This window comes from Anastrepha ludens, chromosome 2 (assembly GCF_028408465.1).
Source record: "Anastrepha ludens isolate Willacy chromosome 2, idAnaLude1.1, whole genome shotgun sequence".
NCBI classification, from domain to species: domain Eukaryota; kingdom Metazoa; phylum Arthropoda; class Insecta; order Diptera; family Tephritidae; genus Anastrepha; species Anastrepha ludens.
The window spans coordinates 153,799,997-153,944,175 of record NC_071498.1 but is presented as its reverse complement, the minus strand read 5'-3'; the positions used below and the strand labels follow the sequence as shown (position 1 = coordinate 153,944,175).

Sequence of the window (144,179 nt, the reverse complement as noted above, 5' to 3'; positions counted from 1 at the left end):
TTTCACCTAAAGGCAATATGGGTTCCTGACTATTGTGATACTGAGGGTAACTGCAGAGCCGATAAACTAGCGAAATTCGGCACTAAATGGACCGATGAGTACATAGGCATACCCCTACAAACATTTAAGCTACTTATATATATATATATATAATTGGCGCGTACACCCTATTTGGTTGTTTGGCGAGCTCCTCCTCCTATTTGTGGCGTGCGTCTTGATGTTGTTCCACAAATGGAGGGACCTGCAGTTTCAAGCCGACTCCGAACGGCAGATATTTTTGTTTTTTTATTCGAACCTAAGTTCTCTGAATTCCGAATGGTAGTCACACACCAACCCATTCAGCTACGGCGGCCTACTTATTCTTGAGGAAATTGTAAGAGCTGTGAATGAAAGATGGCGTAATGACACTACCTGCAGAACCGCGCGGCAATTTTGGCCGACACTCAGACCAACGCCCAGAATCTCTACTAAGCCAACAAAAGCATAGTCTTAGCACATGGATTTCAGTTATAACGGGGCATTGCCTAATCGGCAGGCAAGCCCAGAGGATGGGTGTACAAACGCATTATTCTGAAGAAGTTGTATATACAGGAAGAGATAATCTTGCACCTTCTGTGCCAATGTCCTGCTCTATCCAGATGCAGATTTACCATTCTCGGCATTACAATGGGCCTGAGTGTGACCCACAGTTGACAACCGCTTCAATCTAATCTAACCTATCGATACTTATGAGCACTCTATTCTCTTAAAAATCCGGATCATCATATAAAGCTTGATTTAGAAATGAGTAAAATAGCAAAGTGCAAGACGTATACCACGAAGTATAATAGAATTCAATTGCCTATTCAGTTCACTGAAAGCGCTTGGGATTCTTCTCTAAGCTGACTTTGTTTGCTAGACGGTAGTTGCTAACATAGGCAAAATGCTCGTGGATACTGATGGTACTGACAAGTACCTACATATATTGTATTTTAAGTGGAATCACAAGGGTGACATACTATGTGAGATGTTGATCACAGGTGAAATCATCACTGAAAAATTCACTCGTACATCGGAAACAATACCTACATAAGTAATGGAATACTATGTAAGGGAGAATGGGGAGTTGTGAGACGGGTTTTGTTTTTGGACCCGTATTACTCAAAATCTTAATATTCTGCATATGTCAACGATGGAATCTTTAGTCAATGAATACTGGAAGCTGTTGGTATGGCCTATTTAACAAAACTACAATTTTCCTTAAAATTAAAATTGTATATAATAATATAAAATATAATACAAAATACAAAAATGTGGGGAGTTGTGAGACACCATGGTTTAAATCAATAAAAATGACTTATTTTAGTTGTTAGTTCTTTATTAAGATGAAAAATAAAAAAGAAAAGACAATTGTTATAAAAAAGTGTTTAAAAAATGCAATGCCATCAATCTGATGATTCCCAGTGAGAACATGTATAATAACCAGTTCGTAAATGGGCACACTTTAGGTGCACAGCTCGATCGCATACATTGCAATGAATGGAGTTTTTTCTGCTTAACTTTAAAAGCGGAAAAACAATAAAAACTCAAATTTAACCAAAAACTATCATGATATATGTACAAACAATGCATGAATATTGCGAGGTACTTATGAAAGATGCATTAAAACGTCGAAAAAAACGGTGTCTCACAACTCCCCACATTTGTTGTCTTACAACTCCCCAAATCGTTTTTTTTATAAATGGCCGCGTAGTCATAAACACATCGAACGTTCATGCCCAAGTGAATGTGTAAATTCAAAGCTAATAGGACAATTAATAACTTGTATATATTAACATTTGCAATTTGCTTCAACAACTGATCGAATGTATCGCAAAACAAATGATGAAAAAAACTTACCGAGAAATTCCAAAACACAGTAACTGGAGAGACGCGTCGAATGCGTGTAAATATGACCAATGCTAGCTGAAAAGTGAGATCGCATCGAGAACACTTGTTGACACTTAAAATCGAATGTAAACAAATGAATAATGCCGAACGGTAACAATGTCTCACAACTCCCCATTCTCCCCTACATACATATGTGACACCAAATTTTGACATTTTTCTTAGTATTTAGTTACTATCCAGACTATACCTCTCATAGCCAAATGCTGCAATTGCTGTGTAACTATCATTCGGAAAAGCATAAGTTCGAAACCGTGAGAGCGAAACACCTATTGATAGAAACTATTTTTCTAATAGCAGTCACTCGTCAGCAGGCAATGGCAAATCTCCAAGTGTATTTTTGCTATGAAAAACTTCTGGTATAAAAAAACCATCTGCCGTTCGGAGGTACGGTGTCGGTGGGAGCCGGAGGGACCCAGTTTATAATTTCTGTTGCCCCTCATGACAATTGCATGCGAATGTTTTTTGTTTGGATGTGGTGGAATTGGATGTAGGGAGCGGGAAAGGCCTAAAATCCAGTCTCCTTTGAAACTGCCCTTATCTCTCATGACGATGATTGGTGGACGATGGTGGATTAATTAAAAACATTAAAATGGAAAACATTAAACATTTCATTATAGATCCGAGCCATATGCCATTACATTATTACTTCCTGTAAACAGTACCTTAAATAAAAACAAAGCGTTCATATGTTAGGCCTCTTCGATTCGTCAAGCGTTATCGAGTAGCGAATAGATGAAGCAGCTCGCATACAAAAAATCATATGTTTCTATCGCTGTAAAAGAGCTGCTAAAAATTACATTTACTTGGAAGCACTTAATCAGTATTAATAACACCATCTTCATACAGGGAAACATTTGTTGCTCCAACTCGTGAATTTTCATGCTCGTGCTCTCTCAAAACCCGTTGCCTTCTCATTCTTCTCAATGTTGTTGTCGACTGTAGACCAAAGATTAAACCATTGAAAGCAATGGAGTTGTAATATGTTAAGCTGATAAGAACAGATAAAGTGGGCTTCAAGACCGTTTTCCCCGGGGGGACATTTCCCCCCCGGGGTGATACATAAAAAATTCCCGCACTCTTTTCGAGAGTGACGGTTCGCTAGATATATTAAAATCAGCTTAACATTTGTTGTCCTCCGATGGAGGATCTATCTATGTTAAGCTGATACACTACACTTTGATATTAGCCATAAGGCCGAGAAGCGATGATCTCTCAGATATATTTTCCAATCTGAAAAGTAAACTGTCCTCAGGCTTAGACCAAATACCTAACATCATTCTGAAAAACTTATCCCAAGAACTAATTTCAGAATATTGCACACTATTCAACAACATGTTGAATAATGCCTATTTTCCTCCTATTTGGAAAACAGCTAAACTGATCGTGATACCAAAAAAAGAGAAAGACAAAAACTGTTTGAAAAATCTCCGACCAATTAGCTTGTTACCAAACATTAGTAAAGTTTTTGAGGTCGTAATCAACATAAATATAAATAGGGTCACTGAAACCAACCACTTAGTGAATTCTATGCAATTTGGGTTTAAATATAGACATTCAACTATACACGCAATTAACCTTTTGACCTCCGAAATTAACTGGAGCTGGAATAAAAAACATGTCACAGGAGCTTGCTTCTTAGACATTGAAAAAGCTTTCGACAAAGTGTGGATCGAAGGCCTGATGTCTAAACTCATAAGCTATAAATTCCCGGTTCACCTCGCCATTCTCATTTATAACATGCTGTCAAATAAAAAATTTTCAGTACATATAAATAATATGAAAAGTAAGCGCGAATTTAATATAGCAAATGGTTTGCAACAAGGGACAGTAAATGCGCCAGTACTTTTCAATCTCTTTATACTTGACTTGCTGGATAAAATAGACAATATCATAGCCTTTGCTGATGATATTGTCATTTACCATCCAGACAGAACAATAGAGGATATTAACAGAAATCTACAACTGAAATACAATATCGTAGAAGATTTTACAGCAAACTGGCATCTTAAAATAAATACAAAGAAATGCAAAAGCATTTTGTTTCGTCCACCCATAAAAAGATGCAACTCAAATATCAGAAAAAAATGGAAAAACCTAAATATTATATCTAATGAAACCAGAATCCCTATTCAAACCACTGAGAGAGTTAAATATCTCGGTATTCACCTTCATCAATTTTTATACTATAACGATCACATTAACCTCCAAGTCGAGAAGACCGCAAGAGCTTTCCATATCTATAAAAGAATGTTTTCATCGAAATTAGTCCACAAGAAAGTCAAAATATTAATGTATCAAACCCTGGTAAGACCGATACTCACATATGGTTGCTCAATTTGGTACAACATTTCACCCTCATATATGGAAAGACTAAGGAAGCTTGAGAGAAGAATACTACGATCATGTACTTCCTTATATAGATCACAAAATAGTAACTATACCAAATACATCTCGAACTCAAAGCTATATAACACAGCGAAAGTGCCCAGAATTGATTGTCATATTATAAATTTAATAAGAAAACATATCCGGCGTTGCCTATATAATACCAATAACATATTAATAAGAGCGTTTTACTACGAAAGCGACGATTATTTCTCACTAGCTATTTCTAATGGATTTCCACCTCCCGAATCCTTCTTATACCTCGACAAAAAAGGCTTTATATAAAACGAAAACCACACGCCAATAATATATCACATATTCAGAAGAGCGAACAATAAAATAATCACATCAAAAACACTTAATGCAAATAATACATATATTTCAAGCTGCGACAAAATCGAATCCACCCTTACCATTAAAAACTGCTGGTGGTTAACAAATGACACGCAACACTAACTCATACCACCTTTCTAGTCTGACTACCTTCTTTTACTACTTTTAAGCCTTTTATTATAAACAATAATCTATGCATCGTTTTTGTTCCCTTTTTCCCTGCATCAAAGTTATAAAATATTTTAATAACTTCTAAGTTAAAACAAAATTAATTTCAATACTAAGTAAAAGTTACTCGACATCAGATAATATACGTACTTGAGAGCTCGTCTAGAGACATTGTACGACACATCATTACTATACTAAAACTATTGTTTATTGTAGTACTTAATAATATAATATTAGTTGAAAATAAATAAACAAAAAAAAAAAAAAAAAAAAAAAAAATGGAGTTGTAATATGCAAATCCGAAGGCAACACCAAAAGAGAATTCGCAAAGTTGAAGCAACAAAGTCGCTCTGTATGAACACGGTCTAATAAAACTCTCTTCACAGGGAGTTGGGAGCATTTGAAGTAGTTAGTCATACCCAAGGTGGATTTAATAAGGTGACAGCATTCACCCAGCTGAATTTTTCGCCGTAGGTATGGCTTACGTCAAAATGATATGCTTTGTTTGTATGTATTGGTATGTTTACATTCGTATGTTTACATTTGCTTGCTGATTTTGACATGATGCTTGCACCAAACGCAACAACAAATACATGTAGGGGTTTACTTATATGTGTTTGCTGTCACCTGTAATAAATTCGCCTTGGTTATACCAAAGCATGATATATACCAGGTTTGCTCGTTAAGTATGGTGAAACAAATTTTTTTGAGGAGAACTTTGTATTCTAGGTCATTCGTTTTGTGTTTCACAAAATTTAGTGAAGGACACAACGAGTGACGTCTGCATATCTGTCAAATTCGCTCAGAGCCGAATAACGGTCTGCTAAGTAGTACAACTCTAAAAATCTTTTCACCATGAGTTATAACAGTTTTAAGAGGTATAACCAGACTCGCTAGCGGCGAATCTTTCTCTCTAACTTTTTTACTGCTGTCACATGCAAATTTTTCGGCGAGCGAGCAGAGTTTAAACTTAGCGAACAGAGAAGTCGCGAATCGAAGGCACTTATTGTGATACAACAAATATTTAAAACCCTGTTAAACACCCAATAAAACAATGCAAGTGAAAGATGAAAAAACAAAAAGAGAAAACAAACAAAAGAAGAAATTAACTAAATGCTAATTGCATTAATTGAAAAACAATTAGATTAAAACGTGCAGACAATTAAAGAAAAATAAAAGCATTCACTTAAGCGAGTTAACACACACATATTTACATACACACAAACATACACGCACGCCCGCCCGTGCTTGAGAGTTTTTAAAAGTGGAGTACTTCTTTACATGGTTTTGCGATGGAGTGAGCAACGAATACCAGCGAAACGGAAAGGAAAATTCGAAAAGCGTGGAAATATGCGCAAATAAGAATGAGATGGAAACTGTGTCAGCAGAAACAGCGTTAAGAATAATAGATTTTCATACAAATACAAATATGCAGACTGGCGCATACATCCTTGAAAGACGCTAAGGCCAAGAAGAACCCAATGGCTGCCGCCTAAGATTTTTAATTACACAAAGATATGATTTCTGTCTGGTTTGTGTGCTAGCGGCATGATTGCAGAAGATATCTTTAATATTGTTATGGCGTGCGAAGAACAAATAATTATTTATGAATCTTGGCTTAGTTTAGCACTAAGAAATGTGATTAATTTAAATGTTACAAGTTGTTTGATTGCAAAGAAGCAAAATTGCTAGATAAAAATAAATGCTATTAAGAGTTGAAAAAATTCAGACGAGTGTATGGATGTGCGTAAAGAACTTTGTTATGACGTCACAATGAAAGAAATATGATTAGTTAGAATTGTATTTGCCTTTATTCAGAGCGTTGCCGGAAAAGTAATACAAGGTGGCACAAAATTTAGAAGATTCATAATTTGTGCAAATGGCGTCACACGTTAATTATATTTAACACTTGTTGAGTAGACAGCTGCATAATAAAAAAAATTGACCGTTAGAGCGCGCAAAGGCCAAACTCATTTTCTTATATCGTAAAGTAGTTATTCAAAAATGAAATTGGATGTAATTGGATACGTAGATATCCCAAATTATTATTTCACAAGTTTAGATTTTTCTTGTAATTAAAATTTTAAAACGGCGAGCCAAGAAGCACCGAGCGCTTTGGGAACTCCTGAAACACTCAGGTTAAAAAGCCTATTGTATTCAAAGCGCTGGAAAGCAAAAGGGTAGATAGTCAAAGAGAAAAGGAGAGAAGTACCAAAGAGAAAGAGATAGGAGGGAATATAGACAAAGACAGAGATAGCTAGTCCTGTGAACATTTGAAAGATTCTTTGGCAAATCTTAAAATATCCCTAAGCTTAAGAGTACGATTTTTTCTCATTCTCATGACATTGTGACCGAAAAGTCGTAGTCTTGCTCTAGCTCTCCGTGAGTGCCATCCGCCGCCTCTAAGCAGGACACGCCCATCGGGCCCTCACTGATTCAAACGGTGCTCACATGCTGACCCTATGGGTTGTATCCTGTAGTAATAGCGCCCATCAAGCGAGCGTATTTTCTACCAAGTTTTACAAAAAAGAAAGCTCGACAGTTTTCTGTTCGGGCTTGTCAATTCTGCGCGGTTCTAGACTGGATCATAGCTTTTTATATAAATTTCATACATAATCGCCGATCCATTTCATGATTCCTGCAGATCTGATTTCGATTATTGGCTCTGGTTCTTGTTGGGTACCTGCTAATGAGTGGTTGGCCAATTCATCGGCAATTTCGTTTCCTTGATCACCGGAGTGTCCTGGAACCCATATAAGTACAAGCCTGTCCGATCTTCTTACGTTCTTGAATAATCTTTGTAGTCTGTTTTGCATTCTTCAGAGCCTTTAGTGCAGCCTAACTGCCACTAAAGACTTCAATCTGTTTCCCTGCTCCATTTCGTCTCAACTACCTATTCTCTTATTTTTAGAATGGCAAAAATTTCCGTTTGGAAAACAGTTGCCATTTCCCCCATAGCATAGTAATACTTATTACTATCATTTAAGTACCATTCGGCTCCAGACCTTATTTTATTCTTGGACCCATCGGTAAAGAAAATATCCGTCAAACTTCCCTCAATGCATTCAGGATTGCTCCATTGCTCACGCAATGGAAGCCTGACATCAAATGTTTATCCACAGGACCACAGCCAGCCTTGAACCACAGGTTTTACCAAAGTCTTCACGGCATTGTTAGAAAAGCCTTAATGAACGATTCAGTTAAACATTGTCTTCTAAGCCAGTTTCTTATCTAAGATTGTTATCCTTGATATTTAACTTTATCAGAGATACTGAGTGTCACACCTTTTATTGCTGGAAGCCTAAGTCCATCCAATTACCGTTATCTCGTGAACAAGACTATGGTAATTTTGTTCGGATTGACAAAAAGGCCTTGTCTCGTGCACCAGTCAACTTGGAATTTATTTCGAGTATGCACGAATGAGTAAATATTTAAATACATAGAATACAGCAAAGTGAGATATGTTAGGTTAGGTTGAAATGGTTGCTCAAGGTATAAGCACACTTGGACGAAGATAAACGGATTCGTCCTTTGTGATACCATTGAGAAGGAGGTGAGGTGAAAGAGAAAAATAGCGATGGGATGAAAGAAGAGGGCAGAGCGAGCTGGTGGTGAGATGGTTAGGAGGATGGGTTTAGAGTGTGTGGATTATGAACGATGACTGTGCTACGTTTATGTCAACCGCTTTGTGCTGCAGATGAAATTCTTCAGATTTTTAATGTCAACGTCGCAAAAACAATAGCAAAAAAGTAAATGCCAAGATGCCTAGATCTTAACCCCGCCAGATCAGGCAGCTAGGGAGAAGGTGCTGAGATGATTCCACCTCATCTTCCACACATCCGACGCGAAATGGACTAGAGGTAACTCCAAGTCTCACAGCATGCATTCCTCGCGCATAGTGTCCTGTGAGAGAGCTCACGAGATTAGAGAGCTGATATTTTGTCAGCCTCAGAAGCTCGCCCGAGCGCCTCCGCTGCACACGTGGCCAGAAGAATTTCGCGACCTTATACCTATCTTTCCAGGAGCAGACCGCAGCTCTCTTCTCTCTTTCACTTCGCGGAGAAATCACCTCACATGTTCCTTCTCTGGCTAGCTTATCCGCCTCACTAGTCGCTCTGACTAGGTGACTAGTTGAGCCTTTTGTCATAAAATTGCATCCGAAAGTGAAACCAGGCATTCCTTGACCAATTTCGAATGCAAAGTCACTGACCCGATGACCCTAATTGCCGCTTGGCTGTCAGAGTAAATATTTACTTTCTTGACTGTTAGTACGCATGTGAGCAGCCAATCAGCTGCATGCTTGATTGCGGCTACCTCTGCCTAGAACAAATTGCAGTGGTCCGGTAACCCGAATTTGAGTCTGATAGGGAGATTCTCGCAAAGAACTCCCCCGCCAACCTTTCCTTCCAACTTCGATCTATCCGTGAACAAGTTCTCCAAGCCCTGTCCTCAAGTGCAGCTCCCCGTCCACTCTTACCTTAATGGAATATGAGTGGAGAAAGTTCTGGTAGGACTAAGTGAGGGCGCACATTGATCCGTTGACAGTGGGATGAATTCAAAGTTTCTAAAGATGCTTGAGTGCCCAGAAGTGATGTTGTGCCTAAAGCCCGAATCCCTCAGTCTGATTGTGGTACATGCAGCGGCAATTCTGAGATAGTCCATAATGAATTGCCACCGACCAGCTATCACTTACTCCAACTGTCAAACATCAACGGACAAATGTAATCCAGTCAAATATTGGCAGCCAAATAAATTCACCTTGACCCATGCAAACCACCTTGAATTTGTGATAAATTAATAATTAATTCTTAATTACACAGAATATTGGATAACGATTCCTGTTTTATACGGCATATTACTTTTCTTTTCTATACCAATAAGTTCTGTAAATGAAAAAAAAAAAAAAAAAAACGCTTGCATGTTTATTGCTCATTTACAACATTGTTGGGTTATTAGCGCCATTTACTTTATTGCTACTTATGTTACAATGTTTAGTTTCACACGAAGCATAATTAATTTATTTAACTTTTTCTTTGATGAGTGCATTTTGCACCCTGAGCATGAAGAGAGTGAAACTTTTCAAACTGTTTGCTTTTCAATCAATTTATGGTGCACTAGTTTAATTGCGATTCGCACAGCTGTCGTGTTTACACTGAATTCGATTCAAAGTATGTATGTACGCGTGTAAGTAAGTACATATTAATGCATGTAACAACAAAATTTTAAATTATTTGTTTTTTTTTTTTTGAAACCGCCTTGAATAGTGTCTCGTCATAAAATTAATTTGAAATTTAGTATTCGTACTTACTAACTGAATAATTAAAATTTCAAAAAAAATTTTAAATAGTTTTCTACTTAGGGCACACCCATACCATTTATGAAAGTATTGGGCTCAGTAAAAGGCTCTGGACATTTATTCGCTTTAGTTCGATGATGGAATTGATTTAGATAGCATAACTCAGATTTATGTCACATATTAGGTTCTTTTATTCCATAGCTTTTGCATATTTTGAAGTCAACACCATAAACCCCAATTGAGGGAGCACTCGTTCATATCGGTAAAAAGGATCGCCCAGGAGCCCAGTTTCACAAGCCCCTATTGAGGTTTGTATCATCAAAAAAACTTTACAAATGCTTAGTGCCTTGAACACACCTAGTATAAGGTGGTTGTAGTAGAAGTTCCGATTTAAGTTGTGACTTAGCTTTGTCTTGGTGAAACAAAACCTTTGTTATTCACCACTTTGGGTCGAAACCCAATTTAAACAGTTTAAATACATTCTTGAAATCCAAAGTCCTCAAGTCAGAATAAAAAAACACAGTTTTGCCTAGTTTGTACCTTAGTAGAAATGTTTCATTTTTTTCCGCTGCGTAATACTGCGAACTAAGATGACTCATCATATCTTAGGTGGTAACACTACTCATAGTTGTTGCTATAAATATCCCCCTTTTTTTATTTGGTTTATTATCAGCCAACAACGGAAGACACAACAATAAATTGTTAATGAAAACTGGAATTTCGCAATATGGAGAACCGTACTGTGACTATATTTTCGCTAGAAAACCATGTACGTCGAAACTAATTTTTGAAGAAATTTCATAGGCTCTTGAAGATTCGAAACTTTCATAATAGCAATAAAAAAATTCATATGGACATTTTTACAAGGAACCACTCGACCAACAACGACAACTGGAAAGTTAAAAAGGCTTTCGGGAGTTGCATCATAATTATATGGTTGAAATTTGCAATTGCATTGTGACCATTGACCCGAGTAAAAAGTCGATATAGCAGCTAAAGGGGGGGGAATAATGGTAAAAGAAACTAAAAGTGAAAAAGTAGGTGTCGAAATTTAAGGCTACTATATAGACTTTTTTTATTGTACATTATTATTTCTTCCATTAGTTCCAGGGAGGAACAAAGGGCCAATGATTTTAATAAAATAATAATACAGTGCACTCGCGGTAACTCGAATAGCCGCTAAGTCGAACGACGTGCTAACTCGAACACATTTTTTTCCCTATTGACTAGTTTGTAACTCGAACAATATTAAAGCTCTATAACTCGAACAAAAAAACAAATTTATTTGTACACACATTCTTTTCAAACATGTACATTTTGTACATACATACATATGTAATAGTATATGTATATAAATTATATGTATACTAGTGTATTGTCCATATGAATATTTCGACGTTAATATCCCGTTAGTTTTCTGGGAACAACATCTTGCATTGACCAAATTGCTTTAAATTTGTCATTTGTAGTGTATCAGTGCATGTGAGTAATGGATCGTAAAAGGTTGAAGTGTTTAACATTAAAAGAGAGGGCTGAAGTCCTTAACAAAATTAAACGTGGATGTAGTGTTACTTCTCTAGCGAAGGAATATGGGGTAGCCAAGTCCACCATAAGTCTTATAAAAAAGAAAGACAAGGCAATTTTAAAAGCAGTAAACAACACGTTTTTGGGGCTTGGGAAGAGGAGAACTTTAAAAGCTTCTGAGTTTCCTAAAATGAAAGCCGCTTTATACAAATGGTTTCTGTCCCAAAGAAAAAAGAATTACCCAATAAGTGGACTCATCTTGAAAGAACATAACATGAAAAACATAATTTACAGGTCGAATTTTCGCTTTATGATGTTAGCAAATGGAATGATGGTGCCGGATTTACCGACACAGAAGTAATAATTGAAACTAGTGATTCTGAGTCTGAGTTTAACAACACAACTGAGACATGTGAGCGGATATCATCTGAGGAGGCAGTTAGCTCTATCAATAAGGTAATTCAGTGGGCCACAACTGAACAAGTAAGCCCCGCAAAGGTTAACACTCTTCAATTGCTGCGTGAAAAAGTCATATTCAACATTGCTGCAGGCAAGAAAAGACAAACACACATTACAACTTTCTTTTCGGCCTAACTTTTCTGTTAAAGCTGACTTTTTTGTGTAACTGACACAAAGACCGCCAAATATTTGATGAAAATATTGAAACGAATTAATTATTTTAAACATATTCATGTTCATATCCATATGTAAATAAATAAATAAATTTAATTGAAAAAAATCGATATCGATGACTGTTTTTTTAACATAGCACACTCAATTGATAAGTCGAACAAATTCGATAAATCGAACAGCGCCTGTTTTAATTAGTTCGAGTTATCGCGAGTGCACTGTAATACTAAATTTACGACACTGGCTCTGTGGTCGCTTGTCGGAAAAATAGAGGTATACATGAAAGCTGAAGTTCACTTTTTTGCTTTAATTTCGGTTACAATTAAACTTCTACGAGGTGTGCCCAAAAAATAATGTGAATTTTCATTTTTCTCAAAAAACATTTATTTATTCATCCATTTCTATTTTATCTCCTTCAAGTAGTCCCCTCAGATATGATATGAGGTCCCAGCTTTTTTTCTAATCCTCGAAGCAGTTCTGATATGCTACTTGAGCTCTCTCAGCGATTCGGTTTTTATCTCCTCAATCGTCGCAAAACGCCGTCCTTCTATGGATATCTCCAGTCTGTGGAACAGGAAAAACTCGCAGGGGGTCAAATTTAGTGAATACGGTGGTGCAGGCATGATAACGGTGTTGTTTTTTGCTAAATAATCTCTCACAAGCAAAGATGAGTGAGCAGGTGCAAAAGCCACGCATATTTTTTCCACAATTCCGGGCGTTTTTTCGTATTGCTTCACGCAAACGGCGCGAGGTGATACTCCAGATTTATTGTACGACTTTGTGGTAAGAACTCGTGATGCACTACGCCATGGTAACCGCAGAAAGTAGTTTGCTAAACCTTGACATATCATCGAATTTGTCGTCCCTCTTTTGGTCTTGGCTCTCCTGGACTCTTCCATTTGGACGATTGGGCTTTGGTTTCGATGTCATATACCCAAGATTCGTCACCACTCATTATCCTTTTAAGTAAATCTGGATCATCGTTGACGGCATTCAGCAAGTCCTGAGCGATGCTCATGCGACGTTGTTTTGGGTAAAAATTCCGCACGTTCAGAACGAACTTCGCTGGCACACGCTTCATGCCCAAAATTTCTGGAAAGATTACATGACATGAGCCATACGATATGCTGACATCCTTAGAAACTTCTCTTATTGTGATTCGACGATTCTCCATAACAATTTTCTTCACTTTCTCAAAATTTTCATAGGTTGTTGAGGTGCTGGGGCGTCATTCATATCTTCTCGACCTTCTGTGAAAAGCTTGTACCACTTGCAAATATTTTTTTGACTCAGAGTACCCTCACCATATACCACTGTCAACATTTAAAGTATTTTTGAGCACTCTATTCCTTTTTTGACGTGATAACGTCTTATAATTCGATTTAGCCGGCTGCACGCACGAAAAAATGTGTCGTTACCTTGCCCATTTGTCGTTACCTTGCTCACTTGTCGTTACCTTGCTCATTTGCCGTTACCTTGCTCATTGCCGTTACCTTGAATGAACTGCAAGCGAAAGCGCGGAACGAACAAAGCAAACGAAAGGCAACGTTCGACATCTTGCACTCTCCTACTTAAGTGAGCGTATATATGTATGTATATGCGCATATGTACATATATATTAAATTCACGTATTTGTATTTGCATATGCCAATCGGCCCCCGCGTTCGGCAGCGTTCGACATCTGGCTCTGTCCTACTTAAGTGAGCATATATATGTATGTATATGCGGATTTGTATATAAATTCACATACTTGTATTTGCATATGCCTTCTTCCTGTGTGCATGGTAATGAACCATTTCTCTGTTGAGAATAGGACGATGATAGAAAAAGCAGGAAATGAAAGGGAGTGTTTCGAGTGTAAAGTGTCTTGAAAAAGGCAAATCGATGATGGTGCCTCTTAGTGTTGTTGACTTATTAACGTGTGATGCACAATCGAAATTGAAGATATCTTTCATGAATTTGATAAATGTTTCGTCATTTTTCACGTTTGTGTAAATGTAACTTGACCTATTCCATTGCAATTCCATTTACCTCCTCCTCTATATCCATACAAAATATCTATCAAACAAATAAAATTAAAATTTTGTTTTGAAAATTGCAACCATTCCATCAATATTTTCTTATGACGTTGTCACGTTAAACTATCGTCAGTAAACCGACTTTACAGACAACCTCTTTTTTTACATAAAATTTGATGGAACTTCTTTGATACATTTTTTTCGAAAACAGAAAATCGCCAAACACGCAAAACACTTGTCTTATTTATGACTCTCACGAAAAACCAAATATGCTATACTGCTTAAACGGTGAACATATCTTCGAGACGACTGCACCAACATAAAAATAATAATAATCGAAAGTCGAATGTACGTAGCCCGCGAAATTTGAAAATTCAACTTATTTTTTGTACGCACCTCGTATATCTCAAAGCATCAGTGATATAATTACGACTTCTATGAAAAAAAAAATCGTATCTTCATTCATTAATTATTGTAGGACACGAACTTATTAGCCACCCCTAGTAGGTATCACTCGATTTTATCTCTCTATTTTGATTAAATTCATCTTGCATGAATAGGTTGGCTATTTTCAATAGAATATCAAATTCCAAAGATATTTGAAGATAAGTCAACAGATACTCATATTAAACTTTGAAATTATTGAACTTCGCCTAACTTAGCGTCGATTTACAGCTTTGTGCAAACTTCACCATCATATTAACACGAGCACTTAAACTGAATGGCTATATGCACCCCGCAGGGAATGATTTGATTTCGTCAGTTGAGAATCGCTTTGCTACACTCTTAAAAGTGTGACCGGGTGAAGGCTGAGAAAAACTCAAGCAGCCGCCTATTTCGCTCACCTCGTAAAGTTGTTTGATGGTATTAGCACCTGAAGTAGTTAGTTGCTAGTTGGAGTAGTGGGAGATGATGAGCTTCCCAGGATTTACATACTCGTGTATGTAGGCTATTGGGTTAGACTTAAATTAAAAAAAATCAGAACATCTATAAGGTTTTTACTGAAATAAAACCAAATTATTTTTTGTAGTCCCAAGAAGTGAATAAATGACTTCCTGAACTCTGTACCTAATCAAACATGGATTAGATTAGATTTGTGGTGGATTGTTCAAGCACTCAGTCAGGAATACCATTGCACTCAAACCGGATAGATTTTAGTGGAACCAATAGAGAGACAGGATAGATACAATATGGATCGTAAGACGGAAAATATGGTTTGAGGTTAGGTTAGGTTATGGTGGTAGTCGGTCTGCACGACCAGCTCACTTAGACAGGCCCATTGTGATACCACTCTGCTGCACGGGGACCCCATTTACTTTCCTTCGTGGAACCATTGAAACGTAGAATCCCAATTCCGCACCAAACAGCTCTGTAAGAGAATTAAAAAGGTGTTTACCTAGATAATTTGCTCTGGTTTTAGCTAGGACTGGACAATTGTTGTTTCTTCCCCTTCCTCATCTCTGCAACTTCTGAAATATTCATGAATATTGGTTTGACGTCATTCTTTCGCAAACCTTTTGAATTCATTGATGAATCTTAAGAGCTCGGAAAGAGGAAGAGTATGAACTTTATCCGTACTCAGTACATCGAAACCAAACATCCTAAGTCTAATTCTAGAAAACGCCGGACAGGTACAGAGAAAATGCTCTGCAGTATCCTCATTCTCACGACAGCACAGGCATATTGCCAATGATTAGCATCATAGCCATATGCTGACCACAGGCGTCGGGCCCTGTAATTACATCCTCGCAAGCCCTTCCTACTAAGATTTAGTAGAAAGCTCGCAGTTTGCCTACGGTAAGCAGATGTCAATGAATTCAACCTTACCGTATCTGGTAGGTAAGTCCGAAAGGGACAATGCGTTCAGGTAGATTGCATGGTGCATCTTGTATGTAAGTGCTTGGAAGGCGACTTAGTGTAATGATACAGTCTGTCCGGACATACCGTAAAGTTAAGATCAACGCATGATAACAAAAGCAATAAGTGATTATCTTACTCTGATTACATCTGTAAATAAACTGCGCCTTTAGAGGGTTTCAATTACGATTAACTTGCGAGATTGTACTTATTACCAAGAATCCACTGGAACATAGATTATTTGGAAGAACCCTGAGTTGGAAAAGTGAAGTAATTCTATGACAAGGCAAACCTGTTTCAGCAAGGAATTTAAAGTGAATGTTCTCGATCAAGAAACTTGGACAAATGGTTTCCAACATCTTAATTGCCATAAGTACACGGACGGGTCAGAGAAGGAGAAAGTAATGGGAACATATTTATATGAACCAGACAACAAACCCTTTATCGCAAAGTAGAGTAGCGTACTGTCTTTCCTGCTGAGGTACCATAAAGTTCGAGCTGCGGTAGCATAAGCCTCGAAAAATGTTTGCGTGGTGTATTTATTGATATATGTACATATTTTCAGCTAGACAGACGGCCATCAGTACCCTATTTATTCCATTTCCACGGCAGTCAGTTCTACCTTACCGGACGACACAGATTTTTATCCGGCCAAGGACTGTCACTTCAGCAGCAATCCCCCAACATTTACGGAGAATGTTATGCTGTTACAATAACAGCAACCATATCCATTCGGGTATTTTCTGTATTACTGTGATGCCCTTTAGCTTCAAACAGCAAAAAGCACTGTTGGCACATTATCACTGAAGGATCGAAGGCAAGATGTAGTCAAACTGCAAATATGAGGATCGAAAATATTGTATTTAACACTTTCATGAAATTTGCTGCGTAAAATTCACTAGTCGCTTATATTTGAAAGCGAAATAATCCGGATAATCCGCAGTTTCAAATTCAGAAGAAGTGCCGCTGGGATTCCCTACAGGGCACGTAATTACAAAGGCGTGTGTGTTCAAATCGGAGGGCCATACCTTTGATGCTGGCTGAAATTACTGTGAATAATTGTGAGTACACTTACACCGGTAAATATATGTCTGACAGGTATCATATTTCCTTTACAATTGACGGAGCTGCCTGAAGGTTAGGATTGAAATGAAATATTTCGTACTTGGAAGTCTTTGTGCATATATTCACATTGTCAAGTTAACCACAAGAATATGCAGTGAAAAGTCTAAGCAACTTTTGATAGCTCCTTTATTGGGAAATAATTAATTTAGATTCAAGTGAAATACTGGCAACTTAATAAATTTAAACGTTTCGTTTCCCAAGCTGCTGAATTAATATGAGTAGTACTCGATGCGTAAGTAGAAGTATATTAGAAAGTGTTTTGAGCTTTAATTTTTGTTAAAATTGTATCACATTTGAAAAATTTAATAAAATCTTAAACATTTTCTGTTGCAAATTTTGTTGGCTCATCTCAAGAAAGGTGCTTGGTACGGTTCTGAAGCGAATTGGATTTATATCCGGCCGCAGACTTTCAGTCCAGAAACATTTTCTCAACATTTGCTGCTAATATTTTACGTTATAAGTAAAGGGCTTTCCAATAAGTGGTGTTATTCCCGTAAAATATCAACGGTTTCGTTGCTTGTGTGGCACGTAGCGCCGTATTCTTGAAAATAAACCTTGTCCAGATTAATGCCATCTAATTCTGGCCATCAAAAATCGTTAATCATCTCTCGATAGCGCAATCCATTCATCATAACTGTTGCTCCAGCTTCATTTTCGAATAAGTAAGGTCCAATGACTTCGCTGGACCATAAACCGCAACAAACTGTCACACGTTGCGTATAGAGAGGCTTTTCAACAATAACTTTAGGATTTTCTGAGCCTCAGATCCGACAATTTTGCTTGTTGACGAAGCCACCGAGGTGGAAAAGGGCCTCATCACTCAAGATGATTTTTCAATGGAATTCCGGATTATTTTCATGCATTTCAACGACCCAATCAGCAAAGACACGACGTTGTTGATGATCGGCCAGCTTGAGTTCTTGTGTTAACTGTTAACTTAATTTTTATGCAAAATATGATGTAATGACGTTTGTGGAATGCCTAATTCCAAAGAACGACGAGGAATGGACAAACTTGTGTTTTCTTCAACACTTTCGGCTACAACAGCAATATTTTCGACTGTTCTTGCGCGACGGTTTTTATTCTTCATATCACTAACTTGTCCCAACAGCTCGAATTTTTTCACCAATTTCTGTATTGCGGCCCGGCAAGTTGGTTCACGATGACCCAAAAATGTTCGAGATTTACGAACCGTCTCTGCCGAATTTTCACCATTTTTATAGTGAATTTTAATAATTTCAATGCCTTGTTTAAGCGTGCATCATTCCATTTCTATTAATGGCGTAGTTTCTACTTGTCAAATATTAAAAAATGATTGCTTCAGAAGCGACATCTACCGAAATAGCGAGCTATTCAAAATAACACCCGTTATTGGAAAACCCTTTATATTTGACAATAACAAGAGTTAACAAACTTGAATGCAAAAAATTAAAGCTGGTTTAACCGTTATCATTTGGATACACATTTGTCATACCTACGTCAATTATAGAATTTGTATTTTTGTTGAATTTTCAATTGTTCATAAAATTGGTTATAATAATGCGATTTAAGTCAAATATGCGCCGTTTTGTTCGATGACGAGTTCCCAACGAGATGCCAACTTCATAATGCCGCTTTTATAGAAGCTTGCTTCCCTATTGTCAAAAAACTCGGAGAGCCCATTTTCACAGGACTCTCTTGTGGACAACTTCCGACTACCAAGCTCGTTCGCCATGGACAGAAATAGGTGGTAATCACTTGGTGCGAGATCCGGACTATACGGTGGATGCAAAAGAACCTCCCATCCGAGCTCCCGGAGCTTCTGGCGCGTCACCAAAGATGTGTGTGGCCTGGCGTTGTCCTGATGGAAGACAATTCGGCCTCTGTTGATCAAAGATGGCCTCTTCTGCATGAGTGATGCATTCAAGCGGTCCAGTTGTTGGCAGTACAGGTCCAAATTGAGCGTTTGGCCATAGGGGAGCAGCTCATAGTGGATGATTCCCTGCCAATCCCACTAAACACACAGAAGAACCTTCCTGACCGTCAATCCAGGCTTGGCCACCGTCTGGGCAGCTTCACCGCTTTTCGACCACGACCGTTTGCGCTTCACGTTGTCGTAAGTGACCCACTTTTCATCGCCAGTCACCATCCGCTTCAAAAACGGGTCGATTTTGTTGCGATTCAGAAGCGATTCGCATGCATCCATACGGGTAAAAATGTTTTTTTGCGTCAAGTCGTGTGGCACCCATACATCGAGCTTCTTTTTGAATCCAAGCTTCTTCAAATGGTTTATAACGGTTTGATGACTCATGCCCAGCTCTTGGCCGATGCTACGGCTGCTACAATGCCGGCCTCTTTCGATCAATTCAGCGATTTTATCGCAATTTTCGACGACAGGCCTTCCGGACCGCGGCGCATCTTCGATCACCTCTGCACCGGAACGAAAACGTTGAAACCATCGTTGTGCGGTGGAAATGGAAACTGTATCGGGTCCATAAACTGCACAAATGTTATTGGCAGCATGAGATGGATTTTGGCCTTTATCGTAGTAGTACTGTAAAATATGCCGTATTTTCTCTTTATTTTGCTACATGTTTGCGGCGCTATAACTCACGAACGACTAAAAGCAAAGAACAATTAATCAAACACGTGTTAGCACGTGAAAAGAGCTTTCCAAAAATCTCTAGTGTGAACCGATGCGACGAATACAACTAGAACTACGCGCTTGCAAAGACAAGCTTGCGGAAATACCGCAAGACTTTTTGGCCAACCTTATATTTGACACTTGTGGTGGACTAGACAGCTGCAGTGGACATGCAAATAAGCAATGGAGCGTAAAGGTTAAAATAAAGATTTACATCACTCAAAATCAGGTATTTAAAAACCAAATTGGGTGATTAATTTTGCGCCACCTTATATACTCATACAATAAATAAATATATCTAATTCATAACGTGAATATTGTTTTAAACATCGCATTTAATTGGATAAAAAAATGTACTCTGGCAATACCAATACACTCAAATTTTCTTGGGCACCAACTCGAGTTTTTTGTACTGACGTACAGTGTACTGTTTTGGGTCCCTGAGTACTCTTTTTGTTCTTTAAATTTTCCACGATTTTCGGAGACATAATTTCGCAGACATTAGCTTACAAATTTTCTCAAAAACACAATTATTTGAGACAGCAAAGGGCGAATCAATATTTGTATATTTTCCAAAATTTTCAAACGAAAATTTCAGTCAAAAAAAAAAATTTTTACATATTTTTAAAATGTTTTCTTTATGTAAAAAGAAAAATTTAATATGCTTGGATTTTGGGCGCTTTTAATATTTTTAATTAATTTATGGAAAAGGTATCATTTTTCATTCATTTTTAATATCTGCCTAGAGTTGGAACATCGAGATATGTGAACGTCATTCTTAGTTTTTCATTTGAATTTTTTTAATGTTAAAAGTATTGAAAATAATAATTACCGGCTGCTTAACGCTTTGGTATATTTTTTGACCAACTTCATGGACTAGGCCCATAAGTACAGTGTGCAATATTTAGAAGATCTCCGCAGATTGGAAGCAGGTGGTGTTAATGTAATTATTTTGAAACCAAAATATAACTGTACACATTACAAAAAAAAAACAACACAAAATTGGCTTTCGAAATACGAGGGGTGCCTTTTATCTCAGAACGTTTGAAATACCAGCGCTATTTGTGTTGTTTACAGTAACTTAAAAGATTCATCTCGGTCCAAAAATGGAATTAAATCGTGAACATTTTCGTGCGATTATTTTTTACAACTTTCGACGTGGATTAACTCAGCAACATTGCATGGATGAACTTAATTAATTTTTTGGCGATGAAGCTAGATCAAGGACCAGTGTTTATCGATGGTATGGTGAATTCAATCGTGGTCGTAGTTCAATCCAAGACGAATTTCGTGAAGGTCGTCCAAAAAAAAATTTGTTCGCGTTGGATCCCACACAATTTGTCAATCGCTCAAAAAAAGGCTAGTGTCGATTGGTCGAAGAAAATGCTCAAAACATACTATCGCGGGGCTTCGAAACACGTCTATGACGTCGTGACAGGTGATGAATCATGGATTTACGCGTATGAGCCCGAAAGAAAACAGCAGTCGACTGTATGGGGTTTCAAGATGAGCCAAATCCAACAAAAGTTGTTCGCGCAGGAAGCACTTCCAAGCAAATGGTCGCCTGTTTTTTTCGGAAAAACTGGACATGTCGCAACCGTACCACTAGAACAACGCAGAACAGTAAATTCCATTTGTTTGCCAGTTGTCTTCCAAGAAATTAGGAAAACCAATCGCCAAAGACGGATCACTCTTCACCAGGACAATGCGAGCTCTCACACATCGGCTCAAACAACTGCATTTTTGAGCACCCAAAACATCAAATTAATGGGTCATCCGCCGTATAAACCTGACGTGGCATCGAATGATTTCTTTTTATTCCTGTACGTAAAAAACAAACTGAGAGGTCAACGTTTTTCGACACGTGAAGAAGCGGTTGTGGCATTCAGAATGCATGTTTTGGAGGTACCTCATTCAGAGTGGCAAAAGTGCTTCGACAATTGGTTCAAACAGATGCAAAAGTATATAGATCTTCATGGAGAATATTTTGAAAAACAATAAAGTGATTTTCGATGTTTAAAATTTGTTCTCTAATCCCGACATATAAAGGGCACCCTTCGTAAATGACTTAAAAAAGTGGTTTCCTGAGATTTTCCTGTAAATCTATTTTAATTTTTAAATTGAAATTATTAAAAACTTGCTTATTAACTTACTACTGAATTTTCAAAAAATTTAATTTTTTCTTCTTGCATTTTCTTAAAGTATAATATCTTTAAAATATTATGTGGAAATTTGAAGTGAATCCGACAAATACTTTTTCAAGTTATTGAACAATTAACAAAGGGCATTCGGGAGCTCCGAAGCGTTCGAGAGTAGATAGCTGGATGCTGCGCATATTAAAGTGGCAGATAAATGCGCTAACGATAGCACTCAAAAGGTAGAATGCTACTTAGGCAACAGCAAATTGATATTTTAAAGAATTATTATATGGCCCAGGAATAGATGACACAGCGTAAGTAATTAAAAAATTCGTATAACTCTACATAAATCGATAGCAAAACTTTAAATGCGTTTTTCTCAAAACTATGTTTTTGAACTGATGAAGAAATGTTTTTTTTTTTCAAAAATTTCGATTCTTTTTAAACAATTTGTTGTCTCGAAAATCTGAAAAATATTTCCTGAAGCCGCCACATTGTTAATTTTGAAGAAAAGGTTCGATCAGGCACAATATTATCATTACAAAAACTAATTTCTCTTGTCCAAGGACTTGTGATGATCACCGCAAGGGGCTTCTGGAGAAGCGGGCCTCACACATACAGCGATAACCTTTACAATTATTTATTTTTTTTTTCGAAATTTTTTCTTAAGGCAAGTCGAAACATGATGTATTAATACTATATTTTTATTTGTGTAAAACAAAGCAATTGACAAGCAAAAAAAAAATATTGAAAATCGTCATTTTTTCGTGCCTCTGACTACCCCTAGTCCCTTAAATAATTAAACAAATTCTTATTAACTTATTAAAAATTTAATTATTAAAAATATAAATTATTAAAAATTTACTCATTAACTTATTCAATTAAATTATTAAAAAATGAGATTATAAAAAAATAAATTATTAAAAATTTTCTCATCAGCTTAATAAATTAAATTATTAAAAAAGTACTTATAAACTTAGGAAATTAATTGATTAAAAAACTACCAATTAGCTTGAATTATTAAATAATTACTTATAAGCTCAAATTATTAGAAAAATACTTATTGTCTCTTAAGTTAAATTAAATTATAAAAAAATTACATTATAAAAAACTTAATTATTAAAATTTACTTATTGACTTCAATTTGTAAAAAAAATACTTATTAAATTTTTTACTTATAATAAATTATTAAAAAAACTACTTTTTGAGACATTTATTTCAAAAGCCATTTTTTGATATTTTACAAAATGTTTTCTCAACCTCTTGACTCATATAACCCCTTAACATAATAAACCAGAGTTATAGATTTCTTTGCAATACAATTTCTATTTCGTGACTTACCATCGGAGTGCAATGTGCGGTGTATAAAATCACGAATGTGAACTATTTATGCGGTTTTCGTTGTCACTCGAAATGATGCGGTGTAGTGAGTTTGCGGTTTTATGGAAAATATTGTACATTTAGACAAAGTATGAAAGGGAAATGCCACAGCAGGAGACGTACATACCTCACCGTGCTGAGCAGTAAAAATGCATATACAACCTCTATTGCAAGATAAAAACGAATTTTTTGAGAATAGAAACACACAATGTAAATTTTAAATTCGCCTTTTGTTTCCATTGACATTTCGCATTTCGTTCATCTTCAAGTTATCAAACATGAATTAACGCGTACACTTCTGTTAGTTGTTTGGCCGAGCTCTTCCTCCTATTTGTAGTGCGCGTCTTGATTTTTTTTTTCACAAACGGAGGAACCATCAGTTCTGCCATCCGAATCGCAGACTTTTTTTGGGGGGAGCGTTTTTTGCGATACTTAGAAGATTTAAAATTTCCTAATACATCCCAATGATTATTACAGACGATTTCTTATTAATTTAAAAAAAATCACAGGTTTTTCGATGTTTTCTGAGGAGACTACATTTTTTGGATGACTCAGTCTTTCATTATCACTAGCGCCAGAACTCCATACATAGCCTTCCAGGCGTTAAGGCATTCAGCGCTTTATTCAGCTGTTAGATTTGTCAACTGAATAAGACATTTCTCTATCCGATTGAAATCTCTTGTGCAATTCGAAAATTTCGGTATGGGAGCAATAAACGTTATCATATGTTTTTTGAAGCATTTGGTAAGTTCTGCTAAAACCGTTGCCGAGTTGAACACAAAAGTAAATCACAGCTTTGTACTCAAAATGTATTTCTAACCGCGATGCAAAATATAATATTATAACCAGATAATTTTGGCTTCGGGCTCAAAATTACAGTTTGGTTGCGGTTCGGCTTCAGCCAAAAGATAGCCCGATTATTTTTGTAAAATCTTTTGTTCAAAAATTTGAGGTATCTATCTTAGGTACTTAAGATATTAAAGGTATTTTAGTTCACGCTTTTTATAAATTTTTTTTTAATACTGGTATCAAAACCCACATTTTTTTTGAATTGCTTTGAAATATCATCTGCTGCTGCTACGAGTGCGGCTAGTGATCAGTTCATCAGTCTCTTAAGTCAGCTCTGCACCGGTAGACACTTGCTATGACTCAAAGCTAATGTATTTATTTGCATTACAATATAAAATTATTTAATCATGAATATCCTTTTCACAAGACGCTCTGTGAGAAATTAATGTTAGTAGTAGTAGTAGCCTATGGAAATCTTTTTGGAGCAATGTTCCTATGTACGTAGACTAAAGGTCCAAAAATATCAGGGGTATCTGCAGCAAAATATTTGAAGAAGTCCAAAACGTTCATAAATGAATGTGTATAATGGTATACCGAAGTTGAAAACGTTGACAACTTCCCCGGACCAGGCCGCAAAAAAATACCTTTCCAAAGCAAGATCATGAGTTTGTTTGTGACAAAGCCTAACATATCATTGCGTGAAGCTGAAGTAATTTTAAGGAAGAGTGGTGTTAATCTATCCAAAGACATGATTCGGGAACATACCGACCCAAAATTCCTTCGAAAACGTCGCTCATTAATACACTTCACAAAAAAAAATTGCCTTGGCTAAGGCAAATTCAGAACGGAATTGGGCAAACGCAGTATTCACGAATGAGTTGTCTTTTCGGGCGAATAGTTGCATCCACAAGTGTTGGTATACTGTTGATAATCGACAACTTCATCGATCTATTAAGCAGCCATTAGGGTTCACGCTTGCGGCTGCAACCTCGAGCAAAGATTTGTTGAATAAAATTTCATGTTTGATGAATAAAATTGACCAAAAAGCATCCTTGTCATCAGCTGCGAAGGTATTTGGAAAAACTAGCCAATCTTGAATTTTACAAGAAGACAACGATCCCAACCATCAAAATCGAATTTGTGTGAAGTGGAAACAACAAAATGGCATCGAAATGCTAGATTGGCTTTCACAGTCGCCTAACGTCAATGCTATTGAAAATGCTTGAGCATTACTTAAGAAAACACTAAAAGGATAACAAATATGTATACTCAAATATTATATAAGGTTTTTGTTACACAAAGATCTAAATTTTTATAAAAATTATGAAAAAACGAAATCAGCTTTACATTCCTAAAAATATGGGATTTTTAGCAAACCATTGCTTGATTATTACTTTTTTTAGGGGTTAGGGTTAGTCCGAATTTTCAAAAAATTGGATTTTTTCACATTTTCTTAAAGTACGGTATCTTAATAATATTGTGTGAAAATTTGAAGTGAATCCGACAAATAGTTTTCGAGTTATTCAACAATTAACAAAGGGCGCTCCGGCGCTCGGTGAAAAATTTAAATGCGTTTTCTCAAAACTATGCTTTTGAACTGGTGATCACTGTGACTTAAAAACCGCTTGGTACATTTCAATAAAATTTATTCTGATTTTGAGAAACACAAAAAACTCGTGTCTGACCGAGGGATTTTTTTTTTTAATTTCGATGTTTTTAAACAATTTATTGTCTCGAAAATCTGAAAAATATTTCCCGAGGCCCCCATATTGTTAATTTTGAAAAAAAACTTCGATCAGACACAAGATTATCTATTAATAAAACTGATTTCTCTAGTCCGATCGATTTTAGATGAATCTCCAAGGACTTGCGTTGATCACCGCAAGGGACTTCTGGAGAAACGAGCTCCACACAAACAACGATAATTTTTACAATCAATAATTTTATTTTTTAAACTTTGCTTAAGTCAAGTCGAAACATAATGTAAGGCGTTTTTCAATAGGTGCGCTTCAACTTTTTTCCGATAGGGAGGGCGAACGACGCAATATTTTTTATTTTTCGCTTGTCATTTGTAAAGTTCATTAGTATACATTTCATCATGGAACGCTACACACTTGAGCAACGATTGCAAATCGTGCAAATTTTTTATGAAAATAATCGTTCTGTTGCTGCTACTTTAAGAGCATCATCTACATAAAAATCATTTTCAGTGATGAAGCTCACTTTTGGCTCAATGGCTTTGTCAACAAGCAAAATATGCGTTACTGGGCAGAAAACAATCCACACGTGATTCATGAGGCACCGTTGCATCCCGAAAAAATCACTTGGTGCGGTTTACATGCCGGCGGCGTAATTGGCCCATATTTTTTCATTGACGAGAACGATCGCCACGTTACTGTGAATGGAAATCGATACCGGGACATGATAAACGATTATTTTTGGCCGCAATTGAATGGTATGGACTTAGACGACATGTGGTTTCAACAGCACAGGCTACAATTGATTTGTTGAAGAGTAAGTTCGATGAGCGCATTGTTTCCTGAAATGGACCGGTCGAATGGCGAAAGGAAGCGAGTAGCCTGACTTTCACTTTTGACCGCCTTTGACGTGGTTCTTTGAGTTTCGGCTCATTCAGCCGCCAATTGACTGGTTTGCATGTCAAACTCATATACCCACCTCTCTTCACCTGTTATGCGCGGGGTAAACTAGGGTCCGAATCGTCTTGCTCAAGCATGTCTTCAGCCACCTTCTGCCGATGAATTTTTTTAAATAATTTCAACTCTCTTGGAACGAGGCGTCATGTTCAATTGATGGTGTAAAATATTGCGAATTGATTCGTGAGACGCGCTAAGGTCACGAGCTACTTCCCTCAAACTTAAATGATGGTTTTCCAGCACCATTTCCTCTGTCGACGTTTTCATCCGTTGAAGACGTTGATGGGCGACAAGATCGGTGCAAATCTTCCACGACTTCCCGGTCCTCTGCAAAAGCCTTATATCACTGATAGACCCGTGATTTTGATAAAGTTCTCATTCCCCATAGGTTTTCTGCAACATTTTCAATGATTCGGCACACGAAATCCTGTTCAAAACACAAAATTTAAGACGCATGCTTTGTTCGATATTTTTAACCATAGTCAAAATCGTGGAAAACACCTGCAGTTGACTGATACAATTAAATGCCAAAAACAAGCTACATATTTGACAGATCACTTTCAAACTCTGCGACACTATAAAGGGCAGTTGTACCAAAATTCCATCAAAAAAATTTAGATATACAATATGTGAAACGCGCGCTTTTTAAATTAACACTTCCCGGTATTCTTTTGACAGAATATAAACATTAGTTTTACCAATATATTCAAGTACATAAGTAGTTGTGAGATAAGCGCATTTTTATGTTTTTAGGCATAACAAAATGTGGTTAATCAAAATGAAAAACCGCAATTTCATATCATTATAGAGTGAAAAATAAATATGTGACGGTTCGTTGAACAATAAATTTATTGGCTACACTTGATAGCTAACAAGTAATTTACGGCTAATTCATAAATTACTTTTAACTCACTCTCAAAGGCACCAATTTTTCTTTATCATGGATAAACGGATGTAAACAGTTTTATTGATATTACTTTCTTCATATTTCATTTTTAATGAAGAGCAAAGAGATTTTGTAATTACAATCAAAAATTTCATTAGCAGCATTTAACATCTGCCACACAAACCGCCCAAACGAAGCACTAGAAATGAAAAGCACATTTTTTTGCTAGCTTAGCTTCAAATGTCCATTAAAAATTTGTAGATCGCGTAATTGTAAGGATAAAATAACAAAATGTTAAATAGTTTATAACAAATGTTATTGATTGCTTTTTTCTAATTTTCAAGAGATAAGAAACTGATTAAATTAAGAATAAAATACCAAACATGAAACCTCCAAAAGCTTTATCGAATTGGAAGTAAAATTTTTGTGAGAAAAATACTAGTTTCGTGAAAAAATGTTAAATTATCAATGCAACTATTACAGAAATCTGCGTGGACTAACTCATAGGAAAATCCTTCTACAGGGACCCTCACTGCTCAAAAACAAATCCCCGATCTCAACTTCAATAACATCAACTACGTTTTCCACCGAGAGCCGAATGCAGAAAAGGGAAAGTGATTGGTAGATTTGATGTCGAAATCTATACTGACGGTTCTAAGATGAACTGTGGTGAGGGAACTGGCCTCTATTCGGAACCGCTCAACTTATCGAAATCAATTCGACTTCCTGACTATGACAGCGTGTTACAGGCAGAACTATTAGCAATCAGAGGAGCATGCAAATCACTAAAACATTACATAGAAATTGAGGCAAGAGTAGCTATCTTTTCAGAAAGTCAAGCAGCTAACAAGGCCTCACATTACAATTTAATTCCATCCAGAGAGAGAAGAACTAGAATTGTTTGGTTCAAAATTACTCTATTATGGGTTCCCGGTCATAGGAATATAGAGGATAATGAGATAGCAGTTGACCTAGCAAGTAAAGCTTCGGCACTAGACATAAAAAAGGCGGTAGCAGTTGCTACCTACCCCATTCAACACAATAAAAACATCCATTCCTTCACACTAATATGCTTTAGCCCAAAAAAGGTGGAGGCAATTAACTGCATGTACTAGAACAAGAAAAACATGGCCGAGGTACAAAGTTCAGAGGGCGAAGTAAAGTTAGAATGCTCTCGTTCAAACATTTCACGTATTACTGCAACCCTTACAGGTCACTGGAAGGTAGGCAATCATGCAGCCAGACTCAACCTTCCTTTCAATCACAGCTGCAGAAGCTGGCATTACTTCGTGATTCGAAAAAGTCAGTTCTCGAGATGTATGAAATTTCTTGAAATGGAGAATTTCGGGGTTAGAATCACCCCAAATTCGACAATATATTTTGCTTAAGCAAGAATGATATGGTAGATTGCGCCCTCAACGTTTCGCACTTTTTCTTTTGTCTTTTTTGAGTTTGAGTTTTTTGACTTGGATGACTGTCAACGTCTTAGTGTCGCGTCCGGAATAAGCTGAAAATTTTACAAAAATAGGAAGAAATACTATTTTAAGCCAGCTTTTCAATCAAGAATTGGTGATTTTTTATAAATGAATCCCGTTGCGCGATGCAATCACTCTAGTTCAGAGTTCAAGTCATTGATAAAGAACAAAACAGCAAAAAAGTAGATTAGTTTCTACTTGCGAACAAGTCCGAATTAACTTATATTTTATTATTTAATAATTATTTTCCAATATCTAGCAAATACACGTGCACCAGCTCGTTTTTATTGAGATATTTTGGCTCACAACTTTTCACTTACGCAACTTCTGGTTCCTTTTGGTTATAAATCCAATAACAGGAGTTACATGCGAATGGATTGTGCTATGGAGAGATAATTAACGATTTTTTATAGCTGGAATTGGATGTCATTGACACCCAAGCAACGAAACCATTGATCTTTTACGGGAAAAGTTTCCGGACCGTGTTATCTCTCGAAGAGGTGATCACAATTGGCCACCGAGATCTTGTGATTTAACACCTTGTGACTGTTTTCTTTGGGGCCACATGAAAGAGAAGGTCTACGCCAACAGCCCAGGGTCGATTCAATACCTCAAAGATGGAATTCGTGAGGATATCGAGGACATAGGGCCGCCACTTTGCAATTCGGTTACGGAAAATTTCATGAAAATGATATTGTCCTGTAAGCGTGGTCGTGGTGGTCATTTGCCTGATGTTATTTTTAACTATTAACGGCATACCTTCCTCTTTATAATGAAATAAACATCCGATTATTTATATTAAAAATAAAATACATATTTCTTTGAGTACACTTCTTCTGTACATATTTGCTTATTCGATTTCGAGTGTCAGCGATCATATTTACCATGATGGAAAGAATAATGTGATGGCGCCTATCGTGGTACCGTTACTTTGGTCTTAGCGAATTTGACAACGAGTTACGTGATTTTAGATTCTATTTTCGTAACTTGATTTAGCCTTTTTTTGTTATTTAGTCTCGGAGTTTTAGTTCTTTCTTCATGACATTTTTCTAGCCTGTTCTAATTAAAATGTAATGTTTATAATTTTGTAAAATATTCATTTTTTTATTAGTTCAAAATTCAAAATTAGTTCAATAATTCACCCAGTATTATTTAGCTTTACTTTTTTTAACATCTGGTGCCATTGCCCGCGATTGCAGGTGTTGTTGATGTTCTTCTGCTTTTAGCAGTCAAATCTCTCTCTCGCTACTGCAGTGTTGCCTAGCTTTGGATATAAAAACGCACTAAAATACCCATTTAAAGAAAATAAAACACCAAATTTTTATTGAATCACTTAAAGAACTTTGTATGCGTTACAAATTGTCTTTAGAATGTGCGTTTTTTTTTTAATAAATGTGCTATGATTATGTACAATTTAATTTATGAGTTTTTTTTTGTTAAGCGAGACTCTTTTGTTGAGGGAACGACTTATTTGCTATATTTGAGGTTATGTAACTAGATAAGGTACTCTTTTTGTAAAAATGTCAGTATGGTTTCTTTCGTATTTTCTGGTATTTTTTGGCTTATTTGTACAATGAATACATCTCTTGATGCCCTATGTCCCACTAAGGATTGATGGCCGGAAGAAACGATTACATGGTCTTAATCCGCATTCAGTAAATTTAAACGCCTTTTAAAATGTGTAAAAAGGTTTTCAATCTTAGGAAGAACTGAGAGAGGGGCATTTAATATTCTTGCATAACCTTAAAAGGAGAAAAAAATTAAATTCACACTTTCAAAATATCAAATTTTATAAGAACCAACTAATTTTCATTAGCACAGTAAAATTGTTTACTATTAAAAAATCTTCGAAAGTCTCAAATACATAATTTGTCTTGCTGCACATTGTCCATAGTAAAAGAAACATATGAATACATCTTTGCGATTCTACACAAGAACACTTAAGGCGAACAGTGTTTTACGAATATCCATACTAAACTGAAACCAAATTGTGAACTAGTCGGCGCCAACCTAAACGAATTTTATGGAAGCGATATCAGTCATACTTACCAGGTACACTGTCAAGTCTATTTCCAATTTCCGGCGTGCGTTTTGGTGTGGTTCCACCAATAGAGGGACCTACAGTTTCAAGCCAACCTCGAACGGCAGATTGTTTTTATGAAGATCCTTTCCATAGCAGTCTTATGAGGAGCTTTTTATGACTTGGAATCTCATTATAGCATAGAAGTATCCGAGTCTCTTCTGGTGAAGTCGTGGCCGAAGCGGATACCCGTGATATTATCGTCACAGCTTCAATATTCCTCTTTGACTCCTTCACAGATAGATGAAAAGACGAGTAAGGGAAAAGCATGTGTAAGGCCCAAGAAACGTTGTTATGCATCACTGGTGCTACCACAAACAAAGCGCTGGGAGTGCTAATCAATTTGCCTCGGCGCTTAGACTTAAAAGTATGGTGCTATGGAAAGACCGGTGGTTTGACCACGCCTCTATTTTGCACACTGTGAATAGTCACAAACAAGAAATTGACTATCCCATTCCTAGACTCACCTTCGTCAAACTCTTCAAGACGAGTATACCGCCAAGAAGGGTATTAAATTTCTATGCAGATGCTTCCAAGCTAGACGATAAGGTTGGCTATGGGTATTTTCGAAGGAATTAGGACTTGAACTATCCGTTCTCATACTAGACTACTGCAGTGTCTTTCAGGCAAAAGTTCTAGCTATAAAATAATAATGGGTTGGTGCGTGACTACCATTTGGAATTCACAGAGACATCGTTGGTTCGAATCTTGGCGAAACACCAAATTTAATAAAAACATTTTTCTAATAGCGGTCTCCCCTCGGCAGGCAATAGCAAACCTCCGAGTGTATTTCTGCCATGAAAAAGCTCCTCATAAAAATATATGCCGTTCGAAGTCGGCTTGAAACTGTAGGCCACAAATAGGAGGAGGAGCTCGGCCAAATACCCAAAAAGGGTGTACGCGCCAATAATATATAGGTATATTATATATAAATATCTAAATTCGCATGTCGTACCAAAAACTACTATATCGTACGTCTTATATATTATGTGAGCTCATAGCAACCAGTCTCCTTCAATTAAGTATACTCTTCCAGGAGTAAAGCGTATTTGGCATTTTCTTCCCATTCTTCGGCAATTCTTCTCCTGAGAAGTTTAAGGTCGAGAAGGTCTCTCCGAAATTTCGGCTCATTCAAGAGTATAAAGTTTGCATCACTGAGTGAGTTGACTGTGAGACTGTAGATATATTTTACATGTACAGATTTTCGTGCACAGAACTGCTTCACTCCTACTATTTCTTATAACCTTGGCCATCCCTTGCATGCCACCCAAAAACTGACTTTTCCAAATCAACTCTAATTTCGGTGTTGTGTCACCGCAACTTTCTTCGAAACGAGTTTTTATGACACATATTCCATCCCACCAGATTTTTTTAGCTCTCTCGCGTGATTACCACAGTTCTACTTCTGACAGCATTTGCAGCTGCCACAACCACTTTTCACGTAATGATCTGCAATTTGGCTGCAGCCATAACGCCATTCGACACTTCTCTCCTTCCAGCTACCGAATTAAAATACGGAGAAAATGGGCAGCGTTGACGCACTGAAGCTGCACAATATTTTTGCTCGCATGCACCACTGCAGCCGCAATATGTAACATGCAATGCTTTGCCAAAGTGAGTTTGTGTGTGGCTAATAATCTGCAACATGTCGGTGAATGGGATGTGCTGACGGTCGCAGTGCTGTGTGGTGTTCTCGTGTTGGGTGGATGGTTGAAAGTGATGTTTGGTCATGGCGATGCTGGCGAAATAGGGAGACGCAACACAAGGGGACATTTTTGTCGGTGGTGTTGATGCACTTTGTTGTTGGTGTTGGAGCTAATGTGATGAATGCTCGTGATTGCAAATGTGATTTGTGCTCTATGTGTACGTATTGTTGCATGCCACATTTATAACTGATACTTGCAAATTGTAGACATGTTAGCTGATACGCTTGCAACAACAACAACAGCAAGTCTGCAAAGGCGGTGTAAATGAATATTAAAACGCGAAGATTGTAATAAAATAAAAATGGTAACAAAATTATTGTCTAATTAATATACAAATGCACATATATATCTGTGTGTGTGTGTGTGTGTAAGTTTATTACTGCACAGATAGACATAGTCAGATAAGTTAGTGCGGCCTTGATTGCGGGCAAAGACAATAAAACTGAGTTGCATGCACAGCCGAGTGTTTAGTCAATCCGCATTGTGCCACAAAAGACGTGCGCGCTCGCATTCTATCGCCACAAACGCCGCAAACTAACAAATATAGTAAAAAGTATATTCGTTTAATTGTCTCATAAAGTGGTGCACAAACCATAAATCTGAGTGTTTGATAGCCAACGGGGCAAACGTGCAGCCGCACAGTCCAATGTCAAGGACACTCGCGTTGCATTAGCGGCAACGACAAGTATATTTACCAAAAACAAAATAACAAAAAAAAAAAAGAAATTCAAATATATATCCCCGCACACGCACACACGGTCAGTAGAGAGTCCTTAAGTCGAAAAGTGCTAATCAAAAATTGCAACGTTGGCGCCATGTCGAACCGGAATAGTGGCGCGTTTGCGGCCTCCGTGTTCTGCTTTATTTTATTGCTTTGCCTACAAATCTCCGCCGTACGTCCAGCGATACATACGCGTGCCTCCTCGGCGGCCAACAGCAATGCCATCGATGAAGGCGCTGCGGAGGCAGAAGATAATGACTCAGTGGTAGCTAATGAGCTGCCGATTAGAAAACATCAGCAGCGCCATCAGAAGCCTGCCGACGTGGTAAAAAGGGACTTTTCGGAAAAAATGTCATGGCAATGTGCCAATAATGCCAGTTGTCTTCACACGTTAGCTAATGACATGATTCTGGCTTACAAGAACGGCGAAACTATTAGTTTGGGATTTATGGATTTGGCCAAATTACCACCGCTGGCGGATAAGGACCGGGAAAAGTTGAATGCGGCGGAGACGGGTCGCGGCATTTCTAGTTTCATCGACTTTATTAGTGGAAATGCAATTCGTATACCAGTGGGACCAATGGTGTTTAGCGTACAACGTGCGGAGGATGATGGAAATTACATTGAAATTGCTTTGCTGAAGAAGGCTAGCGGCGGTCAAGGTAGTGTTACAGAGAATATTTATTGAGTGGTGGAGCTATGAAGTTGGCTTAACAAAGTGTGTCAATTAACTTTTATTTGAGTGTGATGTGAAGAAAATTCTACATGGTCGGAGTGATTACTAACAGTGAAAATAAAAAAATGTTATATTCTTTGGGCTTGTCGAAGTGTTTCGTAAGCTACAGAAAAACGATTATTGTAGAAGAAACTAGATTTTGTGAAACCCTTCTACACACCAGATATTGTTAGAAATACGTTTTTACATTGCATTTGCAGAAAATAGAGAACAGTGCTTTTTGATATTGAAATTTGAAAAGTCGAGTCAAGCAGCACCGAGATATTTGGTAGCTCCTAAACAACTCAGCTAAAAAGCCCATTGTATTTAACGCTATGGAAAGTGAAAGGGTGGAGGAAAGTAGAGAAGTAAAGAAGGAAAATATAGAATAGAATAGAGACATAGAGGTAGTTAAACCTGTCAGAATTTTCCAGATTCTTTAGTAAATTTGAAAATATCCTCCAGTTTGAAAGAACTAATTTTACTCTTTCTTATGATATCGGAACCCAAAAATCGCAGCCTCGCTCTAGCAAATGCAATGCACTCTCAGAAAAAATGCTCAGTCTTATCCGCCTCGAAGAAGAAAGACAGACAAATCGGGTGCTCAGCACTTCCAAAGGCGGTCATATGTTGACCCCATAGTAGAATTCCATTCAACATTTATTATTTACTTAGAGATTGTGAGTAACTCACAGTCGCAGCCACTTAGATGCCTGACTATTGTTCCTCTCAAAAGTGCTTCCCTCTTGTCAAGCAAACAGTTCCGATTCACCTGTGATACATTTTTGCTGACAACTGCATCTCCTAATGTTCCCAAAGATTCAGAGTCTCAACAATACTTGGATCGGTATCCACAATCCCTCGAATCGAAGCACAGGTACCTTATCCGACTGACGAGTGGAGGCAATCTAGTCACTTAGTGTCCCAGCTCTGAAGAGGTACTAGTTCAAGTGAATGAATCCTGTCATTAGGCCAAAAATAGTCCACTAATCGCGTTTGCAAAAATAGTAAAAGTTCAGTCATGCGTTTATTCCGCTGCGTGTATCGTCAAGGATGATTTTAGCACAGATTGCACAGTCTTAACTCCTGCAAGTAGTCAATGTTGAAAATTTCTATATGTAGTTTTTAAAATCAAATATCTTCGGTTCTTTTTAACAATATTATAGTTTTTTATTTAAATATTTTGGTTCAAATATACTTAAAAAATATTAAATTTTAATTTGTTTTAGGGTTTAAAAAAAAAGTTGTAATTTTCAATTTAAAAAAATTTTAATTTTAAATTAATAATTTTTTAGACTTCTTTAAAAAAAATTTGATTTTGAATTAAAACAAATTTGTAAAACTTTTTAGAAATGATTTTTTTTTAGAAAATTTAGAAAAAAGATTTTTTTTTTAACTTTTAGAAAAAATAATTAAAAAAAAAATTTTTTTTGATGAAAATTTTTGAGAGAATATTTTTTTTTGTTGCTTAAGAACACCTTACTCGGGAAAACTTTGATTTTGGATTTAAAAAAAAATTGGTCCAACTTTTACTTTTTAGAAATTGTTTTTCTTAGAAAATTTGGAAAAAAATGGTTTTTAGAAAAAATTAAAAAAAAAAAAAAATATTTTTGTTGAAATTTTTGAGAGAATATTTTTCTTTTTTGTGTCTTAAGAAGAACATCCCACTCGGATTTTTTCATTAATTGCTGAGATTTAAGGTAAAATATCTTCGGTTATTTATTTTTTTCATTAAAAGCTGAAATCATGTGCAATCAACTACTTCTGCTCAAATATGAACGAGACTTTATCAATAAAACGGTCCGCGGATGACATATGGCAAAAATAAATTTTTTGTTGGATGGTAGGATGGTAGGATGTTATAAGCTTACATGGCAAATTTCAGCGTGATATGTCACATAGTTTGTTTTCTGTGCTACTCTAAACAATTCAAGCTCGAGTGTGTTTTTCGAATTTAACGATGGAAATTCAAGTTGAACAAAGAATTTGTTCGAAATTTTGTTATTCCAACAAAATTTCGGCTTCAGACGCCTTAAAAATGTTGCAGACAACCTATGGGGACTCTGTTCTATCGCGTGCACATGTTTTCCAGTGGTACAAATCGTTCAAAGAGAGGTTCAACCCAAAAAACCACGCCAAAGTCACTCAAAAATTAAGGTTTTTTTCGATTACGAAGGTGTGGTGCACTAGGAGTTCCTTCCGCAAGGCCGATCGGTTAACGCTGAATATTATTTAGACGTTTTAAAGCGTTTGCGCGAGAACATTCGCCTTAAAAGCAAGGAATTGTGGGACAACAAGTCATGGGTCTTACATCACGATAATACACCAGCTCACACATCACGTCTTGTTCGCGATTATTTGAACAAAAATAATGTTAATATCGTTCCGCAAGCACCGTATTCGCCTGATATGGCTCCATGTGACTTTTTCCTGTTTCCCAAGGAACTGAAATCCATACCGAAATCGGCCTTCCAGAAATGTTATGATGATTGGAAAAAACGTTGGCATATGTGTATCGCCTCCAATGGTGATTACTTTGAAGGAGATAAAATAAAAATTGAACAATAATTAACCGTTTGTGTTTTATTAAATCAGTCTCGTTCATATTTGAGCAGAAATATGTGTCCAGCGAACTAATGAAAAATCAGTGCAATATAGCACTCTAGCGTACTCATAATATAGGCTTGCGCACAGTTAATCATCCCATCAGAAGATTTATAATTTTTGCAAATGCCGTCAATCGTATTTGACACTTGTGAACAAGACAGCTGGAATGTACAAAAAGGCTAGCAATGCAGTGCGCAATGGTTATTTTGGCCTGGTTCTTTTGACGACTGTAATATGAAAGGTGGCGCAAAATTAATCATTTAATTATATTTTTGAATAATTTTTTCCTAAATAAATAAAAATTGATTTTGAAATTCTTTTGAATTGTTTTTAGAAAAACAAAAAAAAAATGAATTTTGAATTTTAAAAAAGGAAATTTTTTTACAACTTTTAAGAAATGTTACAACTTCTTAAAATATTTTCGAAACTTTTTTGTTGAATATTTAGAAAAACTTTTTTTTCCGTATTTTATATATCTTTAAAAAAAAATTTTCTTACCTTCACATCTACGTAGTGACGCTTCGACGGATTTTTCGTTTTTCAATCATTATTTTTACTAAAAAACTGAAAATCTTTATTTTGCTCTCCATTTCTCCCCTTTTTGTACATTCCAGCTGCCTTGTTCACAAGTGTCAAATACGATTGGCTTACGACGCCATTTGCAAAATTATAAATCATATAATAGGGTGATTAATTGTGCGACTCCTTGTACAAGTACATTTGCTAGTGCTGCGCTAAAGCACTGTTTGACACTGATTTTTCACCAGCTTGCTGTACTTATTTGATTGAGCAGATATTAATGAAACAAAAAAATAAGAGAAAAGAGACAGGCTTCTTTCACAAGTTTTTCACATATGACAAAAAAAGAATTTCCAATTTTAATTAAGTGAAAAAAATTTCCAAAATACGAAATTTAGAAAAAAAAAATTTATTATAACTTTTTTGTTTGCCTAAAACTCAAAGCGAATGAATAAAAATATTAAAAGGAACTGAAGTTATTTGACTTTGAAAAACTCCATGCCAAAATTTTCAACATTGAATAAATCTCACAAGTATATACATATATTTTTTTTAAAACTCTTCGAGTTCATCTCTCATTTTATTTAAGCCCACAAATAAGCAAAATTTCCGAAAAATTTAATACGATGTCAAAAATACTTGGAGCACTTGGCTTGGCTTGAAACGTTCGGTATTTCTGTGATACACATCGGCAGATATATTTTTCAGTTATAAGAAATGGATATTGGTAAAAGAGAGATAGAATATCACACCGACAGGGGGAAACTATCAGAACTTTCCCATGGCTAGGACAAAAATGTGTAGTTGGATGCGGATAGTGATGATGATAATATGAGTGCTTATATGATAGTCAGCTGTCTTGCAGGGTAAGTGTAATCGTATTGCACCTGCCAGGCTCACTTCGAATGCAAGTGGCCGGGCGGACAGTTTTCAAGCAGGCTTTGATAGGTGCTCTCTTATCCGAGCGAATGAACGGAAACCATAGAAATTCCAGTATAGTATAGAAACCCCTACTTTGTCCACTTAAAAAAATAGGTAATTACGAACCAACCTATTCGGCTACGGCGGTTGCTTCTTCTTCTTCTTAATTGGCGCGATAACCGCTTACGCGATTTTGGCCGAGCTTAACAAAGCCCGCCAGTCGTTTCTTTCTCGTGCTAACTGGCGCCAATTGGACACACCAAGTGAAGCCAAGTCCTTCTCCACCTGATCTTTCCAACGCAGAGGAGGCCGCCCTCTTCCTCTGCTACCACCAGCTGGTACCGCATCGAATACTTTCAAAGCCGGAGCGTTTGTATTCATTCGGACGACATGACCCAGCCAACGAAGCCGCTGGATCTTTATTCGCTGCGCTATGTCTATGTCGTCGTAAAGCTCATACAGCTCATCGTTCCATCGTCTGCGATATTCGCCGTTGCCAACGAGCAAAGGTCCAAAAATCGTTCGCAGAGTCTTTCTCTCAAACACTCCAAGCGTCGCTTCATCAGTTGTAGTCATCGTCCACGCTTCTGCGCCATACGTTAGGACGGGCATGATGAGAGTCTTGTAGAGTGTTAGTTTTGTTCGTCGAGAGAGGACTTTACCGCTCAATTGCCTACTTAGTCCAAAGTAACACTTGTTGGCAAGAGAGATTCTACGTTGGATTTCAAGGCTGACATTGTTATCGGTGTTAATGCTGGTTCCTAAATAAACGAAGTCTTTTACAACCTCAAAATTATAACTGTCAACAGTGACGTGAGTGCCGATACGCGAGTGCGCCGACTGTTTGTTTGAAGACAGGAGATACTTCGTTTTGTCCTCGTTCACCACCAAACCTATTCGCTTTGCCTCTTTATCCAGTTTGGAGAAGGCAGAACTAACAGCGCGGTTGTTAAGGCCGATGATGTCGATATCATCGGCATACGCTATCAATTGTACGCTCTTATAAAAAATTGTGCCTGAGCGATTAAGTTCTGCGGCTCGTACGACGCTCTCCAACATCAGGTTAAAGAAGTCACACGACCGCGAGTCACCCTGTCTGAAACCTCTTTTGGTATCAAACGGCTCGGAGAGGTCCTTCCCAATTCTGACGGCGCTGCTGGTGTTGAGCAACGTCATCTTACATAGCCGTATTAGTTTTGCGGGGATACCAAATTCAGACATAGCGGCATACAGGTAACTCCTTTCCGTACTGTCGAATGCAGCTTTGAAGTCGACGAAAAGATGGTGTGTGTCGATTCTCCTTTCACGGGTCTTTTCCAAGATTTGGCGTATTGTGAATATTTGGTCGATGGTAGACTTTCCAGGTCTGAAGCCACACTGATAAGGTCCAATCAGTTGGTTGACGGTGGGCTTCAGCCTTTCACACAATACGCTCGCTAGAACCTTATAGGCGATATTTAGAAGACTAATCCCGCGGATTGGCACAGATTGCAGGATCGCCCTTCTTATGGATTGGGCAGAGCACACTTAAATTCCAATCGGCAGGCATGCTTTCATCCGACCATATTTTGCAGAGAAGCTGATGCATGCACCTTACCAGCTCCTCGCCGCCATGTTTGAATAGCTCACCCGGCAGTCCGTCGGCGCCCGCGGCTTTGTTGTTCTTCAGCCGGGATATTGCTATTCTCACCTCGTCATGGTCGGGTAACGGAACGACAATTGCGTCGTCAACGATTGGGGTATCGGGATCCTCACATTCTCTATGACATGCGCAGCAGGTTCGAGAAGTGTTCCCTCCATAATTTAAGATTGCTCTATACGTCAGTCACCAGATCACCGTCTTTGTTCTTACAGGACAACGCCCCGGTCTTAAAACCTTCTGTAAGCCGCCGAACTTTCTGGTAAAATTTTCGGGCGTTGTTCCTATTGGCCAGCATCGCACTCACGTATTTCGGCCTCTCGTTTCTTCTGTCGGATAATACGTCTCTCTTCCTTTTTCAGCTCTCTGTAGCGATCCCACATGGCTCGCGTTGCGCCCGATCGCAGCGTGGCTCTATAGGCGGCATCCTTTCTTTCTGCGGCAGTATGACATTCCTCGTCGTACCAATTGTTTTTTCCGCCGGAATCCGATTTCTTCTTCGGCGGCGGTACGTAGGGAGAGAGAAATGTTGCTCCATTGCTCGCGCATGCCGGTTTGTTGGGCAGTGCTCTCCGAGAGCAGGAGTGAGAGTCGAATGGCGAATCTTCTGGCTGTCTGTTGTGATTGCAGCTTTTCGATGTCGAACATTCTTTGCGCAGGTAGATGTACGTTTTTTGCTGCACAGAGGCGGGTGCGCAGTTTGGCTGCAACAAGGTAATGATCCGAGTCGATGTTGGGTCCTCGGATCGTGCGTACATCTAATACACTAGAAGCGTGTCTTCCATCTATCACAACATGATCGATCTGGTTTCGCGTTTTTCGATCAGGAGACAGCCAGGTAGCTTGGTGTATCTTTTTATGCTGGAATCTGGTGCTGCAGACTGCCATGTTTCGGGCCCCGGCGAAGTCGATCAGCCTCTGTCCGTTACCGGATGTTTCGTTGTGCAGGCTGAATTTTCCGACTGTGGGACCAAAAAATCCCTCCTTGCCCACCCCGGCGTTGAAGTCGCCGAGCACGATTTTTATGTCGTGGCGGGGGCAGCGCTCATAGGAACGTTCCAAGCGCTCATAGAAGGAATCCTTGGTCGCATCGCAAATTAGCGATATGTTAAAAAAACGGGCTTTGATGCGGATTATTGCGAGACGCTCGTCCACCGGAGTGAACGACAGTACTTGGCGACGAAGTCTCTCTCCCACAACAAATCCGACACCGAATTTGCGCTCCTTTACATGACAGCTGTAGTAGACGTCTTACCTTGCCCCGTCCATCGCATCTCTTGGATGGCAGTGATGTCAGCCTTTACTCTCACGAGGACATCAACCAGCCGGGCAGAGGCACCTTCCCCATTAAGGGACCGGACATTCCAGGGGCATGCCCTCAAATCATATTCCTTATTTCGTTTGCAGGGGTCGTCATCAGTAAAGGCAGTTCTCATCCGAGGCTTTGCAATTCTTTTCATTGGGGGGGATTTTTAAGTGGCGGGTCCCAAACCCAGCGCACAACCAGCTATCCTGGAATGCTTCGCCTTGCTTAGTATTGAATATATACAAAATAAATAAACTCATTAATTACGGAAAGTAAAAGTTAAGAAAAAGCGGCTCACTGACTACTAAGGCGTGCCACTCAATATTACCCGATTGACACAAAATCTTTTTTAATCTCTAAAAATCTTACGCAGTGGCATTAATAACGGTACTGTTATTATTTATAATTTATTTATTTATCATTCCTTTTTTTCAAAATAATATTGGTAAATGTGCACTTCCTTCTTACAGTACGCTTTATTAGCTTATGCTTCTCATCCAATTCCTTGAAAAGTTAATGCTCGCAGTATTTCTGTCAAGCGCAAATAATTTCCAAATAATCTATACAAAAGAGTTTCCAGCGCTTGAACTTTGCGTGGACATAAATTTCTATTGGCGCATAATACTCGCACACCTGTGCGGCTCACACGCGGACCATATCCACAAACTAGAAAATCATAAATTAGCCGTGCACGTGTGCGAAGGTGAAAAGTCGTGTGCGCATTTTCCACACATATTAAGATTTTTATGGCAGTTCAATAGCAAACTCTAAGATAAGTGAGGCGAAATTTATGAGGGAATACGCCATTGAATTGCTGTGAATTATGCGTCACAAACATGCTCATCGTCGTTACCATGAAAGGGCATTCATTGCACACACGTGGGCATACTTTTCAATTATCCGCTTCGCAAATACGAATAAATGAATGTATCGGGAGGTATTTCGATAGGGAAATATTTCGTATGGGATGAAAATTCTGATGTTTTTTGTTCCGCTCAAAATTGAACAACTAGATATCAGATTAGATTAGATTAGATTAGATAAGTTTGATTAATTTTTTTATTATGAAAATGTATTACAGAAGTACATAAATATCTTAAAAACTACTTATTAAAGAATATATGGCAATGATCCAAATGGTCGTCTGTCGAAAAAACACAATTAAATTGGCATTGCTAACCAAATTTGTTCCAAATAAAATGCCCAAAGCGTAATTATTTAGTCCTGCCATAAGTTCTGTTGCAAGTTAAGTCCATTATAGATATGAAATTATAATATAATACTTTTTTTACTGAAGTTAATTTTATTTAATCATATAAATATAAAAAAAAATTAATTTTCAGTCGAAATGGTCAAACGATTTGGCCTTTTAGCTATTGCTGCGCGCGCTTCCACGGATATTGAAGTCGTTGCTCGAACCAAATATTGTCTGCCCCTCCCTAAATTTCTATGAGGTCTCCACAAACTGCAGTCCTATGGATTCAGGTCTGGACTTCCAGACGGCCAATCTTCTGCGGTTATGAACCCGGGAATACTGTGGTTCTTACCTTACCGGCTGGAGCGGAACCTTGCTGGAAGATCCCTCGCTCTCCATTGAAGAGAGTACTGGTCAACTGCTTCACCACGCCTTGATCTTAATAATTTTTTTACAGAAATAAAGACATTTACAAGACACTCGCCACCAAACCATTACGAAGGCTGGATAGTGGCCACTTTAACTCTTGGAACAACATTTTTTACATCTTTAGAAGTTTTAACATATATTTTGTCGTTTTGCTTATTAAAAACTTCTTCACCTGTGAAAAGAATATTTGCATGGTCGTTGATCGCGTACCACCGATGCTGCTTGCATTTCCCGCGCCTAATTTTCTACATTGTCAAAGATGATCAGTTGAGCGACGGAAGACTTTCATCTCGAGTTTGTCTTGACATGTACCTGGTCGATACTTGCATTTACTTGGACATGATTTTCTACTTTCTAAGAGGATTTCTGAGAATTCTTTCCCGAACGGCTTTTATGGCTCCACTGGTTCGAATCACGCGAGGACGACCACTTCTTTTTCTGTCTGTCACTTCAGACGTTTGGAAAAAACCACTGATTCTGCGGTAAACAAACATTCTCCAAATATTAAGTTCTTCCAGCAATTCGTAAAACTCACTTGCACTTTGGTCACTCTTTTGTAATGCGATTTTCTTTAACTCGACACTCCATTGTTAATAAGCGAAATTTGCTACGAAACTGAGTATAATTTATGAGTAGACAAAACAAACGAACAGAAGCAAAAGTAACGCAACTTTTTTCTGCGAACTTGTTCTTGTCGTATGCATTGTAGACTTTGCTACAGAATTTATGGCAGGACTGAGTACGTAACGTGAGCTTAAGTTGACTAGGGGGTTTCAGTGGTCTAGATCTCGAAAATTTAGGGTATTAAGGTGTTTTCAGGATTTTTTTTTTTTTCAATAAAAATATGAAAAACTATATTTAAATTTTTACACTATTTATTTAACTTCTCTTACATACAAAAATAAAAGAGACATTTGTTTTTTAATAATTCCCGTACTGGAATAAAAAAGAGTTGACAAAATGGCAGGTTTTTGAATTTGACACTCTAAAAATCGGGTTTTTTTCCAGTTTTTGAATAAAAAAATACGAAATAATTGAAAAATTAATATGATTCTAGTACGAGCGATAGCCATTGATGTTATGAACAACATACTAAAATTTCAGACGATTGGGCTGAACTGTTTTTTTTTTGCAACACCAGGCCGAAAACTGTAGTTTTGAGGTACTTAAGTTTAAAATTTTGAGACACGGCCGCGTGCCGAATCTGACTCTACCTGCTAAAACTGCTGTAGAATCGAAAATACTGGGAATATCCTTCCAAAAATTTGATAGTACATTCTTAAAAGCCTATACTTTCGAAATATCCAAACAAAAAAAAAGTCGGTTTTTTGAAAATTCTAGACCATCGGGATTCCATAAAGGTGTCTGGGGGGAAGCATTACGAACTTTTTAATTTAACTAACCTTCAAGTGGACAAGAGTGCGGACTTTTAACTTTAAAATAAATTATTTGAAATGCTCTAACTTTGCACACTACTTGATTTTGACATTACCCAAGAATATGCCAGCTAACCAAATATACAAATTTGGACTAGACTCTATGTGGAACTGTGATTTTATTGTCAGTTGAGCGTCACAGTTTACCGAATGTACTAAGCATATACATATCTTTGGGAACTGCTTCCTTTTTAGGAGAAGTCGAAGAACATATTTTTAGTAGTGGCCATAATCCTTTGGTAGCTTCAATGAAAGTATACATTTTTACATAAATTTATTTAATTAAAAAAAAAATAGTAATTTACAAGTCAAATTGTTAAAGAAGCATGAGTCACGTTTCTTCTAATCAATATTAGATATCAACCCACAGGGCAAATGAAAAATAAGAATTAAAAATTCGCATTTATTCAACATCTTCAAGATGCACGTCAGGTGTAGAAATGTATCACTTCAAGAACTTCTTCTTTAGTTGCTATTCGTAAGCAATATTCGTAAGTGATTATACAATTTAAAAGTAATTAATTTTTTTTTTTTTTTTTTAATACAAATTTTGAACTTGTTTTGAATATCTTTGAATATTTGAAAATTATTCGCAGTCGCTAGCTGCTTCCAAGAGGGAACCCACACGTTGTATACCGATCCACTGCCTTATACTCCTCAACCAGAAAAGTGCTTAAGCCCGATACCTCTTTTTCCTTCAATCTTGGCCTGCACAATGAGTTGAAACAATTCATATTTCGGGCTCCCTAGAATGTACCCCAAATATGAAGTTTTTCTTCGCTTGATGCACTTGAATAGTTGAACAAGTGGCAGTCATTTGGCCTACCGTGTGATAGTCACTGCTGATGGAAATATTGAACAATGTTGAGTGCAAAGTTTATGTCACATTCTTGATGCCAATGTGAAAAGTTGGTCGAAACATTTGTAGACGAGTATGTGGGATTTTGCAGCTTCTTGTAGCTAATGGATTTCGTCGCCTAATTAAACAAATAGCTATACTGTACACTCTAGTATTTCTGTATGTTGTTGCTGAAGTGGTTGAGTATTTCTGTTGAAATACTCCTAATTAGCGACTAGCGCCGTTTTACTACCACTGTTTTCATATGATGTCTGAGATTTGTTTTTTGAATCAGATTCATTTCATTTTTATCCCCATGTCTGGGATTTCATTAACTTGCTGTAAGAAGGACTTGCCGAAGAGCGAAGTCGTGCTCCAGGTAGCCCTGGACATTCGCAAAAGTAGTGAAAAAGGCTTTCTTTCACCCCCTCCGCCTGACAGCTTCTGCAGATGTGATTGAAAAGAAGGTTAAGTCTGGCTGCATGATCCCCTATCTTCAAATAACCTGTAAGAGTTGCAGTGTTACGTGAGATGCTTGAGCGAGAGCATGCTAACAGCTAATTCGTCCTCTGGATGTTGTACCTCGGCCATGTTTTTCTTGTTGTAGTGCATGCAGTTAATTGCCTCCACCTTTTTTGGGCTACAGTATATTAGTGTGAAGGAATGGATGTTTTTATTATGTTAAATGGGGTAGCAGCTGCCAGCGCCTTTTTTATGTCTAGTGCCGAAGCTTTACTTGCTAGTTCATCTGCCATCTCATTCCCCTCTATATTCCTATGACCGGGAAACCGTATCAGAGTAATTTTGACACAAGCAGTTCTAGTTCCTCTCTGCATTGTGAAAATAGCTTGAATGAAACGGAGTTGGAGTCTAAGGAGCTGATAGCTGCCCGACTATCTAAAAAGATAGCTGTTTTTTTGTCGGGACAGACTAGCAAGTACAGCACTCAGACGCAATTAAAGCCATTGTACTCCACTCGGATTCCCTTTTTCATTTTCTTTAAATCTACCCGACCTCCGAAGAAATCTGAATCATTACCCGCAATACCCACGTGCCCCGGGACCCAAGTTAGCATCAGGCTATTATGTCTACCGACATACTTCAGCCTAGATTTACAGGACCCAACTGGCCTTGAAGTGGATGGGGGGCTGTCTAAGGCCATGAGCGCAGCTTGGCTGTCGCAGTATACGCATACAGATCTGCCTCTCCATTTGTTTTTCACAACAAAATTCATCGCTTCTTGAACAGCATCCACCTCCCCTTAAAACATAGGTGCACACATTCCAAGAGCAAAGCGCAGTTTTGTCCCGCTGGATTCAACGTAGAGCCGTGCTCGGTCCTGGAGCCATCCGTGAAAATGCAAAAACAGGGCTGATTTTCTGAGTCTGCCCACAGTTGAACCTCTGGCAGCACCACACTGAATCTCATGTCAAACTCTGGATGGTATGGAGTCAAGGGGCATGGCGAGGATCGTTGGATCGAAGTCCATGCCTAACACGCTGTCACAGTCAGGAAGTCGAATTGATTTGGATAATTTGAGCGGCTCCGTATAGAGGCAAGCTCGCACACCACAGCTCATCTAAGAGCCGTCAGTGTAGATTTCAAAGTCGAATCTACCAACCACCTTCCCTTTCCTCCATTCGGCTCTCGGTTTGTTTTTTTGTATACTCAACGATGGCGGAGATACTCAACATCCATATGACAAATCGGAATTGATTAAATTTATAGTCACAGTTGATGCAAATATCGATCAGAAATAAGTGAAAACCAAATAACTATATTTTTCAGCTTTATTATGTTATCATATCATAAATAACTTTGTTATATTTTTACTACTATTCGAACTATTGCTGCACTTTACAGGACGCCAAAGAGAGCGTATTAGCTTACCTCATCTTGAGCGGTGCCTCGAATTTCGTCTGTCATTCAACAAACTGAGTACCCCACTGAGAAATTCAGTTTTTAATAATTTTGCTTGGATATGAACATTAACATGGAGTGAAATATTTACACCAGCTTTCAATCGGCACGCACGTACGCGCTTTCAGGCAACACAAAATAATTGCCTATTTTGAGCTTTTCTATCACAAAAAAATGCAATTCTGGCATCATTTATTTTGCTCCTACAAATAATTTTTTTGAATTTAGCTTAAAAGTCCACTAACTCTCAAAATAAAAATACTGAAAGCATTTGTATATGGATTATAAAGACTCTTTTTTTGTGTAAGTTTCCATTACTCACTTCCAAACAGAGTTGGTCATAGTGCGCTAAATAATTAATGCGATAAGCGGACTGTTGAAACACTGAAAAATAGTGAAAGTGCAATTTGGTGATAGCGCAAATGTCCAACCCTGCCTTCAAATTATAGGTCTGTCACAATGGGTACGTGGCGACCGTTGCGGCAACACATTTGACTGACATGATATGTAAAACGCACCGTAGTGCCACAATGAAAGTATGACCCACTAAAAACAAAATAAGAGAACACAGATCTTTGTGTGTTTGATCTTTCGTTGTGTTTGTTTTTGTTGGTTCTGAAATATATTATAAATCAATGCTTATTGAAGTAAAAGAGGATTCTAGTAGAATTTATGGTAGTCATAGACGGTGGGTGCAAACACAACTTCGAGATCGGGGCGCACATTCATCTTTCAGCACAACTTGGTTAAGCCCAGCCTTTTCAATACTATTTCAAGCTTTTATTGAAAAGATAAAATGTGTATTTGAATTGAGGCAATTAATTCAAATTCCATTTATTTTCTGCATTTGATATAATAAAAAATACCATCGATAAAAATTTGTGCGATACAAAATTGTTCTTTTTTAAACAGTTGTCAATTTCGCTGCACTCGCCGTACGGCAGGGCAAAAGTAGAAAGTTGCCAGTTTTTGTGTATTCCTGCATGACTCACGCCGCACGCATGTGGCTCCTTCGACCCAAATATAAATAATACGAGTATATCTTGCTGCCAGTCAAATTCGTTACCACAACGGACCCGTTGTGACGAGCATCTTATGTGCATCTCCGTTATAAAGTTGTTTTTGTAATACAAACATAGATACAATACAAAATACGTAACACTGATTGTTGACACTGCAACTACAACACATAAACGATCAGTACAATTCTGGTAACATAAAGAGAAAGTTGTGAAGCGATTTCCATAGTACCTTCCTTAAGTTAACAGCAATCATGGCAGATCATGGGGTTTGATTCGATGGAATCGTCGGCTTAGGCTTGAGGTGCTGAAGAGTTTGTTAGCTTCCTCATCCACGAGCCTTTAAAGCCTGAGGGAGTAGGCGTTTGCTTGTTTTTTAATTTCTTCAGCAACTGTAGGGATCTTGAGGTTACGATGAATATCTTTATTGCGAACGAACCAAGGTGAGTTGAAAATATCTCCAAGTATTTTATTCTGGAGTCGTTGAAGTATATTTATATTACTGTGACTGGTGTAACCCCATACTTGCGCGCCATAGGACCCTGCAGGCTTTATAATTTGTTTATATATAAGGACTATGAATAAGTTCGTGCGTTTTTTTTTTCGAAATTTGAAACTTTATTGACGTAAAATGGTTACAAATTTAATATTCAAAATATTGTCCATCGCTTACTACTACTTTTTCCCATCTTTCTGGCAATTCACGGATTCCCTTTGTGAAAAATTCGGTCGGTTTTGCCGCAATCCACGAATCGATCCATTTTTTGACTTCATCGTAATTACGGAAGTGCTGGTCAGCCAGGCCATGTTGCATCGATCGGAAGAGATAGTAATCGGATGGCGCAAGGTCTGGACTATACGGCGGGTGGGGTAGGACATCCCATTTGAGCGTTTCTAAGTATGTTTTGACCACTTGTGCAACATGTGGCCGAGCATTGTCATGTTGCAAAATAACTTTGTCGTGTCTATCGGCGTATTGCGGCCGTTTTTCTCGCAGTGCTCGGCTCAAACGCATCAATTGTCGTCGGTAGACATCCCCCGTAATCGTTTCATTTGGTTTCAGTAGCTCATAATACACAACACCCAGCTGGTCCCACCAGATACACAGCATAACCTTCAGGCCATGAATATTCTGCGCCGACGTCGATGTTGAAGCATGGCCAGGGTATCCATACGTTGCCCGACGTTTTGGATTGTCGTAATGGACCCACTTTTCATCGCCAGTCACAATTCGATGCAAAAAACCCTTTCTTTTGTGCCGTTGAAGCAGTTGTTCGCATGCCATAAAACGGCGTTCAACGTCTCTTGGCTTCAATTCATACGGCACCCAATGGCCTACCTTTCGGATCATTCCCATGGCTTTTAAACGTTTGGAAATGGTTGATTGATCAACTCCCAAAGTTTTTGCAACCTCTTCTTGCGTTTGAGCCGGATCTTGATCGAGCAATTCCTCCAATTCGGTATCCATGAACTTTGGCGGCGCACCCTCGCGTTCTTCGTCTTCCAAGCCAAAATCACCACTTTTAAAGCGTGCAAACCACTTCTGGCACGTTCGCTCAGATAGAGCATGCTCACCATAAACTTCCACCAAGATACGATGACTTTCGGCTGCTTTTTTCTTCATATTAAAATAATGAAGAAGAATTCCCCGCAAAAACACATTATTTGGCACGAAATTCGACATTTTCAAGTGTGGTAAAAATATTGTTGTTTACGCTTCAAATAAAAAACTTATACTGACGTTTGTGCCTTACGACAGTAGCTCTCCAATGAATGTTTGGAAATGTGGATCGATGGAATAATAATCAAGTTACGCCATCTGTTGTAAAACCGCACGAACTTATTCATAGTCCTATTATGTCAAAGATATTTTGTTATATATGCATAGCTTTGATCTTCGTCCAATTAGCCATTTAATTTTTATTATCTTCAGATAGATTTCATGCCGTTTAAGTTTTATATGCTCCTTCCATGGAAGTTTGGAATTGAAATTTGAAATTTGAAAAGGTCGAGCCAAGGAGCACCAGGAGATTTGGTGGCTCCTAAAACACTCAGGCTAAAGAGCCCATTGTATTTAAAGCTCTGGAAAAGGGGTAGATAGTCAAGGAGGGAAGGAGAAAAGTATCAGAGAAAGAGATAGGAAAGAAAAGAGACAGAGATAGAGATAGTTAGTCCTGTGAGAATTTTCCAGATTCTTTGGCAAATCTGTAGATATCCTCCAGTTTTAGAGCACGAATACTACTCATTCTCATGACATCGGAACCCAATACTCGTAGTCGCGCTCTAGCAAAGGCAGGACACTCACAGAGAAAGTGCTCAGTGCTATCCGCCTCCTCCAAGCATGACAGGCATACCGGGTCCTCGATGATTCCAATGGTGGTCATATGCTGACCCCATGGGTTGTGTCCTGTAATGATGCCGACCATCAACCGAATGTCTTTCCTTCTAAGTTTTAGTAGAAAGTTTGACAGTTTTCTGTTCGGACTTGTTACAAAACCCTTTGCAGTTCTGCAGCGTTCTAGACCGGACCATCGATCTTTATGTAGATTAATAATAGCTGATCCAATTCTTGATTCCTCCGGAACTGATTCCGATTATTGGCTCTGGCCCCTGTGGGGGCACCGCTGATCCACGGTTGGCCAATTCGTCGGCAACTTCGTTTCCTTGAACACCGGAGTGTCCCGGAACCCATATAAGTACAAGCCTGTTTTGTCTTGCGCTAGAATTAAGCTTCTTCTTACATTCTTGAACTGCCTAGTTTGGTGGGTAGCTCTTCAGAAGGGCTACAACTTCACTAAATTAGAGAGAGTGCAGAGAACTGCATGTGTAGGCATCACTGGTGCCTGTAGGACATGTCCCACCGCTGCGCTCAACGTTATTCTCCACTTAATTCCTGTGGATCTGCAGGTTAAGTCCATTGCTGCTCAGAGTGCTATTAGACTGAAGGGGTTTGGCCTTTGGAGACAACTCCCTGTAGGGCATATCAGCATCTTGAAGCAGATCTCCCCTTCCTTCTCTGATATTCGCACCGACCTCTCCATCCGCAAACTGTGCTTTGAGGGTTGTGCTAGGGCTATCTTTCCGAGCAGGCAAGATTGGAAAGAGGGGAGAGTTGTTGCGGATAAAGATGCCTCTGTTTTCACCGACGGATCCAAAATGGGGTCTGGAGTGGGAGCGGGGGTCTACTCCAAATCAGCCAGCATTTCGGTCTCCTATAAACTGCCGGAGACAAGCAGCGTCTTTCAAGCAGAGGTCTTCGCGATCCTGCAGGCATGCAAAATGCTTCGGGATCGCTGCTGGGAGGGAGACATTAAAATTTTTTCCGATAGCCAAGCTGCAATCAAGGCACTGTCGTCGCCGAATTGCTGCTCTCTTCTCGTGAACTCCTGCAAGGAGGAACTTAAACGCCTCGAACGTGCAGGAAACATTTCCCTCATCTGGGTTCCTGGGCACAGGAATATAGAGGGAAATGAAATTGCCGATGAGCTTGCCAGGAAAGGGGCGGCAGAACCAAATCCAGCTGCCCTCTTCTCAGACATCGGCATCCCCTTGGCCGTCGTTAAAGGGAAACTACACAACTTCTTTCTAAGAAAGGCGCAAGACAGATGGAGGTCTGTCTCATCGTGTGCCATTTCAAAAGCACTATGGCTCACAATATGACATAAACAGAACGCTTAAGGTGATGGGAGCTCCCCGCCATTCAATTTCCAAACTCATTGCGGTGATCACTGGCCACTGGGTGATCGGCACTCACGCGGAGAAGCTTGGAATTCCGTACAACCCCCATTGCAGAAGCTGTGGGGATCCTGCAGAGAAAGAGACTGTGGAACACTTTCTCTGCAGATGTCCGGCTTTGGCGGCTAGGCGCTTGAGATTCCTCAGCGTCCCCTTTGGGGATGACCTGATTAAATTCTCCAGCCTAGATCCCTTTTCTCTCCTCCGCTACATCAACTGCACTGGATGGCTGTAGACGGGCTTATCTCCTCCCTTAATCCTTTCACAGGTAGTGGTCCACTTTATGGTATCAAAACGGCACGTAAGTGCTACTTGTAGTGTACCTGGGGTACTCTTGCCATCTTACCTACCTACCTACCTACATTCTTGAACAATCCTTGAGGTTTGCTTCGCGTTCTCCAGGGCCTTGAATGCAGCCTGACTGTCACTGAAGGCTCCAATCTGTTTCCCGCTCCATCTCCTCTCGATTATCCATTCGTCTACTTTCAGGATGACAAAAACTTCTGTTTGGAAAACAGTTGCCATGCCCCCCATAGCATAGTGATATTTATTACTATCGTTTAAGTACCATCCGGCTCCAGTCCTTATTTCATTCTTGGACCCATCGGTAAAGAAAATATCTGTCAAACCTCCCTGCATGCATTCTGGATTGCTCCATTGCGTGAGCAATCAAATGACATCAAATTTCCTTCCAAATGAAACTGTGGGTATCAGGTCATCTTTAGGTGCCAAAAACAGTGGATACTGCTCGGACAGCAACTTAAAGATTTCTCTGTGTCCTGAAGTTCCATCTTCGTGCCAGCAACCATATTTTTTGAGTCTACACATTGCTTTTATTACTTCCAGGGGGAGAAAATCAAGCATAGCGTTTAGGGCATCACCAGAGGTTGTACTCATGACACCCGTGATGCATAAACATACACTTCTTTGCAGCCTGTATAGTTCCTGGATTGTGGACTTAACCATGCTCCGTCGCCACCAGACCACAGAAGCGTAAGTGATGATTGGTCTGATAAGTGCTGTCCATGGAAGCTTAGGATCGAACGTTATGCCAATGTATTTTGCAGTGCTTGCATGTGGTATTGCAGCACCTAGCAGTATTATTGGATACTGATTCACTTTTTTGTTAGTGAAGCTTACATGAACTGACTTGGCATTGTTCAATTTTTTGCGCCAAGTCTTCGTCCATTCTTCAATAGCGTTTATTGTAATTTGAAGATTGACTGCAGCTTCTTCAGCACCTTTTTCCAATTGATAGGATGGCAGTGTCGTCGGCAAAAGTGGCGATCAAGCTATTGGGGGGTATCGGCAAGTCTCTGGTATATAGAAGGTATAAGAGCGCACCAAGAATGCTTCTTTGAGGCACACCAGCATTTATTTCTTCAAGGTTAGAGTATTCCTTTCCTTATTTAACGCGAAAGTAGCGTTCGCTTAGATCCGTCATAAAGTACTAATAAAACAATGAGTTTCGGAGGTGAATTAGATTTTATGGAACAACCTCGGGCTTGCTCTGTTGACTTGCTTTCATGACTTGAAATGCCGTTTACAAGTTCAATTGGTAATAAAGCTAAATTAGTAATTTTTTACCATCAGAAAAATGCAGTATTTCTTCTTTTGAAATAACCTTTTTATATGCATGCGGAAAACTCTCCCTAGAATTATATAGACAGTTGTTTAAGGTGAGTTTTACTTTCATTCATATACGCCTTGTCGGAAAATTGTAGCCCTTATAATTTAGAGTGCTCTGATGGGGAGCATAGAAGGCGCTATGATATTCCCTACCTTTGAATAGGAAACCGGTGGTCATATTTTGTGCCCAAAGATTCGTTTGTATATTTGGAACTCATTAGGTTTGTATAGCCAGGTTGATTTTCTAAGACAAGACAACCGGTGGCTCTAAGGCCCATTGTAATACCTGTATTTGATTTTCATTCCCTAACTAAGTTGCTTAAGCCACTTATATCTTTTTAAGAAGGTTACTAGTCCCTCCAGTGAGACATTTTGCAATTTTCCCAGGTCTTCAAAGAAATAATCGCCAAGATATTCAGCAAGGCTTCTTTGAAAACAGTCGGCACAACAACTCCTTCGATGTCCAGAAAAGCCGCCAATGGAGGGTTTTGAGAGATTTTTCTATTGTTCCAAAAACTTCGTGCCCTTCTGGTATGTTCATGTTGTGCATTGCTGAAGTTCTCGGTACTAAGGGAGCTATGTAGATCAATCAGTATTTCCAATGTTTTGAGTAAAAGCGAAGTGAGACTGATGGGTCTGAAATCATTCACAGTATTATGACCCAATTTCCTTGCATTGGGAAAAAGAGCACACTAATCCTCCTCTATGAGTTAGGGATATTCCCTGAAGATTGGGATATATTCCAAAATAGTTTAACTAACCATAATCGTTCCTATTGACTGCTGCAGCATCATGGGCATTATTTCATCCAGCCCAACGCGCAGATGACCTTAGCCTCACAGATGATCTCTCTTGCAATTTCGTTTACCTGAGTTCCATAAGGCCTCGAACTTCATACGTTGTTCGTCCATTCTTGTCATCCAGGGAGCTGTGATTGCCCGAGACATTCAAGTGTTTCCTGCCCTGTTTCTGTGAAGCAGCCAATCGGTCTTTGCAAAAAGCAGGGTTCCCTGGAGAAACATTTTCTAAGTCTTGAGAATTCAGATGTGTTCTCCAATTCTCCACAAAAACTGGTCGTAATTAGTAATGCCTATTTAGAAGGCGCATCAAAGTTTGTTCGAAGAAATAAGTAATGCTAAAGATAGACAGCAATCAAAACAGATAATTTATTCTATTATATTTTTGAGATACCCTTTATTTATGCAGCGGCCGCCGTAGCCGATTGGGTTGGTGCGTGAGTACCATTCGGTAGTGCATGGGTTCACCAAACACCAAATGATAGATAAATGTTTTTCTTAGTAGCGGCCGACCCTCGGCCGGTAGATTTCTGCCATGAAAACGCTTCTCATAAAACAACTTTTTTGTTCAGCGCGGAGGCTCATTTTGGCTTAATTAAAATTACCGTATTTGAGCTGAAGAGCAAGACGAAACCATTCAAGAACAGTCATTATGGTACATCCATCGAAAAGAACCGTTTGTGCGGTCTATGGGCTGGATGCCTCATCGGCCCATATTTCTTCAAAGACGAGACTGGCGCCAATATAACAGTGAATAGCGGACGCTATCGCGCCATGAGAAACGACTTTTTGAAGCCGTGGTACCGGTAATTGCAGTGCGTGATCTCCACAACATTTGGTTCCAACAAGAGGGCGCTACTTGCCATACAGCTGGTGAAACACTACCATTAGACTCTTATTTGTGGGTGATGTAAAGTCTAAATGATTTGTGAATAAGCCAGCTTCGACTAAGGAATCGGAAGCTTTCAGACAGTCATTCAAAATTAGTGTTTACGGATGATCGAATTACGGCCAACATTTGAAATGGATTATCTTTAAAAATAAATGCCATGAAAAATAATAAAGTTTGCCCAATCAATTTGAATTTTCGTAGTTTTATTTAAATTTAAAATCCTATACCTCTTTATTAATCACCCTTTATATATTTATGCACACATGAAACTGTAATCTAATCACTTCCTCTCATCTATCTTGCAGGTCGAGGCGGAGGTCTCGGTGGCGGTGGCGGTGGTTTAGGCGGCGGTGGTGGAGGAGGTGATGGTATGCTTAGCGGCTTAGCGAGTATGGGTTCCTCGGGTATTGGTGGTGGCGGCAATGGCGGTGGCCTAATGGGAGGAGGTGGGAACGGCGGGGGCGGTGGAAATCGCGGACGTTTTCGAAAGCAGAAACAGGATAAAAAACAGTTCCAAATGTATATACCAATGTACTTGGCGGCCACCACCTTCGGCTGGACTATGGTAGCGGCGAAGGCAGTTGGATTATTGACGCTGAAGGCATTAGCCGTTTCAAAGTTGGCATTCATTGTGGCGGCAATGGTGATTGTGAAAAAGCTGATGGACAATGCATCGGAAAAGTGAGTAAACTAATACACCCTTACGTATTTGGTATATATAAACGTGTATATGGATGACATAGTAATCTCGGAGCTAACATGAATTTATATTATAAAATTAATGATAACCAATCCGGCACATTCTCCCTTGTAGAATGATGTATCAATTCCCCGAACACACACCCTACATGATGCCCTACAGCATGGAGTATGGCATGCATCCCGAAATGGCATCCGGTGGCGAAATGTACCCAGCCGCAATGCAATTGGCCGCAGCGCCTATGCAACATCATGGCGGTGGCCATTCCGGACTCGAAAGCCTCTCTGCGGAGAGCTCTTTGCATCACAACATTGCAGATATGCAAAATAATACGCAGGTATTGGCAGCGCTGAATGCTGTGCACATGGGACCGAAAGTGAAGCGGGAAGACGCATGGTTGGGGAAGAGTGAGTATAGTACCTAGCTTGGTAATTGTTTAGGGACTGTCTTTGTCAAGATGTGTACATTCACGAATTTTCTGCTATTTCGAATTTTTATACATTCACAAATTTACGATCCCAGTTGGCCGGAGAAAACCATTACGCTTCGTTAACAATCCATTTAGGCGAAAACTTCGCAGGCATCCATTTTATGAATATTTGATGCGCGACAAAAGCTGGCGTCAACGCAGTAATGAAGAAATAGCGGTGAAGGTTGCTTTGGCTGCGGCGGCAGCAACAACCGAGCAGGAGGAGGGGGAGCAAGAAGAATTGGGAGAAGATGAGATATTCGATAAAGAGGAGAGTATTAAGGACACCCTCCAGTTTTTGGGCATGCCACTCAAGAGAAAGAAAAGACAACACACATAGCCACCGTACAGTGATAATAATTAAATGAATGAATGCTGATGTACGAGTGCTCATAAAATATTTACTATGCCTCTCCATATAGGTTCATTTGTATTAAGTATTCCTTTTGCCTTGAACCTGTGGTGGCATCGCGCGCATCACAATTTTTACATTAAACATCAAAGTGCACTTCCATGTTTAGAGTTTCTGAGAAAATTGCAACTTATTAAAAGAATCCCCAAGTGTATATGGGTTCCATGCTCTTGCAAATAAATCCCATTTGATGAGAGTGGAAATACGTTTCTATTAATTAAAAAAAAAAAAACACTGCAATACTAATGAATCAAAGAATAATGAGTAATCAAAGAATTTGTTTGTTGATATGTAGGCGCATATTTACTTTATTATTTTTTTATTAATTTTTTTATTTAAAGATAATTGCTTTTTGTAGTGGCAATTTATCATGAAATCCACCCCGCTAAAAATGATAGGTTAGGTCAGGTTGAAGCTGTTGTCCACTGTGGACACAGTCAAGCTCATATCCCTTTGTGATGCCTTGTGGAGAAATTGTTCTTATCTCTCCTAAGTAGGTAGGTAGAGCGGCTGTCGCAGTGGCACACTTAGCCCTGTCGTAGATCCATTGTGGTACCACTGGAACTTATCCTTACACTAAGCCTTATTTCTCCTAAAATCCGTGCGTATTTTTCGAAATTTTTAGGAGATCCCTGATTATGATAGCACATCAACATTTTGCCCAATTTGAGTATTTTTTTATTTCATATATTATATAAGGTGCGCAACTAAGTACTCACTGTTTTTTTGATGCAAATACAACTTTATTCTGAAAAAATGTTTCCAAGTGAATCATTGAACGTATTGCCCATCGCTGGCTACTATTTTGCCCAGCTTTCTGGTAGATCTCGTTTACCGTCGCGGTACAACTTTATCTTTTGAGGCTATCCACGGATCAAGCCATTTTTTGATGTCTTCATATGAATGGAACTGCTGGTCAGCTAGACCATGTGCCATCGATCGGAACAGGTGATAATCGGACGGCGCAATATCTGAAGAACATGGCGGGTGGGGTAGGATTTCCCATTTTAGTGTTTCCAGGTAGGTTTAAACGGGTTCGGCAACGTGAAGCCGACCGTTGTCATACTGTAGAATCACTTTTTCATGCCTCTCCGCGCATTGCGCCCGCTTCTTGCGCAGTGCTCGGCTCAATCGCATCAATGGAAGTCGATACCGATCCCCAGTGATGGTTTCGCTTGGTTTTAACAGTTCATAATAAATAACAACAACTTGGTCTCACCAAATACATAGCATACAGAACCTTCGCAGCGTGAATATTCGGCCGAGGCGACGGCGTAGAAGCATGACCGGGCAGTCACCATGACTTTCTTTTCTTTGGATTGCTGTAATTAATCTATTTTTCATCACCCGTCACGATGCCATGAAGAAAACCCCTTCCTTTTTTGCCGCTGGAGCAGTTGTTCACAGGCGAAAAAACGACGTTCAACATCCATTGGTTTTAATTTATAAGGAACCCAAGTTCCCTGTTTCTGAATCATTCCCAAAGCATACAATCGCTTGGAAATGGATTGGCGGGTAACTCCTAATATTGAAGCAAGCTCTTCTTGCCTTTGACATGGATCCTCATTGAGCAATGCCTCCAATTCAGCGTATTCGAAGATTTTTGGAATTCCTTCACGCGGGCGGTCGTCAACATTAAAATCACCGTCTTTGAAGCGACGGAACCAATCTCGGCACGTTGTTTCTTTTTCACTTAAAGCAGCATCTCCATAAACTTTTTGTAGCTGTCGATGCGCTTCAGCCGCCGTTTTTTTCGAATGAAAGAGGAAAATCAACACTTCCCGCAAATGACGATTATTCGGCACAAAATCAGACATTTTCACAAAACCAAAAGTATATGATAAAAAACAAAATCACAAAATCACTAATGTGTCGAAGCAGTTTGTTTACCATATGTCTAAGCTTGGTTTATGATGTTAAGGTTATGTTAGAATCGACTGGCACACACTGGTGGCGGCATCTATTGACAAACAGCGGGTACTTAGTTGCGCACCTAATAATAAACTATTTTGATATAATTTTACATCGGAATGACTGCATCGAACACTTCCAAATTTATATAATTTTTTAATAATAATTTTTCTCTGTTTCTGCTTAATTAAGGACCACCAGCCCCTTAAGAGAGCGCTTAAATTGAAGATCTAGCGAGAAACTAATTTTTGTTTTATTTACCGTGTCAAAATAGGCACAAGTCGTAAAAGTTAAACCTAGCACTAGTAAGCTTAAACTATTAATATTAACTTTTCTGATAAGTAGAAGTAATGATCAGCGAAAGCTTTTGAGTGAAGAGTTCCAGATCAATTCGTTCGTAAAAACTCGTCCGCCGTTTTAAATTTTTAGAATCTGATATCAGATTCTTAACTAGTGGCCGCAAAACTCCTACTACGAGGGTTGCCTTTTACATTGCGCGCCCAATAATGAAAAAACTATTATATAATAATGGAAATGGCTTTGTTGTTTCTCAAAATATACTCCTTGCCAACCAACAGGATTTTCAGGCATTGACCTCACATTTTAAGAATACCGGAATATGCTTGGGAATGCGGGACATTTTTATCGGAAGATCTTAGGATAAAAAATTGGCGCGTACCCCCTTTTTGGATGTTTGATAAAGCCCTCCTCATATTTGTCATGTACGTCTTTTTGTTATTCCACAAATGGAGGGACCTACGAGTACTGTTTCAAGCCGACCCCGAACGGCAGATATTTTTTTTATGAGGAGCTTTTTCATGGCAGAAATACACTCGGAGGTTTGCCATTGCCTGTCGAGTGGCGACCGCTATTAGAAAAAATGTTTTTCTTCATTTCACCGAGATTCGAATAGTGGATTTTTCGATCATTTCACACAGTCTTATCACTTAACCAAAAATAGGGAAGCTCAGTTTTTAGCTACAGTCCATGTCAGGAAAAAGGAACCGCGACTATTCATGAAGTATAAAAAATATATATATAAAATTTTTTTTACATGAAAGAATGTACAAAATTACGAGTCGTAATTACTCAATAAGCCGTGTAGTTCTCTTCGTTGTCGAGTAGAGAGTGGCATGTTCTTCATGCTTTCAACCAGCTTTTTTGCGTAGCTCACCGACAAACAGGACTAGATTTTGCGAACTTGACGCACGATTTGCGTTAAATCATGGACTGGCCTTCCGGCAAGATGTGTTTTCATAGCTCCCTACACATTTTCAATGGGGCTGGCGTCTGGGGACTGTGAAGGCCAGTTCATTACAGTGACGCCATTTGCTTGTTTTGTTGTTTCTCAATGTATTTTTCTAAGAGCAGTAATTTTGATGATGTGGGACCGTAGGAAATGTTCGCCTCCTTCAGACGACGTTCGATGATATTGATACTCATATCTATTCCCTTTTTAGCAAGAACTGATCGTGCTTGGCATAGTTAGTCACAAAGAAGGCTCCCGCTTAAAAAGTTGGAAGACCACTTTATTCTGCTTTTTTGTCGACACTCGCTTCAAGCCGCGCTCGGAAAAGTCATCAACATTTTTGTACACTTTATACCTCTGATTTCACATCACAACAAACTTTTTTGTTTTTTAATTGCTTTTGAAGCCGCGGCGTAAGATAATTTCGGCCGTTTCGAATGCGTGCATAAAAATACCGGCTCAAAACGCTTCGCGTACTTCTCACTCATTTTTTTTTGGTTGCGTGTACGGAAAAATTTCGAACGACACTAACCTGAGTTAGCAATGGCATCGTAGCCCCTGTGTGGGACTATTACGCAGCAAAAAGCAGAACGAAATATAAAATAATATATGTAAGGCAAATTTATTCTTCAAATTAACCTGATCGAAGCACTGCAGAATGTGGACTGAGGGCTGACTTCTAATTCTTTCTCGTTTAAACAGATTTTAATTATTAAAAGCAACAACAATTGCTTGCACTAAATAAGCCAGACGCAGGCGTAAGCATTTAGCAGAAGATATAGCGTTTTACCGCATGCGTGTGCAGTAGGGCGGGTCGATTTAAAAATCGCTCATTGCTCTGTGAAAATCGTATTCTAGAGATCAAAATAAGAAACTTTGCCGAAGGAACCATACCTCTAAAACGAATTCTGATGTCCAATCGAGACCAAATGTATGATCGACCCCCACTAACTTTGGACGGCCGATCCACCCATGCCAGTGGCACACCCCCTGGAACTCCCCTGGGAGGTTCCCCATACAATCATTTCAAAATATCACCATTTTTGGCCTTTACATGAGAAAAGAAACTAAAAAGTTCGACCCAAATTGGGGGACATCAGAATTCGGTTTAGAGGTATGGTTCCTTCGGCAAAGTTTCTTATTTTGATCCCTAGAATATGATTTTCACAAAGCAATGGGCGATTTTTTTGCCTCCCCACAAATCGACCCAGCCTAGTGTGCAGTAACTTGATAACCAATATTTGGCTTGTTGCGCCAATTCGTGGAATTGGTTGCAACTTTGATTGTGAGGCAGGAAATGCAAAAATGTAATTTAGCAAAACTTATGAAGAATTCACCTGTGGGAAATTCTGATTGCGAAAGTTAATATTAAATTGAATTATCAGCGTTAATTTGTTTATGAGAAATCAAATAGTAATTATGTAAATATGTTGATCGCATTTTTATAGTGGAATGAAAGCTAAACTTTAGTTAATATTAATTTGGACTATCAGCATTAATTTGTTTATGAGGAATCAAAATTATAAGTATGTAAATATGTAAATTGCTTTATAGTGCAAACAAAAGGAAATGATTTATTATGTGTTCTTATATCTTGAAGTTACAAGAAAAAACCGGTTCTTTTCTTCTGACACACACTGTAATTTTATGATTATTTTAACGTCACTAGCTGCTTCTCTAATGAGAAATCAGCAAAAATCGCTCAGGTAAACATTTGTTTTTAATTTTTAAATTTGTAATCTTTGCTTATTATTATAAGACTAGTGCGGACTGCGACCAAGAGAGTTCTAAGTAATGTACAAAGCGTGCTGAGGTATCCTATATTTTAAGGCTTTTCAAACATTTTATTTATTGTTCCATATTTTTCTAAGCAGTGATAACTTGAATTCCAACTCAAATTGCTTAAGCAAGAATTTTATTTCTTTACTGCACATTCTGGTATGTGAATACAATTTTCTCTTTTTCTCATTCATTTTGCAGCAGCAGCTGGAGTGGGCGTGAGGCGGCCATTGGTTTACAACTACATACAGCCACATCACCCATACTATCGCGCCTGATACACAACACCGAAGCCTTTGTTAGCAAAATTCGCCACATAGAAAATTCCGAACTTTATTTTAGAAGTTGTATATGTAATTTATTCAACATTCTTTGTTATAGATGAATTCTTTTTATTAATCTCTTTTTAATTGCAATCATATTAAAATGAAGAAAAAATTCAAAAAAAAATATATATATATATATTCCCTTATGAAAGATTTAAACTAAATGCTAATGCAGAAAACTTTAACACACATATTTGTTATATAATTGTAAGTTTGTAGTTGTTGTTTTAGTTGAGCAAAAATATGTTACTTAGCAAAAAATGCTACAAAATCACAAAAAAAAAAAACAAACAAGAAATGTAACACATTTCAATAAAAGGAAAATAATAGTAGAAAATAAAGAATAAATTGTTAAATCAATGCAATGAAATTAATATTATGAGAAAATGAGAAAATACAAAAACAAAAAAATGAAATAATATCTAGTAGTAGTAAAAATAAAATGTATACTGTATTTATAAAAATTTAAGAAGATAAATATGAAAAAACACTAACAAAAAAGCGATGTTAAAAGCTTCAAAAGCTTCGATTGTTTTATTTTTATGCGTTATAAATTATTGTACAATAAATAATAAAATAAATAGTAAATTATAATAAACAACTTTTTTAATAAATAACTGTTTTATTTCGCTTATATAGTAATATTTAAACTTAAACATATTTATTTTACGTATTTTTTTATTGACAGTGAAAAAATATGACAGATTTCGGTCAAACGGGTAGAAAAATAAGAAATGAAACCATAAAACATTTTTTATTATTTCCAATGCGCTCAAAAATGGTTCAAGCAATATTCGAGTATAATTAATATTTAACAATATTTTAAAGTAAAATAAATATTTGATACTGTAAATAAATAAAAAAGTGTTTGCAGGGAAGTTTAGCGTAAGGAATAGATGAGAGATGCTTTAGTGGATGTATTTCTGTGTAATTTAAAATTTTTTTTAATAACAAAATGCGTGTAAGAGATTCTATAAATGTGCATGTATTGTGTGTGTGTATGTATGCATGTATGTGTAGATTGCGCTATGGAAAATAGCCACTTCTGAACAGGCACAGCTGGTGGCATTGGCTTTGGGTTTTCACATTTTATTGCAGTTTTTCTGCAGCTGCGTTGCGTAAAAAACATTGTTTTGAACTCCTTTTTTTTTTGCACTTCTTTTGTTGCACTCCCTTTTTTGCATTATTTTTTGCATACCGTTTTTTTGCACTCCTAGTTTTTGCACTTCTTTGCGTTGCGCTCCCCTTTTGCATTTCTTTGCGTTGCGCTCCCCTGTTGCATTCTTTTTTGCATACATTTTTGTATTCTTTTTTTTTCATTATTTAACATTATTTAAAATTTTTTGTTTGTTTTTTTTTTTTTTGTTTTTTGTAGTTCTCATTCACCCACTCTACAGCATTAAAAAGTATTTACTCATTTGCATTGAATTTTTCTATTTTCTTATTCATAAATATTTGTTTATTTGTACCACATCATTTCTCTCATCTTTTGGCTATCGACTCCCCTTAATGGATCTCCTTCGTTGGCATTTGTCCATTGTATGCCATATCCTGCGCCTCCTGTGCTATTATCTGTGCCGGCACCTCAGCCATGCCCTCAATAAAACCATCCAATGCGCGCGCCCAACCCGAACTGTACGTGTCGTGATGTGGTATCTCTACTACGTGTTTCTTCTGTGATAGCAACTTCTTCAAAGCGATTATCACCGACAAGAGCAACGCAATTTTGGAGACTATTAACGCTTTTCCTGCCAGCAGGAATAGGCCCTTGAGCATGATGGCACCCACCATGCCCGCCTTGGCCATCATTACCATCAACATTGGACCCATATTTTTCATTTTCCCACGTCCCTCTTCGAGCGCATCCACTGGACTGACGGACACGCCAAAGTTCAAATTACCTTTGGGTTCGGTGGTGAGCACAAAGTCTGCATTATCGGAGAATTTATAGCGTAGCGTACGTGAGCGTATAAATTTCCAAATTTTTCCGGCCACCAATAGACCGAGCGTCTCATCGTCGGATTCAATTGAACGCGCCAACAGTAAATCATCATCGGGATCATCCGGTATGGAGTCGATGTCTCTGCAATGGTAGATAAAAAGTGTAAGTGTGCGTGCTTTTTTCTTATTGTTATTTGTTTTGTGAACTGGATAATTCATTGTCGTGCGGTTTTTTGCTGCTGCTGCTGTAGGCTTTCTAATAAGTGCTCATTTTTTTGCAATCGCCTACCATTCCTACTCTACTTTTACTATATATTAAATGATTACTTACCTATTTTGTGAGACTTTTAAATTTTCATTTATCTCGATGGAAGACTTTTTGAATATTCGATTCATGTAGACAATCAGTTTGAGCATCATACACGAATGATTGTCCCTTTGACTGCATTTGATGTTGAGTTTCCGCAGAAAGCCCTCTTCCAATTGATTGCGATTCATGATGGGAATCTACAGGCGAAGGCAAAGCAAAAGTGAAAAAAAAAAAATGTGAATGCAAGATAAGAGTAAGAAATGGGTATAAGACATTAAAGCGCGACTAGTTAAATAACAATTAAAAATACACTCTGCTTGTCTTACGATCTTCTAAATACTACACAAGTGAGCTTGACAAACTTACTATCAATAAGAAGAAGCTGTATTGCTTAATAAGACAATAGTCGGAAATAAAATAATAATAATAACTCAGCATAACTACACACTCGCCTCCTCTCTCAGTTCTTCCATCAAGTACTAGTACAAATAAGCCAAACATAAATTAGCAGTAATACAAACCCTGTCAGTGTAGTGTATATCACCGGTCATCTTCGTCTAACTCATCTAAAGGAAGGCCCAGGAAACATGCTGTTTCGACAAGTTGGGTCCAGAGGGAAAGGGGTGTTAGATGAGTGAGTTTTGAGGGGCATATGAAAATGTGGTAAGTGTCGCGCGGGGTGCCTTCACATGCAGGACATATATTTGGTATGTCGGGGTCAATTCTGGATAAGTACGAGTTTCACCTGCAACTATATCCGGCACGAAATTGTGCCAGTGTTACGCGAGTCTCACGGGGAAGTTGGAGCTCTTCATCTGCTGTAGATGCTGGTTGGACTCCGATTACGGCATTCGGTGATCGGGAGCTTAAGAAGGTGGTGATGCTCTCCCGCTGAATGTCGTTTATTGTCTGTCTAAACACTGTCTGGTCCAGTAGATGTCTGTTCGTTTTGTCCTGGATCTTGGTGGCGTAATTGAGGAGGTGTCTTCTGGCGTGACTGGGAGGCGGTTCTGGCTCGAACAGGTGTCTGCAAGGGTGAAACCCTCGGTAGCACCTAAGCAGAAACTGTTTGCTGAGTAGTTTATTGTACTCCTTTACTGGGAGCATCTGTGCCTCGTTGTGTAGGTATTGAAGGGTGGCAATTGCGGTTGTGTTCGCAGAGAAGGAGAGCAAACTGTCGAAGGTTACACTCAAAATGTTGGGTGAGACCAAGGAGAGTGATTCTGGTGGTCGGGGGAGCTTAGATAGATAGAAGTTGAACAGAAAGGTTGAAAGGACACCACCATGCGGACAATGTTGCTTGATCTTTCTCTGCTTGGATGTATGGTCTCTAAAAATCACTGACGAGTGACGACCGCTCAGATAGTTGGCGGACCACCTCTTCAGCGCTGGCGGGAGTGTTGACTGAAAAAGTCATCCAGTAGCGTGAAATAGCTGACAATATCGAAAGCCTTCTTCAAGTCCAACGCTACTAGGGCAGTCCTCTCGCAAGGGTGATTTTGGTTAAGCCAGCGGTTCATCTGGGCGTTGATGACGGTGAGTGCTGTGCACTCGTCGGAAACCATGCTGATGTTGGGCTGAAGCCAGATGTTTCGTGAACAGTGGGAGTAGGGGGCTTCAAGTGTTTTCCCTACTAGGGAAAAAAGAGATATCGGCCGATAAGATTCCTCTTGGTTGGCGGGTTTCCCAGGTTTCGGTAGCGGGGCCACTCGCCCTACTTTCCACTTGTCCTACTCCCAATGGACCTAGGTGCTTCAGCATCATTCCCATGGTAGCCAGTTCTACGTTACCAGAACGACTCTGGTTTTTTGCGACCAAAGGCTGCCACCCCAATAAACTAGCCCCGTCTAGTGAAGCGTTAATCAGAACTATCGATATCGATAACTATGGTTACACAGCTCAGAATGGCAAACTGCGTTGGTCAGTAAGGCTTGGCAAGTCAACATAAAACGTTTAACGCCAGAACAACGTTTCCAAATTGAGGAAATTTAATTATTTTGAAAAAAAAAAAATCTGTTCGCGAGGTTCATAGAGCACCGACATGCTCTGAAACGTTAAAGGGTATTTTAAGTAATATCCGGATAAGCCACATTTCAAATGCTTCCAGTCTGTTCATGCCCGCCAATTTATGGTCCATATTTCCATGCCATATAGCAGAACTGGCTATGCATAGTCCTTTATGAAGCGCAAAAGTCCAGGGTTATATAACGTTTTTTCACGCTAGTAATTTGATTTTTTTTCTAATTTCGCGTTCCAAAATTTCCATTCTATTATATTTTCAATAATATTTAATTCTGGGCTTTGCGGTGTTGTGTAAATTAATTGCCTTGGTGCATAGTAAAGCAGCCATTCCTTAACAATATGATGTGCCGTGTTCTTGAATCGTTATCCTGTTGAAAAATTCAACCTGCATCAAACTCCAAATTATAGAACGAAGGTTTCGAATTATGATCCATCCAAGTTACCCTCAATTTGTGCTATCCCTTCAACTACAGATGCCGTAATAGCTTTCCAAATAACTACGTTGCCGACACCATATGGACTATGAATAAGTTCGTGCGGTTTTACAACAGATGGCGTAACTTGATTATTATTCCATCGATCCACATTTCCAAACATTCATTGGAGAGCTACTGTCGTAAGGCACAAACGTCAGTATAAGTTTTTTATTTGAAGCGTAAACAACAATATTTTTACCACACTTGAAAATGTCGAATTTCGTGCCAAATAATGTGTTTTTGCGGGGAATTCTTCTTCATTATTTTAATATGAAGAAAAAAGCAGCCGAAAGTCATCGTATCTTGGTGGAAGTTTATGGTGAGCATGCTCTATCTGAGCGAACGTGCCAGAAGTGGTTTGCACGCTTTAAAAGTGGTGATTTTGGCTTGGAAGACGAAGAACGCGAGGGTGCGCCGCCAAAGTTCATGGATACCGAATTGGAGGAATTGCTCGATCAAGATCCGGCTCAAACGCAAGAAGAGGTTGCAAAAACTTTGGGAGTTGATCAATCAACCATTTCCAAACGTTTAAAAGCCATGGGAATGATCCGAAAGGTAGGCCATTGGGTGCCGTATGAATTGAAGCCAAGAGACGTTGAACGCCGTTTTATGGCATGCGAACAACTGATTCAACGGCACAAAAGAAAGGGTTTTTTGCATCGAATTGTGACTGGCGATGAAAAGTGGGTCCATTACGACAATCCAAAACGTCGGGCAACGTATGGATACCCTGGCCATGCTTCAACATCGACGTCGGCGCAGAATATTCATGGCCTGAAGGTTATGCTGTGTATCTGGTGGGACCAGCTGGGTGTTGTGTATTATGAGCTACTGAAACCGAATGAAACGATTACGGGGGATGTCTACCGACGACAATTGATGCGTTTGAGCCGAGCACTGCGAGAAAAACGGCCGCAATACGCCGATAGACACGACAAAGTTATTTTGCAACATGACAATGCTCGGCCACATGTTGCACAAGTGGTCAAAACATACTTAGAAACGCTCAAATGGGATGTCCTACCCCACCCGCCGTTTAGTCCAGACCTTGCGCCATCCGATTACTATCTCTTCCGATCGATGCAACATGGCCTGGCTGACCAGCACTTCCGTAATTACGATGAAGTCAAAAAATGGATCGATTCGTGGATTGCGGCAAAACCGACCGAATTTTTCACAAAGGGAATCCGTGAATTGCCAGAAAGATGGGAAAAAGTAGTAGTAAGCGATGGGCAATATTTTGAATATTAAATTTGTAACCATTTTACGTCAATAAAGTTTCAAATTTCGAAAAAAAACCGCACGAACTTATTCATAGTCCTATTAGTATTTTACATGATGTGATACTAAATTTTTCGGCTTAAGTGTAGTAGTTTTTTTCCTACAAACTTTCGCCGTTCTATCGCTGTCAAGTAGTATTTTAAACTTTGAGTCATCTGTTTTTCTTTACGTCTTGCGAACTTCAAATTTAGGGGGTTTTTGCCGAAATTAGAGGGTTTTTGCGTGGTGTTCTACTAAGAAAACTATTATTGTTCAGAGTTCTTCGAATTGCTATTAAATGAATACGATTTTCCAATGCGCTTGCTACATGTTCGCCTAATTTTGAAGCAGGATTTTTTGATTAGGATTTTTGTACACTTCTTTGAGACTCAAACTGGTATCGCTGCGGAATAGTTTCTACGGGAGGCGTAGTTTTAAAGTTTTTTACAATTTTCTGCACTGTTGGTCGACTCAAGTTAAATTTTGTTTTAAATTTCACCATACGACTTTTTTTTTTCTACGCTGTAAAACCAAATTTCTTACGTCAACTGATACTTATTTTCACAGACCCATTTTTGATAATTTGATGTATCCAAATCATAACTAAATTCGATATTAGTAAAGTAGCAAGCATAATAAAAGAAAAGATAAAACAACAACACAACAAAACATACTAATCCACGAGCCAGGAGCTTCGTTTTGTAATATAGGCTTTTGTCAATTCTGGTTTTGCATTTTTCCTCCATAACTTTGTTATGTTAAAGAATGATTTTTTTTTAGTTTGTTGTGATTAGAAAAATAGAAAAGTGTATGAAGGTCTTTAATGAGCAGACAGAGTTTTCCGAGTAGCCAAAAACTGCTGTCCACAGCCAGAAAACTTAAACAGATAAGTCATAGTTCTGACTCTAATAAATAAATGACGTATTGCTATTGGTTACATATCTCTCATTTCAATCAAATTTAAACTCTTAATCTGGTATACTAAATTCTGCATATGACTAATACTCACTAACGATCAAAAATGCTTCAGAATTCTACGTTTGAATGACATTATCGAATAAAAATGTCTTCTATAAAATTACCACTGGTGATGACACTCAATTTTTCCAATATGATTCGGAAACCCTTATCGGCAAGGTGCCAACTTTAAGGTGCTCGTCTGTTCATCCGGGTATCGATGACGACTTAATAAAACTCGCCCAAGCTCGGCACATTTATTGATGAGAACGTCAGTTAAATTCAGGCTAAATATTATTGAGATACAATAAAAATCCCACCCAATTCTTATATACCACAGTAGTAAGACTAAATTACGTTCGTGCGTCTGATGTTACAAACAATACTTATAATTCTAATTGCCCATGAGTTTGTTTGATTCCAAAAATTAAAAGCCAGTAAAAATTTACTGAAATATGCGCTGGCGTATAAAGTTCTTAATAATTCTAATATTAGTTCAATATTGCACAGTGTGCAGTAAAATAATTATTCGTCCTTATCCTTAATCATAAGGAAAGAATCGAAGTTTCTCTCAAAAATACTACTCAACTTCAAATCCGACTGCAAAAAAACGTAAAAAGCATTTTTATTTTCCTGCTATGTGGATGAGGTTTTACAAGGGTTGCTATTCATATTTCTGGCTTTGGGCGCTTCTAGTGTTGTCACCTTCACCTACCTGGGAAGTGCAATTTCTACGGACCGCGATGCAGTAGACGACATACAAAGCAGAATCGCAAAAGTTCGCAGCGCGTTTACCCAGCTGAACAAAGTATGGAATTCTACACCGATTGCCATACATACAAAGCTGGGTACTTTCTACCAGGGTTGCGCATAATACACTAGAAAATAAATGCAATACGCGTTTCACTACCACTACTTCTTTAATGGTAGTTTAAACATGAATTTTATTAACACTGAATATTTAGTGATAGTCAAAAAAAGAATGAATTTCACTAAACTTTTAGTGATAGTGAAAATAAAATTGCATTACAACTAAACCTTTAGTGATAGTGAAAAAGAATTGCACTACCACTAAATATTTAGTGACCGTGAAAGTCTTTTGTGATAATTAACATCTTTAAGTAACATAACACGGCTTCTTAAAGAATAAAAGTAAGTAAGTCTATACGAGCTGAGCTGTATAAGGAAATGTTTTCGCAACAAATCATAATTTTGAGTAAAAGCTTCTAATTACACCGCACTAAAGCGTTGCAAACTTCATCTATTATTGTTCTTCAAGTACAAAATTACTTCGGTTGCTATAGGCCCGCCATGAGAGTCTACAAGTATATAATAATTTTCATCAAAAAACAAGAAGTTATTTACGAAAATTTAGCAGTTTGGTTTATTTTAATCGAATACCTGATAACTCCTCATCACATTCGAGAAATTATGTATTAGGGCTGCAATTAATTTCGTCTCCTATCGCTTGTATTTTGAACATCCTAACCTTTATCTGGGACATCCTCTAGAGTATATGACTCATCACTTTCTAGCAAGACTTTTCAAAATCTTAATTTTATATCGGGAATGTTGCAAGAATTGCATCCCAGGAGTCAGAGTGCAAGCGAAAATATTTTTCAAACCTTTCCAGTAACATATTTTTTTCTCTTCAAAGGAAGTCGAGAGCGTCCGCGATTAGGATTATTATTATTATTAATATATTATTAGAAGGCCATTACGCACTGCGACCAGAGCTGATCTATTGTGAAAGGCCTGTTTTGTAACCCCAGAGTTTTAGGCTTTTTAAAAATTTTAGCACAATTTTGGGTTTGTTGTTCCAAAGATTGCATGGAGATACTACGATACCACCAAGGTGATGAAGTCTCTGTCTGCCCAATGCAGGACATTCACAAAGCACATGTTCTGAGCTTTCTATGTCCATTTCACAAAAGCGGCAGGCATTGGTCTCAGATAGACCAATATTATTTAGATGATACCTCAGGCTGCAGTGACCTGTAAGATATCCTGTTAAAAGACGCAGATCTACTCTGTTTAGTGGGAGAAGTTTGTCAGATATTCCTTTGTTGGGACTTAGGAATAGTTTGGCTTGACGCTGAACGGTACAGTTTAGCCAGTGTGCGGCAAGTTTTCCTCTTCCCATTTCCCAAGGAATTCATTAATGTGGCCTTTTGTGAGTCCACAGAAAGGCTCAGGACCAGTAAGTTGCATATTTGCTACTTGTTTTGCAAGGTCATCAGCCATTTCATTTCCCTCATGTCCTTCATGTCCCAGAATCCAGCATAGTGTTACTATGTTGAGGTTCCCTAACGTATTGAGAAGGTTTATGCAATCGTTTACCAATTTGGAGGTGATGGTTGTTGATAGAAGGGCTTTTAGAGCCGATTGGCTATCTGAAAGTATGTAGATGAGTACCTCTCATTTTTCTGCTAAGGTATTCTCTCACACATGTTTCGATGGCCTGTATTTCTGCCTGGAATATTGTTGGGTAGAATCCCATCGGAATCGATTTTTTGAATTTAGGCCCATTGATTCCTGCCCCTGTTCTACCATTTTCCAATTTGGACCCATCAGTAAACCATAGCTGGGAGCCATGTTTGAAAGTGATAGAGTTAGTTCCCCAGTCTGTGCGTGCATTAATTATAACTTAGAAATTCCTGAAGAGTATTGGTTTGGGTGATAGTATATCATCCCTATGAAGAATGGGACTATGTAGGAAATCTTCTAAGATCTTTAAATGTCCTTTCATATCCCCACTTCTAAGTTCAGATATATCTTTTAATCTTAAGGCACTCGAGCGAGCTTCCCTTTCAATTAGAATAGGAAGCGGTGGTATGTTCAGGAGCACACCCAATGCATACGTGGGACATGTTTTCATAGCCCCTGTAATACCAACACATATCAGGCGATGCAGCGATTTGGATTCCTCTTACATATTTTTCCAAATATTCAATTTCTTCCTCATTAAAAGTTTAAATTTGCAGCTTTTAGTATAGTGCAAAACTCTCTTACCCTATTTTCAACTCAATTGTAAAATTGGTCCTTTTGTATAGCTGTGAGACCTGGCTCATGACAAACTTGCTCGCTAATAAGCTGCAAGTTTTTTTCAACAAATCTTGCAGACATTAATTGCGGATTTAGTGACCCAGAACAATCAATAACAGCAAGCTTTTGGGCGAATTGTAAGCAGCTACCCATCCAGACTGAAATAGAGTAGAGAACGTGGAGGTAGATTGGTAATACTCTTCCAGAAGGATCCCACAGAAATATGCAGGCAAGTACTCGATTGGAACCCGCAAGGCACTAGAAAAAAAAGGACGTCCTAGGTGCATTTGGAAAACAACTCTGGAAAAGGAACTGAAGGCTTTAGGGAAATCTTTCAAAGAAGTCGAGGTCATTGCGTAGGATCGTGATCGTTGGAAGCGTTTCCAAATACCTTATCATCCATAAGGCAGGACAAGAATTAAGAGAGTGTTTTCAAGTGCCATCTGACTTTTATATTGGAAAGTTTGTCATATTTTATCATAAACGCACTCATCACGTTTTAGTGCTGTTTAAAGAGCCTACTGAAATTAATCTCGGCAAGGAAATGCAATTAAGGTAAGAAGGAATCGATGAACTAAAATCATTATGCCGTGAGCAGGCACCATCATATGTACATACTTATTTATATGTAATTGACGTTTACACCCTTTGTTTTGTGCTTGGTCTAACACCTCTTCCTATTTGTGGTGGGCGTCTAGATATTTTTTCATAAATAGAGGTACCTACAGTTCCATGTCGACTTCGAACGGCAGCTGGTTTTTTATGACTGGATTTTTCATGGCAGATGTACACTTGTAGGTTTGCTAGTACCTGCCGAGAACCAATCGCTATTAGAACCATTATTTCGTGCCATAAAAAACTTCGCTGTTTACTCACCAACGAATGCCGGGAAGATGATCCGAAATCAGTTGCAGTGGTAGAAAATATCTTTGCCGTGCGCGAAATGTGAGAGCAAGTTCGTCGTCTCACATACTGTGGGGTTGAAGTATTTTTGGGTCGTAGTATGACGAGAATCCATAAGATTTTGCATTATCACTTTGTGCTAAAAAAAGACCCAATGCGAACAGGATTGCATACAATTTAAAAGGCGCCCTGGAAAAACGACTGGACAAAGCGCTTCGAAAATTGGTCTAAATGAACGCAAAAGTATGTTGACCACTATGAAGAATATTTTGAAAATCGATAAAACCGTTTTCAAACTGCAAAGTTCATTTTTTTCAGTGTAAGGAAGGCAATATAAATAGCAGCTCTCCCAACTCAAAGGTCACACCATTTTTGTTCTTTGAAAGAGAATCAAAATCGTGCCAGTTAAAAACATTTTACTACTTTCCTGTTGTTTAAATTTTTGTTATCCCTTTCTTTTTTCTAAAACAAAATTTTTTCCTCTTAGCTTTTAAAGTTCTTTTCGTTGTTCTAATTTTTAATTTTTCCTATAAATTTTGTATATTTACCGAGTTTTCACTGGAGCTAATGGCGGGTGTCGCGCGCACTGAAATCACCATTAAAAGTGTTATAACACCAAATGAAATTAGCGCTTTCATTTTGAGCTCGCGTTTAAGTGATATTTGCGCAACCACAGGAAAAAGTCGTACGTATTTGATTTAGTTGAAGTGGCTCAACTTTTGTGCCGTATCCGGTAGCACAGCACTGCTTCACTGCCACACGTAGAATTTAATCCAATTTTTGTTTGTTATTCTGCTTCACTACAAATGCTAATTACTGCGAACGAGCATTCACACACACACACACACTCTCAAATGCACCGCACTTCTGTGCCTTGACTGCTGCATGTGTGGTAAATTTCGCAGGATGAGAAGCAGGAATAGAAACCGAGCAGAAAACTTTTTCAGTAAATTCGCAATGTTCTTAATATGAACGACACTTAAATTTCACACCACAACGAATATTATCCTTATTTCGAATTAACGTTGAATAATTGAATCCTTTTAGTGTGCAGAGTTATTTAATTTCACCACAGTTCTAATGGATTATCGCTGAGTTTTTGCGAAGTTACATTGGCACTGTGCAAGTGGCAAGAATTCGATGACATCGTCGTGATATCAGAAGACCTAATGCGAATTTCACGCTTGTGATTAAGATTTTATATGAACTACTAACGTCTTTGCCACAAGCGCCTGACTATCCGTGTGGTGGCAGTGATGCAGCTTGGATTGTGGCAGCGTGCTGCCATCATTTCGCTACAATATCAAGCGCTAGGCTAAGCGGGATCAAGCCGGTTGTAGTTGTTGGAAAACCAGCCGTGCGGCTTAGTTAGAGAATCCCAGTTAGTTGGATGGATGTGTTGGATGTTCCAAAAACAAGCACAAGCCGACAGTAAGCAACTATACTCGTACAACAACAATTGCAACAACATTAATGCAATCAACGACGACGGCAAAAACAGTTTCAAATTTTTGAAGCCAACAACAGCGCTATCAACAACTTGTTTCCCAAGTGCAAGGAATCACTTGCAACAACCACTTCAGTCTCAGCCTCAGCCTCAGCTTCAATTTCTGCCAGTGCCAAAGTCGTTGTTGTCATTATTGTTTTCTTTCTCTCAGCATGCGACTTGCAACAAACAAAGCAATAGCCAGACAGCCAACTGCTACAATAGACTTTTGGTTTTAAGCTACCGTTTTTGCTATTGTTGTTATTCTATTAAAATTCATAGTGGCACATATGCAGTGAGTTGCTTCTGCCTGCCGCGTTGTTGCTGCTGTCGTTGACCAAGTTAGGCGGTGAACGACTTATTCCCAACACTTGCCACAAGCCAAACAAACAAGCCACACACTCTGGCACGATTACACACACACACACATACAAACACATGCGCACACACTAACCGCCGAGGTGTGCAGCGCATCCAATACACAGGAAACCCAATTCCCAACTTTAATTTCCATAGTGAAAATTGAAAATTTTCTTTAATGACGCTGCCTGCGGTTGAGCACAATTACAAATATGTAGGTGCTGGTGCATCGATGATGTATGTTTCACATATAACTATGTTACCAACGACATGAGAAGCACACTTACAAACGATTTTCACTTTATTGCGCTGAGTACAGCTGCTTCTCTGCCATTTTTGTTTGAAAATTTTACCTCTTGAAATTGCAACACTTTCCAGTGTGGGAACTATTATGGAACCAATCAAGCTGCACTTGTCCGCCAAATTTGAAATGCACACTCCACTTCTAATGTAAGAGTATTGAAAATCGATTTTTGAAATTTTATTCGTATACACGAGAATTTTCGCATGCGAGTATTTGCAGCAGCAATTTTGTATTGCACGCACGAAGTTTCAAAAATATGTTGCCGACCTGAAAATATGCATTAGCTCTTCGCTTTCGTTGCTTACATTTTTTATTAACCCTAGAAAACTAAACCCCGCCTCTGGGGCGCAAAGATTGTCATTTTTACGTATTTCATTATGATTGAATGCAAGTGGCAGCACGAGCTTTCAAACCATTATAGTAGTCTCTTGTGTGAGTTTATGGGCGAACGTTCATGGCGCAAAGTTTTTTTGTTACGGAGATATATTAATTCGTGTTGCCTGAGAGCCGAGGTTTAGTTTTAAAGGTATTTTTCCGACTACATATTATTTGTAAATATTTCCTTTTTTTTGCGACAGTAGCTATAATGTTAATGGCTTTTTCGTTTAGAGATGTGTACTTCTGACTCCCAAATAGAAAAATGGCTGGAGGAGCTGTCGATAAATGGAAGCGAAATAGAGGACAATTTAGAAAAGGATTTCGATTCAGACGATAGTCTAATTGATCCAAACTTTCAGATTGAATCTGAAGATGAAGTTGAAAATATAATTGTAGGCAATCAAGAATTGACTCTTGTTGCAGTTTCACCTATAGACGTACCACAAAGTAATGACCAACCTAATGACTCTTTAATAATCAAGCCTTCCGAAGCTATTGTAAGAGGTAAGAACAAACTCATTTGGTCGACTGAACCGTCTTCTACAAAACGAAGCTCAAGTAGAACTTCAGCGAGGAATATTGTTCATATTTTACCGGGATCAAAGAGAGAATTTAGGGACATTACAAAGCCTTTAGATTGTTTTGAACAATTTTTCATACCAAATATAATTAAAGAAATTCTTCTTTATACCAACGAAGACATTAAAGTTAAATCCAATAATTACAAAAAACAAACCACAACCACATCATTAACTAGAACAGAAGAACTTCGCGCTCTCCTTGGAATTTTGGTTTTAAGTGGTGGGCTAAAGAACAACCATTTGTCAACTAAAGAGCTTTTTGATCCTTTGCTCTGCGGATCTAAAAATGTTGCTACAATGAGTATGGAACGTTTCAGATTTCTTATAAATTGCCTTCATTTTGATGATCGGAACACACGAGAAAATAGAAGAAAGACCGATAAATTTGCTCCCATTAGAAACATATGGGAGATTTTTATTCAGCAATGTAGAGATAACTTTAAACCGGGGTCATATGTGACAATAGACGAACAGCTACTAGCATTTAGAGGTCAATGTCCATTCCGAATGTACATAGCAAACAAACCAGCTAAATACGGAATAAAAATTGTGTTAGTCTGCGATGTCAGAACTAAATATATGTTTGATGCTTCACCATATTTGGGAAAAAAATTTAATACAGTAGCTGGCGAACCGTTAGGTTCTTATTATTGTTAGCTTCTCACTAGAACTATGCATGGAACAAATAGAAACATAACTGTAGACAATTGGTTCACTTCCATACCATTAGGAGAACAGCTATTAGCGGATCCTTATAATTTAACTTTAATTCGAACAATCAAAACTAGCAAAAAAGAAATTCCAGATGAGTTCAAGCATAATACATCCCGTCGTATTGGAACATCTATGTTCGGTTTCCATGATAAGTTAAGTCTTGTTAGCTATAAAGCAAAGCCTCATAAAACTGTTTTTTTAATATCAACTATGCACGTCGAACCCACACTTAACTCACTATCAAAAAAACCTGTAATTTTTGAATCCTATAATGCAACAAAAGGTGCTGTTGACACTTTTGATCAGATGTGTTGTCATGCCAGCTCCAGCGGCAAAACCAGGCGTTGGCCATTATGTATGTTTTACGGTATGATAAATATGGCAGTATTGAATAGTTATATTCTCTATGTTTCAAACTGTGACCAGAAACAAATAAAGCCAATGAGCAGAAGGGATTTCATGAAGGATCTTAGTAAGGACTTGTGCTGTGACTGGCTCTCAATGAGACTTCAAGAATGCAAAAACGAGTTCGTGAAGCAATAACCGACTCCATTCATAGCTCCGAAGAGCAGCAAGAAAACTCTTAACCACAAATAAAGTAAGGGAAAATATCAATGTGCAATTACTGTCCATCAAGCAAGAAACGTATGAGTGTTTATTATTGTGCAAAATGCAATAGAACATACTGCCTGGAACATAGATTCCCAAATTGCTATACATGCGATATCAGAATAAAGGTCTGAATTAATTTTTATGTACAAAACAAAATGTTAATAATATATTTGAAATTCTTTATTTTTATGAAACTTAGTACAAATAGCTATAAGAAAAATATGAATTTTATGTTTTTGTTTTAAAGAAAAAAAAATTATAAAATTTTTTCTACATGATATCCTTGCAAAAAAAAAAAAATTGAAGTGTTAATTTAGTAAGTACATAATTGGCTTATAAAAACAATTTGATGAAATATTTTTTTTATATTATAGTTAAATACTCCAACTCTCAAAAAATAAAATGTTTTTCAATACAAAAACTTAACAAAAATTAGAGAAGAATTTTGTTTTTTCAAAAAGTAGCCTGATAGGCGAGCTTTAGTTCTAAGCGTTTAAAAAAAAGGTTTAGTTTTCTAGGGTTAAATTTATTAAATTTATGTGTGTACAAATGTGCACTCCTATAAATGCACTAGGCGACATTACTAAGTGCAAATAAATGCTTGAAGCTAGCAAAAATGCAAAAAACCAAAGTCTTTAGCATCTTGTTTAAGGAATAGCTGCTTCTCAGAGAGCACTTTTAAGACAAAATTTAATCAGTCGGATCATTTAATCAATCGGAAGTCAGATCAAAAAGCGGACTGTCTGAAAATCAATTCGGATTTAGAAAGGGCAAGTCAACGTTAGATGCGGTCTCTTCAGCAGCAGACGTTGGCGAAATGAGCCCAGAGAGTAATGTCTGATGATCACCAAAGTTTCAGAAATGCATTTAACTCTACAAACTTAGCGACTCTCTAGACTTTCTAAAGCGAATTGGTGTCGCTACTTACAGTGAGAATTCTGTGGTACAGTACATTTAAGGGGCGAAAAATGGTAGAAGTAGTGCCTGGCGGCCCACAGAGATCGGTTCTCGTGCCATTGTTTATTCCACAGTGGTGTTCCCCATGTAGGCATTTCAGAGGGAACAAAGATAATTGGCTTCGTTGACGACAGCGCGGTTAGGGGGACGACAATCCCTTTTGCGATTACTGCGATGTTCACCACATATTCTTCAAGTGAAGTGAGCCAGGATAAAAATAGTCAAAGAGGAAAGGAGAATAGTATCAGAGAAAGAGATGGGAAAGAATAGAGACATAGACAAAGGTAGCTAGTCCTGTAAGAACTTTCCAGATTCTTTAGCAAATCTGTAAATATCCTCCAGTTTTATAGAACGAATATTACTCATTCTCATGACACTCACAGAGAAAATGCACAGTGTTATCCGCCTTCTCCAAGCAAGACAAGGTCCTCAATGAATCCAATGGGTTGAGTCCTGCAATAATACCGACCATCAACCGAACGTCTTTCCTTCCAAGTTTTAGTAGAAAATTTGACAGTTTCCTGTTCGGACTTGTCACAAAACACTTTGCAGTTCTGCAGCGTTCTAGACCGGACCATCGCTCTTTATGTAGATTGCCTACATAATCGCTGATCCAATTCATGGTTTCCGCGGAACTGATTCCGATTATTGGCTCTGGCCCTTGTGGGGTTACCGTTGATCCACGGTTGGCCAATTCATCGGCAATTTCGTTTCCTTGAACACCGGAGTGTCCTGGAACTCATATAAGTACAAGCCTGTTCGATCTTTTGACAGAATTAAGCTTCTTCTTACATTCTTGAACAATCTTCGAGGCTTGCTTCGCGTTCTCCAGGGCTTTTAGTGTAGCCTGACTGTCACTAAGGACTCCAATTTGTTTCCCGCTCCACCTCCTCTCGATTATCCATTCGACTACTTTCAGGATGACAAAATCTACCGTTTGGAATGCAGTTGTCATTTCCCCCATAGCATAGTGATACTTATTACTATTGTTTAATTACCATCCGACTCCAGACCCTATTTCTGTTGTATCTTAAGATCTAAGGAGAGCAAATCAAGCATAACATTTAGAGCATCGCTGGAGGTTGTACTCATGGCACCATTTAGCAGTCTGTGTATGTGGATTTAATCATGGTCCGTTGCCACCGAACCACAGAGGCGTAAGTGATGATTGGTGTGATAAATGATATGTTTATCCACAGGACCACAGCAGGCTTTATACCCCAAGTTTTACCAAAGGCTCTTTGGCATTGCTGAAAAATCCCTAATGCGTGATTCATTTTCAGTGAAACATGTGTCTTTAAAGTCAGCTTCTCATCCAGGATTACTCCTAGATATTTATCGAAAAGACCAAGTGACTCACATTTCAATGTTGGAAGACTAAGTCCATCCAATTTCCGTTTTCTTGTGCAGAAAACTGAGTGGGTTTTTTTCGGATTGGCTGAAAGGCTTTATCTCATGCACCAGTCAACGATTTCGTCCAAAATCCTCTGCACTTTCGTGCAAAGCCTTCTTAGGGACTTATCCGATATTAGCGCACAGATATCGTCTGCATATGCTTGGACATGTAAGGCTCAATGTCATTCATGATTTCATCCAGCTTGCTTTGGTATAAGCAGTTACTACATCAATTGTTGATCGGTTTTTCCTGAAGACTTGTTCTTCTTCATGTAAATACCTTTAACATGGAGTTAAGTAATGTTATACCTCGATAATTACTTGGGTTCGTTACGCCACCTTTTTTAAAAATGGGCATTATGATGCTTTCTTTCTATTCTAATGAAACCTGCCTCAAAATCGTACTGATTTTTGACAATTTTTTCGCTGAGGTATTGCCCATTTTCTTCCATATGCATATTATTTTATTCATTTTTGTGGCAGTATGAACTATATTTTTATGACAATAACGAAAAATAACTAAAGCTGCGCAATATGTTTTATACACCATGGTGCCATTAAGTTTTAGAAGTAAAACCATGTCCGTTGACAAAAACGCGCTGTTGCCCTGCTACGATATTTAGCTCGGTTAGTTTCCACTTGTTATTTTAGATATTTTCTAGCTGACCGCCACATTTTCAATTTGTTATATATTTGACACATAGCAGTGGACTAATCCCATCAATAAATAAACGAAAATGCAAGAGTGTAATATTTCTTGTTTTGTATAATTTTCTTAAACTTGTTTAAAAAAGCCCACATTATTATTAAAGTTGAATGCTGCATTGCAAAAAAACAAGCAAAATATATAAAGGTATATATATATAAACAAGTTTACTGTATTCAAAAATGAATTCTTTTTGCCACACTTATCTTTTTATTGAACTATGGTACAAGAAAACTTGGCCTGATATGCAGTGAAAAAGTCCGGACAGAAATCTCTTCATAATGAACTCATGAGGTAGAAAAGCGACGTCAAGTAAGAATCGCTACTACCCAGCCAGCCAAATGCGGGACGCTCCGAAGCAGAAAGGAAACACCTCGAATGAGCGCTCCAAAGATAAAGTAAAATGAGATTCCTCAAAAGCAACGCATCGGAGTAGTTATCAATCACGTTGCATCTCCTTGTTATTAGGTTTATTGTTTTCTGTAATCACTTATTAGTTATTAATGAGAAAGCTCCAAACGTCCAAAGTTATTAATAAATACAAAATTCTCTCATCTTCGGACGATTAAAAGAGTCATTTAAAAAAAAATTTAGATGAGTAGTATTGACATCATCGGCGCTGTTAGTTCTGCCTTTTCGAAACAGGATCAAGAAGCAAAGCAAACGAGTCAACTGAGGTGGTGAACGAGGACAAAACAACGTACCTCGTGTCATCAAACAAACAGTCGGCGGACTCGCGTATCGGCACCCACGTCACTGTTACGAGTAACAGTTAGAATTTTGCATTAACACCTATAATAATGTGAGCCTCTCTCGACGAGCAAAACTAACACTCTACATAAGGCTCTCATCATGCCCGTCCTAACGTGTGGCGCAGAAGTGTGGGCGATGACAACATCCGATGAAGCAACGCTTGGAGTCCTTAAGAGAAAGATTCTGCGCAAGATTTTTGAACTTTTTGACGTTGGTGACGGCGAGTAACGCAGGCGATGGAACGATGAGCTGTATGAGCTTTACGACGACGTAGACAAAGCGCAGCTAATAAAGATCCAGTGGCTACGTTGGCTGGGTCATGTCGTCCGTATGGATACAAACGCTCCGGCTTTGAAAGTATTCGATGCGGTACCAGCTGGTGATAGTAGAGGAAGAGGAAGACCTTTTCTGCGTTGGAAAGATCTGGTGAAGAAGGACTTGGCTTCAATTGGTGTGTCCAACTGGCACTGGTTAGTATGAGAAAGAAACGACTGGCGCGATGAGTTTTTTGTGTCGCCGAAACCACTCATTTTTCTTGACATATATGAGGATGGCTTTATTCTCCGGCAGATGGCTTCTCTGTGACTTTCTGCGAAGCTTTCCTAGAAGAGTCAGCGCACCGCACAGGGAGTCCTAATTGTGTACCTTGCAGACTCTGCTGGTTGGCTGGGTAATAATACCCGATGATTTGAGGAATCTTCGAATGAAAACTGGGCTAACTCCAAAGTCAAATACAAGAAAGTTGCCATCAAACGGCTAGCAACAACTATACCACAACAACAACAATTCTATAATAACAACAACAATCAGCAAGCGATATAAAGAAAAAAAATTAATGAGTAAAAATTGAAAGGAATTGACAATGGCACAACGACACGCCAAGCCACAATCAAAACACCTTTTGAGTATTACAACTAGAAGGTGGGCGGGTATGAAGAGCAAAAGCCACCACAGCCGCTTGCCGTGATGTATGGCAGGCATTACTGGTATTTTAATATCGGATGAAATTACAATTGATATAAAAAGTAAAATGCAATGAAAAAAGAGGAAAGAAAAAATGGAATAGCAATAACCATTTTACACATTTGACATGCGCACAACTCACCAACTCACTGACAGACTGACATATTAACTGGCTGACAAGTTGTGCAGCTGCGCAGCTATTTAAGTAAGTAGCAGCATTCGCTTCATGCGCAATGCCAAGTATGGCGTGGTGGTGGCAAACAAACTAATGTTGCAATGTTGCAATTTCACTGCATATCGCTAATCGCCAGTCAACCAAGTTGGCCAGCCAGGCAGCGCAACCAAAGTAAGCAACCGCACACCACCTTGTAGTGTTGCCGCTGTCAGCGCATAAACACCAGCAATTTTTGCGAGCAGCTTTCTTTTGAGAAATGTTGTTCAGGCACAACAATAACAACAACACATGTTCGTGCCCATGGCCATGGTAGTCGGACGTCGATAAGTGGCTACTGTCAATGGCTTGCAACTGGTGCTCGCGTGCATACACCTGGGATCACGTGAATAGCAGTGCTGATATATTGCAAAATTTTGACTACTCCTTTATTTTTTATTTAAATTCTTAATTTTTTTATAAAATATAGTTTTTACTTTGGTACAATAAGAACCATTTCACTCACGGCTTCGAACTTTGTACAAAGTTTCAAAAAACTCAACAAATTACCATCAAAATTTCACGCATTTTAGTCAGAATAAAAAAAAGCAAAGTATGCAGTTTTGAAGCTCATTAAATTTCAGTTCAAAATTGTGCCAGTTTGAAGAGACTCAAGATTCGCGTTGATTTTTGATAATTATTTTTGTTGAGAGTGCTCTGCATTCTCTTTCATATAAAGAATGCTTGAGTTTTTGCGTGGAGAAAATCCATTAAACCACCAGCAAAAAGAAAAATTTCAAAAATCGATGCGATCCACTTCAAATTTGCATTTTATAACATTTTTTTCATAAAATTCCGCCGAAAAGTTAAAAAAAGTTGATGAAAATTTGTTTAATTTTTTTTTTCAATTTGTACACACATTTTGAAAAAAAAATGTATAAATAGTCGAAACATTGTAATTTGTCGCACTGCTTTTCTTGTGCCCACAGGTGTATGTATGCATGTGTGAGTGTGTATAAATTTTTACATCGACAAGCGCTTTCAATACTAAACTCTCAACGCTTTGTGGCATTAAGTTTTCACGCGAACCATAATCATAATAGCAATAAAAACTGAACAGCATTGAAATCAATTGTTGCTGACAATTCGGCTGCTATACTTTTATATTTTCAAGTCTGTTTGAAATGGTTTGAGCTTACACATACACACATATGTACTTATACACATTCATATAATCAGTCGCTTTGCCAGTTAGCCTGTTTTGGATATTGACACCTTTGGAAAGGAATTTATTTATGCAGACATTTACCCTCCTCTAATATTTTTTTATGTTTTCCAATTAATTAAAATTTTCAATTTAGAAGTAAATAATTCAGAGCGCATGAAGTGGATTTTCGAAGTTGAGAAAATTATTGAGCTCTCCTTCAATTATTTAAAGAAAAAAGCTCAGGCACATTGGGCTTTGAGCCTGAATGCGTCCAATTGTGGACTCCGACTACAACTTAGAAAACCTGCAGCAATGAGTGCAAGGCTTTTCTAGATGGAGTCCAATACCAATTTAATTGAGACTATTTCTCCACAAAAAATTCAGAAAAAATTTACATCCGTTCCTATATTAGTAAAATTTTATTTAGGCTGGTTACTAATTTTTGGACCCTTATTCAATGGTGTGTTTTGATGTAATAAAAAAAAAATTCGGGTATTTATACGAGAGCGGATCAATAAGTCCGTGACTTTTTGTATTTCTGACCTCTTTACTGAAAAAGAAATACTGCTCCTGTCAACAGGCATCTGTCAGTTGACTCCTGTCAAAATTTGAACGTGCTGCGTTAGTTAGTTTGTGTTTTACAGCTACCTTTCAGACTACCCAGTAATTCACAGTCGACCACAAACGCAATTAGTATTTGCAATTGATTTTAGATGAATCTCAAAGGACTTATGATGATCACCGCAAGGGAAGAAACGGGCTCCACACAAACAGCGATAACTTTTACAATTATTAATGATTTTTGAAATTTTGCTAAGGTCAAGTCGAAACATGATGTACTAATCCTATGTATTTATTTTTGTAAAATAAACTAATTGACTCGCATAAAAAAATTGTTGAAAATCATCCTTCATCAATTATCAAAGAATGAATTGGCCTTGTTTCATTATGTGCTGATATGGACTCAGCGAAACAAAAAACAAAAAAAAAAAATCAGCTGATTTACCGATACCACCTTTGATAGATTCCCCTGGAATTATATAGTTATTTATTGCCATAGTTTATTAGACAATGATATATAAAAATGATCAAAACTTCCAAAAATGTTGGTGTGCTATCGTTTGTAGCAAATTGTACGTACTTGTACTACAAATAATTCGAAGATTTACTCTTTTTGATAAACTAATAAAAAGTAAAATCAATGAAAATTATTGAACTGTTTTTTGTAGCATATGAAAAAGGAATTAGTCGAATAAACGCCCTTTAGAACTCATTGTGTCTTATTAATATCACTTAATTTGTATTCATTTTAAGCGTTGCTTACTTACGGCTCGGTTTAAAAAATTAAATTTAAATGGATTATAGATAGGACGTGCAAGGCTTCAGTACAATTCAGTACAAATTTAATTATTAATTTTCTGAGTACATAAATAAGCAGAATAAATCAGGAAAAAACGAGAAAGAGAATGGAAAAATTTCACAGGAGGAGTGAGAATTATTTACATTGCCAGCAAAATTAATTGAAAAACTTTGCACCGAACGCCAATATTACAGTTAAATCAATAAAGTGGCCAAAAGAAGGAAATAAAAGTTGAATACTTGTGTGGGGATACTAAAGGGTTTTCCAATAAGAGGTGTTATTTTGACATTCAAAGAAAAATGCCAATTTTTAATATAAATTATCGGGTGTTTATTTCATTATAAAGAGGGAGGTATGCCGCTAAAAGTGGAAAATAACATCAGGCAAATGACCACAACGACCACGCTTATAGGACAATTTCCTTTTCTTGAAATTTTCCATAACCGAATTACAAAGTGGCTGCACTATGTCCTCGATAGCCTCACGCATTCCATCTTTGAGGTCTTGAATCGATCCTGGGCTGTTAGCGTAGACCTTCTCTTTCACGTGGCCCCAAAGAAAAAAGTCACAAGGTGTTAAATCACAAGATCTCGGTGGCCAATTCTGATCCCCTCTTCGAGAGATAATACGTCCAGGTAACGATTTTGCTTCAGAAAACAATAGCAAAGGCTGATAAGTGGATAAAAGTGAGTATAAAAAAAGAACCAAAAATCGAAATAAAGGGTATTTCAAAAGTGACGCAGTGATGTAATTCCTATACGGTACCTGTTTATATGTCATCTATGACATTCCTCTAGTAGAAAGGTGTGCAAGTTGTCTTTTTTTTCTGATTATTTTATTAACGCATCTTATACAATTCACAGAGACAAGCAATTTGAGTTTAATTTTTTTTTAGTTTGTTCCCTGTCGCCCATTCTCTTCGCCATCGTCATAGACGACGTTATGAGCTAATTGAATCTGCACATCTGCATCGCATGGAGTTCCATCAGACATCTTGAGAACCCGGACTTTGCCGACGACAGCTGGCTCCTCTCTCTAACGAACTCACTGACATGTAAGTGAAGGCGGACAGACAAGTCACGGTGGAATGCACTGTCGGCCTGGAGGTTATCATCGCTAAAGCAAAGACAATGATGGAGTTTGCCGGCTGCTACCTCGACTGCACTATTACGACAGACGGCGGAGCAGATGAAGATGTGAACTGAAGGCTAAACAAAGCAGGGACGGCGTTCGCGCGAATGCATGCAGTTCGCAAATCTCCTGGCGCACTAAACTCCAAATATTCAGCTTATGTGTGAAGTCTTTATTGTTGTACGAAAGTGAAACATGGCTGGTCTCCAATACCTTCACACAGAGTCTACAACCTTTCGTCAATAAATGCCTCCGCTTCATCAGTAAAATATTCTGACCGAACACCATCAGCAACTACGAGCTGTGGAACGTCTGATGGAACGAATAAGGAACCCATCCTATGGCAAATCAAACGCAGAAGGTGGCGATGGATAGGTCATATGCTTAAAAAACCACCACCACGAGATTGACACTGAACTGGAAACCGCAAGGGAGCAGAGGTCGCGATTGCGCGAATTAGCAGATACCAACATCACATGGGACGGCCCAAAAATAACAGCCCAGAACCGTGTGTGATGGAAGAGTCTTGTCGAAGCTCTATGCTCCGAACTATTGTATATTTCGAAGAATCTTGTTCTGAAGGCGTTGAGTGGAAGTTATGTACTTTTTGCTGGCTCATCCCCAGAATTGGATGCCATAGGTCCAGACAGGCTTTAAAATTTGTTTGTAGATAAGTAATTTATTGAAAGTTGATAATTTAGAGCACCGTCTTATTAGGTAATGTACTGTGTCGTTACCTTGCTCATTTGTCGTTAACTTGCTCATGTGTCGTTACGTTGAATGAACTGCAAGCGAGATCGCGGAACGAACGACAAAGAGCACAATCGGCCCCCGCGTTCGGCAACGTTCGACATCTGGCTCTGTCCTACTTGAGTGAGCATATATATGTATGTATATGTACATATGTATATGCGCATTTGTATATAAATTCACATACTTGTATTTGCATATGCCTTCTTCCTGTGTGCATGGTAATGAACCATTTCTCTGTTGAGAATAGGACGATGATAGAAAAAGTAGGAAATGAAAGGGAGTGTTTCGAGTGTAAAGTGTCTTGAAAAAGGCAAATCGATGATGTTGCCTCTTAGTGTTGTTGACTTATTAACGTCTGATGCACACTCGAAATTGAAGATATCTTTCATGAATTTGATAAATGTTTCGTCATTTTTCACGTTTGTGTAAATGTAACTTGACCTATTCCATTGCAATTCCATTTACCTTCTCCTCTATATCCATACAAAATATCTATCAAACAAATAAAATTAAAATTTTGTTTTGAAAATTGCAACCATTCCATCAATATTTTCTTATGACGTTGTCACGTTAAACTATCGTCAGTAAACCGACTTTACAGACAACCTCTTTTTTTAAGTTTCAAATCGAACTCGTCACGTTTTTTTTAAGTACGCTTTCTTGCGCATTTTAGCTTCGAGTCGAATACCTAAGTATTTGGCTTCATTAACATATGGAATCGTCGATTCATCCGGAAAGATTTCTTTGTATTGTGTATTTTTCAGAGAAGAAACTATGTAGGCTGGTTTACTCTTATTTATTCCACTTTTGGGGACATGAGGCAACCTGGTTGACAGCATCTTGCAGCTTTGTGACAACACCTTGAATTCTATCGTAGCGCAGTGCCATCCGCAAATGTTGCAGTTACACACTGGTTTGCCGATGGTAGGTCTTGTGGGTAGAGGAAATACAGTAGAGGCCCCAATATGTTCCCTTGTGGTACGCCAGAGCTTATTTTTTTTTAATCAGAATAAGCATTTTCGTACTCAAGGCTAAAGTGCCTGTCGTGAGATATGATGATATCACCTCGCAGAATTGTGCGGGCCGTTTCGAATTCAGCTTTTGGAGTAGCCTTGTACGCCATCCCTTGTCAAACGCTTGTGGCACGTCAAGAAAAATGGCGGGCATACCTTCTTCGCTTCCGTAGCGTTTTTGGTGGTGCTTACAACGATGGTGTTGAGTGGTTTTTTGAAACCAAATTGATGAATTGTTTTCGATAATTGGCAATAGCCGCGCCAGTAGTATTTTTTCAAATAATTTTGACATTATTGGTAACAGCGATATTTACCTATTTGAGGAGACTTCGTTAGGAGACTTTCCAGGCTGGGATATCATTATAATTTCCTCGAATTTTGGGTATATTGACACATATCTTAAGCTCAAGTGTTTATTAAGTTTATTAAGGAAGCTGGTCAAGTAAATTACGCAGTTCATTGGGAGAATTCCTATCACTTTAACGCTTAATAAATCAAAATCAGAACTTTTTCAACTTCATTTTATTGATTTCTTCGTCAATTTCTCTTGGTGTAGCTGAAGTAATGTGAACATCGCATTCATGCAAACTTTGTTTTGCTTCGTTTGGGATAAAGGTTTTTTCGTTTGGGCTAAAAGTTTTCTCAAGATGCTGAGCAAATATTTTCACTTTTTGCTAACTCGTTTTGGCCCAGTGCCTTTCGTTAATTTTAATCGGAACATAGTGGAGTAAAACGGGTGGATGCAAAAATTTCTAAAATCTTGTTCTCTCGAGGATAGAAAAATTTTTAGTAGTCCAAAAACTGTACGATCTGTTGAGAATACAGCTGATGTAGCGCAAAGTGTCGCTGAATAACCTTCACATCGATATCTCATTGTTTTCAACGAGCAAGCTTTAATGAATAAACTTTTTGGCGGATTTTACCTGTAGACGTGTTGATGGTGGGCATTTTAATGGTGTGCCTTTTCCATTTAATTGTTAAGCGTCGTATTTGGTATTTTGAATAAAAAGAACGAAACCTGAAAGAATCTAAATGTTTATGTATTTTATTTTAAAACAACATCTAGATGCGTCTTTTGAAGGACCCTTTACTTATACAATGATGGTTATTTATTTTATTATGTGGCTTAGGTCTTCGTAGCTGAAGTTATATACCCTTAAATTGTTTTTAGATGCGGAATAAAAAAAATGTATAACTGCCACGAACTTCCGGCTGCTGCTCAAAGCTGTAATGTTGCAGTTAATTAAGTCCAAAAATAAACAATTACCAAAACAATTTACGAAAATGGCTTATAATTTATTTATGCAAAGTACATACAAACAAATGGGTATAATAAATAATTAAGCTACGGCTAGTGGGATATGCACTCAATGCAACACTTACAAATTGAGCAACTAAATTATATACAAATCCAACTGTCGATGAAAACACGCACAAGCGTACAACAAATTCAATGAAAATAACAAAAACTGTGAATAAATAAAAAACAAAAACATAATCAAAAACACCTGCACACTCTCCGAACAGGCGTGCGGGTAAGATGGCAACGACTTCTCCTTAGACCTTTGCCTTAACTCTTCTGCTCACTCTGTATATCCTTGCCGGTACTGCGGCCATAATATCCCGAATAAGCCGCTTGATGAGCATCACCAAAGCTCACTGAGTTACTGACACCGCCAGCACCTCCACCAGCACCTGTTTGGTAATTTTTGCTGTAATAATCTGTGTATGGCTTCGAAAAGGCAGGATCCTGCCGATAAAATGGTGAACTACCAGCACCATCGTAGTGCTCATGATGATGATAGTAAGTGGCTGAGCCCACACCTTGTGGCGAGTATTCGGGAATGGTGTTCTTGCTGCCAAAGAGGCCAGAGAAAGCGCCGCCACCGAAGCCGGGACCACCTGGTGGGCGACACAGTTTGAAATAGGCAAATAAACCGGGCAATATAATCGCAGCCAAGCCAAGTATTTTCTTGAGACCAGCAATGCCGAGGATGAAAGGCAGAAAGAGCAACAATTTCAGCTTGAAGATTTTCAATACCAACAGCAGGGGGATGATCATCTTCTTCAACTTCTTGCGTGCTATTTTTTTTTTTGTTTTGGAAAATGTAAAAAATAAACCATTAGTTTCAATTCCAATTTGGATAATATAAAAACGATTTGAAAAAGTATTTACATGTTTTGGAGCGCGACTTACTGAAGAGGGGCGCATGCTTGTCCTCAATGACGTCCAATTCGCTATCAATGTCGTTTCCTATGAAGCGCGCCGAGTAACGGCCCGCCTCGGTGAGCTCCTCGGGCACATCAACTTCCAAAGCTGTGGACTTGACGAAACTGTAAGAGAGGCAAAGGTAGAGAAAAGGTTATGAGTTGTAGAATGAGAAAATGAAAGAAGGTGCAATAAACTAAAATCGATTTTTTTTAAGAGAAATAAAATTAGGAAATTTCACAAGGAAGGTAAAAGACCAGCGTGAGCAAATGTCTATAGAAATAATAACTTTTAAGGAGATAAAGGGGTAGTCGGGCCTGTAAATCCAGGCTGAACTATATCGGTAGACATAATAGTCTGATGCTAGCATGGGTCCCGGGACACATGGGTGAAACACATGGAAAAGGTAGGCATCCCTGACAGTGCACTCTGCCCAGCTTGTGAATAGAAGGACGAGACGGCGGACCACTTCCTGTGCGTCTGCTTCGCCTTCGCTCGAATCAGGCTGAGGTCTTTGGCACTGATGTGTTAAGAAGCGAACACCTTGGCTCCTTGGCACCACAAGATCTACTCAGATTTCGTCATAGGTCGGGTAGATTTAATGATAATTAAAAGGGAATCCGAGTGCGGTACAATGGACTTCAAGTGGTCTGAGTGCTGTGCTTGATAGTTGTCCCGACCCAAACATCAAAGAGAAATTTACATTGTATAGCACTCGGCTGTGTAATAGCACAAAATCAACACTTTTTAAGCGATTGAGTAAAAAGTAAAATTTTAATTTTTCCGATATTCGAAGTTGGCCTGCGAAATCCATATCCATATATGTGCCCTCGAATTTCGAAATTAGGACTTTAGTAAAAAATTATTATGTCTTTATGTAACTAAAAAAAAAAAATTTGATCGTATTTGCCTGTTTCAATCTTTTAAAAAATTGGTTTGGTCTAATACCCAGAAAGAAAGTTGATTTTACAGGATAGCGTTACGATATCTAAATAGCTACTAAAAAACTGCCTTCACGTGGTACAACCCAACTAAGAAAAATGTTATAATTCAATAATTTCATGTACAAGCGCACCCAAATCTACATACAAGTGGATCACTTTTGAGGCCACATATGATGATTTTTTTTATGAATAAGTGAATGATTTTATTATCCAAGTGAACTATTGTCCTTATGTGCGTGTCTGTGTGTCAGTTCAAGTGAAATTCAAATAGCTATGACTTTGAAAAAAATACTTCTCAGGCTCGTAAGGATATATCATTTTAAAATAACTACTTTCTTAATCTCATATGGCCTGCTATGTAGCCCAGATTGTAACCAAGCGATTTTTAAATTTTTGCTTGTCTCTCTGTGTGTCTATTGTTTATATTTTTCGAAATTGCTGGGCCAGAAATTTCGCTGGCATAGATATATAAATACATAGATTACTTATCAAAGCCTGCTATCCGTTTTTGCATAAAATGTTAACAACCTTTAACCATTTCATTTTTTTTATGCAATGTTGAGCATTCTCTCCATACAAAAGACTACTGCACATAAGCGGCATATGAAGGAAAATAGTCAGTATCGTATGCAAAAAAAATTTCAAAAACCAACTCAATTTTTAAGCCACTTCAATCCTACACTTTGAATACAAATTGAATGAGCTACAAAACTGCATACCTAAAATGTTTCTAAAAATTCTGATAAAAAATTGTAAATTCTATAAGAATTTTTTTTTTTTATGAAAGGAGTATATTGAATTTTTGAGAATTTCAAAATCTTAATCTACGCGGCTAATTATATAGTAAGAACAAAATTTTTATAATTTTAATTTCACTAGAATCTATCCCCGAACTGTAGCTTGAGTGACTCCGAACAGTACGGACATCTTGAATGATGCACATTTTCGCTATAGGAAAAAAAAGGATTCTAATCTGCTATAGTTATGGTCCAAAATGGTCTCTGCGTGGGACAGCGAATATATGTAATTTAACCTAACCTTTATTTTTATAAAATCTTGGTAAAAAATAAGTTACATGACAAACATTCTCACTGTTGTAGAAAGAAACTCTGAACGCAGACTTTTCTGGCCAGTGTACATTACATGCAGTCTGTCTAATAGAAGCTTAGAACTGTGTGCCAAAGAATGTCTACGGAGAGGCACGCGCGTCGCCAACATAAACATTCTCTCTGACAGTCAAGCAGCTCTAAAATCGCTGGATAGCTTCTCAATCTTATCAAGGTTGGTCTGGGAATGTTTCAAAATTCTCAACACCCTAGCATCAAGAAACTCTGTTACCTTGATGTGGGTTCCGGGACATGAAGGGAAAAAAATTACGGCCATTTTAGCGAAAAAGGGGGCAAACACTCCCTTCATAGGTCCTGAACCTTTCTGCGGGGTAAATAATAGCTTCAAAAGTGTCTTTCTACATGAGCTGGAACAGCGAGGCCTAATCGATTACTGGAGAGCCCAATCGTGCAGGTGGCAATCGAAAATACTCATAGATCCCGAACAGATAAAGGCAGAAGCAATCCTTAACCTAAGCAGAAAGGACGTAAAACTTTACACTGAACTACTAACAGGTCACTGTAAATTTAAATCACATGAAAAAGATAGGTGAGATAGAAAACGATTTCTGTAGACTCTGCAAAGAGGCACAAGAAAGAGCAGCCCAGCAGGGGGCTATAGATCCAAACCTCCTGGCGGAAATTAAGCCTATACCAGTTTTAGGATTTATTAACAGCCTAAAACTGTTCGAGTAGGGTACATGGCTGCACATTAGATCTCTTCAGGTCGCAGTGCACAAACAGCCAATCATTAATAATAATAATAGAAGCTTGACCGCCATAACTTGGAAACTATTTGACCAATTCGATTCTAACTGTATTGTATGGGATTTTAATATTAAATATACGCAATATACGCAATAAAATTTATATTCATCATCGTTAGCTATAATGGCTTCACATCAACGAGTCATACTTTGTGTTAATTTCTACTCAAGTGGTGGAGGTAATCGGCTACATATTAGCAGAATTGGTTTTGATAACCTCTTTACCATCGGTATTTATTTTCCTTTGAGTTTTTGTTTAACTCTTGCCCTAACATTTTTAATATGGTTGGCATCAGGCGAACATTTCAATTCCATTTTGCAGTTTCCACTCTAGACACCTTCGGTTTCGATGCTTGGGATCGTTGTCTTCAATTCAAGGTTGGTTTTCACAGGACACCGACCCTACCACGAATGATTTTATGATTGAGTAATTTTATGCACACACACACAAATCATTTTGGAGCTCGTTTATCAACAATTTTTTTTTTTAACAAATGACTGCTTTTCTAATTCAAGTGAACTGCTGCACGTTAAACGATTGTCTATATGTACGTTCAAGTGAAATGAAAATACCTATGATTTGGAAACAACTGGTTTCCTAAGCTCATATGACCTGGTATGCAGCCCAAAACGTAAGGAAGGTTTTTTAAATTTATCTACGCAGCTGACGGTAATAATGCGATTTGGTAAATTTTATTCATGATAACTGCATTATTGAGGGTAAACATAAATAAAAGGCTAAATTATTATTGTAGAAATAGCTCCAAACTTGGTATTTAAGTGAATGATTAACAATTCGTTGAAGTTGTGGATTATCAGCATCACACCAGCGTCGGTGCCAGCAACTATGGAAACTCGAAAAGAAAATTCATCCGTGAATATTATGATACGTTTGCTCAATTAAGAGCAGTGGTTTTTTCAATGCGGAGTACATAAACTTGTGGTCTTCTGCTCATAAACGTCTAACAAAACTATCAAATTGCACTCACATTTATATTTTTTTGTTTTTATAATGGAACTAAATAAAAGTCTGAATTTTGCCGGCCACGCTGCTATTAGACAGACTGTAGGTGTATTTATATTGATATTTTAAAGTTTTATAACCTATACAATTACTCTAAGGAGTATTATTTCTGTGGATCTCCATGTAAAGCCCATGAAAACTTACTACTAACTAATTCAAAGGACTGTGTTTGGGTCCAACAGAAAGCCAGTAATATTATCCATAGTGTATTCTGAGGTATTAAATCTCTTTAAGGATTAATAATTTATTTATCTAAGGATTACTATGGTTTACCCTTTAATGATTACTAAGAATGTTTAAAAAACTCACTCGTTTGTTAAAATCATTCAGTAACGAACCCTCGTTAATTAAAATCCCTCGCTGCTACCCACCTGTAGTAAATACCTACGCATGTATATATGTATATGCGCACTAAATATTCTCTTAAATGTAAAATTTTCCCCACATTCTACCCCTATGTATCTCTCACATTCTCTACTCAGACTCACCGTTCGGCACGCCTCAGTGCGTATTTAACCAATTGATCCCAATCGCTGTCCTCGTTAAGCGGCTCCTGCGAGTACTCGAATGGCTCTTGTAAGAGCGAACGTTGTTGCGTTTCGGGCAAACGAATGATGCGTGCAAAATCAGACAAGCTACAATAACAGCAACAATAACAAAATATTAAATTAATGTAAACGAATGCAAATGAGTTTAAAGTGGATTTTGCTAGAAGAAGAAAAGAAAAGTATATGAAAATAATATTCATTTGCCACTTACGCGTATTGATCACGATAGAAAATTTCATCAAAGCTGCTAAGCGCCTGTGTCTTGAAACACTCTGATAAATCGCCGCTCACACAGTTTTGATTGGTGCGCGCCAGATAGGGGTCGTTGTCCTGCTGCAGACCAATTAAACTTAAGAAAGCGGAGCCCAGGCCACGCTCCTGGCCATAATTTACAGCAGGCGATTGCTGTTGTTGTTGTGGTTGCTGTTGTTGCAATTGCGGTTGTTGTGGCACGAAAATCTGTTGAACATTTTGTTGCTGCTGCGGTTGTTGCTGTTGCTGTTGTTGGGGTTGCTGGTCGGGCAAACGTAAACCCTGGCCAGCCACAACTGCCAAGCAGCAGATCCAGGTGAGTAGAAGCGTAGGCCAAGTGGGTTTTTGATGTTTTCGAGTGCGTGCTGCCATCGCTTGAAATGAAAAAGAAAACAAAGTAAAATAAGTAAATGGCAAAAGAAATAAGTTTGTTTGAAAAATGTTGATTGGCGCGATTGTGGGTAAATAAAATTCTTCAATATTTGCATACATTTCACAAACAAATTTCACACTCTCTCTTTACGCGCGTACTTTTATCGAAAACAGCATCAACTCTGGAGACTGGAAACACTTGTCAAGCACGCACGATTTTCCCGCGCAATATCAACTTTATTGCTCGCAAATAAATAAACAACAGATGTACTCTGCACGTATGGACATACATATATTGAAGCCAAAACTCGCTTGCACAAATATTGATTTCGAGCCGCTGCAGTCGCGCAACGCTTTGACCAAAAATTGCTAGTAGCTTTAAACATACGCAGCCGGCAACAGCTAACGCCGATGCTGCTACCAACGCAAAGCAGCCTTTTCACTTTACGGTGACTGAGTACACTCGGCTACATCACAGTTGAGTGTTGCGAAAATACAACAATAATGAATAAAAAAAATAATTAAAAATCAACGAAAAAGCTGCAATAAATCAGAGCATCAAAGCTTTTCGAAAAAACTAATAAAGCGAAAAACTATTACTGCGAACAGAGTTCCCTTTTATCAGTTTTTCACTTTTCGAATTTTTCACGAATAATACACGAATACAATACAATTTTGTCGGCTTTGTTACGATTAAATGTAGCGCCATTACAACGGCCAATGGCATTTCGCCTTCCGGCTGTGTTGAGTTGATGACCGCATTTAACTTTATGTACATCGCTGGCAGAGTGGAAATTGTGTAGTGGAATCGCTCTGACATCTGACATACTTTTGGGAGCCGCGCCAATTGCGACAAGATTAACTGCAGCAGCGCTAGCAACCGGAATGTAAATGCGTGAATGCGCCAGTAGTGCGCATGCGCAGCAGCCAGCACACAAATAAGCGCATGCGTACGCGACAAAGCAGCCCGATGAGCCAAATATACATTCTGTCGAAAAAGTACCGATAGTTGATCTTTTGAAAGAGGCATTTGGGGGAATTTTAAAAATTCATTAACTTTTTTTTATTTGAAATACTCAACTTACCACGTCAATGCTCCTGCTTTCAGTCAATTGGTAAGGTAAGAGAGAGTTTGCGAATTGGAATGGATGCCGGAAAATGTGTTCGAAAAACTTTGAATAATTTGGAAGAGAGAAGAGCCCAATTTTAAGGCGATAGAAAAAATTTATTTAAAATAAAAAATATATATTTTATATTTTTATTTAAAATAAAAAATAAATATTTTATATTTCTATTTAAAATAAATAAATATTTCATATTTCTTTACTGTCCTTTTCTCGATACTTTTTTGACAAGTAGCTGTTACAGTTGTTTCAATTTGTTCTTTTTTTTTGGTTTACTAACAATGCACTCATTACACTTGTTGTTTTTTTTTTTTTTAGTTGTTATTTAGCTGCACTTTGAAACTGCGCTTTCTGCTGTTCACCTTTGCTGGTGCAGATCCCTCTCTCCGAAACATTGCCATCGGCCAGCCAGTTAAGCAGCGTTTCATTTCGTTTTAAAATGCGGGACAAACCATAAATAAAACAAAAGTAAATTTCACTTTGCTGTGAGTTGTTTGTTGTTTGCCATTTTTGTTGTCATTGTTTTGCTTTTGTTATTGCTGTAAAACTTGTAGGCGCTGCGCTATGGAAGCGCACGCTTGCTATTCGTACAAACATACATACATACATGCATATATACATACACATATACATTCAGATATATTGCCTTTAATTTTCTATTCAAATTTGGTGTAAAATATGACTAATAAAGTCCAAGTCATTACGTGGATAGAAATTGGTGGCGTAGGTAAAATTTTGAATGGACGATCCCTTGATAACCATTGGCAATCACATAAAATGTGAATTATGTTTTGGAAAATTATTTGAAGCTGTGTTTAAATTGTTCCAATAGACATTTAAGTTTGAGTGTAATGTGAGGCTAAGTTGAAAGATAATTCGCTTTTTAAGTCGCTTACTTTGATTCATAACAGGAGCTCCGTCACACGAGCTATTTTTCCGTCGGTATGTTAAACTACAACAATAAAGTTCACGACGCTTTAAGCCTCTTTTGAAGATGGATAGAGGGTTTCAGCTCTATCCTGCGCAAAACTGCATGTGAATTCTTTGGTGGAATCATGGCACCTGATTGTAAATATCTTTCTTGGAGTTTAGAAATCATGCGAATCAAAATTCATATACGCGAATATTCGCTATAAAATGTTTTATATTTCATTCAATGCGATTCACTACGTACAGAGGGTCGTGCAAGCTGCTGGGCTGCGCTAGCTTTGTAAAGAGAGAGTGATGCGCTGGTGCGCATGCGTGCATTTGATTTGCGTGGGACCCGCTAGTAGCTACATAAGTTAGTATATGAAGTGAAATGAGTAAATACATAGCAGGCATTTATGTGAAAACTTCATATAATTGCAAGCAATTCTTTGGCGGAACGCGCTTAAAGGAAAATTGTATATCAATGAAAATAAATTTAAAAAAAAGAAAATTAAAAGAAAAAAAATTTAAAAAAAATTTTTCAAGAAAAAAAAATTGAAAAAAAAGGAAAAATAACAAACAAAAAAAATTGTAATAAAAAAACGTTAATAACATGAAACCATTTGCGCATTAGACGCATAGAGGTAAAAATAAAAAAAATTACAATAATTTGGAGCAAACAAAAAATATAACGAAAATTTATAATAGATGCAAAATTATATATATGTATATACACTAGGCCAGGTCGATTTGTGGGGAGGAAAAAAATCGCCCATTGCTCTGTGAAAATCATATTCTAGGGATCAAAATAAGAAACTTTGCCGAAGGAACCGTACCTCTAAAACGAATTCTGATGTCCCCCAATTTCTTTTCTCATGTAAAGGCCAAAAATGGTGATATTTTGACATGATTGTATGGGGAACCCCACAGGGGAGTTCCAGGAGGTGTGCCACTGGCATGGGTGGATCGGCCGTCCAAAGTTAGTGGGGGTCGGCCATACATTTGGACTCGATTGAAATGGGTCAAAGTGGGATTTTTCGTTCGACCCAAATTGGGGGACATCAGAATTCGTTTTAGAGGTATGGTTCCTTCGGCAAAGTGCCTTATTTTGATCCCTAGAATACGATTTTCAGAGTGCAATGAGCGATTTTTAAATCGACCCGCCCTAACATACACCCTTTTTTTGGCTATTTTGCCTCCTATTTGTTGTGTGCGTCTTGACGTTGTTCCATAAAAGGAGGGACCTACAGTTTTAAGCCGACTTCGAACGGTAGATATTTTTTTGTTTTTTATGAGGAGCTTTTTCATGGCAGAAATACACTCGGAGATTTGCCATTGACTGTCGAGGGATGACCGCTAATTATGTAATTGAAATATTCTAACTTAGAAAAAGAGGGCAAATGGTGTAAACACAGCTTTTAAAATACGGGCAATTCAAATATAAAATATTAAATAGTCAAGTCTTCTTCTTCTCCTTCATCATTTATAGTAAAACATGACAAACAAATATATGACAAAAAAAAACCAGCTGTCGAAATTATTGAATTATTGCGCAAATATGAAAAAAATTAAAACTTTTTAACGCCACTAAATCAGATATGCCAAATAAATAATTATTCCACTATTTTCATTTTCTAATGATTTTTATCTCGCATACATTTTTGTTTTGGTTTTTGCTCAAACACTTTCGAATTCCTACACAAATGCACTAATCACGTCTGTCGAAAATATTCGTTTTCACTTCTTTGTACATATACATACACAGGCACACACATATAAATCCACTATTTTATCTTCGTGTATCATTTTTTTTAAATACATTGCGACTAAAAACTATGTATGGCGACGAGTATTTTGTATGAATATTTCAGTATTTTGGTCCTTCACCTGAACAGGCGGCCGCACCTTTGTGCCGCATTTTCAAAAACGAAACTCAGCCAATGTTTGGCGGGCACATTTCTCTTTTACGCTTGCCATTGACTTTTGGCGCCCAACTGAATGCCGCAGCGCCGACAAACAACGGGACGATAAACAGCCAAGCTAAGGCTGCAAAGTAAAGAAACAAAAAACCAACTACAATCTTTGACTTGGTCTGGCTTTAGTTGTTACTGATGCTGTTATTGTTGCTTGCGTTGCTGCTGCGCTGTCGCCGTTGGCCGTGGCTTACTATGGCTATGGCTTGTGTGCGCAAACTCACGGCACTCATTGCTATATCGCGTTGCTGGCTAAGGCAAGAGCAACGAAGTAAAATACCTAACCATTGAATTATTTATTGAATAACTGAAATTTTGGCGAGCGCAAGTATTGAAATAAATAAAACAAATTTTAATTGTTAATTTAATTAATTTGTTTAATTTCACAGTATTTATTTCAGGAGCTGGAATAATTTGAAGAATGAATAATATAATTTTTTATTTTTATTTTTAATAAATTTTTTTTATTTTATATTGTCATAGATATGACTAGTCTGATATCTATTGCGCTATATCTTGTAATATTTAATGTCAACTTTTTCGTATAAAAATTTATTTTAATAAAAAAAAAAATTATTTTAATAAAAAAAATTTATTTTAATAAAAAAAAATTTATTTTAATAAAAAAAATTTGTTTTAATAAAAAAACAAAAAGTTATTGGCATACAAATTTCCAGCTTCTACTCGCTTGAACAATGCTAGCAATCGTACTTTTTAATGCTTCAGATAATTTTCTCACATTCTCAAAGTCAGATAAGCAAGGAACCAAAAGACATTTCTACGAGAAGTGTACTTATAAGCCGAGTTTCAGCCATTAGTAAAGTTCAACTGATGTTTCCAAATTAAAAAAAAGTTGGAAAAACTGAATTTTTTATAGGTCATTATAATAGCAATAATGAAACCTTTCTCAGAAATATATTATATTTCAAGCAAAATTCTTCTGATCAACGAAAACAAAACGAAGTACCTCACAAGACTTAACACGTTCTTAGAATTGGCGGTCATGAATTTGAAAGCGTGGATAAAATTAAACTCCGCGGACTGCTGCTCAGTAGAACAGATGATACTACGAGTGGTATCCAGGACCGTGTACAGGCAGCAAACATAACATATTTATTTTTCCCACTTTAAACTGTTAAAAGCAAGCTCTTGAGTAGCAAAACGAAAAAAAGGGTAAAACCCTGATTCGACTAGTGGCAACGAAGGGATGCGAAGCGTGGACACAGAAAGCCGATACAATTAAAGCAGAGGTCTTAAGCAGTGGCTTTGCAGACTTGTGAGCTACTTATTGTTTTTTAAGAAAATTGTAAGAGTCGCGAATGAAAGATGCCGTAATGAGGCCACCTGCAGCATCGCCCCACAATAGTCGCTTACTCTCAATGCTAAACACACAGAATCTCTGCTAAGCCAAAATAAGCAGATGGATGGGCGTATAAGCACTTCACTCTGCAGCAGCTGTCTAAATGAGAAAGATGATGGGACTGTCATCCACCTTTTATGACATTGTATTGCACTCTCCAGAAATTGATTGTTTTGGTTTTTTTCGTTTTTTGCTCCTCTTGGGAGCATAGAGCCTCGAGGAGACATTTGTCGTGCGTTGGTTATGTTAATCTATTTGATTTATGACAGGGTAGTGATTTAACCTGCCGCTACTATCCAGACGTAGATTTACCATTTATGGTAGGCAATTTTTTAATGAGTTGGTAGATTTCAGTAACGTGGAAATCAGGGATTTTCTAAAATTTTTGAAAAGTAGCGACAAGTTCCCCACGCTTCAGCACAATTGGCTATGAGTCTGAGTGTGCCCATTAGTGGACAACTGCTTCAACCTAAGCTAATCTACCCACATTCAGGTGAACATTTGCCATTTCTAAGGTTTACTCTAAATGCATGCGTTAGTTTTATGATACTTAATACGCACACCCACAGAACAAAAATTGTTGGCATTTTAATTTCAAATTGAATTTCAACTCATTTTTTATAAAAATATAGCTCATTCGTTAATAAAACCCGTATGAGTGAACCTGCTAAACTTTGCAAAAAGTTAAAAAAAAATTAGTAAATTTTCATCAAAATATCTAATGTTTTTTTGGATATATTTTGAATATGCATTTGTAGAGCCCACTCAGTTTTCAAGCAATAAAGTGAAAGCTTGAAGTGCCTCAAATAAGCGTTGGTTTAAAAAAACTTTTTTGTTGATGGTATTATGCAAATATGCTTATTAAACGCTTATGCAACACTCAACACCATAAGTAAAAAAAAAAGTTCTGCAAAACCAAAGCAACTACTTGCTTAATTTACCTGCTTTCTACAAATTCGAATTAAAAAGTGATTCCTAAAAACAAAAGCTGACTTGTCTGATCTAGCAGCTGTTCACTAGAATAGTCCATAAGATAAAGCGAGTGTAAATAGGTTCATTAGGTACAATATGTCTTAGAGCGTAAAATACAAGGAGACACAAAATGAATCACCCTATCGGAAGATTTATAATTTTTGCAAATAGCGTCGTTCATCAATCACATTTAGCATTTGTGAACTAAACAGCTGCAGTATACAAACAGACAAGCGTTGGAGCGCGTGAAGGTAAAAATAAAGATTTTCATCACAAAAATCATTTTTTTTATTTAGTACGAAAACATTTTTTTTTTTACTAAATAACTTTTTCATTTAGAAAAAAATATTTTTTTTTATGTAGTGGAAAAAAATATTTTTTACTAAATAAATTTTTAACTATTGTAAATAAATATTTTTTTTATTTAGTAAAAAAGTTATTTGAAAACAAAATTGGATGATTAATTTTGCACATACAGCACACATATTAGTTTTATTTTTAAGCTTAACATTTCAGATTAACTTCGACAATGCCGCATATTTTAATTTCCACTATTAGGCCGATAGTCCTAGCTACTAGTGCCTTTCGTAATGTAATATAGTTATTTATAATTATATTTCTAATAAATAAATAAAAATAATTTCCACTATATTCCGTAGTTGTTTTTTTTTTCATTCCTGTCCGAGTACACTTGAAGCTGTTTAGGCATTTTGAATAAATCAAAGTTAGACATAAAGAAATTCGGCCATACTTCATTCACCCAAATTGAACTCTCAAATGAAATGCTTGAATCCATAATTATTAAGTGCCACTCCAACTTCACTCCAATTCGTGATACAGGACAACTCTATTTAATTTAAAAATGTATATCTAAATGCATTTCATTATTTTTCCTTTATTAAATGGTAAATAAATTTCTATGATTAAACCAGAAAATTTCCTTTCCTTTTATTCGCAGTCGGGTTTAGTGGAAAAATGTGCCACAGCCATCAACTTTGCTGCTTCTCTGCCAAATCTAGCTGGTGTTCGTTTCAATTGCTTTGTGTTTTGAGACGCCCCCAACAGTTAAACAATGCTCACTTTTATTTATGACATGGGCGTGGATTGTCTTCTCCCTCTCCTTTTTTTCCTTAATAAAAATGACCATTAAGTTACTTGAATGAATAACATTTTGCCATGTTTTGTCTTCTGCTTTTGCCTTCTAAATATATAATAGATAGGATGCCTTTCGTCATACTTTACAGCGTCAGCTACTTAAAACTAGGTAGTATTGACAAGTGAAAAAATAAAAAGAAAAAATTATAAAAATGAAAAAGAAATGAGGATAAAAAGCATAAACAGTGAAATTTTAATAAATGTACGCGATTTGTTTTATGATCGCGTGGTTTTTGCTTTTGTTTAGCTGTCTGGAGCAATTCACGTTTTTATTGGCTGCTATAAAGTTCGCCTCATAGGATGCTTTTCATTTCGCGTTTTCTTCTAATTGCAATTTTTTAGGTTTAATTCAATTTTCTTGCTGATGCTTTTCGGCGGCTTAAGTTCCCATTTTTTTTTATTTTTTTTTTTTTTAAGATTATTAACACTTGCAGAGAAATTTTGAAGTTTCTACTGAAATTTTTGTATTGATGTCTGAAATTTCAGTTTCGGACAGCTAAGCGAGTTAGTAAGTCTCTACGCTTTAAAAATTGCGGCTAAGGCCAATTCATCGGCAATTTCATTTCCTTGAACACCGCGCCGGCCTGGCTGTCTGTTTGCGTACTGCAGTTCTCCATTTCACAAGTGACAAATATGTGAGACATACAACGCCATTGCAAAAATTATAAATCTTCCGATAGAATGATTAATTTTGCGCCACCTTGTATTATATATAATTGCAACTTACATCCTTTTTGGGTGTTTAGTCGAGCTCCTATTCGTATTTGAGTTGTGCGTTTTGGTGTTATTCCGCAAATGGAGAGACTTACAGATTTAAGGCGACTCTAAACGGCAGAAGATTTTTTATGAGAAGCTTTTTCATGGCAGAAATAAAAATAAATAAAATAAATAATTGGCGCGTACACTTCTGTTAGGTGTTTGGCCGAGCTCCTCCTCCGATTTGTGGTGTGCGTCTTGATGTTGTTCCATAAATGGAGGGACCTACAGTTTCAAGCCGACTCCGAACGGCAGATATATATTTTTATGAGGAGCTTTTTCATGGCAGAAATACACACGGAGGTTTGCCATTGCCTGCCGAGGGGCGACCGCTATTAGAAAAATGTTTTTATTACTTTTGCTTTCACCGAGATTCGAACCAACGACCTCTCTGTGAATTCCGAATGGTAATCACGCACCAACCCATTCGGCTACGGCGGCCGCGGCATGGCAGAAATACACATTAGAAATGGTATAAGTAGAAGTAATCGGATTTATAACTTTAGCGAAAGTTATTTGTAAACATTTACAGATATCAACCGGCAATTTGCTTCTGATGCTCCATTTGGATAGATTGGCTGAATCAATTTGTCATAGTGAAACATTCGAGTGGCTGGTAGTCAAATCAAGTGCATAGAGCACAAATTTAGAATTACTAAAATAAACACGAAAGTTGTTAATGAAAAGCTCAAATAATTTATGTACAATATATTTGTCAGTTTGCAGTTATTATTTTAAATGCCAAAATCAAAAAGTTCGATATTTCAAATACTAAACGCGAGATAAAGTGGTATAATCGTACTCTTATCAGCTGTGGTTGATACTGAGAATGGATTGAAATGATGGGTAATACTGGCTAGCACAGCTCAGCAAAATCGATTTTTTCGCATTAAACCTTTCAATTAAGTTCTTCAAATGGTGTTCAACAAAGCCTGCTTACTTAAATAGTTCCTATGTTCCCCAATGCCTTATAAACTCAAACTAACTTTCACTACCTGCCACCTGGTTTTCTGTTGCAATGGTTATCCAGCATTGAGTAGGGGCTATTTGCTCACAAGTACCTCGTTTAATACAATTTTATTTAAAGTTTTGGAGTATTTGTATTGGCAAAAAATAATTTTGTACTTTAGTGAAAAAACAGCGAACTGAAATCTTAACTAATTGCATTATCCAACATTATTCTGCTGAACACATCGCCTTCAGCCTATGTACCTAGCGATGCGCTCTCTATTTCGTACGACAATTTTGTTTTTATTATTGAGTTTTGTTAAGTTAAAAATATCGCCTTCGAATTACATACAAAGCTAAAGTAAAAGGTATCTTTAAGCTATAATGGCTACCTGAGTATCACTGGCTACTAACTTACACAATTACGCCAAGATTTGAGCTGTGATTTGTTTGAAATTACACAAATTAACAAATTACTCTCATTTGCACAGTTGTAGGGTTGCATATCTGTATTATTATCATCATAAATAAGGGTGTCTGCCAGCATATACGAGTCTAACTGTTATTTATGAAAGCCGGATACACTGGAAGCGTTTCGACCAAAGGGGCAGGTGAACTCTTGGTTCGCAAGGAAAGCGCGTTGAGCGGCAAGTTGTGGAAAGTTTGGGCAGCAAAGAAAGCAATGCGTTGGTAGATGTGGAAAATTGGAATGAGTTGGCAAGTTAAAGCATATATTTGTAGCATTTTTAAGCCATAAGTTGGTGAATTACGTTTCAAAAAGCTTATTTTGCCTGGTTAATTATTTTTCTGGGTTGGTTAGTGAACTCCACTAAAGTGGAGTAAACTTTTTGTGCTGTAAAATTTACTGATGCTCATAAAACTACGAGCGCTGACAGGTAATATTTTATAATAAGGAACTTTTTTTCTTTATTAACCCTTTTAGAGCCTGATGAATCAATTGTACTTGTTGGTTAAATTTGATATAAAGGGTCTTTCGAAATTTACGCCTAAATGTCGTTTTAAAATATTATCAAATATGCAAGAATTCAGATTTTTTCACGTTTGCATTATTTTTACTAACAAAAGAACCATTTAGGAATCATTCACTACTAACATCTAGGCATCACTTTTGAAAGTCTCTTATATATTCCTTATTAATAGATAGTGCGTTTCAAGATAGATTATTACAAACATTAAAGCCCCCCTACTCCACAATTTTTTCGGCATTCTAAAGTCACTTTGTTGTAGGTGAAAATGGGGCCCGCAAAGTAGTTGAGATATTTTGTATAAATTAAAATTTCTAGTAAAATGTGTTGCTCTAGAAGTGCAATATTAAAAAATTAATGCAAGGCGGCTTAAAATTAATCACCCTATCGGAAGATTTATAATTCTTGCAAATGGTCGCGTGCGTCAATTATATCCGACGATTTTGAAGTAGAAAGCTTTAGTATACAAACAGACAAACAACGGAGCGCATAAAAGTCGAAATAAAGGTTTTCATCACTCAAAATCATATTTTTTGTATTTAGCAACGAAATTGGCGGATGAATAATTTTGCGCCACCTTATATTACAAGTTAAATTTCCAGAAAATTTTTTTTATGTTTTTTCTTTATTGAAAGAAATTGTAGTTTCGCGTAAATTTTCATAAAATGAGTACATTTTATTAATCTTCTAAAAGAATTAAGGGCATAGTGTGGACCAACTTAATAATGCTTTAGACTAATGGAAAAAATTTTATTGACCCAAACTTGTTAAATTTTCACAATTTTGTTTTTAAATATGGGTCCGACGGTTAATAATTAAAAGAGTATTGCTTTGGTAAAATGTTCACCATATAAAAATACAGTCCATACCGCATAGGAAAAGGCAAGAAATGTACTCGTATTTAAAAAAAAATGGTTAAGAAAATTTCAAGAAAATTTTTTGAGCCAAATTTTTATGAACAAATTTTTAGCCAAATTTTCTTGAGATGATTCACGCGGCTCAAGAAATTAACTACGCTTTCTACTAACGTATTTTGCAAGTGTATAGAGAATAGTCAAGAAAGAGACTCTGATTCGGCAAGAAATAAAAACGCGCTAGAGCAATGCTACGAATTTTGGGTTCCAATGTCCTGAGAACGACTACAATTCGTTCTCTCAAACTGGAGGATATTTTCAGATTTGCCAAAGAATCTTGAAATTTCTCAAGGGACTACTTATCTCTGTCTCAGTCTCTGTCTCTGTTCTATTCTATCTCTTTCTCTCTGTCACTTCTCTCCTTTACTTCTTGACTAGCTACCCTTTTACTTTGCAGAGCTTTGAATACAATGGGCTTTTTAGCCTAAGTGTTTTAGGAGTTGCCTAATCTCTCGGTGCTTTTTGGCTCGACATTCTCAAATTTCACATTTCAAGTTTGGGCACCATTATTTGCCCACCATATTTTGACAGTCGTGAAATAGAGGAAATTTTTTTCTTTAGCATTCTCTGGACTAATGCACTCGAATATATGTCAAGAATTTATTATTTCAGCTCAATACCTAATGGCCGTCGAATAGATTTTCATGTTACTGCTATTCGATACGAGCCGGGATCTCGAAGATCGTCTGCGGACGTGAAACATGAATTGATAGAAAAATAATTTTTATATTTAATTGCTATCCCCTCTCGGCAGGCAACGGCAAACCTACGAGTATGTTTTTGCCTTGAAAAAAGCTTCTCTTGAAAAAAATTATCTGCTGTCCGAAGACTATATAGAACTGCAGGTTCCTCCAACAACAAGACGCGCACCACAAGTAGGAGGAGGAGCTCGGCTAAGCACGGAACGCTTAGATGTGCGCGCCAACTTCATATATTATAATATATGTATGTACAGTGTTACCTCTCCTAGCAGACACCTATAACAGCCGGGCCAAAATGCCATGTATCGACCGGAGTTACTCTCTTATGAGTGAACGCCACTCTTGGACGGATAAAAGCTAATTGACTGTGAGTGTCTGCTTAAGGGAGGTTCTACTGTAATACAAATTTCCGCAAATAAATGTTGCCAGACTAGCAAATATTTTAAAATTAAAAAAAAATATTCCCAATTTTTTGGAAAAAAGTTACAGTTTCTCTATTTAAAAATATTTATATTATTTTTCGTGGTTTTTGTTTTGTTTCTGGTTTTGGTTTTTTATTTTATTTTTTTTATTTATTTATTTAAAAATATTTTTTTTTGTGATTTTTGTTTTTTTATTTATTTTTTTTTTTGAGAGAGAAATGTATCTTGTGAAAGTTATATCTTTTGAATATTTATTATAAATTATAAAATTATTATACTTTTTTCAAAGCGAGTATACTCATACTCAGCATAGCTTTCCCCTCTATGGCATCCCAATATTATAAGTAATTGCCTATGTTAGGTTAAGTTAACTAAACTTATCAACAATGATCCCACATACACTAGAGCTGGTCTCTAGTCTACTCAAGATAATCCATGGATGCACAGGTTTCAGATCCGGCTCGTGATATACTCCTGAGGCTTGCAAGCTGAAGTAAAATTCCATAAAAAATGCAATTCATATTTGAGTACAGTTTGAAAAATAGTGATTTTTGTTGTTTCTGTTTTTATGAATGCATATTTTTACTATGGATATTGGCAATTTACTCAAGAATCAATAAAATTTGGTGTTTAATGCACCCAAACTAGATAGTTATAAATGTTTATTTTTTCCTAACTCCACATGCCTTTATTTGTTTCAATCAATGAGTGACTGAGAAATTAGCAACAACATCCACATGGATCAGCGCATCAACAACTTCATCATCCATTGTCTGCGAGTACCCGCTTTTCGAGACTTTGCATGCTGCTTTTGTTGTTAAGCACTCTTCACATCACACCGATGCCTGCATGCAATTTTCCCCTGAGCACATCCAAGTGCAGCCAGCGGCATTAAAAGCACTGTGAGTATCCGCTTACTACGGTCACGAACCGAACGTTGTTCAATAGGCTTTAGAAAAGATAAAATAAAAGTGAGCTTGAAAGTGTTTTGTTGGCGTATCTTGAAAGCAGCAGTGATTTTGCGTCAAAACGCTGGACAATACAGCTATTGTTTGGCGGTTCCACCAATGGCACACATTCTCTTGGCTATATGTATATATCTATATATATATATATGTGTGTGTGTGTGTGTGGATGTTTGCGCGCAAGATAACTTTTACTTTCATTTTGCTTTGCTTGCCTGGCTCGCGTTTGAATGTGACTTAAGTTTCATGTTTACACATTTTTTCTTTCTGATAATTTCATTTCTCCATCGCTATGACATGACCACAGCTTTGCTTTCGCCACTCTTCATCTCGGATCGTGCATATAGAGATATGCATAGATACATATACATAAGCTTATTCACATAAATATCTACGTATAGTTTTTTACAATGATTTGTATGCCATTGAACTCCACAGCAACTGCGTGTACACAGCAACAGTCTCTGTGGAGATTTCTGAAAAAGCTGGTTTTGTATTGAACTTTGAGCTGCTGTTCACTGCAGTTGAGCAGAGCCCGATGCTAGACTAAGTTAAGAGGGGCCGTTGATAGTTGTTGTGTCAACACATAAATATGGTCATCTTCTGCTTGTTAAAACAGTTTGTGCAGTTAACTTACTTGAGCAACACACAGATTTTAAACTCTGCTGTAGCGCCCAATTCACTTCAAAATGTTGTACCCAAACTTTGAAGGACCTTACCAAAAATAAATTATGTGTTTCTTATTTAGTAACTATCATTTTCAAAAGTAGTCACGAGCTTGCTCTAGTTTTTGGCAACTTTAATTTAATTTCACTTTTATATATGTAAAGGGTGTTTTTTTAGAGGTTAGCTTTTCAAGATGAAATAAACGTATATAATTTAATGTTATGGCCAAGAATTTAGCTTTATTATAAAGATAAGGGTTTGCCATTATGTTTTAAAAATGATTTCGGGCATGTGGCCGCCGCGGCTGGCTCGAATAAATTCCAGCCGAGAGGCCCTATTTTCGACCACTTTTTGCAGCAATTGGGGCCGTATGTCAGCAATAACGCGCCGAATATTCTCTTCCCAGACGTCAATCGTCTCGGGCTTATCTGCATAGACAAGGGACTTCACATAGCCCCAAAAGAAATAGTCCAGCGGTGTTATATCGCACGATCTTGGAGGGCACGCCACAGGTCCACGGCGCGAGATAATGCGCTCACCAAAAGTTTCCTTCAATAAATCGATTGTTGCGTTGGCTGTATGGCATGTAGCGCCGTCTTGTTGGAACCAAAGGTCGTCCACATCAACATCGTCCAATTCAGGCACGAAAAAGTCATTAATCATGGCACTATAGCGCTCTCCATTGACTGTAACATTATGGCCGGCTTCATTTTTAAAGAAATATGGACCAATGATTCCCTCTGCCCATAGAGCACACCAAACAGTGACTTTTTGAGGATGTAACGGCGTCTCAGCAATGGCTTGTGGATTATGTTCACTCCAAATGCGACAATTTTGCTTATTGACATACCCATTCAACCAAAAGTGAGCTTCATCGCTGAACAAAATTTTCTTGTGAAAATCGGGATCGGTGGCCATCTCGTTTTGGGTCCATTCACCGAACGTGCGACGCGCTTGATGGTCGTTCGGCTTCAATTCTTGCACGAGTTGGATTTTGTAATCCCGCAAACCAAGATCCTTCCGCAAAATCTTCCATAAAGTGGATGGGCACATCTCCAATTGCTGCGCGCGATGGCGGATGGACTCATTCGGGTCTTCTTCGATACTCTGCTCCACAGCAGCAATAGCGTCATCGGTGCGCACTGTACGACGTCTCTGAGGATGCGTATTATCCACTAGAGCAAACGTGGTGCGAAACCGATCCATGGTTAATCGAATTAGTGACTCTGATGGACGATTATGTCGACCGAATATTGGACGCAGCGCGCGATGCGTCGCACGAACCGAACCATTATTTTCGTAATAAATTTGCACGACTTGCAAACGTTATTCAGGTGTTAGTCTAATCATTATGAAATGGCAAACCAAACTGAGCATAAATCAAGTGACAGCTGTCAAAAAGACCATCTACGAAAAAAGTAGTGCCAACTTGAAAACCTAACCTCTAAAAAAACACCCTTTACAGTAAACGTCAAAAAAGTGTACACCAAATATTGACAAGTTTCGACTATTTATCTTTTTATTGTAATTTGAATTACTTTTTTATAAAAAATATAGCTCATACAACAACAAAAACTATATAAATCAGAGGTTCAAATTTTGTGTAAAATTAAAAAAAATCCTCAAATTTTCATCAAAATTTCAAACTATTTACTCAGAATTTTGAAAAAAAGTTCAGGTATGCAGTTTTATAGATCAGTGAATTTTAGTGTAACAAAGATCAAGTTTCGAGTAGATCAAAACTCACACTATTTTTAGAATTTATTTATTCGCGGTCTTTTCTCCATTTAACTCCACTTCACATTTTTTTTATATGGAAGTAAACACCCAACACCATCAGCAGAAAAATTTGTAAAAAATCAACGGAATTTCTGAACCACTTGAAACTGGCACTTTATTGTGCCAAAATTCGATGATCTATATACATTACTGCTTACCCGAGATTTGTCTAAAAAGTCTGACTAGAAAAATTGAAATTTTGAAGAAAGTTTGTTAAATTTATAAAAATTTCATACAAAGTTCGAAACTTTGCGTTATATGTTTTCCATTGTAGTATGAACTATATTTAAAAAAAAAAAAGAATTCTGATTACATAATAAATAAAAAAGTCAAAACTCATCGATGTGTGGCCTACACTTTCTTTTGACGCACAGTACAGATATACTGGTGACCGCCCTAGCCGAATGAGTTAGTCCGTAACTACCATTCGGCATGAGATTCCAAATGTTAGCAATTTTTTTCTAATAGCGGTCATTCCTCGGCCTACAATGGTAAACCGCCGAGTGTATTCCTGCCATGAAAAAGCTTCTCACTATACAACATTTTGCCGTTTGGAGATTACATATATTAAAATTTTAGGTTCATCCATTTGTGGAAAACATCGCGACATGCACCTCAAATAAGCGGAGGAGCTCGGCTAAAAGTTAAATAAAAAGGGTGAAGCGCCAATTATTAGTGATGCTCCAAAAGGTCGCTTTTTTGGGAAGAAACGGTGTTTTTGGTTTGTTTAATTATTACTAACGATATGAAGAAAATACAAGGAGAAGGAATAGCTAACTTAATTTCGTAATTGGCTGCTAATAATAAACAGTTGGCGGAAATCCGTAAAAGACGTTTACTGAGGTTTCAAAAAATTATGTCAGCAATACGCATTCGAAATTCGAAATTAAATTTTATAATAAGTAATAAGAGGACCCATGCTTTTTTTCTGTTAATATATATGAAAGCAAAATGATATGAAGCAATGCCAAATGATAAGCACACAAATGCATCCACAACAAAAGCTGCAATACCAAAGCGCCGGTAAGTATGCTACAGCATTCATCTATACACAAAATTCATTTGGTAAAGTTAACTCACGCATTGGCAGTGGTAAGCGCATACCACTTACCGCATTTTGGAAGTATAATAGCCTAAAACTATGCAAGCTTAAATAAAGTCGGCATTTTGGACGTATAATGCAATTCACAACGCATATTCGCTCCCTGCAACACTCCACAGTGAATAGTAGTAAAACAGTGGTACTCAAATATTCGTATATGCAGTGAATGTGCTCGTTATGGTTATATGGACAATTCGCATTTTTTAGTGCATTTAGTAGTGCATTTTTATAGTAAATTTTGTGTGCATTTTTCTCCGTTTTACATACTGTAAGTTTGGTAATCTTTTTAAAAATGTAAATTAGGTTTTCTTTCGCCTTTTCTTTAGAAAAACAAAAAAATATGTTCGCGAGGCTCCAACTTTGTTGGCCTTTGTTCTTGGAAAATTTTACGTAATCTTTATATACCTGCCCGTTAATATATATTTCGTGCAACAATTGAAGCCAAATGATTATCGTTTAATATATTAAGTTCTCAACTATTTTTATTTTGAAAATCAAAGGCAATTTTTCATGGAACTAAATAACTTTATTCTGTAATGTATTGCCCATTTTGATCAATGACCTTTGGCCATCTTTCAGGCAGCATCAAAATCCCACGTTCATAAAACTTCTGGTTTTTATTAGCAAACAACTTAATGAGGTCCAATTTGACATCATCCTCATTATTGAAATTTTTACCATTCAAAGAGTTTTGCAAAGATCGAAAGAAAAGGTAATCAGACGGTGCAAGGTCGGAACTATATGATGGATGTGGCAAAACGTCCCAACTAAGCTCCAATAATATTTGCCGATTGGCCAAAAATGTGTGTGGCCTTGCATTGTCATGATGGAATACAATACTATTTCGATTTGTCAATTCGGGCCGCTTTTCTTCAACTGCATTGCTTAATTTCGTTAGTTGTTCAATGTTGATATCAGAATTGATCGTTCGGTTGGGTGGTAAGAGTTCAAAGTAGACAACTCCTTTGTAATCCCACCAAACTGATAATAAAATCTTCTTTTGATGAATATCAGCTTCTGATGTCATTTGAGTTGGTTCACGTGGCCTGCTCCACGATCTTTTCGGCTTGATATTGTTGTAAACAACACATTTTTCATCTCCAAGTACCAGTCGTTTTAAAAATGAATAATTTTCATTACGTTTTTTTAGCAAATCGCAGCTGTTAATGCGTTGCGTTAAATGAATCGAGTTTTTGAACATAGCCAAGTTGTTTTAAGTGATTTTCAATGCTTGTATGTGATACATGAAGCTTCGCTGCAATTCCACGTGTTGTACTGTGACTATTCGAATCGAATATTGCTTTAACTAGGGCGTCATCAACTTAAACTGGACGACCAGAGCGTTCTTCATCTTTCAGTGAAAAATCACCTGAACGAAATTTGGCAAACCAATTTTGACCCTGCCGCTCTTTTACGGCTTCGTCACCATAAACAGCACATAACTTTGTATGAGCTTGCGATGCGGTTTTTCCCTTTACGGAAATAAAATAGCAAAATATGACGAAAATGTTCCTTTCCATTTTTCAATAAACGCCAAACGAAAACTACGCAACCGATCAAGAAACTTTCTTTACTGATTCACAGCTGAATTGCCAACTATCAAATAACAGAATGTGTTTTACATTTGTACTACGTCTGCAAACCTAAAAATTCAACTGAAACCATCTATGAGTGGAATCCGCAATTACTTAGTTGCCAACACAATGTAATATCCAAGTCGTACACTGAATTTAAAATTATCTGAACTTAATTGGAAATTTCAGATTTCCAATTGTAATTGTGAAGTTGAAATGGAAATTCTGGATACGAAATTGCAGTTCTGAATATGAAATTGAAATTCTGAGTATAAAATTGAAAATCTGAATATGGATTGCAAACTGAAAATGATGTAGTGTTTTTCACTTCAATTTATTTGCATCAAAAGTGATCTCAAAAAGTAGGCTACCAAATATGTGTAAATTTCTTTCACTCAAAGCATTTTATTAACCTTAATAAGTTTCAATGCCAAATGCAAAAGCTGACGTCTTTCTTCTGAGCAAATTGGTAATTATGAATATTTCGCTTCACTTTCTCAAACAAAAATTGCCAACCTGGTTTTCATACGACACTTTGTATGCACATTATAAATTATCACTCGCACGCATTCGTTGTATCAAAAACGAAGGTCAGCATATGATTATGCATATTTATGTCATACTCGTATACAGTAAATTTGTATATGTAGTACTCATGCACGCACACATGCATATATTTCCATTTCTTTCGTACGGCATTTGCATACTGAAACACTTTCATTGCGCAATCTTTGGTGGCGCGACAGCAAGCAATAAAGCCGGCTGTCATTCACACGTACACACACACACGAATTGAGTATTTAGTATGAGTACCGCAATTAGCACCAAATAATAGGCTACACTAAAACATGCATGCATACGTAAGAGTGTGTTCACCTAAACACATTCGAAGCTTTAGTGGTGTGACTCACTTCTTTACGATTTTATTTAGTATTTGTACAAAGCGCACAATTACTATTACTATCGCTTACTTGCTTGTACCTGTATTTTGACTATAGTTTGCATTTACCCTGCACAAAATGCGACTTTGACCGAGTGTGTTCGGGAACGTGCGACAGCTGGCAGTTGTAATCTCTTTATATGAAATGAACCGTTCACTTTCGTTGGAGCTGCGAAGAGACTAATTGTACCCGATTGGGTATGGAATGAGACTAGTAAGTCTTGAAATTGGAAATGCATATCTATGGCCCACTCATCTGTTGGCAACGCAATAGCGGGTGGATTATAGCATTGATGCACCAAATTTAAGGGCAGGGCTCGAATTTTAGTATAGGCAAAAAAAAAAAAAAAATATTTGTTATTTTTTGCTTTCTATATGTTTTGTAAATTCTAACACTTAAGTTTTTTTTTTGTTTTTTTATTTTTTGTTTTTTTTTTTTTGTGTTTTTTGTAAATTGAAATATTGTATTTTAAATAATTTTATATTTTATCTGAAAAATTCAAAAATCCCAGAATGGACTTAAGGCACAGCCTTCAGAATCTCAAGTTGTACGCCTCATATTATATCAATGTTGTCATGTAAGAAAGCAGTGTTTGTATACATTTTCCTCTCAACCTTATTACTTTCAAACTTCAAAGAAGTGCTTCGACTTTGTCGAATTACTACCCAATCGTCCCCCATGGAACTAGTCCCTGAATACTCTTTTCATAGTTCAGTCGCACCATTTTTCGCCGGGTATTTATCTACACATACATACACATATACATTTGCACGTATCTCCTTCTTTGTGCTTTCGTTTTCATTGCCAATAATCGCTGCAATAACTATCGTTTCTGTTTATTTTTACCATCCTCGCAAACACTTTTTTTGTTTGTATTCGCTTGCAAGATTTCATCTCTTTCACTTACGTTCGACCCTTTTTCGCAATTTCACGGGATTACAGCAGCGAAATAAGCTTTTAAATTAATTTTTATATTTAATGATGGCAAATGTGGTGATACTAGTGAAGCATAACAATGTAAGTAATGCCTCTCGACTGGCGGTGTTATACAACTCTTCGAAGTACATACACACACATACACCTATGGATTCATGGTGATTAATATTTACCAATTCTGGTTCAGATTGAGCAATGCGTATTTAAAGAAATGGAAAATTTGAGAAATTTAACGGCAAATTCTGTATATAGGAGTATATATGGGCGCCAAGAACAGTCGTTTGACTTTTTCTAAGGAACGGGAAATATGGGACGTCCAAAATTCAGTATCTATGCAAGTCTGCTGTTTCAAGTTCACTTTCGGGTTTTTGAATTTTTCAGATTAAATATAACTTGATTAAATATAATTTGAGCTCATAAATACTTAAATATTAGGATGTTGAGAAAGCAAAAATAACAATTTTGTTTTTTTTTTTGCCCGTACCATAATTTAAGCTCCGGACCTGCAGCGTGGTACATCAATGACATAATCCACCAGTTATGGCGTTGCCAACAGATAAGTGGGCCATGGACTAGTCTGACTAAATCACTAGTCTGACGAACTCGAAATCATTGAAAATAAAACTCTTGCAATCTCGCAGATTTTGGCACATGTGCCACAGAAAATTGGTGAAAGGACAAATTATTTAAGGAAAATTGCAACAAAAAATGTGCATCAAGCGCACCTTCAGACTGAAGGTTGAGATGTTACATATAATCTGTACCTATAACCTTTTTTGGACTTTCTACTAGGAAAATTAGATTTCTGAATACTTTTGTGAGGCACTGTACTTAAAATATCCTTTTTTCCTGACCAATATTATTTCATACCCTACCAATACGATCTATATATGTATATGCCATAGCAAAATTATACACACACAACTACATTTTTTATGAAAAACTAGTTCATACAACAACAAAAACGCTTTGATTAAAACTTTGAAAAAATTTCATGACACTTTTAACTCTTTAACCAGAATTTTCAAAATTTTTTGCCTATGCTGTTTTACAACCCTGGATTTTGGTACAAGTTTCAGGCGAACTGCAAAATTCCGTTGACATTTGAACTTTTTTCCCCTTGAAACCTTTCTTCTTTCACACAAATAGTGGATTGCTTTAAAATTAGAATTTTTGGTACGTCAAGTCATAATATTTTCAAAATAAAAAAAATAATCGTTTTGCAGTGTTATCATATAATCAAACTTAGTAGAAGGGTAATAATAAAATAATAAAATCTCAAAATTTCATTTTCAAGCGCTGTGGCTATAGTTGGTATGAATTTTGCATAAAATGTTACATCGATTCATCGATAGTTGCGATTTCGCACCATGTTGTTAATTTGTGTTGTATTGAGGGATATGGACATTAGTTGCTGAGCTAATGGAACAAAAGGGAACTTTAAGTTCGCGAAATATCTTGCATTTCTTGAGCCGATTTTGCCTTGGCCTATTAAAAACCAATAGAAAAAAGAAATACTTCTTTAACAAAAATATAAAAATAAAAATAAAATAAGAATAATAAAAATCGATAAAAATGTATAAAATTTATAATAAAATTGTTTTAACGTTAAGATTAAAATCCACAACTCTATTGCATGCTCAATTAGTTCCAGTTCTATCTTTTTTGCAACTTTCGATCAACGTTGAGCAAAAACAATGTACTCAATAAATAATTCTATGCGTTGTATTATGAAGATTTTATGGTCCAGATATGGTTGATCCGTTGCTTTGCCAATTCATAGTTGCCAAAAAAATGTACCTTGTTTAAGGGGTAGTCAGAATTTTTAAAATGTTAGATTTGTTTTTACATTTTCTTAAAGTATAATATCTTAAAAATATTGTGTGAAAATTTGAAGTGACTCCTACAAATACTTTTCGAGTTATTCAACAATTAACAAAAGGCGCTCGGGTGCTCCGAAAACTTTAAATGTATTTTTCTCAAAACTATGTTTTTTGAACTGGCAATCACTGTTACTTAAAAGCCGCTTAGTAGATTTCAATAAACTTTATATTGCTTTTGAAAAACATAAGAAACTCGATTTTTTAAAACAATTAATTGTCGGTTTTTTTCTCGAAAATTTGGGAAAATTTTCCTGAGGCCGCCAGATTGTTAATTTTGGAAAAAAAAAAACAAAAAGGCTTAAAGACTTGCGATGATCACTTTTACAATTATTAATTTTTTTTTTTTGAAAATTTTCTTAAGTCAAGTCGAAACATAGTGTATTAATGGTATGTTTTTATTTTTGTAAAATAAAGCAATTGACTAGCAAAAAAAAAATTATTGAAAATAATAATTTTTTCGAGCCTCTGACTACCCCTAACCCCTTAATTATCCCATATGAAATAAATAGCCTTTTGAAAATAAATTTGAATTTGCCTAATTTAAGAAATACGAAATTTACTCATTTGAACGATTTTATGGAGGCCTTAAGTAATAGTTCGACATTAGTCATAAAACTCCAAGGCAGCACCGGCATTGATTATGAAAATAGAGCTTCAGAATATTACTCCCAAAACAGGAATATTTTAAATAAATTTGATAAATACATGTGACTTACAACCCTTCACAAGTTTTTTTAGGCTGAGGTATAGCCGTCAACTGAAAACGATAATGTGGATTTGGAAATATTTGGAAACAAAAATAGTCAGAGCCCTTATGAATTGAATGCGATACTTCGTTTAATTCATTAGTTGAGTTTTATATGTAAATGTGTTGACAAATCCATGAATTGTCCTACCCCAATCGTAATGAACTGTGAGCACGCTGATGATTCTCGACGTACTCTAACTCAATTTATTAGAATTCGAAGCATTCTCATAGGCAGAATTATTGTGGTGTATGTAAATGGAAATTTTATTAAAAATCTACAAATTTCAATTCGAAAGTAATAACAGATATTTTGGTTTTATTAACTCGATTTTGTAAAAAAATATTTTTCCCTTTTAATATATAAACAGTAGGGGTGTCTATTACGAATTCAGTCTGATATCTGTATTAGCGGACTATTTTGCGGTCGACTCTATTAATAAAAATACATATTCTTGTGCCCCAGCTATTAGAGATTGAGCCATACTTATAGCTTCGCTTATTCGTTGTCATTGGGAAAAAAATAATTTTGTCCAATAACCAAACAATTTCATATAAAAGAGCAACAACTCTAAATAGGTCCGCAATCAGTGAAGTGGCTATACCTTGGTCGTCCAAAAAGCGCTTTTTCTAAAGAACCTAATAATATCTACGATATTAACCCTTGGGGGACGAGTGTCGGCATATAGCCGCGCAAATTAGTTCGCAGCTGCAAGGCTCGCGACGTCTCGTTCTGAGCGATAAGATACGCATAAATATAGTAAAAGAGTCACGTTTTCATTCAAAGACATTAGGGGTCATTAGCGATCAAGTCTTATCTTCCTTATAATGTAAACTTACGATGTGAGACGATGCTAGAGTCAGAAATAATTTCAGTTCTTCTATTCAGTCTCTCAGTGTCACTACCAAAGGAACCAGCAGGCTTTTTATTGTATATATTTTTTATTTTATACTACGCACGATAGCTAAGCGATCTAGAGATGATACGTTAGATAGTGACAGTTCTGACGAATATTACTTTGAATCTGATAAGACGGAAGATGACGGAATTACTTCGTCAAGTTCAAGTGAAATCGGTGCAATAAGGAATCCGATCAGCCATTTCAACACTAGCAGAGATAGAAGTTTGTTTAGATTATTTTTTTGATTTTATGAAAAAATTTTCTGGTGTTAAAGAAAGCCTTAGTTTTTATAACGTTCAACGTTTTCTTTACTGCGCAATCCAATACCGCTCGTACTCAGCGACGCGCGCCCGTCGAGCCGCTCCGTCCTCAAATGATTAATAAAAATGATCGAAGCCCAAAACTGCGTTTGACAGCTGACTGGCATGGAAATAAATCTAAGGCCTAGACTATGCGCACGACATTTGTTTAATATAAACTACAAGCGGTATGCCATGCAGTAGCACAAACAGGTTTAAAAATTAACATAGCAAAGACCAAAGTAATGCGGATTAACACCACTGAAACGAAAGCCTTTAAAATTGCCAACACGCCAATTGAAGACGTAGATGAATTTTGCTACCTTGGGAGCATAATTTAAAAAAAAAACGTCAAATCAACAACTAACATACACAGCCGAATATCTAAGGGACGCATTGTATTTGGCATGCTACACAAGGTATGGAGATCAACGCACATCTCCAGGCACTCAAAACTGAAAATATTTGATACCAACGTGAAGTCGGTAGTTCTATATGGATGCGAAACATGGAATTTAACAACAAGCATATCAGAAACATTGCAATTCTTCCTAAACAGTTGTCTGCGAAAGATAATGCGGCTATTCTGGCCTGATATTATCAGCAACGACGATCTTTGGGCGGCTACCGGGCAAATACCAGTTCACATAGAAATTATGCGTCGCAAGTGGAAATGGATCGGACAAACATTGCGCAAACCATGGGATGACATCGCAAGGGCAGCGCTAGACTGGACAGCCAACACATGGAGGCGACAAGTAGCAGCAGAGGCAGGCAGAGCAGGCCGTTCCTGGGGTCAAATTAAAAATCTAGCACTAAACAAACGAAATAATTTCAAAATATCACCATTTTTGGCCTTTACATGAGAAAAGAAACTAAAAAGTTCGATCCAAATTGGGGGACATCAGAATTCGTTTTAGAGGTATGGTTCCTTCGGCAAAGTTTCTTATTTTGATCCCTAGAATATGATTTTCACAGAGCAATGGGCGATTTTTTTGCCTCCCCACAAATCGACCCGGCCTAATATATATATATACATAATTGGCGCGTGAACACCCTTTTTGGGTATTTGGCTAAGCTTCTCCTCCAATTTGTGGTGTGCGTCTTGATGTTCCACAAATGAAAGGACCTACAGTTTCAAACCGACTCCGAATGGTAGATATTTTTTTATGAGGAGCTTTGTCTCTACTCAAAGGTTTTTCAATGCCTGCCGAGGGGCGACCGCTACTAGAAAAAACTTTTTTTCCTTTTATGTGTTGCACCGAGATTCAAAGCTGCGATCTCTCTGAATTCCGAATGGTAGTCACACACCAACCCATTCATACGGTATATTATTTAAGTACTTTCTGTTTAATTTGCTTATATGACATGATGATTAGAACTTATTTTGTTATATTTATTTGTTTTGCTTATATGCCAACTTTTTTTTAGTTAGTTGAAAGGTCCGATTTCTTTCTGTTTTTAGTTAAAGGGCATATTAACTAATAAAAGCTAACAATAAAATTTTAATCAAGCCCCGCCAATTAAATCATATCATTAAACAAATTTTTTTGTAAGGAAACTATCTTAAAAATTATTTTAAAAACTAGCATGTTTTTTTAGCTATACAAATTAATCATAATACTGCCCTCAAGTAACTAGGTCGGTTTTTCCTGTAATCCTGAATAATTGTATATAATTAAAAAAAGGAAGCGGAGTGCATTAATTTTGTTTCAATTGGTGAGACCGCTTTAAGCCAATGGTAGGTTGCGTAAATAATTGAGCAACGGCGGAAGTATACAACAACGAAGCGCCATTATTTTCCCGCATACTGAATAACGCGCCCAGGTTGAAGCTGTTGGTGAAGCTGCTATTAACTAAGTCACTTATAACGGTTATTTAACCGCTAAATCAGCCAACATTGAGACATTCACATTTCACACACACACATATACATGTGGCATGATAGCCTTTGTATTTTACGATCCTTTTATGCACTCTGCCTATATAAGATTGCGAAGATTTTGCGATACAAAACTCAGCACACAATGCAAACACAAGAAATCCAGAAATATATCTTTTTAACTGCTCACCTTTTGTTGTTGCTTGTAAACTTTTAAGTGTTTTCATAAAATGTCCTTTCGACGGTGGCTCGCGTCTACCACTACTTAACACTACTGCCTTTTGAAATGAACTGTGCCAACGCCAATCGGTAACAAGCCATTTATATGAAAACTAAAAATTTAATGGATCTCAATGCGAATGAGTTGTGGCCCCAAAGCAAAATAAAGAAGCTGAGTTGTAAAGTTGGTAAAACCGAAACAGAAGACGAAGAAATTATGCACAGACCCAGAGAGTAGGAAATGTGCAAGAAAAAAAAAAAACACAAGCAAAAGCAAAAACCAAAACAGTCAAGTGAAGGCGCAAAACAAATCAAAATAAGTTAGAGAGTTGACACAGTAAGAAAACCAAAATTGAAATAAACAAAATAGTAGATCTGAGACGCAAAAAGCGCGCAAAAAGCGGCATGGCGTTACACTGATGAGTGCTAATGGCCTTATGGTGAACGAGAAACAAAACAACAATAGTTGAAAAAAATAAACAACACCAACATTATTACATTTTTTGGCTCATGTTTGCTTTAATTGTTTTCTTATTATTTTTGGCCGATAGCTTTAACATCAATTTTCGTTCCTCTCTAATGCGAAGCGAGTCTGCAGACTGACGTTAAGCCCTACTGCAGTGACGCGTGTGCCCAGCGTGCACCTTCAGAAATCCCCAACATTCGTCAGTTGGTAGGCAAACATACTCAGGTCTAGCCTTGATGCTTCGATATTCGATATTGTCAAAGTTATAAGCGAAGAAGTTGGTAGGCCGCATTCAATGGAAAAATGAATTTGGCCACAACAAACACATGCAAAGCGTGTGAGTGAGTCATCGTTGAGCGGGAAAATACCGAGATGCACAGAAAACAAGCTCAAAGCAGCGATTGCTAACCTACCACATACCCGTGTAACTATAGGAAATAGCGCTGTTGCTTTGTATATTAAACCATTTGTCTGGCTGTTTGTGCCATTGCATGCACAACATGCGAAATTATGCAATCCATTCAAGTCAATTCCGTTTACTCTTTGCCATTCATTCAACTGAAGCCGTACAACTCATTGTTATTTGCCCACCTGTGGTGAGTGATCATCAATTAATCCCTGCTGGAAAAGCCACTAATGGGTCGTTGATTGGTCGGTTTTCTGGGAATTTAGGACTAGTTCGAGTTCATTTGCTTTTTCATTGTGTAAGTAACAGAGCAATGTACTAGGGAGTGAGTGCGTCGGTGGTAGTTTAGCACTGCTGCTGAATTGAGAAGACCACAGTCGCATACATTTTTCGATAGTCGCCATTCCGTGTCTGAGAAAAGCAAAACTGTGTTGCTGCTCGCGTTGTTATCTAGCACGTAATAGTCCAGAGCGCAGGTTAGGGCTACAAATTTAAGGGGTTATACGCAGTTATGACTTTCAAAAAAATCGATTTTTTTATTGCATTTTTGTAATGTACATATATTCAAAAGTATACGCACGAAATTTGAAGTAGATCTAAGCAATACTTTCGGAGTTATACCTAAATATGTAGAGATGCCTCGGCACGTTTTAAGGTAGGCATTGAAACTTTAAACGTGTTTTTTTCAAAACGGCATTTTTCAAGTCGGTGTACACGATATCTCGGAAACGGCTTGTTTGATCCGTCAACCGTTTTAACTCAATCTTTAAAGATACATTTTCTAGTAATTAATCGTTCCTTTATAATAAATTTACGGCCAAATTTTAACGTAAAAATCGAAATCATTTCTTTTAAAAGCTGCCATTTTATGAAAATTCACTATTTTGATTAGCCGAACGATTAATTACTAGATAATCTAATATATTAACAAAATTTTTTTGGTTTTTTGATTTCAGATAATCCAATCCTGAGTTACGATGTACACCGTAAATCGTCTTTTTTTAAAGGAGGTTCCAGAAATCGCCTGCAGCGCGCTCTATAATCAACATTTTCATAAATAAAAAATTTTGTAAAGTTCTTGAAGGATGCTTTTATAACCGCCAAAAATTTTCAAATTAAAATATTCTGAAGTTTCTTCAGGATAAATCCTTGACAACCCGTCTTTTATTTGCTTCATAACTGCGTATAACCCCTTAAGTTATCATCGGAGGGCGACGCAGTTGTAAGGTTTAAAATGTGGTCCCTCCACGGTCGCTCCGATGATATTTTTTATAGAAAAGAAGAAAAGTGTTAGTATCTAGTTGCTATCATCTTTTATTGATATTTAGATGTAGGAATGTATGTATGTATATGTATATTATATGATACAATGTATATAAAGGGTGGTTAAATTTCAAGGGCCGATGTTGAATGTGAACCACACCTAAACTTCAAGCTTTTTCTCAATTTGATTTAATAGTTTTTAATTTCAGACTAACTCAATTTGAACTGTAGAAAGATACATAATCGAGCAACGCGTTAAGTTATTCAGGTTTATTATGAAAACGGGCGTTCAAATCAAAATGCATATCGCGCACTTCGTGATTTTTTCAGTCAATTTAATCGATCAAATGTGCGTACAATCGGAAAAATTGTGCAAAAGCAAACCGTGTCTTTAGGAGATGTAAAAACTCCAGTGCGTGCTCGTACAGCTCGTACTGCAGAAAATATTGCTGCTGTTCGCGATAGTGTGGTTGAAGAGCCGTCCACCTCAACTCGTCGTCGTGCCCAACAATTGCCCCTCTCACGCTCGTCGTTGATGAACATTATGCATAAAGACTTGCATTTACACGCTTACAAGGTGCAATTGACTGAAGAACTAAAGCCTCTTGGCTATTTCAAGCGTCGTCAATGTTCAGAATGGTGGCAGGAAATGACAACAATGACCAATTTTCGAAGAAAGTCATCTTCAGTGAAGAGGCACATTTTCACCTCAGTGGATTCGTCAATAAGCAGAATTGCCGCATTTGGGCGAGTGATAATCCAAGAGTGATTGCCGAAAAACCAATGCACCCACAAAGAGTGACTGTTTGGTGCGGTTTATGGGCCGGCGGCATCATTGGGCCGTCTTTTTTCAGGCAGTTACTGTGAGTAGTGTTCGCTATTGTGAGATGATAACGAACTTATTATGGGCCGAATTGGAAGATATGGATGTGGACGATATGTGGTTTCAACAGGACGGTGCCACTAGTCACACAGCTAACGAAACAATGGCTCTTTTGCGCGAATGGCTCTTTGATGGCCGAATAATCTCACGTCGCGGCGATGTCAGTTGGTCGCCAAGATCATGTGATTTGACACCGTTGGACTTCTTTATTTGAGGTTATTTGTGTACGTCAATAAATCAGCAATAATTCAAGGGCTAAAGGATGAGATAATTCGGCACATTAACGGCATTGAACCTCAATTATGCCGCAGCGTCATCGAAAATTTGGACCATCGGACGGAGGTGTGCCGCCGAGACCGCGGCGGCCATTTCGCCATCATTTTATTCTATACGTAAGTGAGTCATAGCAATATTATCATAATAAAGAGAAATGACAATAATTTCCTAAAAAAAATGTATCTTATTCAAAGTCAATACCGGCCCTTGAAACTTAATCACCCTTTACATAGCATTAATTGAAATAAAACAACGAAAATTCAAATCGATTGGAAAATATTTATTATTTTTGTGTAGAACATTTACATGATATTTATGTTTTAAAGATAGTCACTTTCAAATGTTGACCGTAATTCGGCCATCCGTAAATACAAATTTTGAATTACTCGCGACTCGCTAGAGGACTTCGGTCGGTATCTCATGAATAAGTTTAGTCCGCTGAATGTTGGCTTCCAATGCCTCAATCGAAGCTGGTGTGACAACAAAGCATTTATACTTTACATACCCACACAAATAAAAGTGTAAAGGTCTGATATTATACGATCTTGGTGGCCGATCAACTCATTCGTAGCGAGGGATAAATTTCTCACCGAAACGACGACGCAGTAATCCCATTGTTTCACGGGCTGTATGGCAAGTAGCACCGTCTGTCGTCTTGTAGGAACCAAATGTTGTGGAGATCACCGGCAATTTCGCAATTTCCGATAACAAAAAGTGGTTTATCATCAGCCTCGTTTTTGATGAAATATGGGCCGATGATTCCTCCAGCCCGTAGGCCGCACCAAACAATTGTTTTCAATGGATGTAGTGGCTGTTTGTTGATTCTCAAGTGGCTTCGGGTTGCTCTTCAACCCAAATATGGCAATTTTGCTTATGGGCGTATCCATTAAGTCAAAAATGGGCCTCATCGCTGAACAAAAAAGTTGGTCTGAGCGCACGATGAACACTTTTCTCAGAGCGTCGATTTTCGTAATACATAATTGCTCGATTTGTAAACGTTGTTGGACGTAAGTCTTTCCAAGATGAAATTTCAAAGAATACTGAAAAAAGTATGTATTTAATGTGATGGTAATCACGCGCCATCTGCCAAAAAAACCCCTACTGTAAAATGTATCTCTAATCTGATCACCCTTTTGAAATGTAACTATTTTCGAGTACTGAGCGAGGTGACAGTTAGACATGAAAAATCGTCATAACCAACACAATTTATTTGGTTAATCCGCTTCGTGTGTTCTACACTTTGTTCTTGTTGCTTTTCAAATAGTACAAAAGAAAGACGTAATTTATTTTTTTGGCCATACGAATTTTGTTCAAAAAGTTGTCAGCCTTCAAAAATGGTATTCCAAAAAAAGTTACTCCCTAGCGACACGGATTCCGGGACTCACAGGTGTCTGAAATCAAAAAGACAAAAAGATTCTTGTTCAGTATAAATGTCGTTGTTGTCGGAACTATGATCTTTAAAACACAACAAAAAACAATTCGACAAAATGACGGACGTTCAAAGATGAAAACGGATTTTTTTACCCTTTTGTTGATTTTAAAGGACCGAAAGAAATACTAAAAATTTTTCCCCGGAATGATCGTAGTTCACACGATAACGACAACGATTCTACGTCCTCTAAATTTTATTTCATCAAAATCGGTTCAGTAGAACCGGATATATCTGTGACCATTGTCCATGTGAAGACCATTTTTTGAATGCTGAACAAACCTTGTATGGACAAAGAAAAATTTTGCTTTTCAAAAAGAGATTAAAAAATAAAATGCTGAAAGCAAAAATAAATTTTTTTTAGTTTCCGTTTTACACGCTTTAACACGTTCACGCCGGCGCGTACCACCGGTGGCCCGCACAAGATTGCTTCATGGAGCGGCGTGTACCACCGGTGGCCCGCACAAGATTGCTTCATGGAGCGGCGTGTACCACCGGTGGCCCGCACAAGATTGCTTCATCTGGCAGCGCGTACCACCAATGGTACTTTATTAGACTGTACCTACGAGATGAGATGCCATAAACGACGACCCTTACGAACAAATTTCGTTTTATGACCTGCAATCGCTCCCGTCCGATAGAGCAAAAAGATGTAAACATTGCCGTCTGTGGGAGAAGACAATGAATAACAGCGGTGAAACACCCAAAAAACACCATTTCAAAGGCGAGGGCCTTAAATAACTTAGTTTTACATTTGTATTTAACAAACTTTATAGTTTGCACAAGATAAAAAATACTAGAATATTGGAAAAAGATGGTACCTCCGTGAGTCTGCACATGATTATCATTCGGTATAGCCCCGACCTTAGGTTAGGTCAGGTTATGGTGGTCTTAGGTATGTACAACCAACTCACTTAGACCATATGGGTCCATTGTGATATCATTGTGCGACACAGGAACCTCATTTATGTTTCTTCGTGGAACCATTTTGTGGCTCTTATGGCCCGACCTTCATTGGTATTAGAGGATAACCCGGTGTTTCTAACAGCTGTCGCTTCTCGGCGTGTGATTATAGGCCTCTAAGTGCATTTCTATCACGAAAAAGCTACTCGTATGTAGGACTGCATCAAGCGGCACACCACAATTTGTTGGAGAAGTTCAGTCAATGAGCTGATAACAAATTTACGCGCTATTTACATACTTTTGTATACACCTCTGGAGACCTAACTCGAGCCAGTACCTTGGAAGACGTAGTGAGCACTCTACATCACGGCCATAATAACCGCGAATGGCCATTATTTCTGAATGCTTTTCTGCTTTTTCACTATTAAACTCGTTACCCGCAACATGAGTTACGAAGTAGTTTGCAATCAGCTCAATCGTACCAGTTCTGAAACAGATCGTACTCATGTTTTTCCTGCAGGGTAGTTGCTGTGTGAACGCAGACTCACTCATACACGCAGAATCTCAGCTACAAATTGTGTGCCTGGCAGTTATCTAAAATTATGCCACATTTACTTATCCATTTATACACACATACATACATACTTTTGCCACAGACATTTGGGTTCATTATTTCCTTTGGCCTCTTACTTCATATAGCCCAGTTGGCTTTCTGCTTTCCACTTCGTTTCGCATGCGACGAGATAAATGCGCTTTATCTGTTGCTGAATCTGCTACTCTTGATTGCAAGTGGTTTGTCACAGCTGTTGCAACACACCCACTCACTGGATTTCTTATTTATGTCATTTGCAAGTGGGTTTTCACCGCCGTCCGAGTGGGTCCACTTAAACGATATTCATTGATTTACACACTCACACTTACATACAATATTTGAATTTAATAAAAAATGTATAACTTTTGTGCGACAGTTGTTGACGGCGTGACATTCAAATTCGGATGCGATTGAACTTTATTTCGGTCGACTGTGGTTCAAAGTTATTAGAAGATATCAAGAGAAGATATTAAGCGAATCTGATGCGTATGCAAATGTGTTGTGCATATAAATATACACGCATGTATGTATGTATGTGGGTACGCACAAATAAAACTTTTGATTTCCAAGATTTACGATTTGCATCTTTTCGAACTAAATTGAGATTTTGGTAGTATATCAGACTAATTTATTTATTATTAAGAAAAAATATGTCCAATGAAAAATAAGTAACCAATGAAACATTTAATGTTCGCATATTTACATGATTAACAGCTCAGCTCTCGCAAGTTTTCGGCATTTTTTCGGTTTACTACGACACTGAAGTTAACACTTGTAGCTACGATTATTGGACTTAGATAAAACTGTTCCTTCGCAATGGAATAATCGTCATGATTTTCATAATTTGATGAACATAATCGACGACTGGCCTACCGAAAATGAATCGCTATAACTACCACTTTGCTGTTGCATTCAATATTGTTTTAGCCTTTAAAGGGAGGATCTTTAAGGTAATTAAGGTATATAAACTCTTTTTCGCTTTTTCTTTCTATTATTCTATCCCGAGAATTTTACGCCAAAAAAAAGAATTTTATCCAAACTTCATTGACCAAATGGTCTTGCCGATTATTTGGGTAGGCGGAAACTGTTAAGCTTGCAGCGCTTATCTGATAGCATAACTCACTTTTCAATAATATTTATAAACTATGCCCTTCACCCTTTGCGGACCTCTCTGGCTAACCAGCGCCAGTTGGACATACCAACCCATGCTCAATCCTTCTCCACCTGATCTTTCCAGTAAGTACCGCATCCAATACTTTCATAGCCACAGCGTTTGTATGCATTCGAACGACATGTCCCAGCCAACGAAGCCACTGGATATTTATTCTCTGCACTATGTCTATGTCGTCGTAAAGCTCATACAGCTCATTGTTTCATCGCCCACGATACTCACCCTCGCCAACGTGCAAGGGTCCTGAAATCTGGCGCAGAATCCAATCTAATGAATTAGTAAATATAAAAAATTAAACCGTAAAATTAAAAAAAAAAAGTTTGCTGTCAAAGCCTAATCATTATCCATTTTATTATACTGTGTAAAGTATTCTCCCACAAGCAATCCTGGTTTTCTATCGCAGATTTCTTATATATACGGAGTTTCTCTTCTAGCATCTGGAACTTTTCCGTTACAAGCCTTCTGTTACTGCACCCTCCTTGTATTTATACTGGGATACAGTTTAATTAGATGTAATTTTCCATCAAGCCGCAGTTTATTTTCGCTGGATGTTGACCATCCACGGTTTGCTCTTATACGAAAATGCACCATAAAACCAACTAACAGATTTTCTCTAAATTTTTTGTGAGAAATATTTTAGACTCCTCCACCAATTAACGGTTTGACGAAGGAAACAGTAGGTTGCAGTATAGCTAAATCGACGCCAATCCTGTTTTATTATATTGTAATATTGTACTTGGCTTCAAAGCTAACTGCGTTCTATTACCCACAACTCTTCTAGTTATAACAATTTGGGATCTTGACGTACCACAAGTTGATAGCATGGACACGACACGTTTACCGCACCAAGCAAGCAATAAAGTTTCTTGTTTGGGATTCGTTTCGACAATCCCTAATTTCGGTGATTTCATCCATAAAGGTGTTCCTTTTCTATTCGTCATTACCATTCCCGTGTGATAACAATAGACTTTAAAAATGCTTTATCGTTCTGCTACGACTACGTTGGGTTTGAAAATACTAAGATCAAGCCCTTATTTTCATGGCCTATTTCAGATATGCTGCAATGTAGATCATTTGGATTAAGATTGAGATATAGTCGGACCACAAAGGGTTAATGGCTGAATATATTGTAGTGAAATTTACATTTTGCTAAACATCCATTATCCTAAATGTGAATTGAGGTAGGCTAAAATTTTTACGGTCCCTGTACATAAAACTAATTATGCATATAATGAGCCGGTATCTAGATGCATACGACTATGGATCACTTACTTCCAAGTTATAAATCTTAATTAAAATGCATTTAACTTTAAGTTGAACTTATTTGCGAAGTTAATGTAGTCTGAAAGAATATCTGTAGATGAATAAATTAATAAATAAGAAGTAAATAAATAAATAAATAAGTAAATATATTTCAATAAATATATGGATTAAACTTTTAATGAAGAACAATTTCCGATCCACTTTAAATTGACAAAGTTATTATTATTTGAGCGCCTGTTGCCCTAAATCGGATTTACTACTGTGGGCAAAAAGTAAGGTGAATTTGGTTGTAAAATGAAAAATCTTTATTTATTCTTGTAAATCAATTTCATTCCCTTCAAAATAATCTTCTCTCGATGAAATACACTTATGCCAACGATTTTTCCAATCCCCGAAACATGCCAAATAGTCCATTTCCGGTATAGCCATCAGCACCTTCTTCGATTCAGCTTTTATTTCCTCAATCGACTCGAAACGCGTTCCCCGGAGTGGTCTCTTGAGTTTTGAGAATAGCCAGAAGTCACACGGAGCCAAATCAGACGAATACGGTGGTTGCGGAACGATATGCGTGGAATTTTTGGCGAAATGGTCACGAAGAACGAGTGCAGTGTCAGACGGCGCATTATCGTGATGCAAAAACCAAACCAATTCTGGTCTTTTTAAACGAATTGCTTCACGTAAATGACGCATAACGCTCAAATAATAATCCTTATTAACAGTTTGGCCAGGTGGAAGGAATTGATAGTGCACCACACCACGAAAATCGAAAAAAACTATCAGCATGACCTTTATTTTTGAACGACTTTGACGTGCTCTTTTCGGTCTGGCCTCACCTTTAGGACGGTATTCGCTTGAATGGTCGGTTGTTTCAGAGTCGTAAGCATAAATCCAAGTCTTTATCTCCCGTAATGATGCTTTTGAGCTTGTCCTGATAGTCTGAAAGCATTGTTTTACACACATCAACGCGACGACTTTTTTCCAAGAAATTGAGAGTTTTCGGTACCAAACAAGATTTGACTTTTCGTAGGCCCAAATGGTCTTTCAAAATGGTTTTCACAGATCCTTCTGATATTCCGATCAATAAGGTCTTTAACAGTCAACCGACGGTTTTTGAGCACTAACTCCTTCACTTTATTGATGTGTTGGTCATCTGTTGACGTCGATGGTCGTCCGGAGCGCTCCAAGTCATCAACACGTTCTCGACCCTCTTTGAAGTCGTTGTACCACTTATAAATATTTTCCTGCGACATGGTGGAATCACCAAATGCCTTCTGCATGCTAAACGTTTCCGCAGCCGAAATTTCATTCCGCAAACAAAATTTTATGGCACTTCTCTGCTCAATCAAATCAGACATTGTAAAAATCGTTTGGAAATGATTAATTTTCAGAGTTTTATTTATGATTCAATTGAAAAATACAAACGAAATCAAGTTTCTGCTTTAAATCCTCTAATGCAATTTTTTTATAAATGCAAGGAATGTGAGAAATAAGGTAGAGAGACGCATTATCAGATATACGAGAAATTTGTATGGCTGGAAAGAAAAATTATGCACAAAATTACTTAGAAGCGCTTCCTCGATTATAATTCCGCACGTGATGAATTAATCTTACTTATGGTTATTTTTAATTTCTTTTTTAAGATTTAATGTGAGAGAATTAAAGATTGTTTCTTAGATTGATCAAAGTTCTTTGTGACCTGAAAAAGGATCTTGAATTTAAGTTTGTTCATTTTAATTAAACAGTTTCTAACATTTAGTAAATTTTTGTGTTTTATTTTATACCAATCCTCTTAATTTATACTAATTACTGCCGAAGTGAACCTACCCCATGCATATAGTCAACCTGCCCCGGACATGGGGTAGGTAGACCAAGCGTCAGGGGTTTATAAAATCAGCAAAATAAGTTCTATAATAGTGAATATAAAGGTCCTATTATAGTATTTTAGGTACCTGAATTGTTCTTTCATCGGTAGCAATTCTTGTTTTTGTTATATTAAAATAAACATCCGAGATATACGAGCTTAAGTCAAAAGTTAGTCAACCATCCCCGATCTCCTCTATGGTCATCTAACTTCCAAACCCCTTGTCCTCCGGATTACTATGTATGGCGCGTGGTTGAGCGAATAAGCATCTTTGTAACACCATTTCTTCTCTGAAGGATGCAATTGAGACCATCAGGGTCGGCAGGAATAAGAAGCATTTGATTCGGGCATGCAATCGTTTCCGAAACCAGATCGAGGACATTATTGCAGCTATTTGGAAATTTTGGAGGAACCTACATTGTCAAGCCGACTCTGAGCGGCAGATTTTCTTTTTTTTTTATGAGCATCTTTTTTGGTAGAAATACACTCAGAGATTTGCCATTGCCCCCCAATGGGCGATCGCTATTAGAAAAAACGTTTTCTTCCTTTTTGCTCTTTCACCGATACTCGAACCTACGTTCTCTCTGAATTCCGAATGGTAGCCACGCACCAATCCATTCGGCTACGGGGTCCGCCAATACTTAGTTACTTACTTTTTTCAATGCTGCCACAACCATTTTCTGATTCAATTTCACACATTCTTTATCGATTGGCATACCATTCCTCTCACTGTTCTGCATTTTTGTCACTTTTTAGCGTCAATTCGAATGTCAGGGAGAACATCGTTGGGACGTTGTTAATGACGAGTGAATGACAATTTTACCGATTTCTACAGAAACGGGCTACAGATGTTCGCTAAAAGGCACTAAATGAAGTTTTCAGTTTCTTTTACTACTCGCACTCGATATCTCCACTAAAAACGTAAGCTGAAAAATTGTTTTCCATTGTTTTTTGTAATATTGCGATATGATGCTAGAAGCAGTAACAAAAGTAGTCAAGAGAAAATTCTTTGGAAATTAACTCAGACCTAGTCATGGGTTTTTACAGCCATTCCGTGAATTTGCCTTTCAATATATGTTTTCCTTTAACTCCTAGCGGCGCAAGGGACTTGTTGCTTTTCAAGCGCAATACTAACTTAAACGAGAAAAGCAAAAAATATTGGAATATATTGGAAAATATTGAAATACCTGCATGCAAAAACACCAGAAATTTCTTCACATACAATCATATTTGCTATGGTCCACTATTTTTTGCGCTTTATAAAATCATCTTTCTTTTTTTTTGTCTTTTCAGTAGCTGCGTACATCGATTCCCTGAATTCCCCACAAAGCAATCAGCGTTAAAAGTGGCTCAGTAGAAATATGTTGTATATATGTATATGTCATATTATTGTATGTACCCAGTAGTAAAAATTAAAGACATCAAGAGGAAAGGAATTCAATATTAGGCCTCTTCGTTTCGCCAAGTAGCAAGTGGCGAATAGATGGAGTAACAGGTATAAATAAACATAACATGGCAGCGCTGAAATAAAGCTGCCTAAAATTACATGTGTTTGTAAAATATTGAGTTATACCAGTTTTGTGGGTTATAACCATACTCACTAGCAGCGAATCTTTCTCGATAACTTTGCAGACCAGAAAGATAGCGAGCAGAGAAGTGACGAGTAGAAGAGGCCTGTTCTGCATTAAGTGTGATTATAGCAACGTTACTAGGCCGGAGCTTCCCAGGACATCAATGGAGGGTCTTCTAGAACTCACAACTCTGCGCATTCATATCCAATACTAACAGAGGAGGGAGGCTATTCTAAGAACAACTAAAGCTTGTATTGGCTTTGTTACTCTTCAAAATCGTAGCACTTTTAATATTCTTACTGAACTAATCCCTGAAATCTCACGGATATGGGATATGATGCTACCGCTGGCCAGTCCTGCCAGCTTCAAAACGGAAATGGACAATAAAGCCGGTTGGAAAAGGTTATCTAAAACCAAGAGACAGTTGTCTGCAGACGGGCGAAAAGTTACTCGGAAGCGCTAAGCGAGAATTGAAATATTTTTCAGGCGCAAGTCTATGCAGTAGAAAAATGCGCTTACTATAACTTTGAACGCAACTATGACAACAGCAGCAAAGCTATACTTGCTGATAGCCAGGCAGGATATAAAGACACTTTTTCCTCGTTTCACAGTGCCCCAAAGTTGAATGTCATATATCCATATACCCGGTTTTCAGATAGCTGAGAAGTGAGAGCTTACTTTCAAGAAAAACATGAAAATTAGGATCTAGTAACCAATACAGCCGTAGTAGCCGAATAAGTTGGTGCGTGACTACCATTCGGAATTCAGAGAGAACGTACGTTCGAATCTCGGTGAAAGGCCAAAATAAAGGAAACGTTTTTTCTAATAGCGGTCGCCCTTCGGCAGCCAATGGCAAACCTCCGAGTGTATTTCTACTATGAAAAAGCTCTTCATAAAAAAATATCTGCCATTCGGAGTCGGCTTGAAACTGTAGGTTCCTCCATTTATGGAACAACATCAAGACGCACACCACAAATAGGAAGAGAAGTTCGGCCAAACCCCCAAAAAGGGTACACGCGCCAAGGGTGAAGGGTGGGAAACCTACATGCAAGGCAGCCTCGGTGAACGAGTATAGAGAATAGGGGAGAAGTCAGTTGCAGGCAGTCAAAGATACACTGTCTTCCTTCTTACATATATATACCATATATAACCGATTCAGCCTTATGAGTTTTATTCCTAGAGGCTTCATTTTGGTGAAAATATTGGTTGTCCATGTAAGTTTCCTATAAAAATGCATGCCAAGATATTTTGTAACGGTGGCCTTGGCAAGTTTTTCGATTTAGTGTAAAAGTGACTTGGGAAGGTTTAATCTCGTTTGGCTTAATGCGCCACTCTTTCAACCAATGAGTTATTTTATCAGTATTTTCTGCAATTTTTGGGCGACCACCTAGGAGTGGGAGTCAATTGTAAGTACGGCATTGCCATCCGCGAACGTTCCAACTATTGCTTCTTCAGAATCTGGTAGTTCGTAAGTATATAGCAAGTATAGGATGGAGCTCAGAATACTGCCTTGGAGTACACCAGTTGTACTTTTCCATAGATCAGACTGTTTTTCGCCTAGTTTGACAAAGAAATATCGTTTATCGAGGTGGAACTTAATAAAGATGTAATTATTTACTGGAAGATTGTATTTTATTTTATAGAGTAAGCCGGCATGTCAAACGGGGCCATATAAGTTACCGTTTCTGGTAAAACAAAACATCTTTTAGTTAGCAATTTTTATTTCTCCGCTTTTACGAAGTGTTTTCTCTGCCAGTTTGCCAAGATGTGAATTATTGTACTATTGACATAATTTAGGAAACCAAAAGCTACACCTTTAATCTTCTATTTTACCCTATCCACTCTGTTGTCACTGCTGCCGCCAACGCCTCCGCCTCTGCCCCAGTTTGTTGTTGCAATTTTATCCTCATTCACTTGCAATTTTATGGCAATGTTTGATCATCTGCCTTTATTGCTTATGCAGCACATAAGCAGGTACAGTTTCCATTACTTCTTTGGAATTATTTTGTGGGAATGTTTTAGGCATAAGCAGGTGATGTTCCTATTATTTTTTATAATTATGGAAAATTGAGCTTGAGGCCGGTGTTAACTTATATCGAGAAAAGCCGCTGTGGAATATTTTTATTTGTTCAAATGCTTTGTGTATGCTGTTTATGAGTCTACGGACTTGTTCGATGGCACTATGTTGTTTTCCTAAAACCGAATAGGTGATTTGAGATTATATTTCAGTCTTCAACTATCAGCGTCATTCTTTTGCGAAAAAGGTATTCCACTACTTTAGCGGCAATAGGCCGATGGGCCGTTATGATTCGACTTGGTCAACGCTTTTTCCTGGCTTGAGGCCCATTTATACTTGAGCTACTTTCCATTCCAGAAGAACAACACCAGATAATGTAATAGAATTGTAAACAAGTAAGTAGATTCTGTTTTTTTGCGGTATATACATTCCGCAAGAAACAGCATAAAAAAACAGCATAAAAATAGCTACCAGTTCTGTAGTAAAACTATAGATACGTTTCAAAAGTGCTAAGAACCGCATAAATCTGAAATAATGTAATAAAATCGCATAAAAAAGGGCACTAGTCCCATATTATAACTATAGATATGTTCCATAGACCGCATGAATCTGAAATAATTAAATAAAATCGCATAAAAAAAATTGTAGGTATTTTTGAAAATTATATCTTTATTTAAGAAACGTCAGAATCGAAAAAAAAATTTGCATCGTCAGAATCGTCAGAATCAGACGAGTGTTGCGCACTCGTTTAGGATTTGGCGTAAAATCACTTTCGTCACTTGAGGAAATGTACACGTCTGATCTGAATGGTGATGCAGGCGGTTCCATACTTGTAGGGTTAGCATTTTTGATGTAATCTGTGATGAGTGTTTGCTTAGCTGGTTTAGAATCTTGTTTATACAATTCCCGATAGGTCGACATTCATTTTTTAATTTTTTTAAAAACCGCACTATTTCAAAACTGCATAAAAAACGCATAAAAACAAAATCTACTGTATGTACGTAAGAAAAGTGAGCCCTTCTTTTGGGAGTTGTTTCAGTACTTCTCCTGTTATTAGGTCATATTTGGGAGCCTTTGTTTTTTAAGTTTTTTTATTACTTAATTAAATTAATTTTACGAGAATTTTTTTATGGGTGGGTCCATCTGGTGTGAGTGTTCTGCGGTATCTTTAATTTTTTGAGCAGTGCTTGGAGAGGGCGCAGAACACTCCGTGTTTGCCTTCACGAGATCTGTTTTTGCCCTTTTGTAATTTTCCATTTTAATAGTTGATTGTGCCAGGGTGGCCTTTTCCAATTTTTATTGCTTGCCATAAAAAAATAAACTTGGTCCAATACTGCGTTTGGTTTGAACCATACTGATTTACTGTAGGGCAACTACAAATTACGTGAATGCATTTGTTGGTTCGACATTATGCAATTGCATATCCAAGAACGCATTTTACTTGCACTTCATCTGGTAGATCCTGGCTTTGGCGAATGAAAGCAAAGAAGTGTAGCAAAAATAGGTGTAAAAGCGAACAGGTTCGGCGAACACTGGTGCTCTTGTTCCATTTTTCTTTTCATTAGTTGGTCACACTGCACTTTCGTTTCTTTCTTGATAAAGCTTAAAGTCATTAAAAATAGTGTTGCAAGTAAACATTTTTCATACAAAATCGTCGATGTGACTAATACCTTCACCTTTAAAATATATAAAACTAGCAAACCCGGCCCCCTTCGCTGGGCACACTAAAATAGAATAGATATGGTTTAGAACAGAAAATATATGATTTTTTTATTTATTCTTTATTCTTTATTCTTTATTCAAGCGCTTTGGCATAAACAATATTTTTTGTTTTTCTATATTATTTGTTTTTGAGTAAATATAAAATATAAATTGAAAATCAGGAAAAAAGAAGATTGTTTTTAAATTTCAAATCATCGCATATGAATAAACAATCGTCTTTTTTCCTGATCATCCATGCATTTTTCGTTTCAATTTATATGTTTTATTAAGCATTGGAGCTTTTTTAACCATTATCCATTTATATTTTTCAAAAAAAAAAAACGAAAAAAAATTTTTTTCCACGAACACATAATTTCATTCGGATTTCACATTAAATTCTCAAATTTCGTAAGAAATTATTCACTGTTCCAAAATCCACTCCAAAAAAGTTCACAAACAATTTTTACATGTTGCACTTACGTTTTTTCCTTATGGCATCCAAATCAGAAAGAAATATTGACACATTGTAACTCACACTGTCAATTTGACAGTTCAGTTCCGCCCCAAGCGTTAAAAAAGTAAGCGACATTATGGCTGGTTCAAAAGAACGCTGTACCCGATGCCACTGCTCCGAATTACAACCAAACTTTACGAAACCCATTTTCAATACTTACTTAACAATGTGCGTAAGTTTGGTTTAATTCGGTTCAAAGACACGGCGGGTCCACGTTTTGGCATATATTTCGAGACCCTAGTCATCAATAGGTATGAAAATTACCCCGTATTAAAGCACTTATCAACAGCTTTCATTTGATACCCATATTGTACATACACATTCTAGGGTCCACGTTTTGGTTTCTATCTCGAGACCCTAGTAACGGAGCGGATGGAAATACTCTGAACTAAAGCAACAGCTTCCATTTGATACCCATATTGTACATACACAATCAAAGGTTACCCGGGTCCACGTTTTGACCTATATCTCGAGACCCCAGTCACGGAGCGGCATGAAAAATACTCTGTACTAAAGCATTCACCAACAGCTTCAATTTGATATCCATATTGTACAAACACATTCTAGGGTCCACGTTTTGGTCTCTATCTCGAGACCCTAGTCACGGAGCGGCTTGAAAAATACTCTGGACTAAAGCATTCACCAACAGCTTCCATTTGATACCCATATTGTACATACAAATCCGAAGGTTACCCGGGTCCACGTTTTGACCTATATCTCGAGCCCTATTTCCAAAATAAAATATAATCCATGTTACTCGTGGATGATGTAGCTTTCGAATGGTGAAAGAATTTTTAAAATCGGTCCAGTAGTTTTTGAGCCTATTCATTACAAACAAACAAACAAACAAACAAAGTTTTCCTCTTTATAATATTAGTATAGATAATAATTAAAAAAAACGGATGTAGGGTATTTCTACCTGAAACACTTATGGTCCATGAGCGTAGAGGGACATTTTTGCTTCTGCACGTTCATGAAACACCTGTGGTTTATATACCCCCTGACGCACATATGGCTCAGGAACGTATCAGTGCTTATCAGGCGCACGTTTCCTGAACCATATGTGGCTCAGCAGACAGGGAACGTGTTAATTATGTGGGAATTACTAATATAGAACGTGAAAATAGCGTTTTATTTCGCTGTAAAATTGTATGTGCATATAATTACATGGAATTCAGTACATACATAGATACATATGTACATACGTCCGAAATGAAATAATGCGAGCGATTCGTAAATACATACATACATACGTCACCATACGATTTAATTCAACATTAATGAGGTGTGGTGAGATTATCGCTTAACGCCTATTGCTTCATTCGGTTGACAGCGAACAAACACACAAACAGCTTTTTTTGGAAAAAGAGCTGCTTTTGTTTAAACAATTTTGGTTAAATAACAAATATATCAATTTTTTTTTGATGCAGAACGAAAGTAAATATTTCAAAGTTAAACTCTAAGAAAGTTTCATTTTAATTGGTTGATTCGTTTATGATTTATGGCCGTGAAAACAAAAAAATTATGTTTTTTTGCCACATTTTGACCGATTGCCACGCCCCCTTTATATATAAATCTTCACATTATATAGATATAAACATTCCTCTTCAATCAATCTATCTTTAAAAAAAAAAACCGCATCAAAATCCGTTGCGTAGTTTTAAAGATTTAAGCGTATACGGGGACATAGGGACAGAAAAAGCGACTTTGTTTTATAATATGTAGTGATAACGCCACCTCTTGAGGATTTAAAGGGAATCAATTATTACCTACAGATAATTCAAAATTTCTAAAATATTAATTACTATTGCATCTCCCATTTTATGCCAACTATCGTAACTGCATTTAAATTCGATTAGTCCCTTATGTGACACTCCCTGCTGGCATGATTAAATATTACCAAAAATTAGAAAAAGTTTGTTTCTACGAGGGGGGCTCACTAAGTACCCGTGTTTAATTATACAGGGCGTTCCTGAGAGAAGTTGGTTTAGCATCGTGTGCTGCCATCTATCAAGCGACGCCAAAACAAATTTCAGATTGATTGATAGTTAGTTTGGATTTGGCAGCTATTCGGGTAAGACTGGTTTTGTGACTTTCGCTAAGATGGAAAAAGGCCAGTATCGTTTGGAGATTCCCTTTTTGTTTTTGGATGGGAAGAAATGCGAGGAGATAAAAGCAAAGTTGGAGACGTTTCGCCATCTAAGACCACAGTTCGATATTGGTTCAACGAATTTAAACGTAGGCGAACATCCGTTTTTGCTGAGGAGCGACGAGGACGCACGGCAGACGTGGTTACCGTGGAAATCATTCAAAAAGCCTAGGGTGGGCCATGTAAAATTTGCTTTTTAAATTGGCTATAAAAAAAAACTAATCAATATTTTTTCAAACTTTTTTTTCTTTTCAAGATTGAACGTTGCCATTTATGAATGAAAAATAGTATTGTTCAAATGACTGCCACGACTGGCTTCACAGTAGGCCATTCGATCAACCCAATTTTTAAGCACATTTTCGATTGTTTGGGCTCCAATTTCATGAATGGCATCTTCGATTTCGTGTTTTAAAGCATCAATCGTCTCTGGATAGTTCGCATAGCATTTGTCCTTAACGGGTCCCCACAAAAAATAGTCCAACGGGCTTAAATCACAGCTCCGAGGCGGCCAATTGATATCGGATTTTCGGCTGATTATTCAGTTTTCAAAACCGGTAGCCAAAAGTTCGAGTGTAACTTTGGCAGTGTGACAAGTTGCACCATCCTGTTGAAACCAAATGTCGTCCATGTCATCCTCTTCAATTTTTGGAAACAAAAACTGGTTGATCATGTCACGGTAATGCTCGCCATTTACTGTAACCGCGGCTCCTCGCTCATTTTCGAAAAAAAAAATGGCCCGATGATGCCGCCAGACCAAAAACCGCACCAAACAATGACTCGTTGTGGATGCATTTGCTTCTCTACAGTAACATGTGGATTTTCTGAGCCCCAAATCCGACAATTTTGCTTATTGACGTAGCCACTGATGTGAAAATCGGAAAAGAAGAAGAAGACTCACCACTTTGGAAATAGGTTTTCAATATTTCCCAATTTTGTTCAAGCGTAAAGCGTCCCATTTCGTAAATGTCAAACCTTTAAGTAAAGTATGAACACATTTGACATGTCATTTGTATTACCATTCTCAAAAAATAGGTGGTTCAAAAAGCACACGCTATATGGCCCACCCTGTACATGTCTATCGCTGATGGACGAACGAAAGTTCTAGAACAGAGGTCATAGGTGTGTCGACCGGAATGGCAATTAATACTTTACATGAGAAGGTGGCGACGAAAAAATTGTTGGCCCGATGGGTGCGCGATTGCTCACGGTGGACACAGTGGACAATAAGCAGATGCGGCTGTTAACTTTGAACCACTGTTTGGAGCAATTTAAGCGAGATCCGAAGGAGTTTTTGCACCGAGCTGTCACCGTTGATGAAACCTGGATTCATCATTACACACCAGAAACTAAGCAACAATCGAAACAATGGATTTCTCCCGATGAATGTGCTCCAAAGAAGGCGAAGACAGTCCCATCAGCCAGAAAGGTCATGGCGACGATTTTTTGGGATGCGAACGGCGTCATCCTTACGGATTTTTTAGAAGAACGATCGCTGGACAACACTACAATGCGTTATTGGACCGCTTTGACGAAAAATTGAAGGAGATTCGGCCGCATTTGGCGAAAAAGAAGGTGCTATTTCACCACGATAACGCATCAGCACATTCATCCGGAGTTGACGCCGCAAAACTGCATTAATTGCGTTATAAATTGTTGCCGCATCCCCCGTATTCACCCGGTCTGGCTCCCAGCGACTTTTTTTGTTCCCCAATCTGAAGAAATAACTCGCGGGGAAAAAATTTAGTTCAAACGAGGAAGTCAACGCCGAGACAGAGGCGTATTTTGGAGAGTTCGACAAATCCTATTTTTTTGGAGGGGTTGAAAAATTGACGGAGTGTTGGGACAAATGTATCTTTCTAAAAGGGGACTATGGTGAAAATGAATTTCTTTTTTTTTTTTTTAAATTGTGTCTTCATTTAAAGCACGGGTACTTATTGAACCCCCCTCGTAAAGCGGTTGGTAAACAACTGGTAAGAAAGATCCTTCGAGTGCGATTTGAATACTTCTCATAGAATTCGTTGCCGTTAGGAAGCAATGTAGAGCTGTAAGCCGCTCCATTTGGAGCATTACAAGACTCCCTATATGACTCCCAGAATCACCCAATACCAAAATATTACACGAGTATTTTTTTAAATCTATAAATTAAGACGAATCGAATGGTACCTTTGGATATCTTTACACAAATTGGACTAAAGCATTTTTGTTATTTAGCCAAATCTTTTTTTTTTTTTTTTTGATTTGAAAGGTTAAAAGTCGGCTTTAAGCTTTAAGTTTTTCACAAATGAAACATAAAAACACATTGTAAAAGTCCTAAACGTTCGGTTCCCTGTTCCACCAACTTAAGAGCCGATTTTGAGAGCACAAAACAAAGGAGCGCTCATTTGGATAGTGACTTTGTGCTATGGTACAGGGAGGTATTTGAGGGATGGCGATTTAGAATTGGGGATGGAAAACTTTGCGTACTAATGATATAATTCGGTCGCTGCTATTGGCCAACCCAATCTGCACGTGGAAGGAAAAATTTCGGGACTTTGTGTGTCAGTATTCTCGCCCAGCACTTAATGAGCTCCATGAGAGGCTACATACATTCCCAAAGGGTTGTATAAGGACTTATTGTTTTCGATTGGTTTAAACTGAAATTTTTTAAATTTTTGATCTTTAACTTCATTGAAAGAAACCTGTGCCCGGGATTTCGGTAGATTAGAGGTAGATTAGTTCCTTTGTGGTTAAGGCACTTATTTAGCAATTATTTCGGGTGGGCTAGGATTTGCATGGAGTGGGCTACTTAAAAAAAGGAGGAAAACAGACAAAAATGCAAAATAAAAAATTAAAACTAAAAACTTAGAAACCTGAGAAGTCTCTCAAGTTCCTATAGATGGCTATAGATAAAAAGAAAAAATTATGCACTTAAAAAATTCAACAAAAGTTAAGGCGTTGCAAACTAGGGAAGCTTACACGTCTATTTATCATAAATCCACAAGAGTAAAACAAAGGTCGAGTCAAGCGGCACCAGGAGATTTGGTGGCTCCTAAAACACTCAGGCTAAAAAGCCCATTGTATTTAAGAGTAAATAACCAATATACTCTTAGCGGACTTTTGCTATAAATTACGACTACTTGAAGTGATTTGAAAATTTGTATTTGCACTAATTATCTTAATTGGAATATATAAATTGGAAAGCCCCACAGGCAGGTTAAATGAAATTAAAAAAGCAGAAATAATTACCCATGTAGGTACTTACGCATTGTAATACAGCCGCTAAGCTCTTTGGAAAGCAAACTTCTAGTCATTTTTTTAGTAACACTGGAACATGCCCATTTTATGTATATTAGTTTATTTTAATTATTTTAATAATATATTCATCGAACACTCGAACAATGCTTGAAGCACAGTGTCTTAATTTTTTTTATTGTATTTACCTCAATGAATTGAAACATGAATTATATTTTTTAGGTTTATTAATTTATTTAATAATATTTTCATTAATATTTTTTCTTAAGCAGCTCGCAGCTCGCAATTATAAACAAATACATACTATAAATAACAAATAAATAAAATAAATATCAATAAGCAATTCTAATGACTAAAATTTTACAACCCATTGGGTGGCATTTCCATTAAAAGTTTACATTAATAAATTAACTAAAATGCTTTTCTTACATATGAGAGCCATCTTGCCAAGTGATTCAAGTATTTTGGATGCTATCGTCAATTCTAAATACTAAAAAGTGTTTTTTTTGTAGACTTGAATTTAGTAAAAAATCAGCTGAAGACATTCAAAAAAAAAATTGTAACTTTCTTTGAAAATTTGTTTACAGAGTTTTTTAAAGTGAAATATTTTCGATTCGTTTTTCGTTTTTCAATTTTCAATTCTTTCAATTTTCAAATTTCTTCACCTTTTCTTTAATTTTTTTGTATAAAATGTGCTTTTTAAAAACATTTTTTAAAAGAAAAGCTAAACAAAATTATATTTTCAATAAAAAAATATATAATATATACATAAAAAAAATTATTTTCTTTTGTCCAGATTTTAATTTAATTTTGTTGAAATTTATATTATTTAATATTGAAAATTTTTTAAAATAATTTTTTAAAGTGAGATATCTTTGCTTCATTTTAAAATTTTAATTATTTTGGAAAAAATGTGCTTTTTAAAAAGATTTTTTTTGGAAGACAATCTACAAAGAAAAAAAAATATTTTTTATAATATAAAAGTATATAAAGGGTGTTTTTTTAGAGGTTAGGTTTTCAAGATGAAATAAAACGTATATAATTTAATGTTATGGCCAAGAATTTAGCTTTGATATATAGATAAGGGTTTGCCATTATGTTTTAAAAATGATTTCGGGCAAGTGGCCGCCGCGGCTGGCTCGAATAAATTCCAGCCGAGAGGCCCAATTTTCGACCACTTTTTGCAGCAATTGGGGCCGTATGTCAGCAATAATGCGCCGAATATTCTCTTCCCAGACGTCAATCGTCTC

At 37.5% G+C, this 144,179-nt stretch overlaps 3 protein-coding genes and 1 pseudogene across 4 annotated transcripts; 1 reads left to right on the top strand and 3 right to left on the bottom strand.

Moving 5' to 3' along the window:
• Nucleotides 1-3,018: 3,018 nt before the first annotated feature.
• On the bottom strand, nt 3,019-3,135 carry LOC128856163 (U2 spliceosomal RNA; annotated as a pseudogene).
• Nucleotides 3,136-33,506: 30,371 nt separating this feature from the next.
• On the top strand, nt 33,507-62,211 carry LOC128860039 (uncharacterized). The gene is made up of 4 exons (XM_054097266.1): nt 33,507-34,379; nt 55,620-55,995; nt 56,129-56,421; nt 62,036-62,211. The coding sequence occupies exons 1-4, from the start codon at nt 33,812-33,814 to the stop codon at nt 62,110-62,112; spliced, it is 1,314 nt and encodes a 437-aa protein (XP_053953241.1). The 5' UTR covers nt 33,507-33,811; the 3' UTR covers nt 62,113-62,211.
• An 857-nt stretch (nt 62,212-63,068) lies between these two features.
• Nucleotides 63,069-73,712, bottom strand: LOC128860029 (uncharacterized). Its single transcript, XM_054097257.1, has 3 exons — nt 73,623-73,712; nt 64,433-64,608; nt 63,069-64,243 (listed from the first exon to the last, which is right to left on the bottom strand). The coding sequence occupies exons 1-3, from the start codon at nt 73,710-73,712 to the stop codon at nt 63,667-63,669; spliced, it is 843 nt and encodes a 280-aa protein (XP_053953232.1). The 3' UTR covers nt 63,069-63,666.
• A 15,456-nt stretch (nt 73,713-89,168) lies between these two features.
• On the bottom strand, nt 89,169-121,288 carry LOC128860021 (uncharacterized). Of its 2 annotated transcripts, none has more exons than XM_054097235.1 (5): nt 121,205-121,288; nt 94,708-95,122; nt 94,437-94,583; nt 90,075-90,232; nt 89,169-89,980 (listed from the first exon to the last, which is right to left on the bottom strand). In XM_054097235.1, exons 1-5 carry the CDS (start codon nt 121,239-121,241, stop codon nt 89,469-89,471), a joined length of 1,269 nt encoding a protein of 422 aa, XP_053953210.1. In that variant the 5' UTR covers nt 121,242-121,288; the 3' UTR covers nt 89,169-89,468. The 2 variants fall into 2 exon arrangements, with proteins under 2 accessions (XP_053953210.1, XP_053953221.1); XM_054097246.1 differs by having other exon boundaries at nt 90,096-90,232.
• Between the last annotated feature and the right edge of the window lie 22,891 nt (nt 121,289-144,179).

Excerpts from the sequence above, each read along its gene's own strand:
- LOC128860029 (XM_054097257.1), bottom strand. The coding sequence starts at position 73,712 with ATGAAAGCGCTAATTTCATTTGGTGTTATAACACTTTTAATGGTGATT. Across the intron at positions 64,609-73,622 it reads TTAGCTCCAGTGAAAACTCG|ATTCCCATCATGAATCGCAA; the intron begins GTAAATATACAA and ends CTTCGCCTGTAG. Across the intron at positions 64,244-64,432 it reads TTAAAAGTCTCACAAAATAG|AGACATCGACTCCATACCGG; the intron begins GTAAGTAATCAT and ends CTACCATTGCAG.
- LOC128860039 (XM_054097266.1), top strand. The coding sequence starts at position 33,812 with ATGTCGAACCGGAATAGTGGCGCGTTTGCGGCCTCCGTGTTCTGCTTT. Across the intron at positions 55,996-56,128 it reads ATGGACAATGCATCGGAAAA|AATGATGTATCAATTCCCCG; the intron begins GTGAGTAAACTA and ends TCTCCCTTGTAG. Across the intron at positions 56,422-62,035 it reads AGACGCATGGTTGGGGAAGA|CAGCAGCTGGAGTGGGCGTG; the intron begins GTGAGTATAGTA and ends TTCATTTTGCAG.
- LOC128860021 (XM_054097235.1), bottom strand. The coding sequence starts at position 121,241 with ATGAAAACACTTAAAAGTTTACAAGCAACAACAAAAG. Across the intron at positions 95,123-121,204 it reads TTTACAAGCAACAACAAAAG|CGATGGCAGCACGCACTCGA; the intron begins GTGAGCAGTTAA and ends TTTCATTTCAAG. Across the intron at positions 89,981-90,074 it reads TAAGTCGCGCTCCAAAACAT|CACGCAAGAAGTTGAAGAAG; the intron begins GTAAATACTTTT and ends AAAAAAAAATAG.